The 128,705-nt window shown below is 46.5% G+C and overlaps 3 protein-coding genes across 6 annotated transcripts; all 3 read right to left on the bottom strand.

The window, feature by feature from the left end:
* Nucleotides 1–16,700: 16,700 nt before the first annotated feature.
* Ccin (calicin) lies at nt 16,701–18,588 on the bottom strand. The gene has a single exon (NM_001005904.1). The coding sequence runs from the start codon at nt 18,526–18,528 to the stop codon at nt 16,762–16,764; it is 1,767 nt and encodes a 588-aa protein (NP_001005904.1). The 5' UTR covers nt 18,529–18,588; the 3' UTR covers nt 16,701–16,761.
* A 4,410-nt stretch (nt 18,589–22,998) lies between these two features.
* Glipr2 (GLI pathogenesis-related 2) lies at nt 22,999–54,852 on the bottom strand. Of its 2 annotated transcripts, XM_006238140.5 has the most exons (6): nt 54,690–54,852; nt 51,891–52,015; nt 32,959–33,067; nt 32,505–32,608; nt 30,801–30,878; nt 22,999–24,647 (listed from the first exon to the last, which is right to left on the bottom strand). In XM_006238140.5, exons 2-6 carry the CDS (start codon nt 51,949–51,951, stop codon nt 24,487–24,489), a joined length of 513 nt encoding a protein of 170 aa, XP_006238202.1. In that variant the 5' UTR covers nt 51,952–52,015; nt 54,690–54,852; the 3' UTR covers nt 22,999–24,486.
* Nucleotides 54,853–55,740: 888 nt separating this feature from the next.
* On the bottom strand, nt 55,741–122,298 carry Reck (reversion-inducing-cysteine-rich protein with kazal motifs). Of its 3 annotated transcripts, NM_001415923.1 has the most exons (21): nt 122,167–122,298; nt 108,627–108,685; nt 103,961–104,035; nt 102,997–103,033; nt 100,889–100,974; nt 98,861–98,908; nt 87,508–87,541; nt 84,991–85,188; nt 83,083–83,350; nt 78,075–78,254; nt 75,978–76,190; nt 73,460–73,596; nt 71,347–71,487; nt 68,532–68,720; nt 66,725–66,847; nt 65,733–65,904; nt 62,508–62,700; nt 61,189–61,399; nt 59,543–59,616; nt 57,976–58,131; nt 55,741–57,283 (listed from the first exon to the last, which is right to left on the bottom strand). In NM_001415923.1, the coding sequence occupies exons 1-21, from the start codon at nt 122,264–122,266 to the stop codon at nt 57,059–57,061; spliced, it is 2,919 nt and encodes a 972-aa protein (NP_001402852.1). In that variant the 5' UTR covers nt 122,267–122,298; the 3' UTR covers nt 55,741–57,058. The 3 variants fall into 3 exon arrangements, with proteins under 3 accessions (NP_001402852.1, XP_063143795.1, XP_006238131.1); XM_063287725.1 differs by lacking the exons at nt 102,997–103,033; nt 103,961–104,035; nt 108,627–108,685; nt 122,167–122,298 and adding exons at nt 102,223–102,269; nt 102,734–102,768 and having other exon boundaries at nt 55,744–57,283; XM_006238069.4 differs by lacking the exons at nt 98,861–98,908; nt 100,889–100,974; nt 102,997–103,033; ... (1 more) ...; nt 108,627–108,685; nt 122,167–122,298 and adding an exon at nt 97,726–97,826 and having other exon boundaries at nt 55,744–57,283.
* Nucleotides 122,299–128,705: the final 6,407 nt, after the last annotated feature.

Below are 128,705 nucleotides of genomic sequence, written 5' to 3'. Positions count from 1 at the left end.
ATTGTAATGAGTCATTGGTCTGGTTTGATATCTCTGGCTTCTGTGACACCATCAATATTGGGTCCTCATTGGGACTCCTACCTGTTCTTATTCTTCTGTGTCATGGAGATCCTGCAGCTTTGGAACGGCAGGGCTGGCCCTTTCATGCACCAACTGTTCACAGATGATGTAGATTTGGGGGGTGGGGGGCTCAGAGCCCTGGATCTGAGCCTGGGTGTAGCTGAGCTGGTCAGCCCATAGGCTCTCCCTTATCTGCACCACCAGGGGGAGCTCTCCAGCACCGCTCTGGCTAACACTCCATGCCGCCATGGGCAGGAGGTAGGGATATCTCTTCAGCTCTCACTCCACCAGGGCCAGCTCCACTGTGCTGCACCAGGCCCACTCTCCCAAGTGCTACAGCCTGTGAGGGGCTGGGATCTTACACACTTGACAAGGCTAGCTCACCTGTGCCTTCGCCACCAGGGTCAGCTCCACTGTGTTGCCCAGGTGAGGTCCATGGTGCCCTCTCCCAAGTGCTACGGCCAGTGAAGAGGGGGCAGGGCTAGTTGTCCTGCTCGAATCCCTTCTGGGCCAACTTGTCCAGCTACTGCAGGTGAGGCAGGGCATCTCTCTCTTAGGGCCAGCTCATCTGCTCCCCCTCCACCAAGGCCAGCCCTACTGTGCTGCCCAAGTGACACACAGTGCCTATCTCCTGAGTGCTGCTGCCGGCGAGGGACAGGGCCAGCTCACTGCTCTCTCATGGAGGTCCTCCATCTTAAACTACGCGGCCAATTATGTGTCAGTTCAGTAAAATTAATGGGACCAACTATACCTCTCTAAAGCTGGATGAGTCCACTGATACACTAAGATCAGTCGAGAATGGAACAGGACCCCGACCTTAGCACACTGATTTCACAATGGAAGGACCATGCAGGCTGTAAAACAGCTCACAGACAACACCGGCTGCCAAAACTAAAGCAAAGGCTGAGCCACCAAGGCCATATAGTTCTGGGAACGCCTCTAAAAGATTTATTTATTTATAATACATAAGTACACTGTAGCTGTCTTCAGACACACCAGAAGAGGGCATCAGATCCCACTACAGATGGTTGTGAGCCACCATGCGGTTGCTGGGAATTGAACTCAGGACCTCTGGAAGAGCAGTCAGTGCTCTTAACCGCTGAGCCATCTCTCCAGCCCCTGGGAATTCCTCTAAATCTATCAGCCTTGCTCTTTAGCTTCTGTAGCTCTGCTTCTAGCTAACTGTTCTTGTCAACTGAAGTATGCCAGCCCAGAACATGATTTTTGTGCTTAAAAGCTAACCCCGAGAAAGGCTGGGGCTACACTAGGATCCTGAATACCCAGGCTAGTCACCGGCCAGCTAATAAAGCCTTCCTATCGGCTTAAATCCATGCTGGAGCAGTCTTCTCTAGTGGATATTCCACAACAAAACTCTCCAACCAAGGAAAAGCGCTGAGACCAGGAGGCTGTCAGGGGTGTCCCTGCACAGAGCCCAAAGCAGCCATTGTGTGAACCTGTGACAGTGAAGCCTAGATTTTCTTGGAGACCCCAAGATGTTGGAGGTGCCAGAGCCGTGGGATACTTGCCAAGGAGAGCTGCTAACAGAATGTGGAACCAGCCCGAGAGAGAAGTGTGTGGCAAAACTGACATGTGTTCAGCAAACTGTGTTCAGCAAAGCCAAGAGGAGCTGGGGATCTGAAAGGCGATTGACACCCGACATGGAGATGCAGAGTTGGGAGTTTGTTCTGATTGGTTTTCAATCTCCCGTGGGCCCAGCATTTCCTCACTGTGGCCCTTTCCTCCCTTTCGGAATGGTAATGTACGTTCTGTGACATTGTGTGTTGGGAGCGTGCGGTCTGCTTTATTATTACAGGGGTTGCAGTTAAGAGATTGTCATGAGTCCCAGAAGAGACTTTGAACTTCAGAGTTTTAAAAAAAAAATTATATAATACATTTACTATGTATACAGCATTCTGCCTGCATGTATGCCTATAGCCAGAAGAGGGCACCAGGTCTTATTATAGGTGGTTGCTGGGACTTGAACCCAGGACCTCTGGAAGAGCAGCCAGCGCTCTTAACCGCTGAGCCATCTCTCCAGCTCCTGAACTCAGGACTTTTTTTTTTTTTTTTTTTCTTTTCAGAGCTGGGGACCGAACCCAGGGCCTTGCGCTTGCTAGGCAAGTGCTCTACCACTGAGCTAAATCCCCAACCCCAGGACTTTTAATCTGTGTTGAGACAGTGGGGACTTTGGAAGTTGGACTGAATGCATTTTTGCATTATGATACGGCTATCTGCCTATGGGGGGTAGAGAATGTAATGTGGTAGTTTGAATAGGAACGGCCCCCATAGACTTCCATAGTTGAATGCTGAGTCATCTGGGAGTGACACTACTTGACAGGACTCAGGAGGTGTGGCCTTGTTGGAGTAGGTGGGGCCTCATTGGAGGAAGTGTGTCCCTGGGGTTGGGTTTTGAGGTCTTCAAGGGCCCAACTCTGGTCTAGTGTTTTTCTTTTCCTGCTCTATGCAGATCCAGATGTAGAACTCCCAAGCTGTTTCTCCAGCACCATGCCATGTCTGTCTGCACACTGCCATGTTTCCTGTCACAATGACAATGGATTAAACCACTGAAGCTGCAAGCCCCAATTAAGTGCTTTCCTTTATAAGAGTGGCCGTGGTCACACAGCAATAGAATATTGGCTAAACCATGATTTTGTTGAAGATATTTTCTGTGCCTCTGACCTGGGTTTCTCCTCTGTCTTCTATTGCTGTAATTCATAAGTTTGGTCTTTGCGTGGTGCCCCGGATTTCCTGGATGTTTTGCACCTAGACGTTTTCAAGCTTGATGTTCTCTTTGACCGAGGTTTGCTGAACCGAGTCTTCAGTTCCTGAGATGCTCTCTCCCATCTCTCGTATCCTATTGGTAAGCCTTGATGCTAAGGTTTTTTGGTTTTTTTAATACTTTTTTAAAAGTTTATTTATTTATTATATTTAAGTATACTGTCGCTGTCTTCAGACACACCAGAAGAGGGCATCAGATCCCATTACAGATGGCTGTGAGCCACCACCATGTGGTTGCTGGGATTTGAACTCAGGACCTCTGGAAGAGCAGTCAGTGCTCTTAACCACTGAGCCATCTCTCTAGTCCCGATGCTAAGGGTTTTTAATTTATTAAAAATTTTTACTTCCAGTTTCATCTCAGTTTGAGTTTTCTTCAGTGATTCTATTTCTTCTGTCCTGAACTGAGCTGTTTTTATTACTGTAACCACAGGCTTTTCCAAACACACCCAAATTTCCAAAGTAACGACTCTGAGACCAAATTATCTCTGAATAAACGCCTAGGCCAAGAGCTTTGGCTCCTTCCCTCTAGCTTGTAACTTAATTAACCTGTTTACTCTATTCTATGAGTGTCACACGGCTGCTTACCTCTCCTCAGTTTCATGTGTCTGTCTCCTCAGAGTTCAGGGGAAATCTCTTCCCACTCCTGACTCTATCCTATTCAGTCTCTCTCCCGGAAGTCTCACCTCAGCTCATTGACCAATCAGCTTTTTATTGACAGGTGAGCTTCTGCACAGTGCAGAGAGATTTTCCCTACGTTACTTGATTCCACTGTTCCTTTGTGTTTTCACAGACTTCACTAACAGACTTACTCATACTTTCCTTAAGGTCCTTGAACATTGTACTGGCTGGTTTTGTGTGTCAAATTGACACAAGCTGGAGTTAATCACAAGAGAAAGGAGCCTCATTGAGGAAATGCCTCCGTGAGATCCAGCTGTAAGGCATTTTCTCAACTAGTGATCAGGGTGGGAGGACCCATTGTGGGTGGTGCCGTCCCTGGGCTGGTGGTCCTAGGTGCTATAACACAGCAAGCTGAACAAGCCAGGAAGCAAGCCAGTAAGTAACATCCCTCCATGGCCTCTGCATCAGCTCCTGCCTCCAGGTTCCTGGCCTGTGTGAGTTCCAGTCCTGCCTGCCTTTGGTGATGAAGAGCTATGTAGTAGTGTGAGCTGAATAAACCCTTCCCTCCCCGACTCACTTCTTGGTCATGATGCTTTGTGCAGGAATAGAAACCCTGACTAAGACAAACATATTCATAATTGCTAGTTTGAAGTATTGTGTGACAGTTCTATTATGTCTTGGGGTCTCCTGTAGGAGGGCTGCTGGGCTCTAGTGGAGATGTGGTGTCTTGCCTGGTACTGATTATCTTAGGCTTCTGAAACTGGGATGAAGAGGTCATTTTTGGTGCTGATATCTGGTCTTGCCTTTGTTAGGTGGGTGTTCTGTTGTGCTCTCTGATTGTAGGACAGTGTGATGCTGGGGGTTTCCTGGAAAGGGGTGCTTCTGCAGTTGGTGGATGGCAGAGAGGAACAGAAGTTGGCAAGGTGAAAAGATTGTGAGAGGCTTCAGGACAGAGTTAGGGGGTCCTGCTCACACCTAGGCAGGGCTCCCAGTTCAGGACAGAGTTAGCGGGACCCTCCTCACACTAAGGCAGGGTCCCCAGGAGTTGAGGGATGCTAAGGGGGGATCCAGGAAGTATGTGCAAAAAGGCAGTAAGCTGTTTGAGAGGGAAGAAGCAGGTGGGGGACCCTAGAGTGAACATAGAGTTGGAGTCTGGCAGATGGAGAGGAGGTGGGAGAGAGACCTATAAGCAGGTTATCGTTGATCTGAGGGTGAGAATGGAAAGTTCATAAATGAGGACCGGAAGATAATGTGATTTGGCTTCCTGAGTCCTTGACAAGTATGGCCACTGGGAATTCTGTAGACAGTGTTTCTAGGTATAGCCAGCTGACACAAAAGGGACGGGGAGAGTTGAGTCCACCACAAGTTTTGGCATAGTCTCCAGGGAATGGAGCTACAGAGGAAGGAAGGCCCCCATAGTCTGTAGTGCCTTTTCTTTGACTGACAGTTGATGTGAGTGGGCCTAGCTCACTGGGGTAATGCCACTCCTGAGCTGGTGGCTCTGGGAGCTATAAGAAAGCAAGCTGAGCAAACCATGAGGAGCAAGCCAGTAAGCAGCACTCTCCCAGTGGCCTTAGCATCAGCTCCTGTCTCCAGGTTCCTGGCTTGAGTTCCTACCCTGACTTCCCTTGTTGGAAGATGTTGGGAGCGAAGCCCTTGAAACCCTCCATTATTGATGTTATTATTATGGTTAGAATTAAGTATGACTAGGTTCATGGAAAATCCCCGGCCAGCTGCAGAAGACTAATACAAATCTGGTGGTCAGGATGAATAATGATATGATAAAGCTCTGATCTTGCTGAGAAATACATCTGACGTCAAGATAACCAATGTGATGACCTGTAACCTTTCTGAGAAACCAACATCCTGCTGACTAATAGATATGACAAACCTGTGACCTTTCTGACATCCTGTCAACATCAGCCGATTCCCTGACCACACGAATACTGTGTCCCTGGCCTGTGGAAATGTTTCACACTTCCCCTCTCTCCGTTACCCCTGTTATGGTATAAATTCAGCCTTGGGAAAAAATAAAATTGTTGCCTTGATCAGACTCTTGTCTTGGCGTCCTTCTTCGCATCTCTTGTCCTTCATTCTCTTCCAGGTACCCTCTGCACCCTCGTTGACAGGAAGAGAAGCCTGCCCCTGACACATACCACATGGAAAAACAACACTTAAATTGCCAAATCAAATTGGTGTGTTAAACAACTTCACAGAGGTGATTTGGGGCTCAGTTTAAATACTCGTGAACTTTAGAGAGAAATGCAAGTGTTTAAAGGTTCGGAGCTGGAACGTGCAAACTATGCCAGTGGGAATAATGGGTACTTTCATTGGATTAGGGTCATAGGGACCCATTCTTAGAACTTCATTTAACTTTAATCCTTTTCTTTCCATTAATGTATTTATTCATTTTACATCCAGGTCACTGCCCCTCCTCCTGGTCCCCCCTTCACACAATCTCTCTCCCCATCCTCCATCCCTTCTCCTCTGAGAGGGTGGGCGTACCCTGGCTATCCGTCCGCCCTGGCTCATCAAATCTCTGCAGGGCTAGGCACATTTTAAGAGGAATGTAGTGTCCCATTCCCAGCTCTGGGGAGGCTGAGGCAAGGTGATCAGGAGTTCAAGGCCAGTCCTGGAGATAGGGTGGGTAGATAGATAGATAGATAGATAGATAGATATTAGGATCCTGTCTGGCTGGGGTGGGGGTGGGAGGCTTTTTTAGATGCCTGAGACTTGGAAGGCAGAAGACATTTATTGATATGAGAACTGACACTGGAATAGAAAAGCTGACCAGGGAAGAAGCTGAGGGCTGTGCTGGTTTCCCCAACTATGACAGTTTAAGGGAGGGAGCATTTGTTTGGGTTCATGGTTTCAGAGGTGTCAGTTAACCCACAATAACTGGGCTAAGTACTTTCTGGACCATGCCTGTCGAGGCTGATGAGGCAGAACACCATGGCAGGGCACAGGTAGGGGAGCAGGGTGACTCACCTCATGGCAGATGAAGTCGAAAGCCTATGAGGAAAGGCTGAGCACCACCCACATACAACCTTCAAGGCGTGCTTCAGTGACCTGCTTCCTCAGCAGGCCCTGGCGTCTCTACCAATGATGCTATCATGCTATGAATCCATCAGCAGGTTAATCATTGAGAAGGCCGGAGCCCCCATGATTTGATCCATCAACTGCAGACCAAACCTTTGACTTATGAGGTTTTGGTGACACTCATATTCAAGTGTTGATGGGAGCTTTTGGTGTGGGCCGGAAGGAAGGAGTAGAGAGAAAGGAATCCTGGCCAGCAAATGAGGAAAGAACCCAGCTTTAGCAAGGAGTGGACTTGTGCGGAACCTTCCCTCAGTATTCTCCGAGGGCCAGCCCAGGGGGCTTCTGTGGTTTCTGATGGATCTAGAGTGAGTGATTATGACACAGTTCCTACTCCTTAAAGTAGAAACGGTCTTAGCCAAGGGCTGTAGGAAATTGATATCAATCACTATAAGGCGCTAGTGGTGACAAGTGTTAGGGTGGGGTGACAAGGGCGCTAAGAAGATGGAGGCTACTTGTGTTCCGCTTAGAAGCCCTGATACCTGTCAGTGGTGGTGTGTAGGGTTATTGGGTCCCATGTCTGCTCCGCCACAGGGCTCGGCCGCTGGGGAGGCAGGACCGGGGAAGTTTGACCATGCTTACCCCATTCCACCACGCCACCAGGCGGGAACCCGGCCATAGGGCAGCTGTCAGACAGCGCTCTGGGTGCAGGACACAGCTGGAGCTGGCTCAGGGGTCTCAGGCCTGCAAGGGGCCGTCTGGTTCTCAGGCTGTTGGGCATCCACGTGCTGCTGGAATGCCACAGAAAAGGTGAGAACACAGTGGGGGCCCGAGGGGCCTAAGGGGAAAGAGGAGGAGCTCTGGCTGTCCCATGGTGGTGGGGGTGTCCTTGACTTGATAATGGCTTGGCTGGGAACACAGGGAGACCTTCTATGGACCCATGGCTGCTCTGTAGGCAAAGGCCTTCTCTATGGCTCCCCTTGGCAGATCCCAGTGAAAAGAGGCAGTCCCTGGTTTTAAGGCATTTATTGTCATGGTGGAAGGTGGATGAGTAAAACCGTACCTCACTTCTCAGGGTGGGCCTGAGATTAGATATCTTTTGCAGGGAGGAGTGTCTGGGAAGGAAAGTTCATTAGCTAAGCCTCCAGGCCTTTAGGTACCTCATTATAATGGAGATCTGTCTTGAGTCTACCTGTGGTCATGTCCTCTACCTGTGGTTTTGGGGTGTTGCCCTTACGTGACTGATAGCCACAAATTTATGGAGGGCTGCAGCTAGTGATGGGGGGGGGGGCTGGTTTCCCAGGAGTCACACAAAATGCCTACCATCCCTTTCAGGGTCACCTGCCGACATGTAAGATTCTGGGAAAGTGACCCTAGGGGTCATTCCCTCAATTGGGTCTGAGGTAGTAGAGATGAAATCTAGATTTAGAAGGTGTTAAGCCAGGAATACTGTAGTGGTATGTGTGCTAGCCTCGGGGAGGTTGGGAAGTGCCAAGACATTAAGCAAGTCAAAGCATTTCAAAATTAGCTTGTGTGTGTGTGTGTGTGTGTGTGTGTGTGTGTGTGTGTGTGTGTGTGTGTTTCATTCACGAGTTCAGAGCTCTTGGGTGGGTGCAGTGCATACAACCTGCGGGGAGCAAAAGCAGGTAAACTAATTCGCTGCCACAGAAGTGGCCTTATACATATGTATACGTAAAGTGCTTGCTGCACAAGCACGTGCACTGAGTGTGATCACCAGCACTGAGTGAAAATCTGGGTGTAGAAGTACACATCTGGAGAAACCTTGTCTAGAAAAACCAAATAGAAAACCAACCAACCAATTAACCAAAAAACACCCAATCAATCCCTGTAAGAGTTTCTGAATGATTAAAAATTATGTTGAAGGTTTAAAAAAAAAAAAAAAAAGAAGTACACATCTGTAACGTCCGTTAGCACTGGGGCACAAGGCACGGGTTGTCCATTCAGGCTTGCTGCTCTGCCAGCCTATCTCAAACAGTGAATTCCAGGTTTGTTTTGGTAAAAATTAAAAAGGAACGTTTTCTATCAGTTCCCGAGAGCTGGATCTGCTCGATCTGACTGCTACTTTGCCACACGGTCCACAAAGCTGCCCACTCCTGGCTGTCTCCCTTTTAGCCGCCCTCTCTGCTCGGTCTCGGTCTCCTAGGTGGTAGTTACCAATGCCTCACACACACACCACATTCTCTCTCTCTCTCTCTCTCTCTCTCTCTCTCTCTCTCTCTCTCTCTCTCCCCCCCCCCCCCCCTCTCTCTCTCTCTCACACACACACACACACACACACACACACACACACACACACCTTGTTCTGCTGGCCCTGCAGGTTCTCGCTCCTCGAGGGCAGCAGAACCAGATCCACACACTCCAACTGCCTCTCAGCCGTTTCTTTCACACACTGTCCTCTTTAGCCCAGTAAAATCAAAGTTCCAGAAACTTGTAATTTAGTATTAGATTTACATTCTCAATCTACAATTTATTCACACAATAAATTCACTGCCAATTGATAAAGATATAAACCACCCACCAAGACAAGATAAAATTTTGACACTCGCAAAACTGAACCATCCTCCTCCGGAGACTCTGTCTCGATCCCCCTTCCTCCTCTCTCCTGCCTTACAAAACCTTCGTCCCCACCCCACTCTCTACTGTCCAATCATGTATCACCTTGACATCAACCTACACATGGCCCTTTCTGTTTAATTTAAAAAACAAAAAACAAAATGAAACAAAACCCACTTTTCTCTCAAATGTAATTTAGCCTCTTGGCCTACCCAAGCTAATTAACTTTGAGAAGACATAGTCATTTAGATGATTTTCAAATGGTAATAGTCATGCACAGTTTCTTTATCTGCCTCATCAACCCTAAACAACCCGACCTGCTTGCCCTGCTGTGTCAAGGTTTTCTGTCTTAGGGTTTCATTGCTGTGAAGAGACACCATGACCACGGCAACTCTTTCAAAGGAAAACATTCCATTGGGGCTGGCTAAGAGTTTCAGAGATTCAGTCCATTATTATCATGGTGAGAAGCATGGCTTCATGTAGGCAGGCATAACACTGGAGAAGCCAAGAGTTCTACGTCTTCTTGATCTCTCTCTCTCTCTCTCTCTCTCTCTCTCTCTCTCTCTCTCTCTCTCACACACACACACACACACACACACACACACACACAGGGTCTGTTGGTTTGTAGCTCAGGTTGGCCTTGAACATGCAGTGTGACAGAAAATGACCTTAAACTAGTTCTACCCCCCAAATGGTGGGATTAGAGATGTACACCTGGCTTAGTACTAAGAGTTCCACCAGAGATCCACTAAGAGTTCGGTTGACAGCCTTCAGATGAAGATGTAGAACTCTCAGTTCCTCCTGCACCGTGCCTGCCTGAATGCTGCCATGCTCCTGCCCTGATGATGATGGACTGCACCCCTGACCTGTCAGAATTAAACTCTGCCTGCTGAGGATGGAACCATTGGTACTGTCACATGGCATCACACTTCCTCCTGGGTTATGGCCTGGAGATTCGGACCCCCCCCCCCCCCCCGTGCTTGATCATGACAAGAAGGAAGGAAGTCAGTGTTTCAAGGCTCATCAAGCCCCAGATCCCCCATGAGGAGTCATAAAGGAGGCCTTCCTCTACAGAGCCACAGCCTAATCTCCCGTAGAAGGCCTCTCTGTGTTCCCAGGCACAGCTGCTACCAAGCCTGCATCCACTGCCAAGCTAAGGACAATCACCCTGCAAGAGAAGCTGGAGCTTCCCTTTACCCTCTGCCCCTGGCTAGACGCTGTTCCCGGCTTGCAGGTCCCCAACTCTATTCTCTGCATCCAGTGGCTCCTGGATGTTCAAGAGTCTGAGAACCTCGTGGCCCAGCCTTATCACAGGTCCAGGGACCCCCTGAACCAGCTCTGGCTTTCCCACATCTCAGAGTTTTCCTACCCCCGAGTGGTGTCTTGGTGCTTCTCTGAAGCCCAGCACCCACCTTGGTTGCCAAGTGGGAGAAGCACAATTAAACTCCCCCCGTTCTGCCTTCCCAAGTGGCAGTGCCCAGTGGTGGAGTGGGGCGCTCCTACAACCCTACAATAGCCCACCCCCTACAGTGATAAACTTCCCCCAACAAGACTATACCTCCTCACAGTGTCACTCCCTATGGGCCTATAAGAGCCACTTACATTCAAACTACCACAGTATGTCTATGACATATTGCCTTGAGTTTTAATTGATGTAAAAAGACCCAGCCCACTGCGAGTGTCAAAATTAACGAGGCTGGGAGTCCTGAACAGCATGAGAGAGGAGGGAGCTGGCTGAAGCAAACAATGGTGCATACATCTCCTTACTCTTGCATGTGGGATGTGATGACCTGCTGAGTTCCCGCCTTGACTTCCCTGTAGTAATGGACTGTAACCTGAAATTGTAAGCCAAATAAATGCTTCCCTTCCTCGTGAAAAAAAAAAAAAAAAGAGTTCCACCAAGAAAAAACAAATAGAAGTGTTTGGCAAAACGTCTTTATTTTTTATTATCTTAGTAGACATAGTTGGACACCAGTGTGGGAAAGTGCCATGGCCTGGGTGTGCAGGCCAGAGGACTGGGTTTCTCGGTGAACTTGGGGCTTGCTGTTTCAGTCAGACCGGCTGAGCATGGAGCACTAAGACCCACCTGCCTCTGCCTGGCCCAGCGTTGGGCTTCCGGATGGGCACCATCACAGCCAGATGTTCTGTGGGTGCTGGGCGTGAGAACTCAGGTCCTCACGCCTGTGTGGCAAGTACTTTACCGAGTGACCCTTGTATACAAACTTGAGCTGCTCTCCACTTGGGTTTCAGGGGCTAGAGAGACGGCCCAGCTGCTGGCAGGGCCTTCGGCTCTTATAGGACCAGAGCTTGGTTCCCGGCACCAAGGTCAGGTGGCCCACACCACCTCCAGTTTCAGGGGATACAACCCTTTCTGGCCTCTGTGGGTACCTGAACGCACGTGGCACTCACATCACACACACACACACACACACACACACACACACACACACACACACACACACACCAAAATGTTTTAAAAATATTTTAAATGTTTCTGATGGAGAAGAAGTAGGTGAGTCTCTGAGTTCTTGGTCAGCCAGGGCTACTCGATGAGACTGAAAAAAAAAAAAGACACTAAACATAATGGAACCTAAATTTGAGATCTACTTTCATCCACTAAATATACCAGTAAACAGGGCTGTGGCTCACTGGTAAAGCACTTGCCTAGAGGGAAGAAGGCCCTGAGTTCGTCTCCAACACAGCAAAAGAAAAACATGGAGATAAAGCATTTCAGACCCTGCTTGTGTTCCAGACACACATCCCCTGAATTCTGTCTAATCCATCCTACCCTGCCCCCTCCCCATTTTTTTTTTTCTTTTGGTGGTTTGAGAGTGCCTCATCTCTATGGTCCATGTCGGTCTTGACTTCAAGACCATTTTCCTGCCCCAGCTTCGGAGTGCTAGGATCACCAGTGTTAACCACCACGATCTATTGATCCCTTTTCAAAAATATTTATTATAAGGGTTGGGGATTTAGCTCAGTGGTAGAGCGCTTGCCTAGCAAGTGCAAGGCCCCGGGTTCGGTCCCCAGCTCCGAAAAAAAAGAAAAAAAGAAAAAAAAAGAAAAAAGAAAAAATATTTATTATAAAGCTCTAATTGTAAAAAAAGAATTGTGTCGGGGTTTGGAGATAGCTAGCTTTGCAAGGCCCTGGATGTGATCCCAGAGCCACAAACATTTGTTTGTCCTAGACTTAGTAGGCCTCCAGACTTTAGCACAGCTGACTCCATGGTGGAAGTCCCATTCAGGTTGTAAAACCTGCACCACCCGCCAGAATTACAACAAAGACCTAATCCGTCAGAGGTCACAGTTCTGGGAAAGTCTCTAATGCACTGGCCTTGCTTTTTGGCATCTGTAGTTCTGCCTCTGGCTGTTCTTATCAACCAACGTTGACAACATGATCTTTGTGCTTGAAAGCTCACCCTGAGGAAGGCTCAGGGCTACACTGCCATCCTGAACACCCAGTGTAGCTGCGGCTGACTAATACAGACTTTCTACTGGCTTAAACCCAGGTCCAAGCCGTCTTCTCCGTAGACACCCCACAACATTTCCACGTACAGTGCACACTTCATCAGAGGTAGAAAATATACCAGGAAAGCAGTAACAGGTAGCTCTGAAGTGTAATTTATATTCCTTAAAGGGAGGTAACCTGTCTTGTCTATTTCTGTGTTCTGACCATCTCGAAACTCGGCCCCTTCATGACGAACATCATCTCACACGGTCTCTAAGGCCAGAGCTCTGGGTGAGCATGACAGCCAGGTGGCTGTCAGGAGCTCTCCTGAGGCCAAAGTCGAGGCTGTCAACACAGCCCTTGAAAATTTCACCTAGGCAGGATAAGGCTCAGACAACACAGAACTTGGCTTTCCTCAGAGTGAGGGAGGAGAGTGGGAACGAACAAGGCTGTGATAAACAGTTTTATTGAGATAGAATTTACATGTTTCATATATTCAAATATATTCAATGATGTGCAATTACAGTTCTTAGGACATTTCCATCACCTCTGGAGGAAGACCATACCCTCTGATAGTAGCTTCTTCAAACCCCTCCAGCCCTGGGAAACCAGTCTACAGGATCTCAGTCTGCAGGCTAGACCCACTGGAACACCCTATACATCCAGGAGTGACCTCTGTCTCCTGATGGTCTTGCCTCCTCCACCTCCCGAGGGCTGGGATTATGGGTCTGTGCCATCAGGTCTGGCCATCACTGGAGATTTTAACCTTGAACTCACAGGTGCTTGTCAAGCCTAACAACTTAACTGGTTCCTGGGACCCACACGGAGGAAGGTGGCTCTCTATGACTCCCACAGTGCACCTGTGTACGCCACCAGGATTGGCTTATAATGTACTCTTAGCAAGTCTGGGATATTGTAACAGGCTGACAGACAGACAGACTCCCCATTGTTCTGTGGTCTGAGCTGATATGCTACAGCATTAGTCTCTCCCTTAACCTTTACTCCGTTTTAAACCTCTTTCTTGGCACTCAAAAGGTGAGGCAGGAGGATCTGAGTTCAAGACCAACTTCATGGGGTTGGGGATTTGGCTCCAGTGGTAGAGCGCTTGCCTAGGAAGCACAAGGTCCTGGGTTCAATCCCCAGCCCCGAAAAAAAGAAAAAGAAAAAAAAAGACCAACTTCATAACAAGATCCTGCCTCAGATAAAACCCGTTTCTTTGATAGAACCGATTTCTCTGATAGCAGTTAAGTACAGAAAAAGCAAGGCTATTTAATAACTCATCCAATAAACCCAAGAAAAAGTGTTCATTGTCCTTTTTTTCGATTGTTTACACATTCTGATCACAGCTTCTCCTCCCTCCTCTGCTCCCAGTCTCTTCCTTTCTCCTCCCCACCTCCCCATCTACCCTTCCTCCCTTTCTCCAGCAGACAAGAGGCCTCCTGTGGATATCCAACAGCCTTAAGACCACATGGCATCTTCTATTGAGGCAACCAGTTAGGGGAAAGGGATCCAAAGGCAGGCACCGTAGTCAGACAGCCCTGTCCTTTGTCTTTAACTCTCAGAGGAATGCAGTCAAACCCACAATAGGTGTCACGTCACGTTAGTATTCAGAAGGACAGTATATGTGGGTGGAGGCCTGGCAGACGGGGGCCCTCAGAGCCCTCATGCATTGCTGGTGAGAAGTGAGACCAGTTGCTTTGGAAGCCAAGTCTGTCACATCCTCAGCTGGTTAGACCCAGAACTCCTGGACATACTCTCCTCAGTGTTCACCCGAAAGAATTGAAAACATACATTGTCATTAAAATGTGTATAGTAATGTTCAAGGCAGTATCATTCCTGATAGCCCCAAAGTAGAAATCGTCCAAGTGTTTATCAGCCATTATGGTATAAAATGTGTGGCCTTTTAACAGAGCTAAGCCGGGGATGGCAGATCAGATACACGAACATCTCACTTACTGTCCCAAACAGAGATTCACAGCGACAGAAAATAGACCTGTGGCTACCTAGGGTTGAGGAGGTAAGGTTGGAGGTGGCAGCAGAATTGCAGGTCTTTGGGGGAGGGGTGTTATTTGACACAGTCTTACTCTATGTAACCTAGAATTGGGTAGGTCAGGCTGGCCTTGAACTCCTGGCAAACTCTTGCCTCAGACTTGGGAGTGCTAGACCACAGGTGTGAGCCATGATGCCCGGGTTCAGAGTTTCTTTCTGAGACAGACGATATTCTGTGAGTGACTAAGAACCATATAGTTGCGCATATATATATATATATATATATATATATATATATATATACATAATTTGGGTTAGGGTCTCAGATGGCTTGGAACTGGCTATGTAGACCAGGCTAGCCTCAAATACAGAGATCTACTTGCCTCTGCTTCCCAAGTACTGGGATAAAAAAGTATTTGCCACTATGCCTAGCTAGATAGGGTTCTCATGCAGCCAGGCTGGCCTCGAACTTCCTATGGAGTAGTTGTGAATGACCTTGAAATTCCAATCCTCTCCAGGAAACATTGGACTTACAGGTGTACACCACTGCACCCCAAAAGCTGCATACCTTTTGTTTACTTGTTGGGCTTTTGTTTTGTTTTATGCCTATCGGTGTTTTGCTTGCCTGTCTGTGCATCTGTCCGTGCACCATGTGTATCCTGTGCAGTGACTATGGAGGCCAGGAGGAGGGAATCAGATCCTAGGATCTGGAGTCGCAGATGCTTGTAAACCACCATGTGGGTGCTGTGACTCGAGCTTGGATTCTTCGCAAGAGCAGCCAGTGCTCTTAGCCAGTGAGCTATCTCTCCAGCCCCCATTCCCTTCTGAACCAGGGACTCCCCCTGCAGCCCAGCCCAGCCTGAGGCTCACTGTGTAACTCACCTTAACTGCTCAGATTATAGGAGCCACGTGCCCCACTAAGCTGTATATTGTAAATAAGTCAATTATGGGGGGGAGCTTTATTTCTCATAAAGCTTTTAAAAAACAAATATATTACATTTCTGAATAATACGATTTGGACCAAAATATTCCAATTTTGAATTCCAGACTTTATACCTGTTATCTAAAGGGGTAATTTAGAAAACATTTGGGAATTCTTCAGGTAATTGGTTTTTATAAGAGGGGCCTTCTTGACACAGTTTACCATTCTGGGGCATCCAGAAGCAACGGCACTTGGGAATATTGGGATGGAGCAGGTCGTATCCTTTAACAAGGTAATTCTGAGTCAGGTGTGGGAGCACATGGCTGTAATGCCAGCACTTGAAGCCACAAACGAGACATTAGGCTGACAAGGGCTCATCATTCCAGGCCAGCCTCAGCTACATAGTGAGTTAGTTCCCAAGAGGTCTTGAGCTACAGAATAAGATCCTGGGACAGAACGGGGTGGGAGTGGGGTCCTCAGCACAATGCATGCTGGGGACTTTCTGTCCTGGGCATTCTGCTCATTAAAAAGGCCACACTTACACTGTTAGGTAGGTGGTCTCATTATCGCTCTGTTACGGAAAAGGGAATTAACACACGGAGATAGAAATTAATTTACCCAGAATAACCTAGTGGGTTCTTGAACTGGTCCTCAAGCCATACCTCCCTTTCCTTATTACAGCATCACTCCACTCCACTATGGATAAGGAGTTCTTTCTTCTCCCTTTACTGTAGCCGCCCCCTCCCCATTCAAACCTCACATTCCTGAGAAAGTTCTCTTCAAACCTCTCCAACCAGAAGCAGTTGTAAGCAATTCTCAACGTCCCTCCAAATGAGACATAAACCACCCTGAGTTCATAAATACAACAGGCCATGGACCTGCTTGTCCCTGGACTTGCCCACACACCGCCTTCCTCCCCAGCCCACACGACTGCTCTTTCAGACAGGTCCTTTCCTGTTTCCCCAGTAGACCTGAAGCAAACAGGCGCTGGAGGTCTGGGAGGAACTTCAATCCCACCACCACCAAGAATTATTTTTCCTGCCTCAGTTTAGAGACCACCCCCCCCCAAGTGCTGGAATAACAAAAATAAATAAATAAAAAATAAATAAATCTACCCACTGCAAACCACCAACCAGAGACTCCACCTCTGCCAGTTACCTCTATTGAAACATTAACCCTGACTTCTGCCCATCAGGAACCCTAGTCCAGCGCTCCACTTTCGGACCCATGCATTGACCATCAGTAAAAGGAATCCAAAGCCACATTCCTCCCTTGTTCTCTGTCATTAAATTGTGAATAATAATGCATTTACTTATTCTCCCGCTTAAAAAGTTGTTTAAATTCTTTGAAGAATCTTGCAAGGCAGCTTGGCTAGACAGCAGGCAGGGCAGTCCAGTGCCTCGGGTGGGCAGGCAAGGGTCTTCCATTCACCTATCTTTTGGTCCAGCAAGTAAGCATTAGGGTTGATGGTGTAGTCCTTTGTCTGAACATCGCTGGCTGTGGTGACACCCCCACATACAAACACCTTGCTGTCTCCGATGGAGCAGATAGCGTGGGATACATCCAAGGGACAACTGTTGGGCAACAGAGGCACTGAGGTGGTTGACTTGTTGGCCTTTATCTTCTGTAAGTTGATTTCCACGCTCTGCCGGTGGCTGTGTACACGGAGGATATTGTCCTGGTGGAAGGAGAGCAGGGGCCGGTGGTTGAATTCGATGGGGAAAGTGATACACTGGACCACTTCCCCTGTACAGGTGTCGAAGCAGTCCACCACACCGACCCGGGAGATGTAGCCCTTCACCAGGCATCGCCCGGTGACAATGTACAGGTTCCGGTCACCCTTAGTGATCACTGCAGTCCCGTCCATAGGGATGCTCATCTTGCCTGCCAAGCACCAGGCTTCCTTGCGTTCATCGTAGCGATAGATGTTAGAGACGTACCGGCGTGGGGCAATGCTCCCACCCACTGAGTAAACTGTTCCCCCACAGGTCACCATGGTGTGGAAGACAAGCCCAATGGGCAGGTCAGGCAGCTTGGTCCAGGAGTTGTCATCCATATCATACCGCCATGCTGTCTTCAGTCCTGAAATCTGCTCAGTGGTGCCACCAGATATGTAGATGTAACGGCCAGCAGCAGTGGCACTGAGCGCGGCTGCTCGGTATGGCATCTCTGAGAGCTTCAGCCACAGGTTCTCCTGGATGATATACGCAAACACTCCGTCGTTGAACTTGCCATGGGCCTTCTGGCCACCCAGGATGACCACTGAATCAAGCAGGGCCCCTTTCCGCTGGTAGCTCAGCAGGCTGCACGGGCGCTCCTGCTTGCGGTCCATCAGGACACTTTCGATTAAGGTCGCGTGGGCCGAGTTGTTCTCCAAGCCAGTCAGCTTGTTGCTGGCAAACATCAGCGTCTTGTTGGAGACAGCATTGAGGTTGATGTAATTGAAGAACTTCTTGAAGTATTTTTCCCGCTCCTCCTTCCGGAAGTACACCCAATTGATGAGTGCGCTGAGAGCCTGGTCCTCGTTGAGCACGTGAAGGTTTTCATCACGGAGCAGGCGGCCGAAGATGACAGGTGGGCAGCGCATGAAGTGCATAGAGCCCTCGGGACTGGCCCAGAAGTGGAAGTTGTCGCGAATGCCAGAGTAGGCCAAGTCTGATACTTCTTTAAGCTCGAACAGCTCAGCCAAGAAGAGGTAGCGCAAGCAGTTGACGCGTCGAATGGACTTAATCAGGAAGTCATTGCAGTGAATCCGAAGGCGTGGGGTATTGAAATACTGAGCGCCACGGAGCAGCTCCTCCACATTCTGTTCTGAGATCACCACTTTGCCGCTGTAGAAGTAGTCCAGGAGCTGGTCCACCGTGGCTGGACTCAGGTAGTTGGGGTCAATGGTGATGTAGAGTTCATCGGTGGTCTTCATGTCGTTGCTGGAGACAAGACTTTTCACCAGTGGAGAGACGGCAGCCAGCACGTTGCGATGTGCGAAGAAGACATGGTGGTCCACAGTCAGGGCCATGTCCCAGTACTCTTTGCGCTTCCTCTGTTTATTCAGGTTTTGCAGCACAAAGCTGTTGTAGTTTTTCTCTGTGAATTCCAGTTTCATGGTGCTTCTTGTTGGCTGAGACAGAAGATCGGTAGCAGGTACTGGAGGGCAGACTTTTTCAGGCCTTTGGGGTTTGTACTGATGGTTGTTTGTAGAGCAGCTGACCAGAGAGGAGTGGGCGTGGGAGAGAGGCTGATGTCATAGAATGGATGAGGTCATCATAATGCAACCCCCTCCCCTCCCCCAAGCGTTTGTCAGAGACCTGGGGGCCTTTCTCTCCTCGGAGCTCAGGAGGAAGCTAAGGAACGGGGCCACGGTGTCCAGAATGTCAGAATGGGTTTGGGTGGGGCAGAGGGCAGCCGCGGGAGAGTGAAAATACTGGGATAGGAGGAGAGGTTACTATTAGAAGCCTCCCTTTTAGCCAGGAGGCTGAAGTCCTGCTGAGAAAGGACTCCCCTGTGTCACCGAGGCAGTTAGAGGCAGAGCAAACATGGAACTCCAGCTGTGTGTATATTACCCGGTTTCCCCTCTAGGAAGCGGAGGAAGTGGGAACCACCCAGTTTTCCATGGTCCTAAGGACCCTTTTTCTACCAAGATTCATGGACATCTGTGAAGACAAACCCTTTGGCTTCTGACCTCTGTGGTCAGAATACCATTTTTATTAAGAATGGAGAAGTGGGTGACACTGGAGCAGAAATGGAGGGGCTAGCCAGCCCTAGGAAGATGGGAGGACTTGGAAACGCCCCGCTCCAGATTTCCAAGTATCTAGTAAAATGCCAGGGAAAGTGCCTGTTCCCATCTCTCCACTCCGAGTTACTTAGACCAAGGCCTCAGATTCCTCTTCCGTGAGATGAGAATAGCACTCGCTTCAAAGCGCAGAAGGCACAGTGCTTAGCTTGTAACAAACGTTCAAATAAATGCCAGCTCTTGTTTCTTAGTTAATAGAACCACAGTTTATGGGCGCTGATGCGGGCGCTGATGGGGGGTGCTGAGCATCCCCAAGCTCTTGACGGATTGTAGAAGCCTGCTTCGGCCGCACGGTGGCGCTACAGGGTCACCGCCGGACCAGGAGCGCGTCCCCTTGCCCCAATGGCTTAGAGAGGAAACGCGAGAGACGTGGATGGGGGTTGGAGAGTGTTAGGGGAGTTGGGGCTTTTTGCCTGCTTTGTCCCGCCTAGGACTCCCTTGTGTAGGAGCGACTCAGAAACGCACGCGTCTGGACTCGGGGCTCACAATGTGGCAGACCCGTGGGCAGACCTGTGGGCAGACCTGTTCTTATTTTACAGATGTAGACAAGCAATGGTGTGTGATGTGTGACCGGTCGAGAAGAGCCATCCCAGGAACTCTTAAGAAGAACCGTGCCATGTGGGCCCTTGTACTGGTCAGGAGGACCTGACTCAGACCCTGATGTCCACTCAGGGCTCCAAGGCTCACACCAGACCTTCTATTCGTCCTGAATGCCCCTCCCAGAGAGACTGTCAGCTCCATTCCCACCACTCTCCAGTCACTCTCAAGCCCTCTTGCTGGCTTTGATTCTCATTCATCTTTTTATTACATACCTAGCCTTTTCCTTATCTGGGAGTTTGTTTGTTTGTTTGTTTGTTTGTTGTTTGTTTGTTTTCGATACAGGGTTTCTCTGTCCTGGAACCACTTTGTAGACTAGGCTAGCCTTTAACTCAGAGATCTACCTGTCTCTGCCTCCCAAGTGCTGGGATTCATTGAAGTTTATTTTTAAAACGATTACACTTTAATACTGAAGTTACACATCTTGATACCTGATTCCTGTGACTCATAGTTTCTTCCGATGTGATTGATGCCTGTGAAGGGCTTAGAACTTCTGTCCCCCCATTTGGAGTACTTAGGTTCCAGCCCCACTTCAGAAAACTCCCTATGTGACTCAACTCAGTTCTCCACTGCCCAATCTCCCCCCTCCCCCTTCCATCACCAGAGAAACAGGAGCCACTTGGCTACAGGAAGCCTCATGAAGCTGATAAGGACGTTTGAATCCAGGGGCCTCCTGACTGTCAGACCCCACTTCCTGGGACATTTACAGGAAGCAGAAGGTCATCAGATCCCAGAGCGCCAGGACAGAAATGAGCTCAGTCATCATGTGCTTCCAGCTGGAGATCATGGAGGCCTGATGTGACAGATCTGACTAAGGCCTGGAGAGAAGAGTCTTGTTCAACTGGAGGTCAACTGTCACGTTCTCTGGTCTCAATTGCAGAGCTCGCCATCCTCAACAAACCCAAGACTGAAAGCTCTGAATCCTTTACTCAGCAGGCAGAAGCAGGAAGAACTTTGAGCTCAAAAGCTTAAGGTCAGCCTGGGCAACACAGGACTTAAAACAAAACAAAAAGTGGGGCGTGGTGGTCCACACGTGTAGACATCAAAATTAAACAAAACGTGCGGTGTGGTCGTTCATATGTGTCTGAGCCCTTGGAGACTGAGTTGAGGCCAGCCTGAGCGACACAACAGACCGTGTCAAAGTTAAAAATTAAACAAGGTAAGAGCTCATTAAACTGGGCTGGGGAGAAAGCTCAGTGGGTAGAAGATTTGCCTACCATACACAGAGTGGATCCCTAGAACCACACAAACTTAGAATAGTGGCATGTGGCTGTAATCCAGGCACCTGAGAAATAGAAGCAGGAGGATTGGGACTTCACCGTTAGTTATACAGTCTTGAGTTCTAAGCCAGTCTGTACCACTTGAGAGTTAAAATAGCAACAACAACAACAATAGCAACAACCAGGAGGAGTTTGGACAAAATGCCTGCCCAGCAAGCCTGACCACCCAAATTCAACTCCTGGAACCCACATAAAGGCAAAAGGACACAGTGAGTCCACAAAATTGTCCTCTTACCTGCACATATCATACACAGTTTTGTTTTGGTTGACCTGGATGCATTTGGAAAGAGGGAGCCTTGGTTGAGAAGATACCTCATTCTATTTGCCTGCATGCAAGTCTGGGAGGTACTGCTTGGTTCATGGTCCATGTGGGAGGGCCCAGCTCACTGTGGGCTGGTGCTATCCTTGGGCAAGTGGTCCAGAGAACAGTAAATGGCACTCCTCCATGGACTCTGTTTTAGTTCCTGCCTCTAAATTCCTGCCCTGATCTCCTCAGTGAGGGACTGTGACTGGAAGTGTAAGATTGGTTAACCCTTTTCTTCCCCAAGCTGCTTTCGGTCATGGTGTTTTACCACAGTAATAAAACACCTAAGACACAGGGTCCCTCTATGTAGCTCTGCCTGTCCTAGAACCTGTTAGGTAGCCCAGGTTGGCTTGGAACTCATGGAGAACTGTCTGTGTCTGCCTCTGCCTTGGATGGAACGAAAGGTGTGCACCCCCATGCCTGGTTAATAAAATGTTCTTGACAGTTAAAGAATGAGATGGGGCAGGCTTAGTCTGCATAGCAAGTGCTAGGGCAGCCAGGGCTACTCCGTGAGACTGTCAAAATTTAGGAAAATTTTGTGGATGTGCCTGCACCCATCTGTTCAGCCAGCATTGCTGCCTGGCTCTTCTCCAGCCCTGGAAAGGAGCTTTTTCCTTAGTCCCAACCGACTGTGGAAACAGACTCCAGTGGAGAGTGGCTTCTCACAAGCTTCTGCCACCTGGTTCTGTGCAGACATTGGTACTCCCAGGAGTTGCTAGGAAGTTCATTGGCTGTTTGCTTGGCGTGGCCAGGAAAGGGTCTCTGCCAGGTCTCTCTATTCCACTCACTCTCCTCCTGCCCTGTTCAGCATTTTCCATTTATGGGAATATTAGGGAAGGAGCCCCTAATATTCTAATTTTTATAGATTGGCATCACTGTATTGCAAACCCTTAAAGATAATTGGGACATTTTCTTTTTATTTCATTTTATTTATTATATATAAGCACACTGTAACTGTCTTAAAACACACCAGAGGGCATCAGATCTCATTACAGATGGTTGTGAGCCACCATGTGGGTGCTGGGATTTGAACTCAGGACCTCTCTGGAAGATCTTAACCGCTGAGCCATCTCTCCAGCCCCGGGCAATTTCAGAGACATACAGAATTACAAGCAGGAAGCTCAGGATAGCCTCTTGGTCCTCGGAGCATAAAGCATGGTACTTGCCCCTAGAGCCTCAGGCATGCAGTGGACAGTCCTACCGGCAGGGTCTCAGTAAGCTGTTCAGCCTGGCCTTGAACTTCCTATCGTCTTGCCTCAGTTTTCCACGTAGCTACGATTCTAGGCTTGTGCCTCCAGAGCAGGCTCACCTGTCTTGACCATTAATAACCGGGCTACATACATACAGCTTATGTTTGCTGGGCCTCTGTTTTAAACTTTCACCATCCCTATGTTTTCAGTTCCACCAGTAAATTCTCTCCGTGTGTCTGAGCTCAAATTCCTTGTTCCTGGTCTGGGGATCAGGCAGTTTATTCATCTGTGCTTTCAAAAGCGGCTCCTTAGGCAGTGCGGTCCCCAGGGGAGGAGGAGTGGCTCAAGATGGATTCAGCGTTCTGAATTACCTCAGCCATAAACTGAGCATGAGTCGCAGTAGAGGAAGAAATTACACAAAAAGGAAAGGATTTTTTTATTGTCTCGTTAGTCGCTATCCCTGGATGAACCAAGTGGCGCAGTGCGGGACTGTTCACAGTGTAACAAAGACCAGCCAGCCTTGCTGTCATTTAGGCCAACCACCCCTTTATCGCCTTGCAGAAGGAGATACCACCAGTTCAGGGATCTGCAGTTGGTCTCTCCCCGGTGGACCTGGTTAATCAGCTCTTCTGAGGGAACTGTGTCTAGTTTGAGGCAAAACACAGGATCAAATTAGCGTTCCTAATCTTGTTTGGGCCTCCTCCCGGGGGCATTTGGGCTTGTAACACATTCCGGGAAGAAGCCAAGGCGCCGCTGTAACAACCACAGCTGCCGCGGGACGGGCCTGGGTGGTCACCGCCTGCAGGGTTGGGGAAGGATACTGGCCGTGGGGCTTCCTCCAGGGCCCCCAACTGAAGCTTCTGCTCTACTGACTTCGTGGTCCAAGGCTTTGGCCAAGAGCCCAGGCAGCGGGACGGCCGCCTCGTTGAGAGTGGGGGATGGGCTGCATTCCAGACCCAGCCCCGCCCCCCAGAGGCCAAAGTGGAGCTGTGAGCACTGAAACTTAGAAACAAAAACAAAAACAAAAACAAAACAAAACAAAATAGTGGCTGTAGTATTTGCTCTTTAAAGGTTGAAAAATTTCAAGGCTCTAAGGCTCCTTTTTCCTTCATTTGCTTTTTGGCAATTCCATTAGGGAATCCCGGAGGATGCAGGGTGATATCATGTCTTCCGACTGAGAATGAGAAATCTCACTGATCCTGTAAAATGCAGCTGGCCACATATTTCTAATGCAAGCTGCATTATGTCACATCCAAAGGACGTTTTGATAGCTTCAATATCTACCAAAAAGATTACAACACAGGAAGAGCGCATGAAAGGACCTCACTTCTCAGGACGGCAAATATTCAGCACACACAAAGTCCAGGGATGGACATTAGAAGCAAGAACGTTTCAGATGAAGTCTGCTTTAAAAATAACAGAAAAAAGAAAAAGAAAAAAAAACAAAAACCAAAAAAACAGAAAAAAAAAAAAAAAAAAAACCAGGCACAGGCAGTTCTCTGAGTTCGAGGCCAGCCTGGTCTGCAGAGCAAATTCCAGGACAGCCAAGGCTACACTGAGAAACTTTGCCTTGAAACAAAAAAAAAAAAAAACAAAAAAAAAAAAAACAAAAAAAACAAAAAACAAAAAACAAAAAACAAAAAACTAAACTAAAACCAGAAAAAAGATATCAGAATTAATCTTACGTAGTCTGAGTAATTACGGTCTAGCTAACCTTCTGGATAAATGTTTCGGATGCCCCTCCTTTAATCAGAATGAGCTCAAGTGCAGCTGTCACAGGAGATGCTCACAGGTAAACACAGAAGTACATACACCCCAGGGACAGACACTTCCTGGCTTTTTGTGGTTCAACAGGCACTTGGTAAATGCGTCTCCATCTCATTACGTTTGGTGGTGTTAGTTACTTCTTTGGAGGTGGGACATTCTCTTCAAAGAAGCCCTGGTTGACAATATTCCCCGCTGGAAAGTATCTGGCTACCACAAAGGAGGACCCGTCACTCGCAGACGCCTTCCCCACGCCTATCTTCTTGGTATTCTTCCACACCATGGCTGTGAAGTGGCCTGTGGGAAACAAGGGAGGAGCAAGAGAATCAACCAAACCCTGAGGAGATACTTAAAGGATCCTCAAAGTCCTGTGAGCACCGGCGGGCTCAGGCTATTTGGTATTTGCAGATGCCACACATGAAGAAGATACAGCAGCATGTTGGATTTGTAAAGCACAGTCTGCCAATCAGCCACACAGACTTCAGCCAACTCAACGCAGGTCTTCCTGAGACCATGATAAAACACAGGGGTCCCAGCCACTGTGACCTGAGCTTACCAGGCACCCACCCCCAACAATGCCCCCAAATGAAACTCTCTATCTTTTAGATTTTTAAATTTTAAGCTATATGTTACAATGTTTCGCCTGAATGTTTATGGTTCCCTAGGATGTCAGAAGAAGGTGTCAACAGCCCCTGGAATTGGAGTTCTGGATGGTGGTGAACCACCACATGGGAGCTGGGAATTGAACCTATGTCCTCTGCAACAGCAGCGAATGTTTTTATCTGCCCAACTGTCTCTCTAGACACCCCAAAGCCAAACTTCTTAAACAACCCTCTGTTATTTTCTGGTCTTTTTTTCTTTAAACCTGTGTCTTGTTTAATCTCTCAGGAACATTGCATCAGTCAATGTCCCTTCCTGTCTAAGCGTTCTCTCTCGCTGAGTTCCAGGACACTGGTCTGTTAGCTTTCCCCAGTCTCCATGTTAGCATCCCCCAGACTCCCTCTTGGCTTTACTCTCTTTGTATCCTTCCCAATCCAAGGCTCTTCTTTTCTCTACACTCTGTTCTTCAGGCAATCTCATCTTTTCCTGGCTCTCGGGTGGATTGCTCCAGCTCAACTCTGCAGTCTCTGTTCCCAAAACAAACACCTCACATTTGCACATTACATCTGTGACTCATAGATGTAATCTATCCAAACCTCACTTTCACTTTTGGTCCCCCAGACCTGCTCCTCTGCTGACCCATCTGTATCAAAAGCATCGCTCCTGGGATGAGCCTGTGTTCTCTCCCCTTAGATGTTCCTTCTGACAACCTACCCATAGTTCCCGAGGAATTCAGTCTAAAAGCTAACTCCAACCCATGTCCTTCCAAAACCTTGGCTCCATTCAGCTTCTCTCTGGGAACACTGCAACATTTCCTGACTATTCTTGGAATCCACTTCTGTGCTCTCTAATTCATTGCCACCGGGAAACAAGTGAATCGTCAAGATAATGAATTAGAGAGATCATTCCAAGGCTTAAGTCCTATTTAATTCCCTCAAGTAAAAATTGTGCAGTCATTTCTAGCTGCACCTGAAAGCTGATAATCCTCCAGCCTGGCATTTCCATTCCCTGAGCGGAGCAAGCTGCTTCTCCCCGAAGACCCTGTTGGGAACAATTAGTCCATGTGTGGATACTTTTGTTTATTTGTTTTTCAGTACTGGGAATTGATCCCAAGACTAAGCGCCCCACCACTGCAGACTTCCCAACCTTGGGAGCTCTTCTATTGACCAACAGATTCTTGTCCTTTAGGTTTCTGACTAAATGTCATTTGTTTAAATAAGTCTTACACAATCACCCTTTTGTTTACCAAACATCTCCCTCTCTATGCTGACCGAACCCCCTCTGCGTTCCTACTGTCCCTTTCACCTATGACGCCCCTATACACACACAGACACACACACACACAGACACGGCAAAGAACAAGTTTCCTTTTTCTTTTCTTTCACAGAGTTGGAGTTTAATAAAGATATTTTAAGTTTGGCTTATGCTTGAATGTTAATCAGAAAAGGGAGGAGCCTAGAAGAAACCAAGGCATCCTCAAGAGCATTCGCTTCTAAAGAGAAAGTCATAGAGAGGAAGACACATATACAGAGCCAAGGTCTCTGTTTGTCAGGGCAACCTCATATTCAATATATAGGGGAGAATGCCCTTAAATCAGCCCACCTCTGCTGCCACAGGTACACCAGCTTTAATGCCATGCTAGGGATTAAACTGAGGACCTCGAGTGAGTGAGTGTATGAGTGAGTGTGTGTGTGTGTGTGTGTGTGTGTGTGTGTGTGTGTGTTAAACAGGCACCCCTTCCACCACGCCCAGCTCCCATGGTGCTGGGGATTGAACTTGGGACCCCACACATGTTAGGTTTGTACTCTACGAGCTGAGCTATATCCCTACCCACTGATTTCTGTTCTTACTCTTTGGACCCCACTGGCTTTGAACTCAAAGACTGAGGCTATCTTCCTGCCTGAGTCTCCCAAATACTGGTATTACAGTCCCAAGCCACCATGCCTGGTGCATGCTTAAATGATTTTAAATTTAAAATTACATTTGTTGTTGGGCTTTAGTTCCAGCACTCGGGAGGCAGAGGCCGGCAGATCTCTGAGTTTGAGGCTAGCCTGGTCTACAGAGCAAGTTACAGGTCAGCCAGGGCTACACAGAGAAAACCCTGTCTTGAAAAACGACAGCAAAAACAAAACAAAAATTACATCTGTCTATGAGTGTGTGTGTGTGTGTGTGTGTGTGTGTGTGTGTGTGTGTGTGTGTATGCACACGTGGGGGCACATTTGTGCCTTGGCACCCCTGTGAAGGTCAGAGAACAACTTCTGACGTCGTCATTCTCCTACTTAAACTCAGGTTGTCATCTTTGTCACACATGACTCTGAGCCAGCTCACAGGCCCATAATTTTTAAATCTTGAAACTGTAGCTCTAAGGAGGCAGAGGCAGAAAGAACAGGAGCTTCAGGGTAACCTGGGGTACACAGCAACTTCAAACTTCCTTAAGCTACACAAAGAAATCCTATCTCAAAGATTCTTCTTTTTTAACCAAAAGAAAGACTTCTCGGGCTGGAGAGATGGCTCAGCAGTTCAGAGCACTGACTGCTCTTCCAGAGGTCCTGAGTTCAATTCCCAGCAACCACATGGTGGCTCACAACCATCTGTAATGGGATCAGATGCCCTCTCCTGGTGTCTGAAGACAGTGTCAATGGGCTCATACACACTAAATAAGTAAATCAGGAAGGACTGCTTAGGTACAGCTGTACATCTTTAAACTTGCACTGACCTCGGCTCTGTAAATTGGTTTTCAATTCTGAATGGAGAGGCCCCTCTGGCCTGGTCACTCTTGGTTAGTCTGTTGTGGATCACAGCTCCAGGCACTGGGCAGCCTTGCCAGGCACTCCTGCATCCCTGGCTATCTCTTGGCCAGGGCTCAAACTCCCACAGGCTTCCCTAAAGTGACCATGACCACAGGCTTTGGCCATTAACCATCTTTCTCTTTCCCAGAAGAGAAAGCAGCCGTCATCCACTGGTTGCCAAGCAACTGGCTGGACAGAAAGTGCTCACAGTGATGATGTGTATGAAACCTTACTCCTTAGGGGGGGTCATTGAGCAGTCTCTGAGGAGGTTCCCATTTGCACAGGGCAATCCCCTTATGGTAGTTAGAGATGAATTAAGGGACACAACTTCCTTAGCAACGTCAGATACATACTAGTTTCTAACACTAACTTCCAACAACAGTTCCGTTTTCTTTGCTTCTTTGTCTGAACCCCTTAAAGGGATCACATCCTCTTTCTGGCCGTGGACCGAACTTCCTAGAAGAGGCCTTTGAAAAGCACACTGAACCAATTACACTACATCCTTGCAAAGAAATAGTGTGCAGAGAGAAGAAAAAACGAGACAACTTTCTGTACTGATATAGACAATCTCTGACAGTGCCAAAGAGGACTCACACAGGCACACACACAAGCACATACATACATGTGCTCACACACTCATGCACACACATACACATATAAACACACCACACACATACACACACACATACACATAGAGACACACACACACACACACACACACATATATGAGTGCGTGCACACACAAAACTCAGGATAACTTTAGGATGATACCCAAGAAACCCTGAGTTTACATCACTTTCAGACAGCCTGTCATGTCAGACTGGTCCTCATTTAGAATAAATAAACAAATTTACTCATAGGACAGAACAAAACGAGTGTAAAGACTTGTAGGATTGCAGGGGCAGGTCGCTAACTGCAAGCGGCTGGGCTGAGGGAGCGGCTGTCAGTCCAAGTAGATTGTAAGGTATCTCAAAGGCCCTTCACCTACATAAGCTCAAGTTGGGGAACCCCAGGAAGCCAGGAATTGAGAGACTCGTGCAGGATGGGCTTGTCAGTCCTTAAGGTTTGAAGCCGCAGCTCCACAACAGCAAACAAGGCTCTGTTCCTGTCTCAAGAGTCGAGCGCCATTTGTGCCCAGCAGTGTGCAGGCACCATCCCTTAGCGCAGGGGCCATGGAAGAGACACTGGGTAAGAACAGAAGATTTGACAACAGCCTTTCTCTTTGTAGAAGGTCTCAGTCTTCTCCTTTGCTAAATGGGCAGAATAAAGCCCTTCTTTTGGCTCCATTGGAGGCTGGTGTGGCTGTGAATAAGTCAACTGACAAGCATCGAGCGGTACAGCTCCACAATCCAGCGTGTGTCCAGCTGGTCAAGAACCTCCCTCACGGGGAGAGCAAGCTATGAAGTGAAAGTCTGTGGACACTGTGTTGAAAGGAGACAAGGCTCTGCCTACACATCCTTAATCAGTGCTGTCTCCTCCTCATTCAGTGGCAAGGTCATGATCATCTGAAGCTCAGGCAGCTGCTCGCTGCTCCTCAGCCTGGCAACCTGGGGGCGGGGGCGGGGGCGGGGTGCTAACTGGACAAGATCTGCACCCAAGGTTGCAAGAACCCTTCCTGGACAGGGTGAGCAGTAAGCCACAGGAAATAGTGAGAACATGTCATTTCCTGCTTCTGAGGAAACTCCCCAGGGGATGGCAGGCCCCAGATGGCTCTACCTTAGATGGGATGATGAGGATGTGGAGGGGAGTGGGGAGGGAACTCCTCCTTTCAGTTTCACTGGTGTTTTGAGTCAGACACACATTCCTTCCTAGCCTGGGCTCAGGAGGGGTCTGAGTCACTTCTGAAGAAAGACAAGGGGTGGGGGTGGGGTAGCAAACGGGGCAGAAGGACCTCAGAGCCCAGAAAAGCTGCCCAGGCTTTAATAAGATAAATGTTTGCTGCTCAGGGCTGGAGAGAGGGCTCGAAAAAGCCTTGCCCAGAAGCACTGTAACCTTCCTAGTCCCCTCAAGGGTGGAGTGGGAGTGGGAGTGGGGTGCGGGGCTCACTGGCTGGCCAGTCTAGTTAAATTGTTGAGCTCTAGATACAGTGAGAAACCCTGTCTCGGGGTTGGGGATTTAACTCAGTGGTAGAGCACTTGCCTAGGAAGCGCAAGGCCCTGGGTTCCGTCCCCAGCTCCGGGGGGGGGGGGTGGGGGGGGGGAGAACCAAAAAAAAAAAAAAAAAAAAAAAGAAAGAGAAACCCTGTCTCAAAAAATAAGGTGGGAAGAAACTGAGGAGGACATAGATAGACATCTACCTCTGATCTCCTTAGGCACATTCATGTACCTACACACGATTGCACACACGTGTATACACACAGATGCACACATAGACACGTGTATCTGTATGAGAATACACATGTGTATCTGCGTGCACAAAGTCATGTATCTGCATGCGCGTGCACACTCGTGCACACACACACAGCCTATAAGAAAGGTGATCTTCCCTGCTTCTGAATCACCAACTCCCAGAAGCACCAGAGAGGCCACCACCATGTCCTAGAGTTCCCTCGACAAACGGCAGAGCCACGAAGAGCCTGAGTTTCTCTGAATCTTTCACCTGAGCCTACAGTGTAAGTGTGTGTGTGTGTGTGTGTGTGTGTGTGTGTGTGTGTGTGTGAGAGAGAGAGAGAGAGAGAGAGAGAGAGAGAGAGAGAGAGAAGTAGTAGGTGAAGACAAGCCTGACCCTTTCTGAACTGCCCCCAGGGAGCCACAGCAGAATAACTAGGAGATCAGAGAGGGTCATAGGCGCTCAGATGTCAGCTCAAGAAAGAAACATTGCAGGAACACGTCCAGCGTCCAGCGTTGAGCTGGCTGAGGGTATGGTGTTGGGGGTCAGGATCAGCATCCTTGGTGCCCTCAGATGAGGAAAGGGTAGAGGTCTGGGATGGTGGTGGGAAAGGAAAGCTTTGTGTTCTGGGCAAAGTTAAGCCAGAGAAGTGTAGCTGAACCAAAGCAGAGGGTAAGAGCGGACTTTCTGAAGACCATGTATGCCGACACTCAGCCCAGGCCCCTCCACTCACCGGTCCCTGAGGTGAAACCCGGCTGCTGGAAGTTGTAGCTCTTGATTTCACTGTACCACCTGTCAGCCACTTCCTTTCCTGCACAGAAAAGACACTTCTTGAGAGTTCAGCAATAAAGTCTATACACCCTCTCCACCTTCTTCCCCAAACCCCAAGTCCCCCATTCCACACTGGATGTCTGACAAAGCATGGTCATTGAGGTAAAACATCAGGGTTACTCCCTGCGGACTCCTGGGGGCTCAGGAAGAAGACGGTGCCTTCGATGGGTGAGTTGAGTACTGGGGTCAAGGGTCCCCAGATAAGGTAGCCTACATCCTGCCACTGAACCACCATAGCATTGTGGACAAGGTGTCCCCTGCTCTGGACCTCTGCAATGGGAAGGTCACACAGTGCATCCCAAAGGTCTTCTAGCAATGTTTTGCATTTCTGGGAGCCTGTCCCCATGCCACCCGGGGTCTGTTTCTCAAATACCCATAGGAATAAAGGGAGCTGAGCCAGCAGGCCAAGGGTCCTCACTGTCATTAGAAGGATCTTCTTGAGCATCCACTGTCAGAGTGGTGGAAGGAAGCGTTTCCTACAATCTGTTGATCTCAGAGCCACAGCTCCAATCAGGACATAGATGTCAGGATGAGTCACTTTGGGGACCCTTTATAAAAAGCTGAGGCCCAGGTCCTTTTTGAGATCAGCTGTATTGGTGTTTCTAGAGGACAGACCCAGGGGTTGGAAAGTATTTTAAGTTTTCCAAAGACCCCAGTCTGTAACTAGGAGACGTCAACCCAAACGTCCCTGTGTAGGAATGGAAAAGCCAGAGAGAGTACTGGCTTGATCATGGTGCCCTGAGATCCAGCATAAGGTCGGGCAGAAGAGAGCAGCATCCCTGGGTCCTATCAAGTCTACATCCACACTTCTCCCTTCTCCCGGTCAGGAGAGGCCAGAACCTGGCCCAGAGTCTGCAGCCTGAGGAAGAGACTCGGGCCCCACCATCTGCTGCCTTCCAGGCCCATAGCTTTTGGGCTGGGGACAACTGGTGTGGGGGTGGGGGTGGAGTGGGGAGATGATGCTAGAGAAACCAGGCACTCGGGGAATGCCTTTGGGAGCTCCCAGGAATGTGAGGCCGGGGAAGGAGAGGAGTCATTCACTTGTGGGACTTAAAGCTCCAGAGATAGTGACATCTCTCGCTATTTTGCTAAAAAGCTACCTCAGGGCTGTAGGAGTTAGAGACTCAAGAACGTTTGCTCAGTGGGGGTGGGGTCATTCCCTCCCAAGCCCTGGGTGGAAAAACCATCTTTTTCCATTTCTTTTTTTTTTTCCAAAGAAAAGAAAAATGCTCAATTCTTTTTTTGTTGTTGTTGAGTTTTTTTTTTTTTTTTTTGTTTTGTTTTCCTTTCTGACGGTGAAAGCAAGACAGCTACAGTGTGAAAATTAATAATTTAAGAAAGCACAAGGAAGCCCCGGTGTCTGCAGAAGCTGAAATGCCCACGCCTCGCACTTGGGCTTCTGCACCGGAGCTGTCTGACTCATCTCTATTTAGGCTCCCAGTCTATTGGCTGTGGGCCAGCTACTGAGGTCAGTCCAGGAGCAGATGCAGAGAATTCCTGGGTTTTCTTTCCCTTCCTGGGCCTGTGAAGGGCAGTGTCAGGAGGAGTACCCAGAGGCCTTATCCTTAAGTCTGAGCAGAGATGAGATGGGCTGAGAGTGTCCTACCTGTCTGATCGTAGGATGCCCATGCAAGGTTCTCCCCACACTGGCCACGACTGGACTCTGGGCTGTGTTTGAGAATTCTTGTGCTGGCCAGGGCTTCTGAATACCTGCAAAAAGTGTTTCCTTAGAGCAGGCCCAACCCCGGGACACCTTCACCTCCACCCCTGACACACTCACACCCCATCCAACATCTGAGGTTTGTACGGCTGAGCTTCCTTCCCTGTCTGGGCTCAGAGGATAGCAGAAACACTGGCTGGGGCCTCCCAACAACCCCATTTTCAGAAGACTGAACTGACTCTCAGGAACTAAGGGACTTTGCCTGGGCCAGCCAAAGAGTGGGTCCTTAAGCCTGGCTCTATCTGGACCCCAATTACATCCCTTCAGCCACCCAAGGCCCTCCATGGCTGCAGAAGCATCTCCATGAACAGCCAGAGCCCAATGGCTGCCGGGGACTCACTGCTGAGCTTCCTGGTTGAGCTTCTTACAGAGCTTCAGTGGCGGGACACCATGCTTGGCCCGGTACTCGTTGTGGGCCTTCAGGACCTCATTATTAAACTGTTTGGAAGCTGGAATGATAGAAGAACAGACAGAGCTCAGTGCAGAGGGGAGACCCACCAAAGGCACATTGGCACCCTTCGGCCATGGAGACTGCCGGCCCCTTCCTTTTCATCTGCTAATACCAGCCCTGTTCCACACCAGCGTTCATTCTGCCTCTGTCACCACCATCGCCCTCTGTAGATCAGAACTCTGTAGATTAGACATGGGCCATGTTGGGGACTTGAATCTTTATCTGAGGCAATGGGAGACTGCTGGGCCAAAGCAGGGGACTACATGGATTCAGAAAGCTGCTGCTGGCTGCTGTTGGGTACTGAGGGAGGTACTGAGCTGGTCAGACATTGCTAGAAGAAAATGTCTGAAGGTGACTGGATACCTCAGACTAGACTAATGGAGTCTGGGAAGAGCTGGGGTTGGGAGCTGGGGAGAAGTAGCTAAGCTAAGGGTGGGTGGTACCATATTGGACCAGTGAATATAAGAGGCACGGTGGATGGAAAAAGGGAGGAGGGAGACACACACACACACACACACACACACACACACACACACACAGAGGATTGAGAGAGATAGAAATAGATAAATAGATAGATGATAGATAAATGACAGATGATAAATGAGAGATAGATAGATAGATGGTATATAGATGATAGGTGATATATGGATGATAGATGACAGAGAGATGATAGGTGATAGATGATAGATGATAGATAAATGATTGATATTGATTGATTGATTGATTGATAGACAGACAGATAGGTAGATGAATAGATAGAATCAGATGGGGCCAAGTAAAGAAAGAAAATCAATGGCAGCAGCTTGAGGGATGGACTGACAGCATAGAGGAGAGGGAAGAAGGCACCGTGGTGTGGGAAGGGAGGAAAGGACCAGCTGGGTGGGCCTGTGGCGAGGGAAGAGCCTGTCGCACCTGAATTATGAATTCAGCAAGGTTAAGATCAAGAGGCCTGGGGTTAGGGGTCAGGGGATGGAGGACAGGAAGGTCAAGAGTGCTTCCACCTGAGACAACCCCATCTTTCTCGCCTCTTTCCCCTCTTCAGTGCTTGCCCCAAAGCCTCCAACTTTCCCTCTGACATCCACCACGCACCAAGCATCCCTCTGCTTCCTGGCTATCCAGAACAGCATCTGTGCAGTCCTCCACTGCCAGCACCGACCCGTCCGCTAACTCCTCACAGCCATGCAACCCATCCTGTCCGACGCTAATCCGCTCACCTGCTCCCTGAGCACAGTCCCACACGACGAGGACAGAACGGGGATGGCCTTGAAAAGCAGACTAACAATGGCGTGAGAGGAGCCTAAAGCCAGTGGCCAGGGTAAGATCACACACCATGAACACGGAATCTAGGAATCCAGCCCCCTCTGGAGACAGGGCAGGTCTATGAGTGAGCTCCAGACTGGCCCGTCCGCCAGGAACCTGCCTCGGTCAGGGTGGGAAGCGTGTAGCTACAGTCATGAAGGAAGTGTTTAGGCCTAGCTGCAGGCAGGAGGAAGAAACAGAGGTCGTGGTTGCTGATCACAGTGTCCTAGGACTTTCTGACAAATTACAGAGGAGGCAGGTCGCCCTTGGGGGCTGTAAGGCCCAGCAAGGCTGTGTAGGAGATCCAATCTCAGGAACGTGTGGTGGGGGAGGGCTGAAAGGGGCTACAAATCTATTTCTGAGGTTTGGGGTAACAGGTGGGGACATGAACAGAAGGCAACATGGTAACATTGCAGACGGTGGAGCCACAACCAGAAATCCTCAGGTCCTGGTGGCCAGAGAAGGTCCACGCCCTTGTGAGACAAAGGACAGAGGTCAGGTATCCTGAGGTGGGAGGAAACAGGCGGTGTTTAATAAGTATAGAGTTTGCAGGCTGGAGGAATGGCTCAGTGGTTAAGAGCACTGACTGCTCTTCCAGAGGTCCTGAGTTCAAATCCCAGCAACCACATGGTGGCTTACAACCATCTGTAATGAGATCTGATGCCCTCTTCTGGTGTGTCTGAAGACAGCTACAGTGTACTTATATATAATAAATAAATCTTTAAAAAAAAAAAAAGTATAGAGTTTGCAAAGTGAAAAGATCCCAGGGCTGCCTCACGGGCAGCTCGACGCCATCTGACACAAGGCAGGCACACGTAGAGCATCTGAGGGTGGGTTTCCGGTCTGGCATGCTGATGTGGACGGGGGACATCAAATCACGGTCTTTCAAAAACCATGGGGAGCAGGGGGCAATGGGAACGAGGGCCACTCCTGCACGCAAGTCACAAGTCTGGGTCGCTCAGAGTGAGCTAAGGAGCCAGCAGGATGATGTGGTAACCAGAACCGCAGGCCCCTAGGCCAAGGGTGCTCCACCCTGCCTTGCACAAGAGGCAGAGAGGAGAGAGTCAGAGTGCTGCAGAGGTCGGACGTGGGGTCCTGTGAGAGTGCGCACGCACTCGGCTCTCTATCCTGGAGATGAGACTGGGGGACACACTCGGGTGGGGGTGCTCTGGTGAATGCTAGGATCCTACAGGACAAAGCTGGAGCCAGCGGGTGGAAAGGGTGCAGTGACAGTTTAGTTCCTGGAGCCCTGAGGGAACAGGCTGGGGCTGTGGCAGCCCTGAGAAGTGAGGGTCCACCCCATCTTCAGGACTCCGTGATGGCCATCCCTGTCCCCAGAACACCAAGACGATAATGGGAGAGCAGAGAAAGGTGACAGCATGGCCACACTGAGGTCTGGGTTTAAATGACAGGCAAGGTGTGTATCAGGAAGCGGTTCTGCCCAAGGTTGGCCCACATGTCAGCTTTTTTCAAGTTGTCAGGACTATGAAGCCTCTTCCTGGAAGGCAAGTCACTCCCCCTGGCTGGCACGGGGCCTGCAACCTGTTCTTTCCCCCAGCATGAGACTCCTGGAACGTTCTAGTTCCTTGGGTCCACTGTCCCAGTAGTCTGATATCTGAAGTCTGTGTCTCTCTTTAGGAAATAACATGCTTTGGCCACCGTGGCCTGCCAGGAAGGGAGTCTCCATCCCTTGTAAAGAACCTAACACTTCCAGGGGTTTCCCCACCATTCAGTAAATAGGCAGGGCAATAAAACAGGGGCTGAGTGAGCCACAGAGTCACAATGAGGTACCCTGTCTCAGTGACAATCACAGTCAGGGCCATCCAGAACTTCCACTTGCCATGTCTCAGGCAGACCAGGGAAGGTCTGATGGGACACTGTGAGAGACATGGTGACACACACGTCATGAGAGCTCCCTGGATCAGAGGCAAGAGGAGGAGACGGCCAGGGGTGCAGAAAGGGCCAAGCTATTAGGGACCCGGGAGAAAGGGAGCCACTTTAAAGTGGCTTGGGTGTTGGGGTCAGTCTGTACTGGACCAGTTGTGCTGTGGGTCCTGCAGGCTCTTCCGCAGAGACATATAAGGTCTTTAAAAACTAGGGCAGTGTACTCCCAGATTGGGGGATGTTCCAAGGGACAAAAGTGAAAGTTCCTGAACTAACACAAGATCAGTGCCAAAAGTTCCCTCATCTAGGGCCTCTTCGGGGCATCATGAAGTCTCTCCAGAGAGGAGGGCTCTCTTGAGTCCTTTAGCTGAAAGCCAGAGGTTCCTCCAGCCACTGAGGGTTCTCTGAGGAGTCCCCTCCCAGTCTGAGCAGGAGAAGAGCCCTAAGAGGCAAATTATCACTGGTGACCACACCCAGCCAGGCACACCCTGCTTCTATAGAAAAACCCAAGAACACAGATAGAGTCAAAGTAAAACCTCCCGCCCACAGGCAGAGAGGGCCCTCAGTGTCCCACAGTGGGGGAAGGGCAGGGATCCACATTTAATTTTGCTGAGGAGCCCAAAGGAAGAAGAGGCAAACCCATCCTCCCCGGGGTTTCTGCTTTCTCCAGCTTGTCTCCCACTGAGCCTTGGAGATCTCACTAAGAGCTCACCACCTCTTGGAGCATTCTTCCACTGCCCACCTCCATGACTAGACTAGAAAGAATGTGTTTTTCGAGGAAGGGAACTTGCCCGGATTTCCACTGCTGGTCCATGGGTACCATCAGGAGGGATCTGAAGCAAGGCCCTGTTCTGCAGTTTGGCCATAGCCCATGGGTCACCAAACGGAGTGGTGGGGATGTTACCTAGGTAATACTCAGGCTTCAGGGGGACAACTGAAGCCAGCAATAGGAGAAAGGATGGCACACTGACAACTGTCTCCAGTCTCTCACAGGGGAAGGAAGGGGAGAAACAAATACATTTCTGAGTCCCCTGCTTGAGAGGCCTCCACCATCCTGGGGCAGCAGGAGACTGTGGAGGCTGCATAGAACCAAGGGAGACAACAGGACAGCTGCAAAACCAGATATTCTGGGTGGGGCCACTCCGGGTCCCTTAAGATCTTTTAGGGGCCAGAGGAAAGTGAAGGAATTCTGAGGTCTGTCCTCAGCCCCCACACCCATGCTTTTAGCAAACACATCTTCCCTCAGCAACTCCTCCCAAAGATGTGAATACGTCCCTCTATCCTCTGGACAAGAGGCTGAAAAGCAAATTGTTCTGGAAAGAACTGGTTTTGCATCTTCATCAAGAGTGGGAAGCGGATAACTGGAGGGAAAACAATTTTTTAAGGTACCTTTGAGTTCTTCCAAGCCTGGAAATTCACTAAGTGAGTGAATGGACAAATAAGTTCTTCACACCAGGTACACAGACAGTACCAGGAGTAGATCTTTGTCCTTGTTTCCCATGGAGAAGTCGCATCTGGGGCAGCGTATGAATTGCGTCAGGTCGCTCAGACCTAGCGGGCTGGGTTAAAGCCAGAGGCAAGCACATCCCTCACCTCCCCGTTTCCTGCCCTCACTCTGTCCCCTTGCTACTTCACATCCAACATCCCCTCCTGATGTGGAGAACAAGCATCCAAGAATTTCTTAGTGGCCTGTGGGCCAGGAATCCATTTCTCAGAGTGATGGCCTTCTCCAAGCAGACCAGTTTGAAAGGTGACGGCATACACACAGTCCTTGAATGACTGAAGCTGCCATGTTCAGGTGCCAGTCCCGCCCATGGCATAAAGACAGTCTACAGTCATGGCTTGCAACCTTCCTAATGCTGTGATCTTTAATCCAGGTCCTCATGCTGCAGTGACCCCCAACCATAAAACTATTCTCGTTGTTACTCCATAACTGTAATTTTGCTACTGTTATGAACTGCAATGTATTGTGCTTTCCAATAATCTCAGACACCCCTGTGAAAAGACTGCTCCACCCCAAAGGGGTTGAGACCCACAGGTTGATAAGCACTGGTCTAGAGACAAGTCTCTGCCCCTGTGGACCCCAGATGCTCCTCTGTGCTCATGACAGCTGCAGTTTCAAGATGGCCTCAAAGCAGGGAAACCCTTCGAATGGTGGGAGGGTGGGGGGAAGAAAAATAATGAATGTTTGAACTGGAGTTGCTGGGGTTGCCCTGGTCTACATGGCCTCCCCCTGCATAGGTCCCAAGCGCCCACCTGGTAGAAAATTCCTGGCCTTCTGCTCTCATAGTCTCTGGTATTAAGAGTCCAGTGTCTGGAACACCAAGATTCTTAGAGACGATTAGAGGGGTGTGTGTGTGTGTGTGTGTGTGTGTGTGTGTGTGTGTGTGTGTGTGTGTATCTCCACCAGCCAGAGTCCATTTGGGAAGGAGACTGGGGTGAGGGCATGTGGTTCGTGTGCTGTGGAAGCATAGGGTTTGGAAGTAAAAAAGCTAGGCTCTACGCACGCGCGCGCGCACGCACACACACACACACACACACACACACACACACACACACACACTTACTGGTCCAGACATTATATAATGACTTGACAGTAATGGCCTTGTGTGCTATTAAAAAAGGTTAGTAATGCAAGATACCTCACTCTCTGCCTTTCATACAGCAGGAGGCTACATATTTGAGGCAAAAAGCTACCTCATTCTTAGGTCCCAGCACACCTGTGCACACTGAAGCCCAGGGCTGTGAGCAGGACCTTGAGATCTTCCAACACTGGCCCAAGTTCTCTGTGTTTGAGCCTCAGCAATTGTATGAGGGCATCACAGGGTCACTCATGGCCACCATGAAGGTCTAGGAGTATAACTGAGGTTTGGATGTAAAAACTGAGTGACATCTGTTCTGTGAGGCTAAACTCCTAGGGACTGATTCCCTAGATTTGTCTTTAGGGGACCACATAGAACTCCTGTGTCAATGAGTCTATCTCTGACATCCACCTCCCTGAAGCTTCCATTGGTTGCCTGGGTTTTCAGGGTTGGGTTTGTATACAAGGTTTACTGGGTCTGAGTTATCCAGCAAAGTCACTTTCTCTTTTGAGAGTTTAGAAAAGGCAGGCATGTGTGGCTGTACTAGCAAGTGAATGTGGGGGTCGTTAGGGGTGACACGGGACTCTGCCAGCTAGAACCTGCTTCTTGCCATCAGCTCCCTCTTTCCTTCTCAGGAACCCGCATCAGCACCATTTGCAGCAGACTCATGCCTCTGACCTCCCCTTTTATTTCTTGCAAATTGTCACCATGTGCAAATCCATCCCTCTTCCCCGATGGCTCCCATCCTTGTCCTAGAGCCCAGCTTCCTAAACTGAGGGGAAAGACCCTGTGTGGACACATCACCGAATAAGGAGGTGGTGAAAATTTTGCCAACATTAAAAGATTTCTGAGTGCACAACTCCCAGAACTTGATTTGCAAGCAAGCGTGAGCACGGAGCTGAGGTACTTCTGATAGCTCGAGGCCAGGCTGTGTGGGCGGCTCTCTCCAGCCTTAGCTCTGAATGAGGTTCAGATGAGGGCTGCCCACTGCACGTCTTTACACCAGGCACCTCTTGAAGTAGCTCGTTTGTTATGCATGTCCATGTTTTATTGCACACATGAAGGGCTACGCTCTTATCGAAACACAATGGTTTAACACTGTGAAAACACTGAAAACACTTTTGTCATTTTACAGTCAAATTAGTGTAGCTTTGGATTCTGTCTTATTAGAACGCTGTTTCTTCTCCTTTCTCTTCCTCCTCCTCTTCCTCCTCTTCCTCTTCCTCCTCCTCTTCCTCTTCTTCCTCTTCCTCCTCCTCTTCTTCTTCTTCCTCTTCCTCTTCCTCTTCCTCTTCCTCCCCCTCTTTCTCCCCCCTCCTCTTCTTCCTCCTCCTCTTCTTCCTCTTTCTCCCCCTCCTCATCTTCCTCTCCCTCCTCCTCCTCTTCTCCCTCCTCCTCTTCTTCATTCTCTTCCTCCTCTCCCTCCTCCTCTTCTCCCTCCTCTTCATTCTCTTCCTCCTCTTCCTCTTCCTCCTCTCCCTCCTCCTCTTCCTCTTTCTCATCTTCCTCCTCTTCCTCCTCCTCTTCCTCCTCCTCTTCTTCTTTACATTTTTTCAGGATGTATATGAGCATCCTGGTCTATGTTCAGAGGTCAGAGGACAACTTGTGGGAGTTGATTCCCTCCCTCTACCAAGCAGGTCAATTTCAAGCCTTCAGTCTTGGTGGCAAGCATCTTTACCCACTGACCCATCTTGCTGGCACTAGAATGCTTGATTTTAAAAATTGCTGTTGAGTTACTCACTGGAGAGCAATAAAAGGCCACCGAAGACCTAAGGATGTAGGTCAGTGGTAGAATACTTCCTTGTTCAATCTACAGCACCACAGACAAACAGTGACTGGCTTTCGGCTTGAGTTAGGACAGAAATTCCAACGACAGCCTCCCTATGGTAGCACATGCCTTTAATCCCAGCACTCAGGAGGCTGAGGCAGATGGATCTCTGTGAGTTTGTTGAGACCAGCCTAGCCTATACAGCCAAGGCTACATAGTAAGAGTCTCAAATGTGTGTGTGTGTGTGTGTGTGTGTGTGTGTGTGTGTGTGTCTGTCTGTCTGTCTGTCTGTCTGTCTTTTAAAATAAATTTCTTAGAGCAGGGGAAATGTCTTTTGAAAAATACTTGACATACAAGCATAAAGATTTACATTTGGATCCCAGTATTCCTATTTAAGAACAACATCTGAAAAACCCCAAACCAAACTCTAAAACTGGGCACAGCCACCATGCCTGTAATCCCAGAGCTAGGAAGGCAGAGAGGAAGATCCTGGGCCTCGGGGGGCTTGATGTCCAGTCAGTCCACCTGAATCAGCCAGCCCCAGGTTCAGAGAGTCCCTGTCTGAGAAGATTAAGGAGCGTGTGAGGAAGACACCCAGTGTCTGCCTCTGGCCTTCACTCCCCGGAGCACACAGAACACAATAATGAAACGAATTCCCGTATGAATTGTTATCAGTCAATATTTGATTTGTAGGGCTGTGTGAAGCCCGCACACCTGGAGTTGTATAACGATCCGTTGGGCGGGGCTACTACAAACAGACACCGGTTAAGAAGCAAGGCCCTAGGTATTTGCAGTATTGTCATCTGTGGGGAGGCAGTCTCTCCACTCTCTCCCTCTACTCTCTCCCTTCTGATCCTCCTCTCTGCCACACACTGGTCCTACCATGTTCCGTGGCACCCTCTGTCTCAGAACTTCCCCAAACCCTCTAAACCTGATCAGGCTCCTTTGATGAGCCTCTAGATGAGGCCTCTCTCCTGTGCTTCCTGCTTCCTGCGCCCTCCTTCACTTGCACACCTTGGGTCATTTCCTACCTCTTCCTGGGTCTCTTCCCCATTCAGTTTCATTTACTCATTTCACAACTCAAATGAACATTCCTAAAGGTCAGGCTGTCCCTCCACCTCACCAGGTCCACAGCTTGGAAGAGAGGACCGACGGCAAGAGGGAGGGGACAGAGAGAGAGATGGGGGGTGCAGCAGCAGGAAGGCAGCCCATGTGCAGTTCTAGAAAATTGTGTCTTAGAGCAGGAGCTGTGAACAATCAATGGAAACAATCAATATGTATCTTTAGAGTGGGGTGGGGCAGGGAGGGGCCTGCTTTTAATCCTAGCACCAGAGAGGCAGAGACAAGTGATTCCTTCTGTGAGTTTGAGACGGGTTTGTTCTATCTAGGGAGTTTCAGGGTAGACAGAGGTATATAGTGAGAACATGTCTTAAAGTGATAACAGTAACAATAAATATTAATCAAATGAAAAGCAGCTTTAGAGAAAACCTGGGCTGACCCATGGGTCCGGAGACAAAGGAGTTAAGTTTCAAGTAGAAAAAAAAAAGTTTCAAATAGAGATCGTATGGGACACCGTCTTTGTACAGGTGGGTAAACTGAGGCATGAAGGAAGAAAAAAAAATACTTAGTATCACATAGCAAATGATCAATAGGTCCAGGCAGGCATGTCACTAAAGTTGGAAGAAAAACAGTTTAGGACCAGGTCGGGGAAGACCACACTTCCCGTGCATCTAGGGCAGGACAGCGGACCTCATCTGAGGCTGACAGCTCATTGACTCCCTAATGTGGTTGTCAACTTGTGGGCCGCTTGCGTTGCACACCACATACATTTATATTATGATTCGTAACTATTGAAATTACAGTTATGAAGTATCGACTATGTGACTTTATGGTGGGGGTGGGGGGTCACCAGAACATGAGGAACTGAATTAAAGGGTTGCAGCATTAGCAGAGTTGAGAACCACTGCTTTAGAGACTCCCACGAGGCAGGAATGATGTCCTAATAAATAGGAAACCTTGATGCCCACGAGGGAGAGGTCTGAAGTATGAAGATCTATTGCCCACCTGTCCCTAGTCTATGCAGGAGTGACAACAAATGTTACAGGGTGTGGGCTGTCCCTCAGAAGGAGGAGGGAGAGATTGGGGATGGAATCCCCTTCACAGGAGTTGTGCACAGAAGGATGGGGACGGTTTTAGGCTGGATGGTGGGAGTGGTGAAGACTGGCCCGGGACACTGAGGGGAAGGGACCTGAGTGCCTGCCAGCCAGCGCAGCTGTGTGGCAGAAGGGGGTGCTGCCAGTAACCAGAGGGACTGACAATGGGGTGGAAGGTGGCAAGCAGGGAGCGACAGGAAAACTGCTCTTCAGAAACTTAAACTTTACAGTCACAGTAGTGAGGACGGGCGGCAGCAGGGCAGAGATCACAGCGGGAGCGGCTCTGCACAGCACCCAACCTGGCACAGAGGGGACTCAGGAACCAGAAAGATTCTCAGAGCTGCCTGTAGTTGGGTAGAACCAGACTAGTCACGGTTTGGTGACTTTTTCCCACTGTAACTTTGTCCTCCTCTGGAACAAAGCATAGCCACGCCTTGGCAGACTCAGCCATCCCCACCAGCGCTTGAAAACCCTCACTGACGCAATCCCTGGCTCGCAGCCAGCGGGACCCCCCATTTCATACCCTACTTTCTTTCTCTCCTAGCTGGTGTTCTTACCGCTACCTCCACCCCCAGGCTGAGCCAGCAACAGTCCGGCTGCTCCTTGGAGCGCTTTGCAAAGCACGCGGAGTCTCCATCCCGCACCAAGGGGTCCCGCATTGCAGCGAGAGTGACAAGGACCTTCCAGGGGCTCCCAGGGGCTCATGCCCCAGGTGGGGCAGGGTGACGGCGAGGGTCCAGGCGCCATCCCCGCACCCCGGCGGGCCGTACCGGTGGTTTACCTGATTTGCCCATGGCCTGCTGTGTGCGCTCCTCGGCTCCGCTGTGGCTCCGCTGCGCTGCGCAGGGTAGCGGGTCTCAGCAGCTGGCCGGGGCCTGGAGGGGCAGGGGCAGCCACAGCCACTCCCCTGGCGCCGCCCGGCCCCGCCTTATAAGGCAAAGGCTGCTGCAGGCGGAGGCGCGCGAGTCACCCCTAGAATTCATTTGGCCCGGTGGGATTCCGCCGCTGGCTAGGGCGGTCCAGATGTGAACACGAACTCTGGTTCTGAGCCGCTTCTCCCAGAGCTGAAAGTGCGCGCGCAAGACCTAGGGAAGTCCGCGCCTTCCCCGTAGTTCCCCACGGTTCCTGCGCGACAGACGGGTCAACAAGACTGCTGTGCTCACTTGGCCTGGTGAGGTACGGTTCCCTCTGGCGCCACCAGGGGTCGGTACCCTCCCAGACTCAGTCTTCTGCAACACCCCCTCCCACAACCCCCCACCCCGTCTCCCAGCTCCCCAGTGTTCTGTTTCCCTTTCCGAGTGACACCACACTCCAAACGCAGCTTCTTTGGACCCCCTCCCGCTATGCGCCCCCAGGTTGTAATTGAACACTCCCCAGCCCTCCAGCTCCAGCCGTCCCAGGGTGGTGCCCACTGCCCAACTTGGATCTATCCTCTTGACCCCCACTGCCTTTGAGACCAACCCAAATTCCCCACCCGAGTTTGGATTCAGCACCCCTACACGTTGGCATCGTCTAAACCGAGTCCCCCTGGCTAATTCAAAACACATTTTTCTCACCATAAAAAGTTTAATGGGGGGCTGGAGAGATGGCTCAGTGGTTAAGAGCACCGACTGCTCTTCCAGAGATCCTGAGTTCAATTCCCAGCAACCACATGGTGGCTCACAACCATCTGTAAAGAGATCCGATGCCCTCTTCTGGTGTGTCTGAAGACAGCTGCAGTGTACTTATATATAATAAATGAATAAATCTTAAAAAAAAAGTTTAATGGGTCACAGGTTACGAGGACACTTTGCCCCCCTCACCCAGAGTATTATAAATATATTAAAAATACATTTACTTGGGCCAGACATGGTGGCACATGCCTTTATTCTTAGCACTTGGGAAATAGAAGCAAACAGATTTTTGTGAGCTAAGATTAGCCTGGTCTACATAGTGAGGCTTTATCTTTACACTTGGGGTGTGTGTGTGTGTCTGTGTGTGTTCTCAGTGTGGGGTGTGGGGGGCATGTCTGGGTGTTTGATTACCATGTCGTTTTAGAGGGCAATTTGTGGGAATCTGTTCCTTCTTCCAGCCAATGTGAATCTTGGCCTTTATCTGATAAGCTGACTCTCTTATCACTTTTATTTTATTTTATTTTATTTATTTATTTATTTATTTATTTATTTATTTATTTATTTTTTTTTTTGGTTCTTTTCTTCGGAGCTGGGGACCGAACCCAGGGCCTTGCGCTTCCTAGGCAAGCGCTCTACCACTGAGCTAAATCCCCAACCCCTTATTTTATTTCTTTACTTTACTTTTTGAGTTGGCTGGTCTGGGGCTCCCTAGATCTAGAGGATGATTTTAAAGTTCTGATCTTTCTGCTTCTCCCTCCGTAGTGCTGTGACGCAGATGTCCCCAGCTGTACATAGTCTATGACTCTCAATATATTTTGTTTCCAGGTTGTTTGTCAGACAAGTGTCCACGTTCAGCCCATTCTAGGTGAGGTCTGTACCACCACACCTGGCCGGAACCTGCAGTATGGAGTGCAGATGTATCCAGGAAGTTAGCACAGAGCTAAAGGCTGCCTCACCCCCCACTATTCCTATCCACCCCCCCCACCCCCCCACCCCTGTGGTCAGCAAATATACTTCCTAGCCTCCTAGCACTTCCAAATGGGAGGGAGTAGAGTGGATACTGGTGCCCATCTGACTTAAAGGAACTTTTAGTGCTGGGTAGGGATTCTGCCTCCCTGCATTCAATTCTCTGCTCCATTTTGCAGAGATCAAACGACCCGGGAGGGGTCCCTATCACACCTAGAATCTCTAGAAAGCTATTTCAGAGGAACCAGAACTGCAGGGCCATAAGGAAACAGCTGAGCTCAGAGAAGTCACCTACTGCGTGGGGAGGACAAGCATCAGTCGCACGTACACCGTGTTCAGCCGGAGACCCGGAAGGCTAAACAGCCTCTGGTCAGCACAGTCTATGGCGGTGCGCCCTGTGCTGTGAACCCGCCTTGCCGAGTAGACTTAAGTGCTGGTAAACCTGATTCCTACTAAGGGCAACTGGGTGACTGGAACCTAAGAAGCTCATGCCTTAGCCAGCAGAGACAAGAGACAAGTCCTATCAAACATCAGACACCAAGAAGAGAGGTTAACCCAATTTCTGTTTTGTTACCTAGCCTGGGCTCACTTCAAACTAGCCATGTAGCCGAGGATGGCTTTGGACTCCTTATTCTCCTGACTCCAGCTCCTAATCAATTTAATCAATTTTTGTTGGATTTGTCTCATTTAAGAACTTTGAGCCTTGGGGTGTAACTCAGCCCCACTGTCACTTGGGGTGACTATACTCAGCCTAGGGATGTTTTGCCCCCCACCATCACTAAGCAAACAGGACTTGCCATTGTCTGGTGAAGCTTGCCCATTCTGCCTCTTGTACTGGATCCTGCGGTTCTCTCTGCCGCTCCCTCGCTGTTTGATTAGTGTGGTTATCCTGTTACTCCAGTTATGTCATTTTTGCTCTACATCTTCTTCTCTGTGAACGGTGGCTGCAATGACCTCCCTGCCAGCACGGACTTGCTGTGAGGCTCTCCCGGACTCTCAAGAGAAGAGCAAACGGCAGACTGGTGAGCTGCACCCATTCCTCTTGTGGGTGCAATGCCCAGGATGCTGGAACAACGGCAGGTGTCTGATGTTTGATAGGACTTGTCTCTTGTCTCTTGTCAGCCTTGTGTGTTGGCTGCTCCACTGTGTCCCCTGTCCACAGGCAGGAAAGCAAGGCTGACAGATCGATGGAGCACACGGACCAAGATGAAGGGGAGATAGCCCCACCCACAGTACAAGGAAAGGGAGATGGAATCAACGGGTCACACCGGGAAGAAGGAAGCGGTCTATGATGGTCCCCATCTTAGGGTCCTTACGTGAGGTTTAGGTTTGAATAGAGGCAAAGGTGTGTTTAACTAAGCACCCAGTACCAACATCTCAGTCCCAGTCCCTTGCGGGATCTTCTGACAAGTCTTCCCCCAACCCCAGACAAGTTGCCCCGCCCGCTCTGGTTCAGCATCGGAATTGGCTGCTGTTCTATTGTTGTGAGATTACACGTGATCACGGTGGCCTCTAAGAGAAAACATTTAACTGAGTTTACAGTGCCAGAGGTTTAGAGTCCACGAGGGCAGAGCCAAGGTATGGCGGCGGGACAGCTGAGACCTCATATCTCAAACTGTAAGTGGGGGACAGAGATTCTATCTGTCTGCTTCATATACTTTGAACCTTTTTATTTGAACATAAACATTTATGACTTTTATCATCCTGATAAACTGACGCCACCCACCCAGATCTCCTCTCTCTCTCTCTCTCTCTCTCTCTCTCTCTCTTTCTCTCTCTCTCTCTGTATTTCTTCCTGTGAATTATACTTTTTGACATCGGTCCAGTCATTCTAGCTTGGTTTGTTTGTTTGTTGTAGTTCTGAGATGAGCCTGGGACCTTGCAAGGCTCGGCAAGCTACCTCTGAGCTGAACTGTCTGTCCCCAGACCAAGTCATCTATTTTTTGATCTTTTAACTTTTTCCCTCTTCCAATAAGTTCAGAAGACTATTACTGTATAAGCAAAACAAACAAAAACAAAACAAAACAAAAAGCCCCAAAACTTACTTTTATGGTTTGTAACAAAAGAGGGCATCAGATCCCATTACAGATGGCTGTGAGCCACCATGTGGTCGCTGGGAATTGAACTCAGGACCTCTGGAAGAGCAGTCAGTGCTCTTAACCGCTGAGCCATCTCTCCACCCCACCCCAGCCCACCGAAGACAGAATACTCGATAAGAAACAACTTAGGTCTTTGAAGAAGGGCTTGTCCTTTTAAGTTTGAGGGTTGCAGACTCCTAGGAAGATGTGGATCAAGCACAGTGAGGAGGCAGAGTGTGCAGGGCATGGGACATGACATACACCTTAAGGCACACCCACAGGGACCCACTTCCTCCAGCAAGGATCTACAGCCCTCCAGAAGAGCACCACCAGCGGGAGACCGCGTGTTCAGATCCCTATACAGGACAGTCCACGCTCAAACCATTGCAACGGTTAAGGTATGTTGAGTTAGTTATGAAGCATGTAAGAAAAAAAATCCACACAGAGGCAAAAGGATTGCTACTTGCTTTACTGCGAAATTATTTGTACTACGGCTGGATGGTGGAGGGGCTCTGCCTTTAATCCCAGCAGAGGTGGAGGCCAGCCTTGCTTAAAAAGTGAGTTCCAGGATAGCCAGAGCTATACAAAGAAATCCTGTCTAAAACAATAACCAAACCAACCAACCAAAAACAAAACATAAATAAATAAATAAATAAATAAATAAATAAATAAATACATCATACTAAGTCCCCTATCCCTTGTAACTTAATGTTTTGCAAAATGAACTCCATGCTGGTCATAGCTAGGTGTAATGTCAAACGTCTTTAATTCCCAGCCTACCGAGGTAGAGGTGTGCTGATCTCTATGAGTTAAAGGCCAGCCTGGTCTACGTAAGTGAATTCCAGGACAATCAAGACAACATAGCGAAGCCCTGTCTCAAAAAACAAACAAAAAAATACAAACAACCAAAAAAAAAAAAAAGCCCCAGAAAAACAACACAAAACAACAAACGAGAGGACTCTAGAACGATCTAAGAACTGAGAGGAGTGAGTTGACTGAGTTTCCTCCTCTGTGAAGAGGTGGTCACGCTCCTCTGTGGCCAAAATTCCTGAGAAGCAGTGTACAGAGGGGAACTATATTATGGTTCACTGTGGGTGGAGAGGCCAGCAGGGCAGTGGACAGGAGCAGGAAGGGGCTGGGAAGTTCCAAAGGTCACGTGCCCAGTGCCCTTCTCTACTCAGTGCAGGCACCCAGTGGCCTGCCGGCCTTCTCTACTCATGTTCCACTTCTGGTTGTCCACTCAAATGAAAACCTCGTGTGTGCACGTGTGTGCCTGCACCTGTGCGTGCGTGAGTGTGCCTGCATATGTGTGTGTGTGTGTGTGTGTGTGTGTGTGCTTGTGCATGTGTGTGCATGTTGGGAAGTGCGTGCATCACTCCTTGTTAAAGTTTGAAGGTCAGGAGACAACCTTGCTGAAGTTGGTTTTTTCCTACCATGGGGACTCTGACTGAACTCAAATCAAGCTTCACAAGTACCGTCCCCTACTGGGCTGTCTGCGGCCTCCCCCAGCCATCATTTTTTTAAAAAGATTTATTTATTTGTTATGTATGTGAATACACTGTAGCTGTCTTCAGACACACCAGAAGAGGGCATCAGATCCCATGACAGATGGTTGTGAGCTACCATGGGGTTTCTGGGAATTGAACTCAGGTCCTTTGGAAGAGCAGTCAGTGCTCTTAACTGCTGAGCCATCTCTCCAGCCCAGCCATCATTTTTAATTGAAAGTTTTAAATCACACTGGAAAAAAAAATCCTCTTAGAACACTGAAATGCAAAATTAGAAGATATTTACAAATGGATAATGACTGGACAGTGGGTATTTTTGAGTGTGGGTTGAAGTTGGTTTTGCTGTGACCAAATTGGAGCTCGGATCTACTGTGACTCTGAATCACTGCCTACTGTGACTCTGACCCACGTGCTGGGGCCTCACCGTGTTCTTTACCTTCACCTCTTCTGTAGAAGGGATATAGTGATACTTGGAGCGCTCTCTCTCTCTCTCTCTCTCTCTCTCTCTCTCTCTCTCTCTCCCCTTCCCTCCCTTCCTTTTTTTAAAGACAGGGCTTCTCTGTGTAACCCTGGCTGTCCTGGAACTCACTCTGTAGACCGGGCTGGCCTCACACTCAGACTCACCTGTCTCTGCCTCCTGAGGGCTGCAATCAAAGGTGTGCGGCACCACCAGGCCTGGATACTTGGAGCCATTTCTTAACATTCCATAAAGTACAGTTGCAGAGTTCTTACCACACCTGCAACCTCACACCCCCAAGGCTGAGGCAGGAAAATTCAAGTTCAAACCCGCCTGATGGACATGGGGTGATTCTGTCTCAAACCAAAGAAACAGAACCAACCATCCAACCATCCAACCATCCAACCATCCATCCAACCAACCATCCAATCAACCAACCAACCAACCATCCAATCAACCATCCAACCAACCAACCATCCAACCAACCATCTATCCAACCAACCATCTATCCAACCAACCATCCAACCAACCAACCAACCAACCAACCAACCATCCATCCAACCAACCATCCATCCAACCAACCAACCATCCAACCAACCAACCATCCAACCAACCATCCATCCAACCAACCATCCAACCAACCAACCAACCAACCATCCAACCATCCAACCAACCATCCATCCAACCAACCATCCAACCAACCAACCAACTATCCAACCATCCAACCAACCATCCATCCAACCAACCAACCAACCAACCATCCAACCATCCATCCAACCAGTCAACCATCCATCCATCCAACCAACCAACCATCCAACCAATCATCCATCCAACCAACCAACCATCCAACCAACCAACCATCCAACCAACCATCCATCCAACCAACCATCCAACCAACCAACCAACCATCCAACCAACCATCCATCCAACCAACCATCCAACCAACCAACCAACCATCCAACCATCCAACCAACCATCCATCCAACCAACCAACCAACCAACCATCCAACCATCCATCCAACCAGTCAACCATCCATCCATCCAACCAGTCAACCATCCAACCATCCATCCAACTAACCAACCAACCATCCAACCATCCAACCATCCATCCAACCAGTCAACCATCCATCCATCCATCCATCCATCCAACCAACCATCCAACCATCCATCCAACCAACCAACCAACCATCCAACCAATCATCCATCCAACCAACCAACCAACCAACCATCCAACCAATCATCCATCCAACCAACCAACCATCCAACCATCCATCCAACCAGTCAACCATCCATCCATCCATCATCCATCCATCCATCCATCCATCCATCCAACCAACCATCCAACCATCCATCCAACCAACCAACCAACCATCCAACCAACCAACACGATGACAGAGTTCCTGAGCCGGACAGTCTCAGGGGTGTCCATCAAGTCAAGGCTTTGCTTCTTGAGGCTCAAATGTCTTTGTAGGGAGGAAACCTGAATCTTCTGCTTATATTGGCATTGCGGATGACATTCAAGGAAATGCAGTCACGTCTACTTCAGTTCCTTTGGGGAAAACGTTCCAGCAACTCAGAATCTCTCCTTGACATTGCGTCAGCTCCTCCAGACCCAAGTTCTTGAGTAGGAGCCTGAGTTGATGGAACCTGGGTCCTGCCTCCAAATCAGAACTGGAAAGAGGACAGGACATACCTCCCTGCCGTTACTGTCATGTCAGACTTCAGCTGTGGTTACACGGACTCTCCCACTTGCTAGGCAGTCTAATCCATTGACAGCCACCACCCCCTTCTTGTCTTTTTCTTTGTATTTCTTCCATTGTGATTTTGGCTTTTAAGAGACACATACCTCACACACATCACACATATACATACAGAACACACACATCTATACACACATCCCATACACATACACAAAGCACACATACCATACACATAGAACACACACATACATCATACACGCATAACCCAGCATATTACACACACACACAAATCACACTTACTACACACACATACACACACCATGCACCCCATACACACCACGCATACAGAAAACACACAACACACACACATACCACGTACACACCCTACACACACCACGCACATTCACACATACAACCTCTCACACCACACACCCCATGCACATCACACACGCACAAAATACACACATACCCCACACACATACAGAACACACAGCACATACAAACCCTACAAATATCCCATGTGTGAGTTCGAGCACGACACACACACACACACACACACAATCCTGCACCACACATACATATGCAAAATATACACATCACATATGTACATATAAAACACATACCCTACACACATTACACACACATACCACAATACATCACGTACACAACACCTTCATCCCTACCACCAAGCTCACCACACACACACACACACACACACACACACACACACACACACACACACACACCAATATTCGCTGTAACAGACAAAAGGGTTGAAGGTGATGCTATTATGAAAATGGCAGAAAATTTCATTACCTTGCCACATTTCGTCACTGTTATTACTCTGATCGTTCTTGACAGATGAGGCCTTCATCATGCTGGGCAGGCTTGATATCACTCTTTATTATTGCTGGAAACCTGGGCTGTAACAAAAGCTGCACCTGGGGGGAAACATATGGAACAACTAATGTGAGTGTAAGCTTTGAGTGGACTCGAAAGGTCTTTGCTCTGCTTTTAACCAGCTGTGTAACCTCAGAGTCACAGCTTCCAACACCTGCCCGACAGGAAGTGGAGTTCAATTCCTGACTCTCACCAACTGCACTGGCTGGTTTTGTGTGTCAACTAGAGTTATCACAGAGAAAGGAGCCTCAGTTGAGGAAATGCCTCTATGAGATCTAGCTGTAAGACATTTTCTCAACTAGTGATCAAGTAGGGAGGACCCAGCCCCTTGTGTGTGGTGCTGTCCCTGGGCTGGTGGTTCTGGGTTCTATAAGAAAGCAAGCTGAGCAAGCCAGGGGAAGCAAGCCAGTAAGTAACATCCCTCCATGGCCTCTGCATCAGCTCCTGCTTCCTGACCTGCTTGAGTTCCAGTCCTGACTTCCTTTGGTGATGAACAGCAATGTGGAAGTGTAAGCTGAATAAACCCTTTCGTCCCCAACTTGCTTCTTGGTCATGATGTTTGTACAGGAGTAGAAACCCTGACTGAGATACCTACTTAGTACAGTTAAGGTCAAGTCTTCTTTTTAAAGGACATTGGTTTATATATTAAACTGGTATGTTAAATTTCTCAGGTTTTTAAACATCATTTGATTCGTACTTTTTGAAGGATAAGATAATGGATTAATTCCTTCCTTTCCCATTTTATCATAACTTGTTACTAGTTTAAAACTTTATTTTTTTTTATTTTTGAGAGTATTATCACATCATTTCTCCCTCCAAACCCTTCCACATACCTCTCCTTGCTCCTTGTTCTTTCAAATTCATGACATTTAAAAATAAACGTTTTATCAATTCTTTGTGAATCTCACTTTGGGAACCCCAATCCCACTCATCTCCCTGTCCCTGGATATCCACCCTTGCAATCTCCCTGCCAAAAGAAAACAAACAAACAAGCAAGCAAACAAAATCCATTCTTGCCATGGAAGCTGCAGAGTGACACAGTAGACCTTTTTGTCCATGCATCTTTACTTGAGTTATTGGTCTGGTTCAGGTCTCTGGCCTCTGCTACACCTTCAACACTGGGTCCTCACTGAGACTCCTCAGAAACCCTGTTGTTGCCCTGTGTTGTGGAGTTCCTGCAGCTTTGGATCTGGAGGCCTGGCCCCTTCACACACTCCGGCAGATCAGAGATGGGGTAGATGTGGGGTGGGCCAACTCAAAGCCCTGGCTCTGAGCCCGGAGGGTAGCTGAATTAGTCAGCCCACCAGCTCTCCCATGCTGCCCAGGCAAGTGTTAGGGCCACCTCTCCTGAGCCCATGGCCTCTTTTATTTCAGTGCTGTTATTATATGCAATTCAATGTATGTTATTATTCAATGCATGTTATTACATGCATATATTTGTGTATACACATATATTCCAAAATATGACCTGCTCAGTCTGTATAATGTTACATGTATGTATGTTTTCAAGGCTGATGATTTGGTTTGGGATAACCAATTGGTGTGCATCTCCCTGGGGAGGACCATTTTTCCTACTCTAAGCACTCCTTAGGTACCTAAGGTCAAGTTTTCTTGGAAAAAAAAACATTTCTTTCTCTCTCTCTCTCTCTCTCTCTCTCTCTCTGTCTCTGTCTCTCTCTCTGTCTCTGTCTCTCTGTGTGTGTGTGTGTGTGTGTGTGTGAGTGTACCACATGTGTGCAGGAGTTCACGGAGGTTAGAAGAGGGGGTTTTCGATCCCGGGATCTGAAGTTACAGATGGTTGTGAACTACTCTTTTGGTGCTGGGACCTAGACCTGGGCCTTCTGCGAGAGCTGAAAGTGCTCTAAACCTCCAAGCCATCTCTCTATGCCCCTAACGTAAAATCTTAATTTTATCAATTGTGTGGTATTAGAAATGCTGAGTACGAGAATCCCACGAGAGAATGAATTCATTTAGAATGTTCGGTGCTGTGCTTTGATGACAAGAATCCTTGGATAGCCTTGAGGAAATGGGTCAGGTCAGGAATCTTGATTCCTCTTCACCATCTGTCATGTGGCAGTTCTCCCAGTGGAAGGTGAGACACAAAACACAAGCTGTCCCATCTCAGGGGACAACCACACAGGGCCTCTGAGTGTCTTCCAGCTGGGGCAGAGTCTGGAGGAAAAAAGTGAGGCTGCTTAAATAGCCATGCTGTTGAATGCATTTCCGTGTGAGGCATGTGGAGTCTCCTACTTGGCTGGAGACAGACGTGCACACAGCAAAGTCAGAATGGAAAAAGAAATAGTGTTTTCATATTAAGACTCTAGAAAGCAGAAACTGCAGAGACAGACAGACAGAACCAGGTTCTGGAGTGAAGTAAGCGAGGTTTGTAGGCAAGGCACCGGCTCTGACATCTAACTTACCACACTGCAGAGTCTGTATTGCTTTTAACAGCAGCAGTACAGCCCCGGGACTAAGCCAGTTATGGCCCCTGCTCCCCTCAGCCAGTAACTAGTGTGGGAGCTTAGTCCTGCCGGCCAGAGAAACCAGGACGGATGTAGAGATGGTTCTGAGAAACAGTTCTTCCCCCTAGAAGCCTCTGCTGAGGGAAGGGGCTCCCTGTGGCTCTTGAGGCCTACCCCCATGCTAGAACACTGAAGGTTTGTGGACATGACTGCATTGTCCAAGCCATAGACAGAAGGCAGGTCCTTCTCATACCTCAGCCAACCTGTCTTCCTCCTGCAGAAGGCCTTTCCCCTGCATTCTCAGGTGTTCCCTGCTTGGGTAGGCTCCAGGGCACAGCAGTGCCCACTCAGCTTACGTCTCTGCCTGTGGATCTCAAGATCACTGCTGGGGTAGAGGTGCGGTGTTCCAGCAAGAGCTCCACTAGCTTGGTTGCTGGGAAGCCATTATGATCTGTGCTTGAGGTAGCTGGATGTCCACTTTAGCACCGGGGCCTTTGGGGATATTATCCCAAGCTACCCTGATTCTATCACCATTTGGGGGTTGTGATGATATTCTCAGGATGGGATCAACTTTAGATATCTCCATTCTTATATTCCCTCACCCAAACCCCACTGGACTTCCAGGTCATAACATACCATACCCACCTTCCCAATAGAAACCCAGTCAGTCCTGGCTTGTCTGTCCTCATGAGAACTGCATCGTTTAAAATACTCATAACCTCTTCCCAAGACACAGAACCACCACCACGGGGTACTTTATATTCTGCCCAGAACTTGGGCTTAGGAACAGTCACGTGACTTTCACTGGCCACTAAAATATAGCAGAAATGACTGGCACTTGGGTGGAGACTCATGGGGCAGCTGTGGGTCTGGGTCTTTCTCCCTTCTGTAAGGATACAGCAATGAGACAGCATTGAAAAGAGCTGCGGCTCTGGGTGGGGGCCAGGGACATGATAGGGTTGTCCCACGCTTATCTGAAGTAAGGGATGGAATTAGGCAGGTCTTCATCAAGAGACCGCACACCCCCACACTGTAAAGTCCTCTGTCCCCAAATGCACTCTGGAGCTGGAATATGAGGCCAAGGAAATAAACCTGTCTGTCTGTTCCTGCCTTGGAAGCTGCAGTCTGCACTGGATTCTGCTTCCTGGCCATGCCTGGGTGTTTGATACACTGCGTCCCTCTCCTAGAGGCCTTGGCTTGGGATGATGTCACCCCAGGACCTCTCACTGTACAGTAGAGACACAACTCACTTAAGGGCGAGGAACGGTTTCATTCGGAATGTCCACATTGCCTGGAAGTACACATGATCATATAAAATTACTTTTATTAAAATAGAAAAGCTTTCTAGTATATTGCTGTATATATAGAATATATATAGTATATTCTGTAATACTATATTTGGAATATACATATAATAAAGTCTAGTATGTTGAGGACACTTAGACAGAAACAGGCAACTGCCAGAGGTACAGAACATCAGCACTGAGCTCCTCCGAAAGCACTAAGTGCCCACTGCTCGACAACATTTGGTATGACAAGCATATTGAGTATCTCAGAGGGTACATACAACACTGAAAAATACTTCATATAAAATCTAAGTTCAGGTGCATACAAACAGGAAGTATTACATTAATAGCTTATTTCAAACTGTAAAACATTCAAAGTATTCAATTTCTTAGATAACATGCAAACATTCTAATATTTAGCCTGACACTTTAAATATATAAACCACATTCTTTATAGTTCTATATAAAAGGAAAGTCAGACACACACATATCCACACTGCGCACATTATAAGAGCAGATGTGTCTTCATGAACGGAAGCATGGCTAACACATGATTGTCATTTACACATATGGCTATTCACCTTCAGAATAAAATTATCATGTACTACCTACACGGACGACTAGTTACCTTACTTTTGGCAATTACATAGTAGCAGCAAGTGGTTTAAAGCCTGACCTCTGACCCTGTGAACGTGGGAGTACTGCCGAGTGTCTCTGCTAATCCAAGGCTGCATGATACAGGTGCTTGGCCGCTCGCTTGGGGCCACTCCCATCACAGGCACAGAAGGGCAGCTGCTGAGAGGGCCAGTTGTGAGACAGGCACATGAGTGCTTTTGTGACACACTAGAGCCTGCCTTACATTTCTACGGAGTCAGCCCTGATGAACTAGTGATACTTCAACCGTGTTTCTCTCCTCCCACTCCGTCACGGCTGTGGCTTCTCCTGAGCCCTCAGCTTCCGGACAGAAACAAGCACACGGCAGCCTCAGCACTCACGGGGACTCTGAGGGGACTAGGGCACAAAGCAGGGCCTCCTCCTGTAAGTGGCCATGTATTGATCAGCGATGGCAAGCTGGCTTTGGGCCAGGGGAGTCCTCTACTGAGCAATCGTAAACTGCCCAGTGATCCACCAGTGAGCGTCGTTGTCTTCTGTTACATTGGGGCAGTCTAGTTTACCATTTAAAAATCAAGGCAAAACCCCTAATATTGGCAGATTAAAAAATACTGTGTGGTGCTAAGAGGTGACCCGCACGTGTTTTTGCTTGGTCACCGTCTTGCAGTCCTGAATGTCTTTCACAGGCTGGGACGGCTGGGTGGAGGAAGGCTTTGCAGGGTGGTCAGGGACAGGTCTGGAGCAGGTGCACAGTGAGGCCCAGGCTGAGGAAGAGGGGCAACGAGTGGACGGGAGGAAGCCTGCCCACAACAGCGGATGACGGGAGACTGCTGGACACCTGCACCTGGGAGATGATGAGGGCGGACAGCGGGACGTGGGATGCCAGCGTGGGGCTGTCGGAGTTGATGAGGGACTCGATTTTCTCTGCTTCCTTATTGCAGGCCTCAATCTGAAAGGAAAACCCTTTCTCAGAGCCTTGAACAGGCCCAGGCAAGCACATTCCTGGCACGTGTCAGAAAGAGAACAGTCACAGAGACAGCTTGCTTTACCTGTCCTTACCACCCTAGCCAGAGTTTCTGTAACTCTGCTTACCAAGTTAAGGGCCTTAACCTACCGCATACACATAGGAGCACTGATGGAAGTTAGACACCGCACTGTCACTGCCCTCGCAGTCGGCCATTTTTGGTTCTGCACTAGAGCACACCCCACACTGCCCTCACTAGACACAGCCACAGGAGACGCCTTTACTCCTGCTTTCAGCGTGAGGACACAAACAGGCGTGGACTGAGGCGCTGGAACTGCATCCGGTCATCCACTTCTTTGTGTTCTCGAACTCTCTGATGAAACCTGGCCCTACCCGAGTGAGGTTCCATGGCCTCCTGATCAGTGAGGAGGAAGAATGAGGGCCCTGGAGACTGCCTGTGATGAACCCTCTTCCAGAGGGGCTGGAGGCTTTGCTTGGTCAGGCATGGCCCCTGCCAGTGTCCTACTCCCCAGGCCTTTCAGAGGCTGCTGTGCTCTTTCCCCCTGCCCTCTCCAACTTCCGAGGTGCACCCGACTCCTCACTCTGAGGCCCCCTCTGCCCCTGTAAGTCCACCGAACTCTACCCTGACAAGATGGCCGCAGTGTGCTGAACCTCACCTGCAAAGCTTTGGGATAATGGTCCACAGGAATAATCAGGATCACAATCTCTGACTCGATGCTCAAGTACCCGAACACATCGCACTGCGGCACAGACACGTGCATGCGGATCTTCTGGAGAATCTCCAGAACGGTTATCGGCTTCTTGTTTGTCACCTGGAAGACATTTCAGGGCCTGGAGAGGGTCCCTGCTTGCTGCCCAGGCTCCCTGGCTCTTTGACCGTGTGCTCGGCACCACGCTTGGCTCTGCTGGACACAGTCCTTCCTGTCTCTCGGGGTCTGGGCTGCCCACAGAGGCGTGCGGCTGCAATCAGCACCAGACAGAAGTGCCTTTTCCTTTCTTTTTCTTTTTTTTTTTCGGAGCTGGGGACCGAACCCAGGGCCTTGCGCTTGCTAGGCAAGCACTCTACCACTGAGCTAAATCCCCAACCCCTTCCTTTCTTTTTCGAGCAAGGCCTTGCTACACAGACTAGGCTAACCTTACACCCATGATCCCGCTCAGAAGTGCTAGGTATCGATTTAGGTTCTTCTGTGTTTGAAACAGGGTCAGGTAACCAGGGATGGTCTTGAACTTCTTATCCTCCTGCCTCTACCTCTCAAGAGCTAGGATATAGGTCTGCATGCGCTCTGTCTGTCTGTCCATCTGTGTGTGTGAGACAGAAAGGGAGAGGGAGGGAGGGAAGGAGGGAAAGAGAGCAGACAGACAGACACACAGACACACACCCATGAGCCAGAGGTCCATCCAGGATGTCACTCTTCAGGAGCTACTTACTCCCCGTTTCAAAAGCTATTTTCATTCTATTTTAACTATGCGAGTGTGTATTTTGCAAGGCTATTGTACGTATGTACAGGTACCAGGGAGGCTGGGGTGCCTATGGCTGTGAGCAACCTGGTGTGAGCTCTGGGAAGTACATCTGAGTCTTCTGAAAGGGCAGTGGGTGCAGGAGCACCTAGAGACTGACACTGTTTTTGAGACAGGGTCTCTCATTGGCCAGGAGCTTGCTGAGGGCCTGAGCTGGAATCACAGACCTCACATCAAAATGTAAAAATTCTGTGTGTGGTGGGACATAGTTGTAATCTTAGCACTAAGGCAGAGAGAGGATCCAGGCAGTCCAGCTGATGGGGGTGGGGGAAGTGAGTGCTTGGGATGGAAGGGCACAGGGAAACAGACAGGAAGGATGCTCTGGTATTTGGCATCATAGAGTTCTGGCTCCCAAAGAGAGCAGCAGGAAATGAAAAGATGAATGGACAGGAAGTGGCTCCTGGGGGGATGGGTACTGGGATGAGGTGGGGTGCAGACCGTCTAGATTTCTACTCATGCTGGCTGAGCAGCCCTGAGCATGCTCTGAGCTGGCAGGTGCTTTCCTAAGAAAGGAGGCAGGAGGGAGCACAGGGTGGGAGTCAGCCACCCTGGGTACCAACCCATTATTGATTGTGAGGTACGGCCTTGAGTGAGTCTAGGGACCTGGTTTTTTTTATCTCTACACAGAGAGTACATTCTGCTCTTGAGGATTCCTGAGAAGTTCAGCAGTATGCTACAACAGATCCAGCTTATGAAGCAACTTACCTTAGCAATTGTGTCCAACTTTTCTTTGTCAAATAAAACCCGTAGCATCCCAGCACATAATGGGCAGCAAGCCCCTGTAACAGAAACCATTTTTGTGCATTCAGAACTAAAACAAAGAGAATCCAAAATTACTGGTGAGGTGGCCAGCTTCCACGTGGCCATCACCACTCCTCCTTCCTGGTGATTGTATTTTCAGTTGTGCTCAACGACCAACCCAGGCTCCTAAGATCATCGAAGTCATCCCCCCTCTGAGGAGAGGAGTAACAGCACAACAGGCCTGCCTGCCTCTCCTCTCCTGCTCTGCTCCTCACCAACAGCTTGTGCTGGGCCTCTCTCTGTTTCTCTATCTGCACAAGGGAATTTCAGGGCTTCTGAGTGTTCACTTCACATGTAATTTTTCAAACTGCCTTAATCTGATTAAAAACTATGGCAAGGGATGGGACGACTGTCTTATGCCACAATTAACAGTTCGTCACCCAGTTCCCACCAGGCCCTCCCATCCCTTCACTCAGTTTTATCAGAAGTTCTGACTTGACAGTCGGGTCTTGGGGAACCTTATGTCCCCTCCCTTGGAACATGGTCTCCAGGAGGGAAGAGGCTTTATTCGCTGCTGGGTCCCTGGTGCTTAGAACATTATCCTGCACACAGTGGCAGCTTGGTGAGTCCTTGATGAGTTCACAGATGGAGACTCTGGAGACTCAGGACAACCTGTACTGAGCAGGCTTAGGGTGAGGGTTCCTCTGCTCCTGTCTCCCTGGTGAGCAGGCACTGAGGGGAAAAGGACCCTGAAACCCAACGTTCACGGCTTGTGTGAACAGAGCCCTCTGTTCCAACTACACAGCTGAGATAAGGTAACTCCCCCAGCCTCACCCCGCTTCTCCCAATTAGACATGCTGTATTCATCCAAACACGTCAACTATCATTTAATTAATAACTAGTTGTCTAGGCATTTCAAAATAAGTAAATGCTACGTGTTTAATCCATAATCTTAATTTTTTTGTTTCTTTCTTTTTTTTCGGAGCTGGGGACCGAACCCAGAGCCTTGCACTTGCTAGGCAAGTGCTCTACCACTGAGCTAAATCCCCAACCCTTAATTTTTTAATTTAAATGCTACTTTACCTGCTCATGTGTTGGCCCAATGGGAAAAAGTTGCTGTACTGTTGTTTTTCTTTTTAATTTTATATTAGAGTTATCCATTTTATGTGTGAGTGTTTTCCTGTATGTATGTATGTATGTTGATATGTATGTGTACATGTGTGTACTTGGTGCCAGAGGAGGTCAGAAAAGGGCATGGGATCCTCCAGAACTAGAATTATAGACGGTGTGAGCCAACTTATTAGTGCTAGAAACTGAACCCAGGTCTTCTACAAAACAAGTGTTCTTAGCCTGGGCCAGCTCTCTAGTAACTGCCGAGCTGCTCTGACGTCAGCAGAGCACTGCTGCCTAAGGTCACCCCTGGCTTTGAGTCAGCTCACAATAATAAGCACATAACACTGCTGTCCGTTATATCCCAGGATGCCTGCACCATGGGCAATCTCCCTGTCTCAGCTGAGCCTACAAACACAACCTCTCAGGGTTTACAGACCAGTGAGCTCTGTCTTCTCAATGGCTCATTTTCCAGGGTGGCCCCGAAGACCTCAGCTCACCTGGTGGAATGATGGGTTTGCAACCTATAGCTGAGAGGGAAGGACACTTCACAGCAGCACACTCGGTCACAGCACTGTGTTCCGAGAGGACCCCGACAGCCTGGCAGCGCCCATAGTAATCCACTGCCACACGATCCGAGTAGGCAGCGCACACACTGCTGTACGTCTCACCATTGTGCCCACAAACAGGCTCCGTGGTTCTGCAGAAAGGCTGAGGAAAGACAACCATGTTTAGCCTGGAAGCTTCCACAGTACAACTTTCTAATTGTGAGCACAGAGCTGATCTCTCTGTTTTCAGGAAGTGAAAAGACAGGTTTAAGTTTTGGGGACCCTCTAAAGTCCGGGGGTGGACTAAGTAATAGGTTGTCACAAGATAAACTGAAAAGCCTTTGGGACACTGTCAGCTTATTCCACTGAGACTGACACAAGATAAAAATATCCCTCACCCACACTTCTCCTGGTGATCATGAAGGTCTAAACAAAAAGATGGCTCTTCATGAAAAGGTGGGACCTTATCACTCTATGCTGGGTGTGGGAAAGGTGGGGAGGGAGGGGCTGAGGGATGAGCAGAGAAGACACACTCTAGATTTACTGGGGAGTTCAGAATATACCTGAGAAACATCCTAGCTGAGAAGACGGAGCACGGATGAAGAGGTGTGTGTGTGTGTGTGTGTGTGTGTGTGTGTGTGTGTGTAATGGATGGTGTCTTGGAGCTGGGAGCCACCAGCTCCAAGAGAAAACAGTAGCCAGGCAAGCTGAAGGGATTTTCTTGTCACTTCAGCCCAGTGGGAGAGGGTGGGTAAGCAGGAAGTGGGGGAAGAAGGGGAGACTGCTTTTCTTCCTGATTTGTGTTCTCGTTCTCTCTCTCTCTCTCTCTCTCTCTCTCTCTCTCTCTCTCTCTCTCTCTCTCTCTCTCTCTCGTTTTTTGAGACAGGGTTTCTCTGTGTAGCTGTCCTGAAACTCCCTCTGTAGACCAGGCTGGCCTCACACTCATACATCTCCTCCTGCCTTTGCCTCCCAAGTGCTGGGATCAACGGTGTGCACCCCCACCGCCCCCACTGCCTGACCTGATTTGTTTTCTATGGCAGCCCACAGACCTACAAAAGATGGATAGCGGTGACCATACCTGGTGTGAAATCTTACGTCTTTTCTTAGGAGTAGGTTCTACAAAGCCAGTGTCTGCTACCCTCTACAGTCCTCCTTAGCGCTAATGCCCAGTGTTAGCCACAGTACCCCTTTCTCAGTGGGGCTGCGTTCTGCTTGTCTGAAAAGGTCGTAAACTCACTGGGACCCTTGGGTTTGGTAGCCACACCACACACCTGGCACGGGCCTCTGTAGGACAGGCTTTTTCCTCTTTGGTACAAAGTGCAGAGGTTGCTGTGCTCCACATGATCTGTGTCACACACAGGATCTCGGGCCTGGTCACACGTGAGCTGTCTGGGCACGCACTCATACTGGCTACATCCAAATTTATCAAAAGTAGTCAGGCAGACTTGCGGTTTGGGCACACATCTGAAAAAAGATGAAAACAGCAGGTGACCAGAAGCAGGGAGGAATAGGGTTGGGGATTGGGGGCAGCAAAGCCCTGGGTGAGGCCTAGACAGTGATTTAGTGGTTTTGGTGCAGGGTCTGCATGAGGCTAAGGTGAACAGCCCCAGATGAACTGCACTGACAAAGGAAGTCTCAGACATCCCAGCAGAGACTGCGCCCTCTGGTTAGGTCTCATGAAGAGCATTTGAACACGCACAGCAAGCTTAGAGAGAAAAAATATAAAATACATGATTCCAATATTAAAGGGGCACCAGGAAGTGAAATGGAGCTGAATCTTGTGTTCTAGGAGATGGCAGATTAAGGGAGTGGGGCAAGATCCTACCCAGCCAATTTAGATCCAGGCATGGTGGTACACACCTTTAATCCAGCATTCAGGAGACAGAGCCATGCAGATCTCTGAGTTCAGGTCAATCTAACAGAGCAAGTTACAGAAAAGCCAAGCTTAGGCAGAGGGAGTCGGAAAACAGAAAGCTGGTGATAAAATGGGGGAGGGGGTGTTCCAGCTCCAGCAAGCAGCAGAACATGGCAGCTTCGGCCATGTGGCTCTAGCTTTAGAGTCAAGAACAGAAGGAACTGACTATGGGACAATTACTGCTGCTCAGCTGGAGCTAAGAAATTAGGAGTGATTAGGAGGACACCAGCATCACTGAGGTGAAATCTTCTGGGAAGTGTTTTCTGAGAGCACAGAGAAGCTGTGTTCCAGAGAGAGCCAAGGTTGTACCCCGTGCTGCAGCTGTACTTGGTCATGTGTGAGAGTCACCAGGTGGTACTGGTTTTGAAGGCTTGAAGGGGTCATGAAGAGCAGCTGAGGCTGGGCATCATGAGTGGCTACTGGGGAAGCAGAGGACACCAGGGTATTGGAGATGCCAGTACCTTGGGATGATCACCAAGAACAGCAGCAGCAGTGGAGGGGATCAACCTGAGCTTAGAGTGCTACAGAGGGCAGAGCTGGAGAAGTGACACCAGCCCTTTGAGGAGCACAGAAGATCATGTGTGCATCCCAACATTGAAACAAGAAGCTGTAACATTAAAGTTGCCGTAGAGACCCCAAGATATTCAAGATGCCAGAGCCACGGGCTATCTGCTGAGGAAAGTTGCTAACAGGGAGTGGAACCAGCCCAGGAGAAGGAAGTTTGCAGTCAACAAAGATGAAAAAGATATGGAGATCTGAAGACCGCGTGACAACAAACAAGGAGTGCACAGTTTGGAGTTGCCCAGATGGTTTCCTGACTTGCTTTGGGGATACATTTAACTGACTGGATGAATCTCAGAAGAGACTTTAAACTTTTAAGATTGTTGATATTGCTCTAGACTATGGGGACTTTGGAATTTGGACTAAATGTACTTTTAAAAATTATGTTATGGCTAGATATGACCCCCATAGAGTCATGTGTTGAACAAGCCTATGGGGGGCCAGGGAGTGGAATGTGATGGTTGTATAGGCTTGGCCCAGGGAATGGCACTATTTGGAGGTGTGGCCTTGTTGGAGTAGGTGTGTCACTGTGGGTATGGGCTTAAGACCCGCATCCTAGATGCTTGGAAGTCAGTGTTCTCCTAGCAGCCCTCAGATGAATATGTAGAACTCTTAGCTCCTGCACTAGACTTGCCTGGATGCTACCATGCTCCTGCCTTGATGATAATGGACTGAACCTCTGAACCTGTGAGCCAGCCCCAATTAAATGTTGTTCTTACAAGACTTGCCTTGGTAATAGTGTCTGCTCACAGCAGTAAAGCCCTGACTAAGACAGAGAGGTAAAAGCAAGTCAATCCTATTCACGGTACCTGCCAATGACTGTTTTGCCTCTGCTGTATGGGTGTGCTGGTTGGTTTTCACGTCAGCCTGACACAACCAAGAATCACCTTGGAAGAGAAATCATGTGTGTCGTGCTGGTCTGTGATCAAGTCTGAGGAGACTATCTTGATTGCCCTGTGAGGACAGCAACACTTTAAGAACTGGGCCCTGAACTGTGTAATCAGAGCGAGTGTGGACACAGCTGTCCCTCTGCTCCTGCTTGTGGGCAGGTGCTGTGGGCTCCTGTGCTGGCTTCCCTGCTGTCACCTAGACCAAGCCCTTCCCTTCTTCATGCTCAGGGCACTTTATTACAGCAGAGGTGAACCTGGAACCATGAACTCTGACAGACAGTGGCTGACTCTTGGCCACTTTGTTACATTAGAAAACCTCCCCTCACTCTGTGCCAGGGTTTCCAAGACAAAGGCAATTTTCTGCACAAAGTCCTTTGTCAGGATAGAGCTGTGAGTCTGGGTGGGGGCCTGCCCAAGTCTCAGATGTGAAGACCCCAGGTCAGCCACACCTGCCTGTGGTCCCCACATGCAGAAGTCCTCAGGGCTAGGCTACTGTCATCTGGTTTGTGAGAGGACAGGGAAGGGAGTCCAAAGCCGAATGACCTCAGCTAACTAGAGCTGCAGTCTGAGAGTCCTCAGGTCTAATTCCTACAGGGCGCTCTCATAGAACATGGGTGGCTAATAAGAGTGCACCCACTTCTCGCAGCTCCTGTGCTCCCTGCCCTTTCCTTACCCGCTGGTTCAGCCTCCTGAACCCTGGCACACGCTCTCCTGTCCACTCCTGTAGCTGCTTGCTTTCACCTATGCCAGCTTTCCCCTCCCGCTTTTCATAGATCCAGCTGAGTGTCACATCTGAGACCCTCTGAGGACCTTCCCTCCCCAGCTGTACTAACTGCCCTAACTGCACTCCTCAGTGTGTACCCAGGAGCTCTGTGCAGCTCTTTCTCTCCAGACTCCACACTCTTCAGGCCTGGGATCGCTTTTCCCCTTGAGACAACTGGACATGTGGCACAGAAAGACCTTGAACTCACAATTCTCCAGTGTTCCAAGTGCTGGGATTACACACGTGAGCTACTAAGACCAACCAGACTTTCAATCCACTGCTGAGCTTTCATCCTGCGGGACACGCACAGTGGATGCCCTGCAAGCACTGGTCTTTAGCTGAAAAAGAGAAGTTGCCCTTGGCCTACCTTTGGCTTTTGGGGCAGAGGTTAGGATTACAGGGATCCTTGGAGATACAAGGTCCAAACTCAAACTGATGGTCCTGGAGACCCACACAGCGAGCGATGCAGGCACTGGGGTAAGTGCGTCCATTCTGTGCACACACTGGGACAAACTGATCTGCGCAGTTACAGGGCAGACCTGAGGAGAGAAAACAGCCTTACATGAACACATCTGCTCCTTCCTTATGTGCTGATGAAGGCAAACCACTAACAAATTAAAATGGAATTATATGTTAATTAACTCAGGAAGAAAACCAAAACAAGACAAACCTCTCCAGCAACCCAGGACACGGATTAATTAATTAATTAATTTATAAGACAGGTCTCACTATGTAGCCTTGGCTGACCTGGAACTTGCTATGTAGACCAGGCTGGACACAAACTCAGATATCTGCCTGCCTCCCCCTCCCAAGTGCTGGAATCTAAGGTGTGTGGCCCCACATCAGGTTCTAACGGAGGTTTTAAGGAGAGTAAAGCTCTGAGAAGCTGACTTCCTGCAACATGGCACTCCTCTGTCCCTTTCACTGCTATTTAGCAGGTGTCTCCAGAGCCAGGCAGAAATCAGTGAAGGGCTGTAGGCAGGATTAATAAAGCTCATATCTCCTGACCTAGCAAATCGAACTTACAAGTCAGATCAGTGAAATCTAGCTTGGGGGGTTCCCTGAGTCTTGGGTGTGGGAGCCTGTGAATCAGTGGAAGGGAGAGCGGGCTGGGAGAACACGCTGAGAAGCAAAGTGAGAAAGCCTGGACACCTAGACTACCTCACAAGGCTGTCCCCTGGCTCCTTTGCAAACAGGAAGAAGCGGAGGCCAGGAGGAAGGCGCCGTGCTCTCAGATGGGAGACTGAGGTACTGTGTGCATCTGCAGTTAAGGCAAGGCCACCCTGCCTAGGAGAGAACCAGTGCACACAGCGATGCCCTTAGGGAGGGAGGGAGGGCAGCTCTTGGTGTCATGGCTACCTGTGAAGGCGCGGCGGTCATCGTCTGAACTGTGCTCACTGAGGCACAGACGGGTGGAACACACTAAATTGCCGGCAAAACAAGAACAGACATTGCAGTCGATGGTAAAGGATGTTCCATGACCTGAAAGAAGGAAAACACGCTAAGAAACAGACCCCGGGCTGTGAGGTGGCCCAGTGGGCGATGCGTGCAGCTACGTCTGCCCACCTGAATCCAATCCCCAAGACCCACTTGGAGGAAGGAGAGAACGCATCAAGTCCTCCAAGTTTTCTCTGATAGCCACAGATGTGCTGTAGCACAGACACACTGACACAGACACACAGATACACACACACACACACACAATTTTGAAAATTTAAAAAATCTACTATTACTATTGTGTGCACACGTGTGGGTACACATGTGTGTCACAGTGTGAACGTGCAGGTCAGAGGACAACTTTTCAGAGCTGGTTCTCACCTTCCATGGTAGGGTCTGGGACCAAACTCAGAATGTCAGGCTTGTGCAGCGGGCCAGCCTCAGGGTCCTACTGTCTGCCTCACCAGGGCTGGGACTATAAGTGTGCCACCACGCCCAGCGTCTTCACATGGGCTATGGGGAATCAAACTCAGGTTGTCTCACAATGCTTTGCCAAATGAACCATCCCCCAGGACCCTCAAAAAGTTTTACAATGTCAATTCTTGAAAGACAACTTGTGACTACATAAACTAGGGGCTTAAATCTAAGACATTTATTTTGTGACAAAGCCTCATTGTGTAGGGCTGCCTGTCCTGGAGTTTGCTATGTAGACCAGGCTGGTCTCAAATGACAGAGCCCTCATGTCTAAAACGCAGTAGTACACTCTCAGGAGCTTGTTTCACTGTCCTTAGACCACACCACCCCCATCTATGTCTCCCTGTATGTCTCAGGCTAGCCTGGAGCTCACTGTGTCACCCAGGCTGGCCTGACACTCAGAGCAAGCCCCTCAGTCTCCCAAGTGTAGGATCACAGGCATGAGCTCTAGGGCCTGGCAGAGTGACTCTAGGAGAACCAGCTGTGGTGTCGGGAGAGTGTGACGGTTTGTATCTGCTCTGGCACTATTAGGTGTGGCCTTGCTGGAGTAGCTGTGTCACTGTGGGCGTGGGCTTTAATACCCTCCCTAGTTGCCTGGAAGTCAGTCTTCTCCTAGAGACCTGCAGATGAAGATGTACAACTCCCAGCTCCTCCTGCACCATGCCTGCCTGGATGCTGCCATGCTCCTGCCTTGATGATAATGGACTGAATCTCTGAACCTATAAGCCAGCTCCAATTAAATGTTGTCCATATAAGACTTGCCTTGGTCATGGTGCCTGTTCACAGCAGTGAGGCCCTCACTAAGAGAGGTAGTAATAATAACAATACCTACAGAAGGAGGACCTCAGATGATTAAAAGGGATAACGTGAGGTAAGACCTGGCTTCACGCTTGGCACACTCAGAGTTCAAGGAGATTAACAGGCAGGCCCTTCCTGTTACAAGAGGGCGCTCTAGAATCCTAGTACTTGCTGGATGTGGTAGTGCCTCATTGTAATTCTACCACTCAGGAGACAGAGGCTGGAGGATTATTGCACATTCAAAGTCAACCTGGGCTATGTTCTGAGCTCCAGGCTAGCCTAGGGTACATCACAAGATCCTATGTTAAATCAAACATACCCGCCCCCATCAGTATTCTGTAAAGATTGACAAGCATTGTCCTGGAATATATGATATGTAGATTGTAATCTTCAGAAGAACTTATCTAATATTCTTTGTGCAGAGTAAAAACAACAGAACAGAGTGTGCTCGACTCACTCTTTCTTTTCCCTCCAACAATGCAAGACTTCTGGAGGTCAATACAGTGCATTTCCATGCAGTTTTCCAAGAGGCCACTTTGTCCACAGGAACAGATTTTGTAACAACCAACTTCCCCTGCAGAGGATGGCACCTGGATCAGTGCCCCTTGGCGGACAATGAAGTCAGACGCTTCTCCCAATTTGCAGCCTGTACAAAAATACAGACAAGAGCAGGATGATGAACTGATATTGTCCTATGACAATGTTTCATACTTTACAGATGTTTTCCAGGACTGTGCAGCTGTTAAACATTGTAAGATTATGTTATAGCCTGGAGAGATGGCTCAGAGCACGGCTGCTCTCTGCGAGAGGACCAGTCTACATGGTGGCTCATAACCGTCTACCTGACACCCTCTTGTGGCCTCTGTGGGTACTGCACTCACATGGTATGCATATATAGATGCAGGTAAAAAACTCAAACACATAAAAATAAATACATATTTGTTAAAAAGATTATGTTATATAACCTTTACCAAAATAAGAAATTGCTTACTGGACAAAAATAAAAACCCTCAGATGAAAATTTCATGTCTTATGGGTGATTAAGGACACGTACCTCAAATAATTTAGTACAAAAATACTATGAAGATACATAGCTTTGGCCAAGTACAGTAATATTTACCTGCCAGAACTGAAAAGCTGAGGCAGGAGGATGGCTTGGGCTATTGGGTAGTGAGACCTTATCAAAAAATAAATGATCAGGAGCTGGAGAGATGGCTCAGCTGTTAAGAGCACTGACTGCTCTTCTGGAGGTCCTGAGTTCAGTTCCCAGGAACCACATGGTGGCTCACAGCCATCTGTAATGGGATCTGACGCCCTCTGCTGGTGTGTGTGAAGACAGCTATAGTGTACTCACATAAAACAAACAATTCTTTAAAAAACAAATAAGCAAGCAACAAAAGCATAGCTTTTTATTTCTGTGGGCTAAACATATTTGAAGAAATGACAACATGTTTTAAATAACATATAAACTGACTATTTTTAGACTAATCTTGGCCAGGACAATTTTTAGTGATGGATTATAAGCATACTACTGTAAATTCAAAGAAAACCTGGGTATTTAGATGGGTTTAAGGGAAACCCATTCTAGGTAATAATATTTTCAATTTATCATAAAATGGGCTTCTGAGTTTAACAAATGGTTTTGGAACGGTTGCACATTACACACTGTAGAATAGAGATCTTACCATTTTCTTGGTACAGAAACTACTGTCTGAACTCCAGCACAGTGACAGTGGACATAAAACAGCAGCCTGAGGTAGAGGGCAGCCACTTTCTCCATCAGCTAGGCTCACTGCTACAAGGTAGCTGACACTCTATCATGTCACTTGAGCAGAGAGTCCTTTAGATACCATGCTAACTTAATCCTTTGTTCCTTTTTACTTCTTAGATTTTAAATGTTGATTCTAACATGATAGGTATCCTCAACAGAGACAGATTAAAAATCATGCTACTACAACTATATTCTGAACAACTGACAGAGACAGACTATCAAAATTCATTCTTTCATATATTCTCTCTCTCTCTCTCTCCCTCCCCACCCCCCTCCCCTCTCTCTCTGTTCCTAGAGTCAAAGTCTCCTCATGTAGCCCTGGCTGTCCAGGAACTCATTATGTAGACCAGGCTGGCCTTGAATTCAAAGATCCACTGGCCTCTTGAGTACTGGGATTAAAAGGGTGAGCTACCACGTCCAGCTATCTCTATCTTTCGACAGAACATTACTCTTTTTATTTTTATTATTGAAATAGGGTGTTATGGTGCCTAAGCTGGCATGCTCCGATGCTTTGTGTAGCTGGGATAACTCTGACCTCCTGCTGACACCAGCGTTCTGTGCTGCTGAGGACTGAATGCAGGCTTTCTGCATTAGCCAAGCATAGAGCTACATTTGCAGCCCTCATCATAAGCCTTATGAGATGATGAAGGATCGCAGTGAGCGTTTTCTTCACGTGCTGTGGAGGAGAGGAGAAGGCCGTGAACAGTGCTTTTCAGACATTACAGCACGGAAGAGCAGGCACAAACAGCTGGCTGCAGCTTTGCTTCTGTGCTGTAGTCAAGAACCCTAACGCATTAGGACTCACCTTTGTACTGACAGCGCTAGCTTACAGTTTACATGACAACTGAAATTCTATGTGTGCTGTGGGAATTATTTAATCTCAACTGTGGGTTTCTACCCTGCCTTTGATCATTCAGTTCCCAGATAAAAGACACACAAACTTTATATTTATGATAAGTCTTTAAAGCCCTAGAGCTGGGCAGACATTGACTCTTACGCCATTATGTCTACTTCCCTGCCAATAACCCTGAGATATGGCCTGTTGTGTTCAGCCTTACTCTGTCCAGTTCCCATGATCCCTTACCCCATGGCATCTTCTCCTCTCTCCACCTTTTCTTCTTCCTCATGGTCTCTGCCTCAGACCTCAAGCCCAGGAACCGAAGCCTTGACTACCTCTCTTCTGCCTGGCTATAGGCTGTCAGCCTCTTTATTCAACCAATAGTTTTAAACTAAGGAGCCAGGTTACACAGCATCACTTGGTGTACACGAGGATTTAGGGTGCCAGTATTTAGCATTACAATACATAGCAGCAGAACAGACCTCAACAGATGTGTCTTTGTTTGCATAAATACATTTTTTTTGTGGGACACCCTTAAACTTCACAGAAAAAGATAGTAAAGAAAACGTCCCTATAGCCTGGGTGTAAGACAACTGCTCTAAGGAAACGCCAGCAGCATTGTCCCCTGCTCATATCACACTCACCACAGCCCCCACCTCTTACCTTGAACACAGGAGTACGGAAGGCAGGGATCTCCAGACGGACACCCCTTTCGGTTTACTTCACAGAGCTCATTGGCTGGGCAAGGATTTGGATTACAGGGATGAGTCACTTCCTCTATGATGTTGCCTAAAGCACTTGGCCCTGAAAGACACAAAATTGTTCAGTGTAACCGATCTAAAAGGACATCACATCTTCAAGTTATCTGCTTCATCATGGTGGAGTAGTTGGAGAGCTCACAGGCAGAAAGCAAGGCCTAAGTCTAACCAGCCTGACTGAACATTTGGATTTGTTCCTTTGTCACTTTATCACAATGCACTCAACCATTCGCGTAGTACTGGGGACCTGCAATACAGCTGGCAGGTCCTGGGTGCTGGACACACTAGTGAACAAACATGGAGTCACTCTCTGGAAGAGACCAAGGTAAGCTCGGAGAATTTCAGTGGTCAGCAGTTCAGAGATGGGGCATATCTGGGGCATGGTGATCACACACGTGTTCATGTGTAAGAGGGATGAGTCTGCACCTCAAAACAGCAGGTGGCAATCTGTTATGGAGACATGAGCCCACAGCACAGTCATGCCTACCCTCCACCATGCGGCCGAGGCAGAGCAGCTCTTCAAGCCCATGTGGTATTTCAGGACAGTGCTGCTATGCATGTTGGAGCATTCTCCAGTTTCCCTCCTGTTGAGATCATTTTCTCCCCGACACACGCTGGAAGTTTCCAGCACCATGAATAGCCTGATCATGAATATACTGATGTGCTTACTTGATTCTCAACCTCGCTCGGCTCAGCAGAGACAGGCTGCAGGAGCCTTCTCACTCAGCCCACCACTCCGGGCAGCTTTACCTGGAACTTGGGAAGGGGTCTTCCCAAGGTCACAGGGGCAAAAGCATGTACCAACCACGGTCTCTTTACCCGGAGAGCCTGCCAGTTAGACACTCACCACCCTCTCTTCTCTGTTTGCTTAGTAGATCCTTATTTTTATTCAAGGTGGGCATAGGCCCAAAGCTAAAAAGATCACCCATCCAAGTTTTTCATACACTTAAAAGTGCCCCCTGAGATTAAGGAGACGTCTCTCCCCCTCCTTCCCTTTTGCCAACTAGAGTCAGTTGGATAAAGCAGAAGCAGCCACAGTAGGGCAGTAAAGTGCAGGGAGTGACTGAGCAGAGTGGAGAACGGCTGAGAAGCCTGTGTTCCTGATGTTGCACCACCATAAACATCCTGGCCTACTTCTGAGCTTTCCTGTGCTATTGGCAGTTGGGCTTACTCCTAACTGGGAAAGAAGCCACTAGGCTTCTCTAGTGGTCAGCCAGCTTATGGCTCTGGTGCCCCTGGTAGCAGCCCAAACACTAAGGGCTTGACCTCAGACACTGTTTTCACTGCTCCTAAGGAGCTCTTACTGGAATTCCTCCCTCAGGGAGGTACCAACTTACTGCCGGGTAGCTCTTGGCAGAAGTGTCTGGCAGGGTGAAACTAAAGCAGTGAGACAAGTTCCACTTCCCCACGTGAGCCCAGGGGAGAGCTCTTTCTTCTCTCCTCTATTGAGTAAGGCCAAAGTAGGCCTGGCTCAGGTCCTGATAGGCAGTGACAAATCTGACCACTTTCTAGGGGGAAATTCTACTTTCTGGTCACATGATGACTTCTGGTGATGCTGTCCTCCGCTTCAATCTTTACAATTCCTGACTGGTAAATAGTTCATAATTCCTCCAAAAGATATAATACAACTTATGCTTACACACTTTAAGATGACACTGACAACTTGACAGGATCTAATCACTTAGGAGACAAAACTCCGGACCCCTGGGTGAGAGATTAGGTCTGCCCTATTGGATGGCACCATTCCATTAGTTGGGGACCTGGACTGAAGAAGTGAGCTGAGCACAGTCTCTTGCTTCCAAACGTCAGATGCTCCTGCGTCTCACCCCTGTTGCCATGGTTGCCCCTGTATCCTTGAACTGTGAGCCAAGTACACTCTTCCTCCCTTAAAATGTTTTCGTTGGGTATTTTTGTCACAGCAACAAGAAAGTGGCTAATGCAGATAGTATAATCAAGCAATAGTTCCTCATCCAAGGGAAAGAACAAGGGCAGAGGCACCAGACCCACGCAGTACTTACTGAGGTATGTGTCCAGAGGTATACAGTTCTCCACATCATCTGCAGGGGACAGGAACTCACAGATACTTTCAGCTGTGTGGGCTTCAGGGAATTTATTCTGGTCTCCACATTTCTTGAGAATCTCTACACAATCTGATCTTAAAAGAAAAAAGAACATTTTGGATTCATGGCTCTGCCTGATGTTGTCTGATCAAAACTATGTTTCTGAAACTTCTTAGAAGCTTTCATTACCTGCCAAGCTCCCCTGGCTGGTTAGGACTAAGTGTGGACAAAGGACAGTGACAGGAACTTCCAGCTAAACAGTAGCTAACGTCCTGTAATCTGAGGCCGAAGGCCTTGCTCCAGGTTTACATTCACTGCTCCAAGCATGGTGCAGCGTCTACCACCTATAAGAGGAAAGTGAGCTAGGCTAGTCTGCCCTGCAAATGGTATGCCACTTTCAAGGCCTTGTGTTGTTGCTTCCATTCCCCTTCCGTTCCTCCCTTTCTCATTTTTTAAGATATTTGTAGTTATCACTGCTAAGGTGTTTGGCTTATAACAACCAGGGAGTTGGCAGCTTAATTTTCAGGGCTGGAAAGAGGGCTCCATAGTTAAAAGCACTTGTTGCTCTTGCAGAGGACATGGGGTTAGTTTTTTTTTTAATTTATTTATTATGTACACATCATACAGCTTTCTGCCTGCATGTATGCAACTACAGGCCAGAAGAAGGCACCAGACCTGATTATAGGTGGTTGTGAGCCACCATGTGGTTGCTGGGAATTGAACTCAGGACCTCTGGAAGAACAGACAGTACTCTTAACCTCTGAGCCATCTCTCCAGCCCCCTAGTTTTTAGTACCTATATGGGGGCTGAAAACCATCTGTAAACCCCAGTACTATGAGTCTTCTGACCTCCGTGGCTACTGGGTACGCATGTAGTGCAAATATATACATGTAGACAAAACACTTATACATAGAAGACACATATATCTCTAATAGTTTTCTTTAGTCTTGAGTAAAGGCTGATCCTTAGGTGAAGGTTTCCTGCGAGCACGTCCTTCCCATGTGTGACCTTGACTTCTTACCACAGAGTTAGACCTCAACCCCTCCCTTATGCTGCTCATTCTTGAGCCACGTTGGAAAATGGATTAGAAGCCGGGCACGACAGCTCATACCTGTAATCTCTGCTCAGGAGGCTGAGGCAGGAGGATTGTTATGAGGTCAAGGCCAGTCTAACTGTAGAGTGAGACAGGAAGACTCCAAAATCAAAACTAAACCAAATAAGAAAAAATAAAAGTGATCTGGACGGTTAATAACCTGAAGTGAGCAGTGCTGAGCCACACGCCAGTGGTTTAGGGCCGGGTGTGGACTTGGTCTTGGAAAAGCCTTTGAAAAACAGAGGCCTGAAGAGCAGCTGTAGCTGTGTAGTGAGGGCTGCTTCTCCCATCAGGCAGCTGTCATCTTGGCCTTGCCTTAGGTCTCCTAAGTAACCTGCCGTTCAGAACTATTTCCTAGAACAGGACCTGATGGCTGGCCACTGACTCCCACTGCGTAATAGCAGAACAGTAGCTGCGGAGGAGGACCAGCAGAGAGCAGAAGGGCAAAGCAGGGAAAGAGAATACCTAAGTCAAGGGGAATGTAAGTTGGGAACACAACTAAAGCCAGAGGGGCAGCGAGCTTTAGTGTCCCCACCAAGCCTGAGGACAACTTGAGCCTGACGCCTGAGGGACCCACTCACTGAGGTGGTGTGCCCTCACCCACATCCTCCCTTTCTAAATGTATGAGGATAGAGCCAGCAAGATGGCTTGTTGGAAAAGGTGCCTGCTGCAAAGGCTGATGACCTGAATTCAACCTGGGATGCACTGAACCCCCCGCACCCCTACACACACACACACACACACACACACACACACACACACACACTCATGCACACACTCAAACACACACACACTCACACACGCACACATACATGCACACACAAACATACACACGCACACACACGCACACAGTCACACACACAAACACACACTCAAACGCAAACACACACAAACACACGCACATGCACACACAAACACACACATACACACACGTACGCACTGTGGTCCAAGTTGTGCTTTGACGTCCACATGTGTACACCTGGAGGCATTTGTACACAGCTGTACAAAAGAACACTCGTTCCATGAATAAATGAATGTAATAAAGAATCTTAAAGTATAAAACCATAACTGTGCACTGAAGGTGTTTAGAAACTTCTTCTTGAACGAGATTCCATAATAAAGCATACATGAAGTTTGACGGGAATGTGTACTAAGGATAAGTTAGTATCAGCCAAAGGAACGTGGGAAGACTGTAAGAATGTCTGGTATTTCACAAGGGTGAAGAAGGGCAGGCTTCAGAGAGGAAGATGAGGAGCATCTGTCAGGCAGAGGAGGAGAAAGTGTGAAAGCATCGTGTGGGGGAGGGGCACAGGCAAAGGGCAGAAAGCTGTACAGAGAGGCTGAGGTAGAGGACTCCCGTGCTGGCTGGCTGGCGTGACTTACTTGCAGATGATGCTCCCTCGGGACTTCCTGTGGCACGGCTTGATCTGCAGGGAGCAGGCGACGGCCTTCCACAGGTCTGGCTGGCAGGTTCTAATGTCCAGGACGGGGATGCTGATGAAGGGCATCTTTATGCTGCCCTTCTCCCACAGCCTCATGTCACTCATGGCGCCCTGGTCAGACTGCGCCGTGCAGCTCCTGAAAAGTTCTGTTGGCCTTAAAAAGATCCGGAAGGAATGGAGACAAATTATTTCCTGGGTAGAGACAATGAGTAAACTCTTCATACATCCACATCAGGAAAATCTGGTTTTCTTAAAGGGAGAGCGCGTAAGACCCACCATAGGCTTTCAGCTTCAAGTGGTTGAAGACAACTGGCACTAGCATCAGGGGCGCTGACTGAATGTCTTAGGTGACACAGCTTCTTATGAAGCAGCTAAACCTCAAGGTTCTGAGGACAGGACCAACATGCCCAGACCATTTCACTTTACTTCACAAAATAAAACAGGTTTAACCAGGGGGTGGTGGCACATGCCTTTAATCCCAGCACTTTCGTGGGGGTGGGGGGTGGAGCAGGGGGGATGGGGCATTGATCTGTGCTGCCATCCTGGCTACAGAATTGGTTCCAGCCACGGTTATACAAAGAAACCCTGTCTTGAAAAACCAAAAAACCAAAACCAAACCAAAGGACAAAAAAGGCAAGCAAACAAAACTGAGGTATAACTAAGAAACAAAATGTCAAGAGTATAAGTTGGATGTGATTTCACACGTGCTTAGCTCATAGAAAGGCATGTAAATCAATAAATCAATAAATCAATAATGGAACATTTCCACCACACCAGATAGTGCCCTTGTGCCCTGTTGGACCTCCATATGATCAGTCTCCATACACAACACATCACAAATTATTCTAGCCTGTTCTAGAATTTGATGTAAATGAAATCATACTCTACTTGGGGGACCTGGAATAGTCACTAAAACATGATTTTTTTCTTTGATATTTACCCATGTTGTTATAGAACATGGAATGCAAGGGATAAATGCGAGCATTTTACTCCTTCTTTGCTGGGGTCAGCCATGTCAGGATCAGGTACTGGGGTGGAACGAGTGACAGCTGAAGTCTGATGACCTCTGGCCTTGTAACTCTCTCATACTGTTCTGGGGCCAGACGCTGATGGCTTCTGGCAATTTAACTCTTACTGTTCTAGGGCCAAAAGCTGACTTTTGGCAATTTCACAGAGAAAAGAAAGGAAAAAAAGAAAAGGAAAAGAAGAAAGTCAGGTATACACACACACACACACACACACACACACACACACACACACACACACTGCTGGCTGGGCCTGACCACCTATTTCATCAATTTCACAAGTGCACATCCATACTTATACACATGCACACATACCTACATATGTATGCATGTACACACATATAGATAGACATATATTCCTGATACCAACATCGTGTGTTTGGTGGATGGAACGGAGCCCAACAGTCATGCTTTATATTTTCCCTCAGCTTTGTTATGCCTTCTTAGATAAAAGTTCTTCATAAAATAACTTTATAAATAGAATGTTACACAAAAGGGGTTACAGAAGGATGTTGGTAGTAAGTTCAGAACAGTGTTTCACTGTAAGCTCATTATAAGTTCAAAGCAGCAGTCTTACATGGCCCTGTTTTATCATGCTGCCCAGCTGTGGCTTCATCCGTGGATATCTGCAGGAATCACTAGGGTATGTAATAGTGGCAAGAAAGGCATATCAGCAGCGAGAAGCAACCGTGGGCTGAAGCCTCTGGGGCTGTGCCTCTCCATTGCACACCCATTGCAACCAAGCTATACCATGGGCTGTCTCCAGGAAGTCACTTTCTTGCCACAGTCTCTCCTAGATGGCTTCTGTCACTTTTTGTTGTTAGGTATTATCTACTAATAAATGTTATCTCTTATGAAATGCTCCATTCTGCCCCTCTTTTAAAAGGTGAGGGGCTGGAAAGAGCTCAGTGTTTATGAGAACTGGCTGATCTTACAGAGATCCAGAAGGCATTCCAGAAAGAACGAAGTTAATGACAGTGCATTTCTATTTCCAGGTGTAATAATTTTCCTACCTGTTGTTAAAGTTTGTACAGTAAGTAAGGTTTGTACAACCCAACTGGCAAGGCTCCCGGACATCAGCCAGACAGGCCAGCATGGACACTTCCCCGGGGTTATATTCACAGATGCGGTCAAACTCCTGCCAGCTCTGTGTGTTTCCCCAGCTCATGCTGTAGAGTTTCGTGCACAATTCCCTGAAACAAAGGATAAATGCAGCACATCAGACAGAAGCCTAGTGAATATTTGCTTTATGAAAAACTAAAATTGTATCGACTATTTTTAAGAACATAAAGAAAAAAGGTACAAATTAACTAGCTCCTGGTATTCGGAGCCAGATGAAGTCATCTTCTCCATGAAAAATGGTGTTTTAAAAGCCAGTGAGGCTGGAGAGGTAGCTCATCAATTAAGAGCTCTTTCGGAGGCCTCAGATTTGATCCCCAGCACCCACATGGCAGCAGCTCCTAACTCTGTGGCTCCGATTCCAGGGGACCCCCACACACTTTCCTGGCCTCTGAGGGCATCAGGCTTGCATGCGGTGCACAGATACACATGCAGGAAAACACTCATACAAATAAAATAAAAATACAACACAATGTACATATTTAAAAAAAGTCATCCACAGGACAGAGTGGGACTGAGTCATGGCTAAGCGGGAGAAAGAGCTCACCATGCAAGCCTGGTGATCTGAGCCTGACCCCCCAGAACCCACATAGTGGCAGAAGGAAAGAATGGAGTACAGTTTCCTCTGATCTCCACACACATTCCATGGCATGCATGCCCATCCCACCCCACCCCAGGAATAAATAAATAAATTCAGTAATACATCAGTAAATAATTTCCCAAAAATTAAAGAAAAAATCACCCAACCCCTTTGCTACGATTGATAGAAAGGTGGATACGTCCTTTTCTGGTCCCTTAGGGTGTTTTGTTCATCCTCAGTCCTGGACAACTATTTTTCCCATAGCTTTCTTACTCCCTTCTTTTCTCAATATGTACTTAAAGTAAAACACAAGGTTTTACCTCCACAAAGGTACAATCTCCTCTAATTATGCTAACCATACAAGGCAGAGTGCTTTGCTAAAGAAGCATTTTAAGAGTAACTGTGTGAGCTATGAGCCTGGGCTGCTGGGTTCAGTACCTAGAACCAGGAAAGATGAGGGGTGGGGTTTATAGACTAAAGTTTGTTTAAGTCACTTATATTCCTTAAGACCCTCAAAACTTCTCCATACTATTGTAGTTGATCCACCGCATCCTGGGGCTTTTATACGCTGGATTCATTAGTCTATTTTTTTTTCCTTTTTCTTTTTTTCGGAGCTGGGAACTGAACCCAGGGCCTTGCGCTTCCTAGGCAAGCGCTCTACCACTGAGCTAAATCCCCAGCCCCGCATTAGTCTATTTTTATAAACCTATACATGTTCACTATAAAAATTTGATATCATTGAAATATACAAAACTATAAGTAAATATTTTCTACCGTTCTCACAGTTATTTGACTCTCAAAATACCCCATGAAGAAGGGGTTGGCTTTAACTTTTTAATGTGAATGAATGTTTGCCTGCATGTACATCTGTGCACTGTGTGTGTGTCAGGCGTCAATGGAGGTCATCGGATCTGCTGGACCTGAATCACAGACAGCTGTGAGCTGCTGTGTGGTTGTAGGAAATGAACCTGGGTTGGCTAGAGAGCAGCCAGTGCTCTAGACACTGACCTAAAGAAGTCCCTTTACTCTGCAGTATGTCTGCCCGCTCTCCCTGGAGTCAGGAGCGCCGTTCTATGTGCCTGCTTCTTCAAGGCACTGGTGACGCAGTATCACTACACAGATCAGACCCTGGCTCTCATGGGAGTGTGCACATTTTGAGGAAGAGGAAGTCAGTATTTTTTCTAGTTATTAATTTTCTATATTTACCCTGAATAGATTATTCAACATCTTGAGTTAGTTTCTAACATTTAAAACAGAAATTATATAAATTTCCCCAATTATCTCATGAGGTTTCAGAAAGGTCAGTCTGATGAAACTGAAAGCATTCAGCAAACCATAAACCTGTTGTTAAGGTAGCGGCAGCAGGTAACAGGGCCTGCTGCCAACCTAACAATCCCTGGGCCCATATAGTAAAGGAGAGAACAACGCTCAACTGTCCTTCAATCTCCCCTGCACCAGATCAGATGCCCTCCTAAATACATGTTAGAAATGACAGTAACACTCTTCAAAACCAACACCACGCGGGCCTGCTCATCAGGCCGGCGGCACCTTTAATCCCAGCACTTGGGAGGCAGAGGCAGGTGGAGTCAGCGAGTTTGAGGCCAGCCTGGTCTAAACAGTGAGTTTCAGGACGGCCAGGATTACTTAGAGAGGAGTTGTCTCATAAACCAAAACAAATAGCAAGAACCATCCCAAGCTCCAGTCACTCAATACAGACAGAAATTTATTTTTGTGAGTGCTGAAACATTCCTCAGCACCCCTCTCATCAATACTTTATTAACTTCTATACAGAATCCACCTCTGTAACTATAGGGCCAGTTACTTACAGTTCGTCCTTTCAATTGGCTTTGTTTAGAGTTTTTTGTCTCTTTGGTAAAGTTGGATGGATTACCCTAGGCATAATTTGTTTTTGTAATGGTTCACCAATTTTATGAGAATAAAATAAAATGTTTCTACTTTTCCTTCAGGATATCCTAGTAATGTTTGGCTCCTTTTTGTCCAAAATACCTCTAATAAGGCAAACTTCTGTTACATCTTTGTTGTAATCTGAATGAGAATGCCCCCATGGGCTCATGTATTTGAATACTTGGTCTTTGGTGGAACTGTTTGGGAAGGATTAGAAGGTGTGGCCTTGTTGGAGAAGGTATGTCATTAGGGAGAGGGGCTTTGAGGTTTCAAAAGATTTGTGCCACCCTACCCCTAAATCTGCTTCATGATTGTGCCTCAAGATATGAGCTCTCAACTACTGCTCTGGCACCCACCATGCCTGCCTGCTTCCATGCTCCCTGCCATGATGGTCCTGGACTCTTAACCCTCTAAACTCAAAGCCCAATTAACCAATTCTTCTCTAGTTGCCCTGGTCATGGTGTCCCATCATAGCAACAGAAAGGGACTACCCACCATGCTCTCAGCTACCTCCACTGACTGTCAGCGCTACACTGTTTGCTCAGTTCACATTTGCACTATTTTTCATCTCTGGGTGCCATACCCAATTGATGATTTGGATGTGAAACAATTCCTTAGAGGCTCAGGTGCTGAAGGCTTGGTCCCTAGCTGGAGAGTTGGCAGAAACTTTAGGAGGTTGAGTTTAGCTGGAAAGTCTGACTGGAGAGAGTAGGTGATTGGGTGAGCAGCTCTGATCTACCAAACTCCCTCCACTGGAATATTCTGCTTCTCCTCAGAATAAGCCAATGGAGCCGGGATTCTGGACTGAAACCTTTGAACTGAAATAAAACTTTCCTCATTTGTTTATGACAGATTTTTTTGTTCCAGAACCACCACACAATAATTCTCCAACTAACATAGATGCCTATATCACTAAGGTTGTTATAATAAAAGACTGTTTAAATTCAGTTTGTCCTTTCTTCCTTTTAACAGTGGGAATCATGGGGCTCAGGCTGGCCTTGAACTCAGTATATAGCTGAGGCTGACACTGATCCTCCTGTCTCCACCTCCTGAGTGCTGGGACACATGGGATATGTGTCTCCATGACTAGTTTATGTGGCATTAGAGGGCTTTATGCATGCTAGGCAAGCACTCTACCAGCTGAATTACAATCCCTATCCTAAAATTTCATAATTTAATAACTATCTCTTAAATATTAGATCAAAACATATTCTAAATAACTATTTGCATGTGTAAGTATGTGCCTGCACATGTGAGTAAAGGGGCTTACGGTGCTAGAAGAGAGTATTAATCCCCCACAGTTGGGGCTATAGGTAATTGTGGGCCACCCAATGGTTGCTGGGACCAAGCTCAGGTCTTCTGCAAGAACAGTAAGAACTCCTAACCACTGAGCCCTCTCTCCAGGCCCAGCACACTAAAGCTTAATGACATCACATCATCCATAAATAGTTAGCCCTTTTAATAGTTAATCCTTCATACCTCTACTCAATGTATAAAACAAAATTTTAAAGGGCTGAACTCAAGTTCTATGTGATCCTATGACCTCCTCTTCTGACCCCCTTGGGCACCAGGCATATATGTCATACACATGTACACATGCAAGGAAAATATTCATATGTTTTTTAAGTTAAATTGTATTTATTTATTTTTTTTGTGTGTGTGCATGTGCATTCACAATGTGTAGCAGTGTGAGAACAACTTGAGGGAGTCTGTTTTCCTCTTTTACCATGTGGATCCCAAGAATTACACTTAGATCATTTAATTATTTAATCAGGCCTGGTGGCACGTGTCTCTACCTGCTAAGTAGTGACCTTGCTGGCCCTAAAATATTGTACTTAAACAGTCTTCAGTTAACATTTGCTGAACAAAATAATTAGAGACTCTGGGCTGGTGAGATGGCTTAGTGGGGAAGAGTGTTTTCTGCTCTTGCAGACCCAGGTTCAGCTCCTAATATGTGCATGGCAACTTACAGCGGCCTGTAATGCCAACTCCAGGGGATCTGACGCCCTCTTGGGCCTCTGGGGGTACCACCCATCCACACAAGTATAGACAGAACACTCATATGCATAAAATACATATACTTTAAAAAATTTTAAAAAGTGGGGTTGGGGATTTAGCTCAGTGGTAGATCACTTGCCTAGCAAGCGTAAGGCCCTGGGTTCGGTCCCCAGCTCCGAAAAAAAGAAAAAAGAAAAAAGAAAAAATTTTTTTAAAAAGTGAGAGATTTTCTATTCTTCTATTATCGTTTGCACTAGGACTGAATCTGTACATGCTAAGCAGTCTACCACTGAGCTATACACCCATTTTTATCTTCCAAATGCTAAGCCTACACAACACAAAAATAAGACATTTGTTAAAAGCCACCAATTAAAATGCTGTTTTCTGTTGATCTTGATAAAGGAAAATGAGATACTAACCTACACACTGAGGTGTTTGCTTTAGAGCAACAATGCAATTTGGCCCCATCAAGGCCGGTTGAGGGAGGAGGGTGCACGGTGACTCCAGGGTGAACTGACTGTGAGCTTTCGAGAAAACACTGCCAAAGAGGATCTTGAGGCAAGGGCTGGGTCTTGCAACCCTCAATGAGGCCGTCCACAATCTCCATTTCTGTCTTCTTAGACGTTAGAATCCTCCTGCAGGCGCTCTGGCAAGCATGCTCTTCAGCTCTGTCACAGCAGTACAAACCTGCATTCAGGGCGGAAGGCTGCTGTGAGACGCTTCATAACCACTGCTCTGCCGAGAGCAGCACGGGAGCAGGCAGGAAACATGTCGCCCCTGTGCAAGTCTCTGCAGCAAACAGGGCCTGTTCTCTTCATTCTGCAAGTTTCCCAGAATCCACCACAGTTCCCAGCCGTGAGCTTTCTAGAACTATCCTTATATAAGTCATCCCACACCTAAGAAAACCTCACATAAAACATATTATTATGCTCTTGGAAAAAATATTGCAAATCAGAGTGGGCTTAATTCCTGCTTGTGTCTAGTCTATATAAGATTGGTGACTAACTTCTGTGGCATTAAAATCATTCCACTTAATCATACCCTGAGATACCACAGACGTTTTTAAGTCTGTAGAAGCTAATTAATATACATTGTAATTTAGATACTATGAACTCTGTCAATATCTTAGTTTATTTCTGCCTTTAATTTTCTTTTCTTTTCTTTTAAGATGACAGGGATTGAACCAGGGCCTCCAACATGCTAATGGGCCATGGTTTGCCTGTGAATGTCCGTCCCCACTCACCCAGCCTTTAATTTTCTACAAAGAACTAGAAACCAAAAGAATACTTTCAGGCAGGCTACAGACTTCGGAAGGGTTCTCTCAAGTAGCTTCTCAGGTGTCTGCATTTGAGGAAGCACACTTAATTTGAAGCTGCCTTTTCTAGCTTCCTCTGGGTTGGGACAGACACTGGAGCTTATTGCTCTACCCTTAAAACCTCTTTCTGCCTTAGCTTTCTTAGAGCTTCTATCCCTCACTGCTGGCAACATTCCAGTGTGTTTAAATGTCAGGAAACACAGATCCGCTTTAGAATAAACGAAGGCCACGTGTCTGGTTTTCACCACACCACCACATCACAGGGCGTCAGAAGCCTCAGATTCTGATTTCAATTATGGCCACACAATGCACACCACTTTCAAGATAATAAAAGAAGCCTTAGAATATTCCAGTATGAACACAAACATCTGCCTTATAAGCTAGTCTTTCGTCAGTCTGGTTGACCTGTCGGTTCTTTAAACTCTCTCGGTGAGCGGAATGGATTCTAGGAAATCTAAAGTAGGTGTTTGAAGATTCCCGCAAGGACTGCTTCATCAGAGCCTTGATTTTTCAAAAATATCATTCTCTTATTTTTATGATTTTTTTATTTTGAAAGTAAAAGCTTCTATTAAAAAAAGTTTCAGCATTACAGAAATATATGGTGTAGAACAGCTAAATAGAACACACTATGCTTTCAGTTCTGAAACTTGCTTTGTTTTCTAAATACACCTTGGACTTCTGGAATAAATTTACCCCCTTTTGTTAGTTGTAAAGTGTGGTTATTGCATAGAAATATCATTTAGTCAATATCCTGATGCATTTTTGGGTTATTTCTATCTTTTTTCTCATATACTACTACGCATTTATATGTAATATACATACATATATATACATTTATGTTTTCTTGTGTAAATGACAACATGGAATTTCCTGGTGTAAAGGTATAGTCTGATGTGCATCAGAGATCTGGATGTCTCAAGGGAACCCGACCAGACACCTACATGAACACATGAGTTTGTAAATGAATTAATTATTCATCGAAGACGGAGAAGAACACAACCCCTTCACTTACTGTCAGTTGGGTTTCTCATTGGATACGACTGGGTGTAATTGTTCACACAGTGTATCAACTGTGGACTAATAGACGCACAATAATTTTCCACTGCTTTGATCTGAGATGGTCCAGGAGAGGAGTCTGTTCGAAAAATGGCTTGACAGAATTCTCGGCAGTTGGTGTGATGCCCCGCGTAACTGCAGCACACCGAGCCCACTGTGGAGAAAGAGAGACACTGAGATGAAACGGCTTTTTGTTAATGTTAACCAGTGATCACCAGCACAGCCCTGAATATGAGAAGTAAAACATGCCTGGAGGATAATAATCACGTGACTCAGCAGGACTACAGACAGCCATGGGCCATCCAATGCTCACTGACACACGACAGCCACACTCATCGACTTAACTCTCTAGTCAACTCTATCCCTACCTGAGTGCCACAACCCCAGAAGTGTGCACAAGCACATGCAGGAATTTCTGGTTGACATGACAATTTGGTGCATAATCTGGTGTCTAATGCAGGTCAGGACTGCTATGTACAACACCTAACACTGTCCCTTTCCATGCGGCCTTCCCAGTGTCCGAAGTGCCCATGCTCAGAAAACAGACATGGCCTCTTTCCACACTGCACTTGTGCAGACTTATACACAAACCAAACCAAACCAAAGAGAACACAATGACAGTGCCTTAAACTTATTATATGGATCTGTAAAAACCAAGAGAGAGCACAGCAACTTAATAAATTTAACAAATATGTACTTTGAAACTGAACTCTCAAATTTTCTACACAGTTGACACATCTGTAAGAATCTTCCTATACTGTAGAAGTCTTTGTTTTAACTAATACAGTCTGTCTCAAGTAAAAGTCAAAGCTAAGTCATTTGAAGGGGAGGGACTGCTTTTGTATATGTAAAATAGCCAAAGCCAGGCGTGCAGCACACACCTGCCATCCTGCAGCACTTGGCGGACGAGACAGAATGATCACAACGGAGGCCACCCACCACCATGACTCCAAGAGATGAAAGTAAAATGAAGCAAATCACAGCAGCAACACCCCCCAGTGGCCAGGAGTGGTGGTGCACACCTGCAATCCAGGCTGGGCTACATACATAGTGAGGCAAACGAGCACACAGAGAAACGCACAGCGATGCCATTCACCATGGGAAGGGACGTGCGTGGCTGGCAGTACGGTGAGGGATCATAATGGCGAAGATCGAGAGACCCTCCAGCATCTAAAGGTGTGCATGCAGGGGCTGCTAAAGGAGCTAGAGTGGCAGGAACAGGTTTATAGAGAGAGGCTAAGAACTCCTACATGATGTCAGAAATGACTACAGAACAGCCAGAAACGGGGCGTCAGAGATTCCACAGAGCAATGAATTTGGAATTCAGGTGACTTCAAGAAATGAGTCGTGTGTAAATTCATCAACTGGGGACAGAGTTTGACCTTATGGAACGTACCTCGGTTTCCTGGACCACATTATTCCATACCTATTATGTACTAGGTTTGACTTTTAACTACCCCCAAGTTTATGTCTACTGCCAAAGAACACACGCTCACTTTGGGCAACAGCTGCCTTTCAGTACTGCTATGTGTATGGTGCTGGAGGTGACAAGGACCTTAGATGTCTAAGCATACACTCTACCTCTGTGCTACATCTCCAGCCACAGAAAGAAGTTCTGCCGCATTTATTAGTGTACACTGCAGTGGTGGTTTTCTGGGAGCCCCCATGCATGAAGTGAAATAGGATCAAGTGTCTGTCTCCTGATTCCTCCATTGGCTTAGCTTCCTTGCCAGTGAGGGAGGATCCGAGATCACCTGCCAAAGTGTACTATAGGGTACACTCTGAACGAGGCCCCAGTTTACAACCAACTGCTTGTTCTTCAGCTGTCTTTTCCCACCTCCAACCGCTGCTCTCGACATTCCCTTCACATGGGATGCTGCTCCTCCAGACTTCACTGTACACATCGTCTGCTTCTCTCTCAACCCCCTACAAATACCTTATTTAATTTCAAGGCCCAGTTAACTGATGAACTCCACGAGGTCTCCTCTAAGCAACCTTGCAATAAGATTCCTGTTTCCTCTAAACCTCTTCCTTTTATCAGTGCTACCTCATATTCTACACCATTTCCAAGTGCTTTGTGTTCTGGGCATGTCTCCCACAGGTAAGTGTCTGCTCCACACCAGGCAAGTACTCAATAAATACCTGTGTACTGGACCAAGAGGCAGCCCTTAGCAAGGACTACGTCACATACTGTAGATGTATGTTTCCTCAGAAGAGACCTTATTATCGGTGTTATCTTTCTCTAGTGATCTATCTATAGTGTTGGTTTATAAATATGCAATTGGGACACAGGAATTGTCAGACTACACACATGATTTGAACAGGCAGTGGCCTAGCAGAATCCTGTGTGCCTGCTTCTTCAGATGGCTTCTCAGGCGTAGTGCTAAGAGTACTGGCGATCATTTACTGTTAACTAAGTCTGTAAATGTCTTACTCTCTGAACTGCTCACATGATCACTGACAACATACTTACTTTCATTTCTGCTAATGCAACTGAAAAGAGCGTTCTGTAAATTAAAGAAAAACAAACAAATTAACAAGCAGAATCTCTAATTTTATTCTGTTTTAGAATCACATGGAAATCAGGATATCATATTCTTTAATTATTTTCTAAATTTGAAGCTGAAAACATAGAGGTTAAGAGTAACCATCGTATGACCGTGGCAGAGATCCCTCTCTGCGCTGTATACTGACGCGTAAGGAGCGAAGCTCTGGTGAGCTGGAGTAGTGTGAAGGCCCGTGTGTGGAGGGGATCACCCTGTACTGATTTCTACTTTTCCTTGTAGAATATAAAATGCCTTTTAGAAAATAACATAATAAAAATCACTCAGATGTACATTATTTCCTGTAATTACTGCATTTTAGAGTAGATGTGACCTCAGAGGTTACCTCTGATTGTTCTCAAACATGACTGTGCAGTGGAACCTCCCAAACTTCCCAGGCCTACCCTTCCCACGTGACAGAAATCTACACTTTACACAACGTTTCAGAGATAGCTTTCATTTAGTCTTCTTGTGGTCAGAGTTTGGGAAACTCCCTAGCATTTTACAGAGGGAAGCCTTCTGCAGGCAGAGGACACCTGCTTGCACTAGACCCCAGAAGTTGCTAAAAGCAGAGACTGAGATCAGAGTCGATTGTTCTAGAAGCCTTAGATTTTGTTCAGAATGCTACCCTGTTTAAGTCATTGCCCGAAAAGTAAGGGAAAAAAGGAAAGAAAACAAGAAAAAGACAAAAGACAAAAGAAAAACAAAACAAAACAAAACAACAAAACCGTTCTTGTCCAAAACCATTAGGATATGCAGGGCGCATCACCTGTGAGTCAGTATCTTTCATGACTGGAGGAGAACGACTTACTAAAATAAACGTGCTAACATAAAGCATGGAAGGAAATCAGATGTACCAGGACTGTCCATCAAACCCAGCTAAGGGACTGCGCTTAAGTCCATCTTTAGTTGGGCGTGGTGGCACATGCTCATAATCTCAGCACTTGGGAGACTGAGGCAGGAGGAGGTTGAGTTTGATGCCAGCCTGAGCCACACAACACAGTGACCTTTTAGAATTTGTCTCAACAACAACAACAAAAAAATCAAAAATACAAGAGAGAAAATATAAACAGGTAAAAATGACCAGCATTACCAACCTTGGAAGTCCAGCTTCCAAGGTTTCCAGGCATGGTGGCTACCACCCGTGGCCCATCACTAGAGGGTCAGGTGGGAGGTCTGTCACTGGTGTGAAGCCAGCCTGAACTACATCGTGCATGTCAGGCTAGCCTGTGCTACAGTGGAAGACTGTTCAAACAGCCAAGAAAAGTCTATCTGTACTGTTGACAAAGCTGCACTGAACTCCCTCTTTCTCCCTATCCATATTCCACTGTAGGAGTGGCCCACACTGGAGTTCCTCACTTAAACGAAAGTGAGTAAGTTAACTAACAAACGGACCCAGGTCTCGCAGGAAGGGACAACAAATTCCTCCAGTGTGCACGCTTCTGCCAGAGCTGGTAGATCAGAATAAACAGTGAGAAATAAGTAGCCTCTCAGTGTCCTTCAGCAGTGAACTGTTTTGCTTGTCTCCTCACACATGTTCCTTTGTCTTACTGTGGCGTTTCAGTTACCATTATCAGACAACTCTCCACTGGTGCTCATCAGCCCCAGGAACATTTATAAAACAAAATAAAATCAATATTAAAACTAGCCTGCAGAGAAATAGCTTCCATCAGGATTAGCCTCCTAGGGGACGCCTGATGCCTGCAGTCATTTCCTGTCATTGAAAGTGCGGTGGAGTGGGCATTAATTAGCATCTTGTGAGTAGAAGCCATAAAGGTTGCTGAGAACAGGCCAGATGTCCCTGGTCTCTAAGGATCCAGATGGCAATGTCAATCATAACAAATCTCCAAAACCCTGCAGTAACGTTTATGAATTTGTTCAAGCTAGATTTTTAAAATTGGACTTTACTTTTTAAAAAAGATTTATTATTATATGTAAGTACACTGTAGCTGTCTTCAGACACCAGAAGAGGGCATCGGATCCCATTACAGATGGTTGTGAGCCACCATGTAGTTGCTGGGAATTGAATTCAGGACCTCTGGAAGAGCAGTTGGTGCTCTTAACCGCTGAGCCATCTCCGGCCCCCACCAAATCTGACTTTATGAGCAAGAGAAACATCCCTTCCAGTTCAATCTTACGATAGCTTAGCCTAAGAGGACGGCACTAAAGGAAATAAAGGCTCAGGTATCAGAGACCATCTAAGTCACCATCCTGTGACTTAGGTCACAGGAGCAAGCGGGAAACAGCCGCAGAAGCCAGTCTGCCCACACGGCAAACAATACAGAGAGTCTGCCAGCTGCTGAAGGAAAAGGAGGACAAACCTGTCTTCCTTGATGTCCCCTGAGAGTAAACATTCCCCAAGCAATTATATTACTTCTTTACTGTTTTCCTGGATGTGTTGAATGAAAACTTGATTTTCTACACAGGAGCACCATTAATGTTAATACATTACTTCTACATCTTTACTCAGTCTATGGTTTAAAAATATGTTTTGTTTGGGGCTAGAGAGATGGCTCAGTGGTCAAGAGCACTGGCTGCTCTTTCAGAGGACCAGAGTTCAGTCCTCAGAACTCACATGGCAGCTCACAATGGTCTCTAACTTCAGGTTTGTGGACCTGACACCCTCACACACGCAAGCGAGACAACATTGTGTGTAGAACAGCTAAATAGATAAACTATTTAAGATATAAAAATATGTTCTGTCCCTCTATCGATGTGATAGTCATTAATCTGCTACACCCATTTTGAGTTGATAGACTGACCATATCCAGCTTTGATAAGAGTCCTATGTTTGTTATAAGTAATTCTTCATCCTTTTTAAAGTCAGCTGTCCTTATATTTGCATTCCTCCTGCCTCAAATTTCCAAGTGCAGGGGTCCCAGGGTGTCACCATGCCTGATCATCAGCGACTCTTTTCCATGCCTGAGCTACTGTTGATTATTAATAGGCCAAAGGCGTATGTATGAATTGTGGCATTAGCTTAGAATTACTTTCTGGTGTCTTAGCTAGTTAAGTCTTTCAAATGTCTGACTGCCATCTGCTGGCAGAACAGGAAGCAAGCGTTCATGTTCTCCAGTGGAGTCTTTCCAGACCTGCTTCCCACAGCTGCACCCACGGGATGCCACTGAATAGCTCTCCTTCTTATTTAACAGATAAAATCTACAGTGGCACTGAGGTGAGGTATACCACACCAGAAACCCAAGAGCACCCCAATATACTGAGGCTGACAGGATCCTAAGATCAACGTGGGCAACAGGGCAATGATTTCACAACTAAAATCTACCTGAGAAAGCACTCATCCCATTTCAGACCACAGCTCTGACTCCAGGTCCCAGTGTGGCTCCTGCAGGTTTCTAGCAGTGTGCGTGCTCACTGTTTCTAAGTCTCTGTGGATTCCTCTTCCCAAGGACTAGACTGCAAGCTTTTGGCAGACAGTGGCTCATCACTGAGAAAGTTCCTCCACACGCTGGTGTATCAGCTCACTGTGCGTCATCGGCTCAATGAATGCTAAGTAATGAGTGGAGACAGATACAAAACGACTGCAGAGCTCTGCTCCAGGGACTCAGCGGCCAGTATTAACTAAGATGTACTTAGGAGAAACATACATACATACATACATACATACATACATACATACATACATACATACATACTACATGTTTAATGACCTCCAAAGGGAAGCAATACTTTAAATCTATCTATCTATATGTCTGTCTATCTATCTATTTTTTAAAAAAGATTTATTTATTTATTATATATAAGTACACTGTAACTGTCTTCAGACACACCACAAGAGGACATCAGATCTCATTACAGATGGTTGTGAGCCACCATGTGGTCACTGGAATTTGAACTCAGGACCTCTGGAAGAGCAGTCAGTGCTCTTAACCGCTGAGCCATCTCTCCAGCCCCTATCTATCTATTTTTGAGACAAGGTCTATCTACAGAACCCTGGCTGCCTTGGAACCCACTATATAGATGAGGCTAGTCTCAAACTCACAGAGATCTATCTGCCATTGCCTCCTGAGTCCTGGGATAAGGGTATGCACAGCCATAGCTGGTAAATCTTTAGGGTTTAATAGCTAGTGATCCATGGGAGATGATTCAAAAGAGGGAAGAGTGGACAATGTGTGCTGGCTTTTATTTGGTTACATCTGGGAAGACTGTACTCAGCATCTCAGGGAGAAGTGCAAGAAAGAAGACAATTATCTGTTTTGGGGTGTGTGTGTGTGTGTGTGTGTGTGTGTGTGTTGCATGCCTTTAATGAATCTGTTAGTTTGAGGCAAGCCTGATCTACATAGCAAGTTCAAGACCAGCCAGGGCTACACAGTGAAATCTTATCTCAAAAAGAAAGTTAGCAGAGAGGATTCTGGACTGTCATTAAATAGGGGTAATTAAAGGTATGGGGTCTGCGCTAGGGAAGAGCATGATACCCTGGCTTCAACTCCTAGTACCACAAAAACAAACAACAAGGTATGAGAAGATAAGGCATCCAGTAGAGACCAGTTTAGATGAGGCACGATCGTAGCTAGTCTGACAGGACCAAGACTATAGGCATACTCTTACTCAGCTAAGGTATGACCGGGAAAGGAAATGAACCAGCACCAAGGACAGTAAACAGGAGCTTCTCCTCTCCTAGGACAATACAGTGCAATCCCAGCACTTAAGTCTTACTATCTTAAGCCAGTACTGCAGGACCTAACAGGTTTCGCTCTTTTTGGAGCTCATCAGCTGCAGGTAACGGCTCATACCTCTGTAGAGATTTACCATTCCTAAAGTCTTCCCTCACAGCCTGCTATGTACTATGCTCCAACAACTCTTGGCATTCCCTCAGTGTGAACTAATACATACTTTATATTTAGAGCCTTAAGACTTTACAAAGGCGAAGTCCCACTTCGTGTATGTGTAAGAACAAGTGTGTACCCACTAGGGACTGAGCCAAGGGCTTCTAAGCCACAGCTCCAGCCTGTGCGCTTTGTTAAAATAGCCAAAAGCTGACTGGGAGGGACAGACAGCACAGCTGTCCAAAGCCTATGTTGTTCCCTGCCACACCAGAGCCCCTGCAGCAGGCTGACATCACACTACAGCTTAGGAGACCTCCAGCTGACAGTGACATGGCTAGCCCTGCTCTTTCTGGTCCCTTAGACTGCTCCCCATCTCCCTTCTTTTATGCTTCCAACACAAAGTAAACCTGGAACCAAGGTTAATTTGAGAAAAAGGAACTAAATATTGATGCAAACATATCTTCAAGCATACGTTTACTGGAACACTCGCTGAGGGCATGGCACAGTCCCAGCAGGCATATACAAACACGCACTCCACACTAGCATCCGGGGCAGAGCCAAGTGCATGCTAACGGTGGTAAAGGTGGGTGGAGGACTAAACATTACTGGTAACTGCAGGAACCTGGTGGCTGTAGTTCATGACATGGGAAGAAGACTATATTACATGCTATTCTCAATTGTGAACCACGTGAATAATCAAAGAATGCAGGTTTACATGAACCCGCACCCTGTCATACAGCCATGTGCTGGCAGTGGTGCAGACAGCTGCGTCTAGGACTTGCCTTTGGCTCTGTGGTCTAAGGGCCACTGTGCTGCCTTTATCTTAGCATTCTCACAGAACCAGCGGTCATCAGCAAAACAATCTAGTTGTGTTAGCAATTACTTAACCCAAAACTTTAATCCTAAAACTTTTAAAAATTATTGTTTAATTACTTTATATGTACGAGTGTTTTGGCTGCATATAGATCCCATGCATGCCTCATGACCTAGAGGTCAACAGAGGGTGTCAGGTCCTGCAGGGCTGGAGTTACAGATGGTTGTAAGCAGCCATATGGGTGCTGGGAATTGAATCTAGGTCTTTGTATAAACAAGAAGTGGTCAGAACCACTGCTTCAACTCTCCAGCTTCTTAAACCGTTAAAAAAGGCCAAACTACTGGATTTTCTTTACTATCTGTCACCTTCTTTAAAGAAACCATCAGAGAACTAGACTGAGGAAAAGAGGTAAGAGGCAGGAAAGCTACAGTTCTGTGGACTGTACAGAAAGCCCAGGGCAGGAGCAGGGAGAGGAAGAGACAGGCAGGAGCATGGAGGTCTGATGCAGCTGCAGCACTCACTTCAGTGGCTTGAGCAGCAAATGGGACGGCCATATTAGGACAGTGTCAGGGAAGTCTGACATTAAGGTTTGACATGAATTTACGGATCCTGAACTAAAATTTAAGCTCACAATTTTATCACCATCACCATGTCTCTGGATACTTCATTACCCTCACATCCCTCACAGAATTTATCAATGTTTACTCTGATAATCAAGGAAAAAATAATAATAAAAAAATCCAAAAATTACCACACTGGTATCTAGAAGAAAAGGTTCACAGATAAACTGTGGACAAAGACGGTGTGAAAACCCACCTCAGGTAATGTCTTATATCTCACAGAAAGCAATTCCTTAGTTACCTAGTTTTAATCAAATGAGCCAGCACACTCGGTGCTGGTTGTGCTAAGCTTACAGCCTCTGCTCTGGCTGCTGGTGCCAACGCCGTTCCAGGCTTTGAGTGTTCTGAGTAGGATTGGGTTCTAGCACTGAACAGCCACAAGCCTCATCATGACCTAGTCCATATTTCTGGGTGTCTCAAGGATTATGCTTGTGGGAAAATTCAGGAAAACCTAGAACCGAGACTGCCCATAGTATATGAATGCGATTCTGTGGGAATCATCAAGTTAAAGGTTGGTTTTGGTAGCTCCTAGATCAAAGCTTGGTGATTTCACTCAAATATATGTAATTCTCAAAATGTATTATCTACACTTTTTACAATTATTTATTTTCATGTGTTTGTGTGTATAAATGTAAGTGTGTGGATGGGTATATACCTTAGTATGAGTCAGAGGTCAGAGGTCAGAGGTCAACTTACAGAAGTAGCTTTTTCTCCCTCCAACATTTGAGGAATGACACTGTGGGTGGCACTTGGGTAGTGAGGCTTAGCAGCAAGTACCTATCCCCACTGAGTCACCTTGTCAACTCAGAAGTACTTAATGCTAAAGGAGGTACTCTTTTGGGGTGGGTGGTAGTGATCAAATGAGAAAAGCAGAGTTGAAAGAAAGATTATCAGTCAGATCTCTCATTTTTAGATGAAATTCCCTATGTAAGAACTTCCTATAGGACCTGGAGGTGCACACCTTTAATCCCAGCACTAGGAGGCAGAGGCAGGCAGATCTCTGCAAGTTTGAGGCCAGCCTGGTCTACATACTAGATTCTAAACCAGCCAGCTACATACATAGTAAGACCTTGTCTCAAAAGACAAACAAAAAAATCTTTAAGAAATCCCTAGTTTTTGTGTATATATGATGTGCATGTATGGCGGAACAGTGCACAGAAGGACAACCTCTGGTGTTGACTCTCAACTTCCACCTTGTTTGAGACAGAGCCTCTGGAGGTTCCTCAGCTGCACACATCAGGCTAGCTAGCTGGGGCATCTGTCAGGTTCCACAGAGCCTTCTGTTTCTGTCTCCCATCCTGCCATTGTAGTACTGGAATTACGGCTCCTATGCTGGCTTCATCTGGGTACGTACTCAGATCCTCCTGTTTTCACAACATGCATGAAGCTGTCTCCCCAGCCCCAGTGCATTTTTAGTTAACATAAATGTAATAGGTGTCACAATGACAGTGTCACACACATGCCCACATGCCCACGCACACACGCAGACCATTACATTTTGTTCTTACTTGCACCCTACTCTCTCACTCAATCCCACTCTCTCCTCTCCAACCATCTTTTTTTTTTTTTTTACCTCATCTTTCTTTTTTTATTATTATTATTATTAACTTGAGTGTTTCTTATTTACATTTCGAGTGTTATTCCCGGTTTCCGGACAAACATCCCCCTAGTCCCTCCCCCTCCCCTTCTTTATAGGTGTTGCCCTCCCCATCCTCCCCCCATTGCCGCCCTCCACCCAACAATCACGTTCACTGGGGGTTCAGTCTTAGCAGGACCAAGGGCTATCCCTTCCACTGGGGATCTTAATAGAATATTCATTGCTACCTATGAGGTCAGAGTCCAGGGTCAGTCCACGAATAGTCCTTAGGTAGTGGCTTAGTCCCTGGAAGCTCTGGTTGCTTGGCATTGTTGTCTCTCCAACCATCTTAATGATGCATTATTTCCTGAAATCTTTTTGGATACAATGTCTAGGTTAATAGCTACTTTCTTTAAGAACTATGTAAATACTGTCTTCTGGCTTTTTTTTGTTGCTTCTGAGAAATCAGCTATTGGTCATTTTGAAAGAATGTTTTGAAAAAATTCTTATTGTAAGTTGTTGTTGTTGTTGTTGTTGTTGTTGTTGTTGTTGTTGTTGTTCTTCTTCTTCTTCTTCTTCTTCTTCTTCTTCTTCTTCTTCTTCTTCTTCTTCTTCTTCTTCTTCTTCTTCTTATTCCTATAATATGTAGATACCATCTCTTACAGCCTGGGCTGACTTGACTCACTATCCAGCTGAGTATGAACCCGAATTCATAGACCTTCTACCTCTACCTGGGCTCACAGGACAGAAACACTACCTCAGCTTCTACTATGTTTTCATTTCTTCAATTAAAATTTTATTTTATGAATTCTTCCCACCTACACTTGCTCCGTGTATTTTCAGGATCTTGTTTCCTACCCATGTTAAATATTTTGCAGTCTGCATGTGAGAGTTTCTACGGCACAGGCTCCTGAGGCCTATTCTGTTCACTACTGTTCCTGCCGGCTCTTGTCTCATGGCCTTGTTCAGTAGTGAGTTTTGTGATTATTTTTTTTTTTAATGTGAGTTGCTTACTTTCCCTAGAATTTTATCTGTGGGAGCTTGAAGTCTGGAATACAAAACCCTTCCTCCAGAGAGAATCTGTGTTATTTGTCTGAGGCATCTAAGAAAGGACTACCGTTTTAGAATTATTTTAGATATAGTCTCAGCTTGAGATTTTCTTTTTTTTTTTCTTTTTCTTTTTCTTTGGAGCTGAGGACCGAACCCAGGGCCTTGTGCTTGCTAGGCAAGCGCTCTACCACTGAGCTAAATCCCCAGCCCCCAGCTTGAGATTTTCTAAGCACCTACTTTATATGAGTGAGGCTTCAAACTTCACGTAGTAATACCAGTTTTCGAGGTAGACATTCTCTTTACATTGAGAAGCAATGTAGTCCTCTACAAAAGGAAATGATTCCAACTTTTGTCTTCCATATTGCAACTGCAGTATCTTTGGAAAGAGACCACAACTGGGTTTTCCATCTTTTATTGGTACCAAAAATCTCTTCTCTGACTTCCAAGTATGCAAAACTATACAGCTATGAAAACCAGCTCAGTAAATGTCAAAGTCCTCAAAGCTGTTGGCTTCTCAGTGCTCGGTCCCTGCTTGGTGTTTGGCTTGTGCATTCCATCGTTTCTTTCTAGCAAATCAAGCTAGCATTTAAAACTGTTTATCCCTATAGCCCAGAACAAGGTAATAAGTATGCCCTAGTGCCAGAAGATGAGGTCCCACACAAGACCTTCAGCACAGGGCAATAGTAAAAGTCTGCCAGGACACTAGGTGTCTTAGCTAGGGTCTCCGCTGACACGAAGAGACACCATGACCAAGGCAACTCTTATGTAAATAGGTTTCCTAGGAAATCCCCTTAAAGGAACCAGGACCAGCAAAATCGCCTAGTCTCTGAATCTCTACTCAAACCCTGTAAGATCTGTCCTTCAGGGTAAATACAACACCCGAAACCACAAACCTAAAGGAATGGCCACCCCAAGGCAAAGAAAAAGATATTAAATGCCCAGTTTGTAAGACTCTGATGTGATAAAAAGACTGTATTATACCAAATTTATCCAATTCACCTTAGAGCTGCTCACAGACAGTTCTAGCTCCAGTCTAGACTTCAGCTGTGATTTGCTTTGGGTCTATAATGCAGAACCAGTTCCCTGAATTAAAGTTATGTTGCCTCTCATTATTTCTAAATAATATGTAAGAACTCAAACTGAATTTTGAGTTATGTTGAGTTACTTGAGCTTTTAATACAAAGATACGCCTTGCGGACCTTTGGAAACTGGTTGTTTTATTAATTCTAGTCCAGACAAAGACAGGCGGTCTGGGAAGCAATCTGTCCTCATCTCTGTTGTAGCACAGTATTCGTCTCTCTTACCTTTCCTGTCTCGTCCTTCATCAACACACACTGCAGACTTCCTAGGGCAATGCAGAAATCCAAACAAGAGAAGGAAGCACACTAAAGTAATGGAGGACAGGCTACAGGAGATGGACAGTGTCAGACATCATGTGGAAGAAAAGAAGGAATTATCACAGTTAGGCACTTTGTTCAAGAGAAACCCAAAATGGTCATTTCAAAGGTAGAGGTAAGAAAAAACATTAAAAGCTCCCCTCCTTCTGGACAACAGGCTCTTTCCAGGAGGATCAGAGGGAGGTTGATGTTGACTTGGAAACTTGTCTTCAGAGACCAGATGTAACTTAGCCAACAGAACAAAGGGACAAAGGATAAATAAGACTCTCCAGTCTAAAAATGTTAATGAAGAAATATAATTATAGACTTTGAGAAAAGAAAAACCAATTAATCGGAAGTATGGCATAGAAGCAGCGGGAATGACTCTGTTTCTCCCAAATACAGACTGTTAATAGGGTCCTCATTGTTATGCATTTAAGTCTCCCAACTCCATGACCTTAACTCTGAGAGTAACACAAGTGTCACACTTCAAGGGGTTCTAGAAAACAGACACCTAAAGGAGTTTTGTACATTTGTACAAGGTGAACTATCTCCTCTACTTTCACTCTCTTATCTCCATACTAGGGAGCACGGTGCTGGAAACCCATCCCGGAGACGAGGGTTCCCCAAATGCGAGGTGCTGAAGCATGAGTGCTCATTTTAGCCGTCTGACTTGCTTAGTTTATTTCTTGATATAGGCAGCTTATAAAACAACGGACATAAAGATGGGTCTAGAGGTAGGACAGGGGCTATAGAGGATACAGAACTTATAAAAAACAAGTTCAGAATCTTAAATCAACCAGTGGCTTTGCTATAAAAATATAATAGATGAAATGCTAGAATGAGAGATTTAAAGTATTTCTTTAAAATCAATATTTAATGTCTACAAATCTCAAAGTCAAAACACTTCAGAGAAAGTGACATTTCTATTAGGGCTAAATTTTCTGCTAAGTTAGAACACAATTTGTTTAAAAATGAATTAATTTTTAAAATTTAAGTTATTTTGTCAGTTCTGAGAAGACTAGAATAGTCTATATCTAAATTTGTTAAATAAGATACGTACCTCATATTCTTTCCTGCAAACTTTGGAAATATCATTCTTTGAAGATGCCTAAAAGCAACCAAAAAAATCTTCATTTACTATGTGTGCTGTTTCTTTCATATAGGACAAACTCTACAAATTAGTATATATTATTATATATAATTGTTGGCATAATATTCTTTATTTCATCATGGGAAACCTATACTCAAATATTTAGATGTTCCTAAACTACAACAAATGTTCTGTAATGTTTTAAAACAAAGGGTGCTCCAGGAGTTTCAGCCCAACTTTTATGGTTTCAATCTCACATAACAACATGGTTCTTTTGTTATTTTGGAAACTAGAGGACTTTGAAGGAAATGTAAATCAGAGGCCTTTTAAACGCCGAATTCCACTCTAGTGAATTTTCTTGTGAAGTTCTGCCAGGGCGCTTACATTTTGCTTTTTCTTTAACCCTTCATATCCAACATTTCATACTGACTACAATGAGCCAACTTCCTCAGAAAATCAGCATATAGGATGGGGAGGGCACTAAAGAAGAATATGCTGGTCAGGTGGTCAACGCCATGTTTCTCTTCCATCATCCTCTCAATGCATGTGCAGAGAGGGCAGTAGCCCTCCACTGTCCATTGGACTGATGTCAGGAAACATCAGGGCACTCCTCACAGGGAAGTACATGCTTCTGTGCAAAACAACGCGAAACAGCTCTGCTGCCGATGGTCACTTTCTGCACACCACCAGTCTCAGTTTAGACACGCTGTTCCAGAGTCAAGGGATCTCGCCCGTGGTTACTTCCTCCTATTCTGTCATCTAGTCTCATGCAATTTATAACAAACTAGCTGATAAGGATGACGGAGACGGGGTTGAGGTCAGGGCAAGGAGATGAATGGGCTGGTAACTGCTTAATGTCCCCAGGATTTGAGTTCAAACCTGTGAAATTCAACTCTACTTCAAGGTTTGGAGAAGAGTAGCAGATCCCTGGGTCACGGGCTGCCCAGACACTGCAGTGCAGGCTCTAGTGCAGTGCTGTGTGTACAGGAGTGAAGGTGAGGCCCGGTGTGGCGGCTCATTCCTATAATCCCAGCACTCATGAGGCAGAGGCAGAAGAATGCTGTACATTGGGACCTGTCTGATCTACATAGGAAGTCACAGGCAGCCAGGGCTACACGAAGACCCTTTCACAAAACACAAACAAAAACTCGACAGCAGAAGTGCAGGGGGCATTGGCATCTCACGCATCCCAGAGAACGGTCTCCAGCACAAGCTTCTGGCTACGTTCTGGGTTAGTTTAAACAACTGTTTAGACAGCAGGCTTCCCAGTTAGCTCTATACCACTGGGAATGGCAAACCCAGGAACCAGCGTTACTAAAGTGAGGAGCTACTGAAAAACATGTATTGGAGCCTCGGGCCTGTCTGAATTGGAGCAGAGTATACCTACTCAAAGAGAAGCCATGGCTTACTAGAGGGAGGGGTCACACGCACCTTCAGAGCAGAGAAAGGACAGGGACACATCCTCAGAGTAAAGGCATGATGCCAAAGAGAAGGGGAGATGAAGACAAAGCAAGCCGTACAATGACTCATCATGTTCCGGGAAAGACAAAATGCCCTGATTCTAAAAGTTGTTCTCTGTGTGGCTAAGAGATGGACAGAAGGAAAAGGGGCTGGAGAGAGAACTTAGCGGCTAAGACACTGGTGCTCTACCAGAGGCCCCAGGTTTAATTCCTAATCTGTAACTCCAGTTCCAGGGAAGCTGATGCCTCCGCTGGCCTCCATAGGCACCCAGTGTGCATACGGTGCATAAACATACATGAAAGCAAAACACCCACACACACAGACTAGACAAGGACATCTAAGAAAAGAAAGGAAAAGAGTAAGAGAAGGTTGAGGATCTTGCATGCAGCGGCTGCAACCAAAGAACAGCAAGCTCCACACTGAATTCACAGCGTTTTAGGTCACCTCTCCAAAGCTATGAAGCAGACAAGTCCAAAACCACACAGCTACAGCTCCTGCATAGTCCATGACGCTTAGAAACTGCCTGTCGGGTCTTACCTGCTTGCATGCCTGGCGGCACTCCAAGCCAATGGCTAGCTCACAGCAGCCTAAGCCAACCCAGCCATCCGACTTCTTAAATACACCTGGAAAACAACGTGTTCAGATGTTTTGGTCGTAAGCACCAGTGAAGACAAATAATAGAAAGGTAACGGATATCATGACAAGTCAGTGAGGAAACTAGTTCACACAGCAGGGCTCCCAATGACCATGTGCCTCCTCTGGCCATCAATCTCAGTGACGTCATTTTCTTAGGGCACCACACTACATAAAATAAGGCCCTGTGGTTTTATCCATTTTCTCATTTTCTGTTCACCCTGAGCTCTGTCACCCTTCATCTTGGATAAGCAGCATCTCTATGAGAGGACGTGCAAAGTAAGGAGAGTCAGGGACAAAGAACTTTTCCTTATTTCATACTGGGAATCACATACAAAAATTCTAATATAATTTAATCAAACATGCAAAAAAAGCACATGAATCTTTTGTGTTAAAATACTAAGTATACAGAATAGCATAAAACTCATTACCTTGTTAAAAAACTGATATACAAAAAACATGCAGAAACAACTTCTATGAGTCAATCCTGGCTTTGATGACAGTGATACAAAATGACTACGGACTATTTTAGACTAGTGAACAATATCTGTGTGGATCATTCGCTGCATGGGCTCTTATTCACACTGCAGCACACTGCTGTCTCCAGACACCTGGTAACCTTAGAAAACAAGTTTATTTAACGAGCTCTTCCACTTTCGAATCCCTACTGCCTATAAGCTATTCCATTACATGCTACATGAATACAAAATTATAAAACAGATAAGATGTACAAGGAGTATCTCCTTATGGAAATTATACTTTGGTCTGAACACAAATGCAGCGCTAAATTTGTTTGCAATGCAAGCTTCAGAGAGTACAACATTCCTCACCAGCTATAGAAGCATAAGGTATATTCCTTTTTTCTAAGCATTGGCTTTAACTAGGGCTAGAAAATGAGTTTCAGTTATAGAAGACCATGCATGCCAGGGTACAGAATTTAGACTTTATTACAATGGGAGCAGAAATCCCCTGAGGTATTCTGAAGGAGATAAGAAGTACACATATAATAGACACTTAGACATTAGTTATTAGTTTATTATAATATTCTATCCCAAGAGTGTGGTAACAAAGACTTGAACTGGGAAAAGACAGATACAAGACCTTGCAAAGGGCATGTCACTGGAACTAGTATCTTTCTGCTAATCTGGTTTTGTACTTCAGATGTTCCTCAAACACAGAGATCTGGGCAGTGAGAAATAACAAAGTCCCTTCCTAGAGGTGACTAGTTAACAGCTTACCTGTGCAGTGTGGAGAGAGGCAGGAAGAGTTCTGCATATCAGAACAGCTACAGAAGAGGAGGCAGGGAGAGAGTCTAAGGTCTAAAGCCAAGGTGAGATTATCAGAAGATCATAGGTTATAGGAAACTCAAAGAGCACAAACACTGAGAAAAAAAATGAAAGGTCTGGGACCTAGAGGTCCTGGTGATCTTCCAAAGACTAGTTTCCAGAGAATGGCAGAAGTGGAGACAAGAATTACAGTCAGGGCTGGGCGTGATAGTTCATGCCTTCAAACCCAGCACTGTTTGCTCTACATGGAGAGTTCCAGGTCAGTCCAGCCAAAATTACTTAATGAGACTTTGCTATTAAAAAAAGAAGAGTTACACAAGACTGACAGAATGAAAATAAACTATACATTTGAAAATGTGGGTGTTAAAGGCCAGAATACTCAGGAGCTGGTGGCAAAGTTCAGCAAGGTAAAAGTGCTCACGCTGCAAGTCTGATAATGTCTGGATGAAGCAAGTCCACTCACCACAATCCTGGCACTCCCATGCAAGGCAGGAGGCTGAAGCTCACAGGCCAGTAAGCAGCAAAGCAAGAGAAAGAGAGCGAGAGTGAGAGAGCGCGAGAGAGCGAGAGAGATCGATCTGTCTCAACAGGCGGGAGGACAAGCTGTTCCCGTGCACACACACATTCACCAATGCAACACTAAATACATCACTTTAAAAGTCCTGTGTAGAAATCAGGTTTAGGACTATGATGCAGAGTTTACATTCATGAAACAAGTTTGCTTACCTGGCAAAGATGAGTTCATGCAACTCCAAATTTCAACCTGAAATTGTAAGGACCAAAATGCTTTTATGCAAATAACTAGCTTCTCTGCATGAGAAGTTCCACATGATAAATTCCTGGGCACCTCGAAGCCTCCTGTGGAAGCTCCTGCTCACACTGTAGTCTAATCTCAATGCACCAGCAGCCATGGCACACATGTGCACATGCATGCACACACACACAGTCTAAACTACAGGTAAGCTGAGAATGAGAACTACCGCATACATATTCTTTTCTCATTTCCCACTTAAAAGCACTGAGACTGAGCCGGGTGACTCGGGTCATACACTAACATTACTTTTCCCCGTGCACAGAAAGTGTCTGCTGGGTACCTTAAGGAAAGAAATCACAACTGTTTGACCATCAGGGCCTCTTCTCCTGCCATACGAGAGGCCACTGTACCTAAAGAAGTTCTCTTGTGTGTACCCGGGTCTCCAGGCCTGGCCCACACACATTATAAACAATGAAAGCCGCCCAAACTCCGGAGACACGTCAGACTTCCTGACTCGGACTTCAAGCAGTGTATCAATAACAGTATGCCAGAAAGGGAGCGTTAGGAAGAAATAAGTCACAGAGCTCCCCTTACTTCAAATTCAACTTCCCAAATCCAAGTAAGTGTAAAATTTCATAAAGTTAGTCAAATCAGTGAGAAGACTCTAAATTCTAGATTAAATATTACAGTGAAATGTAAAGACTGGAATACATTACAGTTAAGACTATTTGTTTACCTAGGCCCTAAAATAGAAGATAAAAGGTAAAAGACACTAACTTATTTACCAATTTATAAAAAGATTTCTAAAAAGTTAGGTTTAAGTTTTGATTCTAGTCACACATTCCAACCACACTTAAGAAGTTTGGTAAATCTAAGAGTAACTCATCAGATGCCTCTGTGTGCACAAAGCATCATCCACGGCTCCGTAAGACTCACCATTGTCTCTGGGCAATAATCTGGGGCTCTCTGCAACAGATGTTTCAGTCGGGATTCACTTTTTGAGGAGAAAATCTATGTGACAAAAAGAAAAGAAGCCAAAAATCTCTGAGACATTTTATTTATACAGGAAGAGGGGGTAAAAGTAGAATCCTCTAGATGTACCAGTTCCCTAGAATGCTTTTCTTTTGTAAGAGGAACCTTTGGAGGGCTCTAGTTTGCTTTACACACTTGTCTCACTAACAGCCCAGGCTGGTATGAAGTCAGGATCCTCCTGTCTCGGCCTCCGGAATGCCAGCATTATGCGCAGCTGTTGAGGGAACATTTCTTGTAACATTATTTGGGAGACAGTCAAGGAAGTCCAATTACACGGAGCTGGTAATCTCTTCCTTTAACTGGAAGTGGAGGACAACATGCTACAACCCACCAGGGTAGGAATAAAAGCCTGAGAGAGAAGGAAAGGAAAAGGAAGAAGATGACTATTGTTTTTCACTGTGAGGTGAAATCAGTTAACACAGGCAGAAGCTTACAGACAACGTCATCTCTGAACGCATAGCTGGCGAGCTGCCTAGGCTCACTTTCAGGGTACGTGACTAAACGACCCATACTTCACAGGAATGCTGTTAGTACAATTCAGTAAGATATAAATCATTGTTACAGAGAGATCTTCATGGTTTCCTGCAAAGTTAAGACCATAAAATGTATGACTGTAAGGACAGTGAAAAAGACTTATTTCCAGGAGCCACTTTTCTCTATAACTTGCAACTGTAACTAAATAGGAACTAGAAACTCAGCATTTTGGAGTGTCTAGTGAATCAGTGCATTCAGACAGTCACCAGCAATGACTATTAGACATCACAGAAAGGGACAGCTAGATCTGTCATCATCACTCATGGGGAAGACTTGCCAAACAAAACAGCCAAACAATCTTCCAGTCTGATCAAGTGTCTGGCTTTATCTCAAAAAGCAAATGTAGGGGTTGGGGATTTGGCTCAGTGGTAGAGCGCTTGCCTAGCAACCGCAAGGACCTGGGTTCAGTCCCCAGCTCCGAAAAAAAAAAAAAAAAGCAAATGTAAATCAAATCTGGCTATTCAACTTAAATGTATATCGAGTGAAATTAAATAAAAGTAGCCAAGTATGGGGACACATGCCTGTAATCCCAGCACTTGGACCAGGCCACACTGACAGATCCTGAAACACACACACCCACACACACACACACACACACACACACACACACACACACACACACACACACACACACATCAAGGGGGAAATTACAGTGGATGTGGTGGTACAGGCCTATAATCCCTGGGAAGTGAAAGGGGGCCTTACTTGGTGCATAAAGAGTTTGAGTCAAAAATAAAAACTCGAGTTCTAGGCTCCTTTGTGGGCATGTGAAGGTTAACTCTTGCTTTTCAACTTGACTATATTTGGAAGTAACTAAACCCAAGCAAGCATCTAGGAGCACTTATGGGGATTTTTCTAAGTTGTATTATTTGAAGTGGGAGACCCACTCTGAATCAGGACCATTTGTGGTCAGAAGATCCACCCTAAATCTGGGCCATGTCTTCTGGTGGCACTCCACTTAATGGAGGGAGGAGGCTGCTGCTTTCTGTCTGCTTGCCCTCACTCTCACTGGTGAGTTCATCTCCCCTGAGCCGCTCCTTCCTTCACTGGTGTCAGCACCTAATCTTCAGGCCTCTAACGTGGATTGAAAACTGGCAGCTCTCTGACTTCCCTGGAACTCCATACCAGACTGGGACTGTTGAGACCTCCAGCCTCATGGACTGAGCAGCTACTGGACCCCTGGCCTTACTGTCAGGAAGCAACAACTGTTGAATTACTCAGACCATAGTCTGCAAGGACCGCATGCATGCGAGCACACACGCACATCCATATACACGCAATGCACCCCAACCCCTGTGTGCATCTCTGTGTGTGTTCATCCTTTCAGTTCTACTCCTCAGAGAACCCTGACCACTACAAAATACTAAACAACTCCTAGATGGTTCTGCTCTAAATCAAACTACTGATTACCAAGAAGCACAGACAAATGACATTAAATGATACCAGAGAGATTTGAACAACGAAGATTAAACTATGGGAAACTCAATAGGATAAATGGCTGAATTTAGTTATCAAAGCAATCCCAACAAAGCTGTGAATCAGCCAAACATGGTGGCTTATACCTGTAATCCCAACATTAAGGAGGCTGAGGCAGGATGACTGTGGAACTCTTGGACAACCTGGGCTACATGGTAAGTTCTAGGTCAGCCTGAGCTATGATGTGAAACCTGTGGTTACTAGCCCTTGATGCTCTTCAGAGGACCTGAGTTTGGTTCCCAACATCCCTTAACGTAAGCCCCAGGCGATCTGATGCCTGTTCCCAGACCACAGGCACTTGTGCTCATAAGCATGTACCTATACACACAGACACGTAATTTTAAAATTAAATAAAAAGAGCAGTAAGTGCTCTTACCCATCGAGTCATCACTCCATCCCCAAACACTGTCAGTTTAAACAAGTGATAACAGAATAATTGTTATCATCATTATTTATGTGTGATACGTTAAGCACATCTACGGCTGAGTTATCCCTCTGTCCAGCTCCTTTTTTGTCTACAGTCCTTACAAATGATAGGCTGAGAAATCACATAACAAGTAATGTGACAATTAGCGTTTGCTCCAATTTAAATTTGCTTTAATAGGCTAGGGCAGAGGAAGAAGAGGAGGACTCTGACTTACGATAAGTGAAGCATAATTGACCATGATTAATAATGTTAAAGCTCAATATGGGATCGATTATTCTTTTCTATCTTTGTATTTATTTAAATTCCCCACTATAAAAGGATAAAAGGAAGAGTAAGAGTAAGAACAAAGCAGGCAACGGAGGACAATAAGGAAGGACAAGTAGCACGTGACCACACTCAGCAGTGCACTGGGAGAAAACACAGCGATTGTTACACTTTTAAAACAATCTCTGGGGCTGGAGAGATGGCTCAGCGGTTAAAAGCAACGGCTGCTCTCCCAGAGAACCTGGGTTCAGTTCCCAGCACCCACATAGCAGCTCACAACCATCTGCAACTCCTGTTCCAGGGAATTCGACACCCTCTTTTGGCCTCTGAGGGAGCTGGGCATGCGAGCGGTACATAAACACACATAAAAGCAAAACTCTCAAACATAAAGTAAAAATAAGAATAAAAAGTATTTTCAAAATCATCTCCTTGTTTTTACTCTATGTTTCTCAAAAATAAGAAAGGCAAACACAAAATAAAATAAAAAGCCCAAGCACCGACAGGTTAGACCAGTGGTGAAGACATGGACTGAGACGGTAACTAAGGCGCTGTGAGGACGTAGACGCCTGCTTGGCCTTGTGCCAGGGATGCATCTAGGTGGTCAGGAGTGGGCTGCACAGTCCACAACACTGAGCACACGGTAGCTATCCTTCCTACACTGGTGTGGGAACTGTGGTAAGCTGTTTAACTCTTTTTTATTTCAATTTATCTATAACATGAAGATGACATCCCTTCCAGTCTGTTTCTAAAAAAATGTGACTGGTGACTGAGAATGTTACTTCTCAAGCTCTGAGGCTAGAAACACATAAGGCTAAGCTCTAAGGTGAAAAGGAAGTGGGGCTGGGGATTTAGCTCAGTGGTAGAGCGCTTGCCTAGGAAGCGCAAGGCCCTGGGTTCGGTCCCCAGCTCCGAAAAAAAGAACCAAAAAAAAAAACAAAAAAAAAAACAAAAAAAAAAAAAACAAAAGAAAAGGAAGTTAGGACTTTACCAAGACATCTTGCTGCAGTAGAACTTACATATTCAACCAGAAAAATTTTAAGACAGTAAGACAATGAGGCCACCGTGTCCGACCGGCCTGCCAATTCCTAACGTGTCATGCTCCCTTTAACTTCCTCTGCGCATGCACAGGTTGTTATCCTCAGCATCTTGATTACGTTAGGATTCATTAGAGACAGTGAGATGATCTGTTCCTCCTTTATCCTAGCATGGGCTTGGGATGTAGCCCAGTCGGTAGAGGGCTTGTCTAGCATGCTCCAATCCTGGGCGAGTCTCAGCACTGCATCTATTAGGTGTGGTGGTTCAATACTACACCAGGAACACATGAGGCACTGTCAGTAAAACAAACAAACACACACCAACCAAACTAAAAGCGCCCAAAATTAAACCTTAGCTCTTTAGAATAAAGACCCGGTCACCCTGACCACAGTACAGTGACCAAGCTCAGGATCATGACACTGACAGGACACTATCCGTTCATGTTCAGGCTATAATCAAGCTTCATCAATCATTTTTGTTATAAAACTTCTTTTTCACTCCAGGATCATTGATTGCATTTGGCTGTCAAGCTGAATCAGTTGATTTTATCTAGAATCATTTCTTAGCCTCTCTTGGTATTATTATAGTGGTAATTTGATATAACTGAAATGTCTGAAGAGTATGAGCTATTGTTTCAAGGGACAGCCTTCAATCTGGGGCAGCCTGATTGCTTCCGTGTTATTTGGGTTATGATACTGTGTCCCTTTTCAGTGCTTCCTATCCCTTAACACATAATTTGTGGTGTAAACTGTGTGTGAGCTGTTATACAGCAGACTTTTGCAAAAGCAAATTTAATACTTATCCGATTGTACTCACTAGTATTTCCAAGCTTACCTGCTCACACACATCACGGCACATTTGGTTATCCTTTGAATGATTACAGCACACAGCACCTGGGGAGGAGGAAACAGGATGTCTCACTGTTAAACTGTCAGAGGACTATACACAAGATTGACTGCTCCATAGATCCTTTTTGTTTTCTGTTTTTGAAACAGGTCCTCCTGACTTGGCCTCCAAAGTGCTGCGATTAGGCTGTTGCTAAGGCATGTACTAGCTGTCACACCGGGCTGTCCCCACTCATCCTAACTGGATCTTCAATGAGCATCTATTACAACTTGGGTGCTAGGCTTGGAGATATGGAGAGATAGTCATATAAGGAAAAGTGTTATAATATAAAAAGTTACTATTTAATGTGTATTTTCTATGCACTGCATTTTCTACTAAGCTTGTTATATATTTCCAGTCCTTAAGATTATTCTATAAATAATATTTTTTTAACTACAACACAAAACTAACTTGCTTTTAAAGTAGTGTATTTTGTCTAGGACTTGTTGAATTTGAGGTTTCTATAGGACATTCAGATGGAAACTCTGGTAAAATTCAAAGCCAAAACTTGGAATACAGCTAAGAGCCTGGCCTAATGGTCCAAATGTGCAAGCCACGAGCATGAAGGGTGTAGAGAGATATGATGTCACCTAGGGGGTTTCTACTGAGAAGCAGACACAGCACCAGATCCCAATGACAGCCACACCTGAGATTCATAAGGAACAGGAAACGTGGCTGCAATAGAGTAGGTCCACCACTAAGTGACATACAAGACAAGGAATGGCAGTGCCTACAGATAGAAGGCAGGAGGTTGCTGGCTGGGTGTTGTAGCCTTGTCTGTGATCTAGCATTTGGGATGAAAAAAGCAGGAAAATTAGAAGTTCAAGGCCAGCCTGGGCTATATGAGATCCTGTCTCAGAAAAAAAAAAAATAAAGAAAAGCCAACTTCTGAACATCTCAGGTAATATCTTTTTACTTATTCATTTGCTTGATTGTTTGTTTTGAATGCGTTAAGTGAAGAGTAGCCAGCACATAGGAAGAAAACTAAGAAAAAGAACAGTGAACAGAAGTTCCCTGAGCAAGCCTCTTTAGTTGAATATTCTACAGACTGACTATCACTTCCTGATTGTGGTAAACCTAATTTTCCTAGGCTATCTTCAGTTCCTTTAAGAGTCATTATCACCCACCTCTGTGTGAGACATGATTTCCTTCTGACTATCAAGTAAAATCTCTGGAATGTATCAACCTAGCAGAACATTACCAGCTTCCACTAACCCCCAAATTAAGAGTATAATAAAATAGTATCTCAAACAGAGTAGAGATCTCCCCACTTTGCTACAACCCACCTGCCCGATGTCCTCATCCACATATCTAGTAACTATAAAAACTATTATTTTATTGCTCTCGTCTGTTGTCTAACTATAGAAGATTTTCCACAGTGGACCATGTCATCTAGGGGAACTGGAACCCATTTTGCTGGGCCATAGTCACTCATATTTAGCTTGGAATAAAACGTTTCTTATTCCCTTTGGAGCAAGAGCATGCTCTGCCAGATCAGCAACCAAGAAGCCAAGTAAGTAAAATGTTTCAAGAAGGTGGCATGTACTAGAAGCTGATGTGGAACTCACATTGATCACAATATTTAGGAACTTAAAAAAGTACTGTTATCAGTGTGTACCAGCGAAGGCAAAGCTGACTTCAAGAAGGTACACACATCCTCTTTCCAGAATTAGGTTGCACAATGAAGAATCTGGGAGGGAGGCTTTGTTCTAGCTCATGAGAGGGAAGATTCCAGGTCCTTGGAATTTCCTCAACAACAAGAGTGCCTTTGCTCCAATATGAAATAATGCAATGGGATGGCTTCAGAATGGGGACAAGCCAGGCCTGAAAGACGAGCGGGGAGTTAGGGACTGAGTCATTTATCAACTTGAACTCTCAATCTTTGGTGGTGAGGAGGGGAATGTGGATTGATTCCACCATTGGACCAAAAATTCAGTTAATCCTAGACAATGAAACCAGATATAAACTCTGACACAGAAGCTCAGTGAAGCTTCCCTGCTGATGACTACACTGATGTTCTGGGGATATTTTACATATGTAAATGTACATTGATTCTGCTGGGTCTGGTGGCATATGTCTTGAATCCCAACAGAAGCATATAGATCTCTGAATCCAAGGTCAGCCAAGCCAACATAGTGACCTCCCGGCCAGCCAGGGCTACACACACACACACACACACACACACACACACACACACACACACGCACACACACACACATACACACACACACACACTTTCTCTGAGACGAAGGGACAGATTTGGCCCTGTGAGTATTTGGCTAGTCCTCCTGGCTCACATCCTGTAAGACAGCAATTGTGCACGAAGTTTACACTCTCTCTATCTTGGAGCTACTCCTTAAGAGTGATTTGAAGTATAGTACTTCCCTGAGCTCGGAGTTGTTCTAGGGAACTACTGAACCCAGTCATAGGACTGTTAGATCTGTACCCAGATCAAAAGTATGCGAGTTGGCTCAGTGGTTAAGAGCGTTTGCTACTCTTCTAGAGGATAGGAGCTCAATTCTTAGCACCTATATCATGCAGGCTCAAAACTACCTACAACTCTAGCTCCAGGGGACCCAACACCCTCTTCTGGCCTCTACAGTTACCTATGTACATGGCATACATTCATTAAAACAAACAAACAAAAAACCAAAGTCTTTTTAAACCGTGTGTTAACCTGGATAGACAAGGAGCAGTAAGGGAGGCTCATGGTGGAGCAAGAGCACACAGCATGTGACCCCTTGCCCTGAGTGAGTAACTCTGGTTGGGCCTGTGGACTCCTAAATGCCACTGTACCCATGTCGTTTTCCTGTGCCTCCTGAAGGAAATGACTAATAAAGATTACCTCAGTTTCCACTGATCAATCCCTACCATAGATCTCACCAAAGATCACCAGGACTGGCAGGATGCCAGCACTCCTCCAGCAGGGCCCTTCCCACTCCCGAGAGTTCTTTCTTATGGTTCTTTCAGAAATCTGTTTACTCTGGTCAATCCTTGTCAATATTCTTATTCTTGGGCTTGAGACAACATACTCAAAAGCTACTGGCTTGGGGGACTTTGGTGACTAACTCTCCGGTGTTCTCAATTCTCCAGTTAAGGTCACCATGAGACAAGAAAGGCTCCACTCAAAGAACCTGAAGTAAGGCTGGTGTATGTAGAACGTGGTCTTGGGAGGGCCATGCACTTTAGCAGGCAGGATCTGTGTGTACTATGGGTGGTTATAGCAGAACTAGATTGCAGCATACCCAATTGGAGGTTAAGCAGAAAGAACATGGTGAAATGAGGTGGGGTGTGGGCTCCAGAGGGGTACTGTGCTTAGAGATAGGGACACAGTAGTGAACCAAGAGGTGTGTTCTTTACCAGACGGTAAATTACAGTGCTGTGGTAGCATATCTAGAGTTCAGAGACAAAACGCTCAGGCTTTGGCAGTACCCACTGGCTACACGTGGACACCTAGCTTCACACAGCACTTACAGACACGGGTCACAGTAAAAGCGGAGACCTAATAAATGTGCTTGAAAAGGAAACAAAGAAGGGTCCAGTGACCCCAAGTCTGTCTTTAGGGTATTGATGGGACTTTCATTTCAAACAGAAAAGGAATTGAAGCAGTGGGCAAGGTTCACATAATTAAGCAGCCCCTTCATCTCAGCGTTTTCTTCACAGAGGGTCCTAAGATCTTGTTATAGTTGTCATAAGCTCCATCTAGTCCCTACACAGTGATCATTACCTCTGCTTCAGGAGGCACAGGAAAAGCAGTCTGCCCTGCAAAGTTTGCTTGCTCCTACAGATTTAGGGCAAAGGCTTATCTCTGTGACTTCAGCCTTAGAGGGAGTGAGACAGACCAAGGAAATAACTACTCTATGAGTGATTAATGAGTGATTAACAGTCAAGCTGAGGTCTGACCCAAAGTGCAAGAGATAGGCACAAAACAAAGGGTGAGATGCCAGGCTTCATCTAGTTTTAGGTTACCTTGTGGGCAAAGAACTCAATGCCTTTTATGAAGAACAGTTTCTATGGCTTTCTGTAGCAGGGTAACATCCTAGTCAAGGAAAGGATTTAAAGACAGTACCAAACAAAGAGGGAGGTGACAGCAGCTCCCCTCTGTGTGAAACAGACAGTATAATAGGATTGAGATGAGTCACTGTGTGGGCTTGAACTGAAACTGTCACCGTCTGAACTGGACCCTTTAAGATCTGAGAAAGGTGGCAAATATAGACATGGGTTTTAAACGTGTGTTCAGACACGCCTCTTTCTTAAGGTTCCGTGTGCATGAGCGTGTGTGTGTGTGTGTGTGTGTGTGTGTGTGTGTGTGTGTGTGATGCCAGAATCATCTACGATTGCTCTTCCATTTTGTTTACTGAGGCAGGGGGGTCTTTTGATCAAGCCCCAAGCTTGCTGATGTGATTAGTCTTGCTAGCCAGATTGCTCTGGGAATCCCCTGCCTCTACCAATTGAAACTAGAATTGGCAAACCAATTCACATGGTGTTAGTGGAGAAAAGAATGAATAAACAATTGGATAAAAAAAGAAATCTTCTTAGATGGCACATCAAAGGCCACTAAGCACAGCACTGGGGACGGTGTTACTGGACAGTTGGTTTCATGAGAGACTAGCTTCTGTGAGCTCAGTGTCTGATGAAGAGATTCTATTCAGCCTGGTGGTATGGTGCAAACTGCAATCCCAGCAATCTGGAGGCTGGTGCAGAAGGAGCAAAAAGGAGTTGAAAGCTAGTCTGGATTACATGGAGAGTTTGAGGGCAAAAAGTTTTTCTAAATCAAAAAGTGTGTGGAAAGTGTGTCTACATACATACATACATACGTACGTACAAAACACTTTTCTTATACCACACCTCCCCCCCCCACACCCCCCACACATTTAGAGAGGAAATAACATGCCTTGATTATAAGGGTAAAAGTGCCTTATATAGCCCTCCAACTCCAGGGACTGCCCAATCATTCCTGAGATCCCCTCACAGCAGCTCTGCAACACACACACATACACACACACACACACACACACACAAACACACATACACATACATACATTCACACACACAAACACACATATACACACATAAACACACCTATATATACACACTCATGCACACATACATATATACACATACATATACACACATACACACACTCATACACACATGAACACACACACACACACACACACCCCTGCAAAGGCCCCGTGTCTGCAGGAGGGGAAGGAAGCCTCTTCTCTGACCTGGTATGTTGTAGAAGCTGGCACTCTCTTCTGCCCTCTAACACAAAGGTCATACAAGGGCAGAAAATCCAGCTGATTTGGCACAGAGATAACTCAGAGTAACATATGGTCCCAATAAACACAGGCTTAACAGAAAGAAAACAACCAGGCAGACAGGAGTCTGATTTGGGGCTAGGAATTTTTGAAAAAAAAAAAAAGTCCCTTGAAGCAAAGGTCAATTTAAAACTGAGTCATGAAGTGCACTCTAATTAAAACTCTCATAGCAACTGGAGGTTTTTATTTAAAATATAAATACAGAAGTCCCTCCCCCACTTTATATTTAATAGTGCAATAATGAAGGTCCAATTTATTATAAAGTGACTTCCAAATGAGAAGTTTCCAGAAAGAAATTGCATTTTCAACTGACCCTTCTGCAAGGCTGAATAACAGTTTCACTTAACAGTAGAGAGGCTGGACTACTACAGGTCCAGAGCCTAATTACAATTTATCTTGGGCTTTCTCTAGCCCCCTAAATACACCGTGACTTTCTGGAATGTTTTAACAGAATCCTAGTTCCCCCATCAGAAGTCTAAGAATACTAGCACACAGCACTGAGACCTGCAGAAGTTACTCCCTCTGTGTTGCTCAACCCAGGAACTAACGTGTCCACCAACGTATCTGGACGTGCCTTGATTCAGGATTTTCTTTGTCACAACGCTGGACCATGGGACTTGGGGTAAGCTAATTCTGTGTTCCTGGGCTATGGCCACTTCTGTTTGGCTTCAGAATAAATGACCACTTATCCTTTTGAGGTGACAGTTGTATTTTTGTTTTGGCACAAAGCTAAAATTAAAAAAATATATACACAAAAAAGAAAGAAACCACAAAATTTGGGAAATAAAGATGAAAGGAAATGATTTCTACTCCGACTGCCCACACAGCCTCTGCTGACACTCCGGCATCTTTCCTCCAGCGTTTCCAAAAGCTTTGTTGGGTTCTTCTGACAAACTGGGATGAAAGGGGGCGGCCTGACGTCCTCCAGTAATAACCCCTGCCCTCTCAACCGAGCATTCCTCTCTAATAGCACATTTCCGCCCCTGGGAGGACTGCCACCTCCACCAGCAGGCCCAGGGCTGTGGCCCCATCACGCTGCCCCTGCTGATTCTAAACAGCAGACATTACTAGATCAGTGCATATTCTTTCTTACTTTTAAATACTAAAAACTTATTACAATCTTTAGCACTGCATCCTTTTCAAGAAATAAATGTATATACATATTCAATTCATATGCCTCCCCTAAGACTATGAAAAATCTGAATGCAATTAAAGTAATTAAAGGCCTTTATCTTTTTAGAATAATTAAGGTAGATTATTGGGTCATCATTCAGCTATAACTGGGGCATGGGGATGGGGGACAACAAAAACAAAACAAAACAATCAACAACTACAAAAGAACCATGCCCTGCCTAGTGCTTTCTACAGGGAGTTAGTACAGAAACGTTTTGTTTTATACTTTGACTAATTTGCCTATTTGTTCACCTAATTTGTTGCAGTTTAAAACCCTGCACGTTGTCATAAAATGGAACTGGACAAGGAGGGAAGAGTTGAAAATAAAACCTGATATTGACATGAGAATAAAAAAGCACCAGTTTAACCCTCTCTGAAGAGATACAGATGTCATCTTGAAGTCTTAGACCGAGACTCTGATTATAAAATTAATGAAAACCAACAGGGAATTGCTAAGAGCCATGCTTGCTGGATTTAGGAAGGAACTGGTGTAGCCTAGGAATATTCAAGCAGAATTATCCAATAACTGAAACACTAAGGCCCAGCTGCTGCGGTGGGGGGAGACCGTGTGCAAACCAAGGAAGCAGTGAGCAGCAGGCACACTCTAACTATGCTAGGAAAATGCAACTGCTAAGGCTAGCTAGCACTTAAGGAAGCAAAGACACACCATAATCTAAAAATAAATACCCCGAGAATTACAGGCTTTTGGAAATTAAAAGGGATTTTGCCACAGAAGCCTCCCAAACGCTAACATTCAATTTTGTCATTGCAAAGCCATTCCTGTTTTCTTTGCTAAAGAAAATAGGTTCTCTAATAAATACACACCAAAGAACTGTTAAAACAGAATTTGTATGTAAATAAATATATTCATATCTATCCTACACTACAGACAGGGAAAAACAAAATCTGGGCTAATACTGAAATTCATTATAAATAAAAGAAAAACAATTTTAAAAAAGTATCTTTTTTTTTTTTTTTCGGAGCTGGGGACCGAACCCAGGGCCTTGCGCTTCCTAGGCAAGCGCTCTACCACTGAGCTAAATCCCCAACCCCCTTATTTTTTAGTATGTGAAATCTTTTATGATAAAGTTTTAGACAACTAAAAATATTTAAATGACAACTGTAACTTTAACTTACAAAAAGCATGTAAGTACCCTGTAATCTTAGCACCCAGGAAGCTCAGGGATAATAGTAATATGAATTGGAAACAAGCCTGGGCTACAATGCCAGTCTGTCTTTTTTTTTTAAAGATTTATTATTTTATATATGAGCACACTGTAGCTGTCTTCAAACACACTGTTTTTTTTTTAAAGATTTATTTATTTTATGTATGTGAGTACACTGTAGCTGTCTTCAGACACACCAGAAGAGGGCATCAGATTCCATTATAGATGGTTGTGAGCCACCATGTGGTTGCTGGGAATTGAACTCAGGACCTCTGGAAGAGCAGTCAGTGCTCTTAACCACTGAGCCATCTCTCCAGCCTTGTGAGACTGTCTTAAAATTTTTTTCCTCTAGTTTCTCCATAACAAAGACATAAAGATATGAAGTATATGCATTTGTGTATATAGTTTATCAGCCCATACCCAGCACACACTCACTCCTATGGCCACACTGCTGTATCTGTCTGCACACACGTGTAACCAGGTACACATTTTGTTTGTTCGCACACTACAGATTGTCCCCATTGCTGTCAACACTGCAATGATCTCATTGGGTTCTAACATCAATTGGAGTCAATCATGAACTCAAAAGGTAAGAAGCCCCTAGTGATGACTTACAGAGACTTTGAACCAGGGCCACTGATGAGAGTACAGAAAGCACAGGAACGAAGATGAAGCATTAAGAAACGCACGGTGAGCAGTGCTCTTGCTGCTTGGCAGTTTTCCACTTTCCTTAGCCCTGTGCAGTTCAGAGTGTGCTGAAATGTCCCATCCTTGGTGTATGCAACTTCCACTTAGAGACTACATAACTGTACCCTGATCTCGCAGTCAGCCATCTTGTTTCTGGTCCTTGGCATCCAAAGCACCTTAACCCAGATCTTTGTTATTATAAAAAGAAACTGAGGGAGACTGTTATGAAGATTCTTCTAGACACCCGTTGTCAGTATTCTTGGGTAATCCATTCTCCAGGGTTTCCATTATAAACGTGGGATATAATGATTTTGTCTCAATATCTTTATATCTTTATATATATATATATGAATATGTGTGTGTATGTATGTAATTCATATATTTGTTGACACGGCATCACATATACCTCATGCTAACCTCCAACTCACTGTATTGAAAAGAATGACTTTTACCAGTTTAATTTTTTTTTTTCTGGAGCTGGGGAGCGAACCCAGGGCCTTGCACTTGCTAGGCAAGTGCTCTACCACTGAGCTAAATCCCCACCCCAAGAATGACTTTTAAACTCCTGGTCTTACTGCCTTCACTTGCAAGTGCCAGTATTCAGGTTGGACCATCACATCTGACTTTTTAAAAGTCATTTATATGTTTATGTGCACAAATGGGTGCACATGTTGGTGATTTGGGATCGATGTCTGGGTTTTTTCTCAATCTTTCTTCTCCTCCTCTTCCTCTTTTCTGCCTTCTCCTTCGTCTTTTTTTTTGGAGATGGTTTCTCACCAGGTCTGGACCTTATCAGTGAGTTCCAGGGATCCCTCTTCTTCTCATACATACCCAGGGCCCAGTGCTGGAGTTACAGACACTTACTGCTACACAACTTTTTATGGGCATGCTAGAGATCTAAACTCAGGTGCTTCTTATGCACGACAGGCACTTTACTGAACTACCTCCAGTTGTCTGTCCTGTGTTACCCCAACACCTTTCTTTTGAGACAGGTTCCCCCTACAAAAACCAGGATGGCCTGGAATTTGCTATCTGAGCAGGTGAGCATCAAACTTGCAGTCCCCAATCCCTGCATACTAAGTGTTGGAATTATAGGCACGGACTCTTGCCTGACTCCTGGCAGTGCTCATCTTACCTCCAAACTTTGTAGCACTCGCTATGTCATAAGCTACATGCTCCATGAACTCAGTTTTTCCTCAAACATATTCTCTAGACTTGGAACAGAAATAGATATGACTAATTAACATGCATTATCAAGGCAGACATTCTGCAATTCTTGGTGATTTGTATGTGTTTTGTTTTAAGACAGAGCTTCATTATGTGGCCCAGGCTGGTCTCAAACTTGAAACCCTCTTGCCTCTCCACCTCCTTCGTGCGGGTATTACCAGCATGTGCCACTATGCTTGGTTTCCTGCGAATATCAAAAGTCTGAATTTCAACTAAACTAAGCCCCACAAAAGTAGAGGACATGTGTATTTTTGCATGCCACATTGTAACTTGGGCTGCAGTTTCCGGCACTATAAGCAGCTGAACAAATACTAGGGCTGTCAGTCACTCCTAATGTCTCTCTTAAACATATATGGAGATGAACTTTTCTTTTTCCGCTGACTCTGCTCCCCTCTTTCCAGTGCTGGGAAGTGAACTCAGGTCTTGTGCATTCTAACCACTGAGCCACAGCCTCACCTTTCCTAGGGCGAGTACCTTCGCTGGCTTCCATCTTCACTCCAAGTGACACTTCTCCAAGAGGCTGTTCCTGTCAGCTCTACATAAGACACACTCTCTCCCTCACACCGTTCTGTTACCATGTTGTTAAGCTTCTTCACACCAGACTTATACCCCAAAATCATTTTCTCCATTTATTACCAACTCTCCTCTCCTAGAACTTAAGCTGCACCAACACTATAACCAGCCAGTTTCCTGAGTAAACAAGCCTCAGGCCAATGTGTCTTTCCTTTTTAACAGTCAGTTTATAACAACAAAGCCTTTCTCCTTGACATCTCTCACTTTCTTCTAGGAGTGTTCAACAATGAAAAGTAGGAGTAATGAAAGACTGCCTAAGCCTGTGGATGCTGGAGAGGAGCTCCCGTACTGTATGCCAGGATAAGCTGTCCGATCTGGGCTGCCACCAGCCCTGACTCTCTCTACATCAGGGGCCAAGAGAGTCAGCGGGAGGAAAATCTGCTTTTTATTACTTTCCTCCAGATAGGCGTTTCCTTCTTCTAACTTAAAATTCATTACATTCTTTTTCTGGATTCTAGGCTATTACATAATCCCTCAAATGTCAACTCCTTGAAATTTGGCCCTTAATGTTACACATCTTTCTCTCCCTTGTATTATTACAAAACATCTTAAATAGAAACAGAGCCACTAAGGTGTCCTAAAACACAGACCCCGGGCCTGCAACATGGGCTCTTATCCCATCCTCCAGTGAGATAATCACTGAGCCAGCTGCCACACTCTTCTGCCTTCACCCCAAGAACAGCACAGTCAGGGGATACTCAGGAGGGGTCAGCGACCTGGAAGCTGTGTACTAGAGGAGACCAGCTGGGATGGGGCAAGAAGAGGATAAGTGAGTGCCTGGACAGGACTACAAACCAGGCCTTCACTGAAACACAATTTAATAATTGTACTCTCAATTTCTGCTTCAGACCTCTACAGATCCACAGTGGAAGCTTTTGTCCATTATATTATCCAAGGCCCTTCACATAAGAAACCAGCACTATACGCTTCCCAGGACTTAGCACAAGGAACGAGGCTCAATTTACAATCAAACTTGTAATTTCTCATTTTATTGAACAGTGCAAACTCTACGAAGCCACAGATGTCTGAGAGATGGCAGGGCTACTGGAAATAACCGCCCAGTGTGCTCCAAAGTGTTAGAAGGAAAGTTAAAGAGCGAGTCTTTTGTTCTTCTCACAGCTGTTTACTGAGATATAAATCATATCTTATGAAGTCCGTCCTTTGAAGGTGTATTAACTCAGTTATTTTCAGCATAGTCAGTTATATAACAATGCTAGTACCCAAAAAGAAACTCTCACCCGGAGTCACACTCTAGCTCTCAGCAAATGAGTGTCTCCATGAAGATTCCTCGGGCCTTTTATTGTGAACTAATTAGATATGCTACAAGTGTAGTGTGCTGCATTCACCCACATTCACACACATCATCCATCTATCCATCTATCTATCTATCTATCTATCTATCTATCTATCTATCTATCTATCTATCTATATTTTTCAAGACAGGGTTTCTTTGTGTAGCCCTGGATGTCCTCCTGTCTGGAGCCTATACTGGCCTTGAATTCAGAGATCCTCCTGCCTCTGCCTCCCAAGTGCTGGGATTAAACATGTGTGCACCACCACACCTGGCCTACATTGTTTTATTTATTTATTTAGTCTTTCTTTTTCTGCTTCTCATTTTTTTTTGTTTGTTTGTTTGTTTTTCTTGTTTGAGACAGGGTGTCACTCTGTAACAGGCTGGCCTGGGTCTTTGTGGCAATCCTTCTGCCTTAGTCTTCCAGGAATTACCGGTGTAAACCACACCTGGCCTGCCCATTTAAGAGCTAACATTTTGGCGTGTGCTATGCTAAATGCTATACATGGATACCTTAGTTAATCCTCTTAGTAAAATCTACAGCAGTGGTTCCCAACTTTCCTAATGCTGTGACCCTTTAATGCAGTTCCTCATGTTGTGACCCAACCCCTCAACCATAAAACCGTTTTTGTTGCTACTTCATAATTTTAATTTTGCTACTGTTATGAATCATAATAATATCTGTGTTTTTGATGTCTTAGGTGACACCTGTGAAAGGATCACTGGACCCCCAAAAGGGGTCTCGTCCCACATGCTGAGAACCACTGATCTAGAAGGTACTATATATAAGAATGTGACTATTAAAGTAAAAAATGATTAAGGCTAAGTAACATACTTAAGTTTTCCTAAAACCCTACTCTATAACAGTGGGATAAGAGGGGGCAACTAGTATTCTGTAGATAACTTTGGGCTAACTAGAGCACAGAGAGATAAGCTGAATTAGTCACGAATTCACAGTACTCTTTCTTTCCTTTTTTATTGGTTTCCTTATTAGTTAATAGTTAAATTTAGAATTCGATTAATTAACTAATGCCAGGTTCCTGACACAATTTTCTTCAAATGTCTGCTTTAAAAAAAATAATAAAAAAAAGCAACCAAAACTCAATTTTAATGTTACAGGCTTTCCTAAAAACCTCGTTGAGACTGAGTATGTTTTTCCCTTAGTGCCTCTTCCTGTAAGCAACACATTTCTGTACTTTTGTCATACAAATCCCAGTCATCTTTCGATAGCTAGTATAGGTAGACACTCGATTTTTCTAATCTTCTAGGTGAATGTCAACCCTCTGTGCACAGGCGGCAGCCCCGCCCGCATCTCTCCTCTGAACATGTGTGCCTGAATTCAAACTGCTTACAGCTCCTGTCTTATGCCACCTATCAGCTTGGGTGTCCCGGGAAGCACAAGTTAGTGTCAAATCTAAAAGTTGAGCAAGCGCAGGAAGGACAACCGTAAGTGGTCAAGCTCTTCATCCATCTCTGGTGTAATTGCTTTAAAGAGCCCAAGAACACACCTCTCTCCTGAAGCCCGCCCGCCACCGGGTGATTTATCGATTTGTAGTTGTCCCCAACCCCACCCCCAGCCCCCAGCCCCAGCCTGATCTCAGACCGACTGTGCGCCGGAGCCTTGTGGAGCCTATCAAAGTTCACCGCCACTCAGGCCAAGTCAGTCAAATTAACAAGTGATATCAACTGACTGGGCAGCAGTAGGGGAGCTGTACCTACGTATCCCTTCCGCCCAGCGGGGCTATCCGGAGCCCAGGCACCTTCCTGCTTTCTGACAGGGACCGGGGTCCAGCAGGGCAAGGGGCCCCTGTCTGGGAGGTGATAGAGCAAGGCCTCGAACCCAAGTCGTCACCCCGGGGTTCGGAAGATCTTCAGGGAGAAGAAGGCGAGGGAGGGGAGCGGCCTCTGGGTCCGGCTCCAGCATGACGCTCCTGACCACCGCCCGCGGGTCTGGGGGCACTTGCACCCCGCCCCCGGCTCCGCGCCATCTTGGAGCGCTGAGACACTCGCTCAGGACCGCCCCGACCGTGCCTCCAGCGACTACTCACCCGCGCTGCCCGGGGCCAGGCCCCCGGTCACCTTCGCGACCCCCGCCGCGGACAGCAGAAGCAGCAGCGCGCCTCTCGCGGAGGCCCGGACGCTCGCCATGTCCGGGCCGGGCGGGTCCGAAGCCGCGGGATGCTCGGACCCAGCCTGGCCGCAGCAGCCGCTGGCATCAGGCTCCGCCCCTGGCGCCTTGAACTTCTGGTGATTGGCTGCGGTGCTCTGAAGCCCCGCCCTGGCCGCTAAGAGTTTCCAAAACCTCCCGGGGGGCGGCAGCGCGCCCGGGACCCTGGCTCTTTGTTATGGGCCAGCTGTGTGTCGCCTTCGGCCTCGGGCTCCCGGGCTGCGGTCTTCAAACGGGAAGTCAGCGGCTGGAGACCCCTTTGGAACGCCTCTGTCCCGTGCTGGGACACATGGGGGACTCCCCGCAGCTCAGAGGCGACTGGCCTGCCAAGGTCACTCTGCGGGTCAGTCTGATATCCAAGGGCTAAGTCAAAGCTGAACTGCAGGGGGTGCACCCCAAGTTGCGTCCTCCTGAACACTTTCAATATCCTGTCCAAAGACTGCCTCAACCTAAAGAAGGCGTGTCACCTGGCTTCCCCTCAAAGCCGAAGGGCTCTGCTGAGGGCACAGACTCACAGGCTGGCCTCACTCTTCTGTTTGCACACTGTTAATACCTATTTCACTCAGAGAAAAGGTCAGGGCAGCTTGTATGCCGGGACTTGGAGAGCCTTGAAATTCAGAAGTGGTTCGAGAGGATTTGGAGGTGGATCTTCCCACGCCACTCTAGCAGCCACTCCGGAGAATGTTGCAGTGACCCTACTAATCAAAGCCAATTCATTGTGGAGAAATGCTTCCCCCTTTCCTGGCTGCCTGGCCCTTGAACAGACAGCTCATCTAGTTTAGAGCCTTGCTGTTCAGAAGTGGGGCCAATTGCTTATTTCCAGATTCCTCTATTCAGGTCACTAGATGCAGCTTTCCTCTGTGTCAGATGGCAGCCATGACTGTAATGGAAAGAGCGACGTCTTGATGCACTCGAGTCCAGATTGTACACTACTCCCAACCAGCCCTGTCTATACGGTGAGGACATTTTACTTCTGAGTCTCCTCCCAACCCTCACGCTGGCCTTCTTGATAAGATTAATGAATGTATTGTGTTTATTTACTTATTTTGAAGACAGGATCTCATGTAGCCCAGGCTGACCTTGAACTTACAATGAAGCCAAGGCTGGCTCCGATTTCCTGATCAAGTGCTGAAGTTACAGGAACCCAGTTTCATATTGTTTTTAGAATGTCTAAGACAATGCTTGACCCAGTGAATAATTGAGAGATCTGAACTTGGGCTGGCTGGGTGAACTTACTTCCCACTCTGCCCTGACCACTTTGTGTTTCTTCAAAAACAATAGGCTTTCTTTTTGAAAAACATTTTTTTGAGAATTTTTTACACGAGTACTGTATTGCATTGTTTCTACCCCACCCTCTTCCCCTTTTAAGGACAGCTTTATATTTTGGAAGTTTTAGGCTCACAGCACAGCTGAATGGAAGGCGCAGAAACATGAAGTGCCCCTCACACGGATTCGCCTACATCCAATGTCCACCACCTGGTACATTTGTGCTGAGCGTGCCTGCGCTGACACATCGGCAGAAGTCACGATTGGGAATGTGCAGTCTGTGTGCTGTGACAAATGTATAGTGTTTATTTACCACTCTTCCTTTTAACTCTTTAACGTGTAGTCGTCAGGAAAATCGTGTGGCTCACTTTGGAGTCATGCTGTATTTCTGTCCTACCATGCTGGTGTAATCATGTCTCACTTAAAATGATTGACGTTTAGAGATCAATATGTGCTTTTAGAAAGACTTATTCACCAGCGATTGGTTGTTCTGAAGCAAAGAGCCATTGGTAACTTTAAGTTTTTCAAATTCTAGTTTTAATGATGGCTCTTAAGCTCTTTAACCTTCCTTGGAACCACCCACCCACCAGAGGTAGTAGGAAAGCAAAGATAAAAAGGAAGTGGACCTGTTTAGAAAGGCCCTTTGGAGCAACTCCCATCTGTGATGTCTGGAAACCAGCAGTTCAGTTCACAGGGAAACAGACAGCAGCAGCTCAATCCACTCGCAAACAGGCTATGGATACACTAGGACAGTTCAGTAGAGTTGGATTAGCAACAGCAGTGACACGACCTAGCAGAGACAGCCAGGCCTCAGCCTTGGCTTGAGTACCAGGAGGACCCAACAGGAACACCAGGAGAAGTTCTAGGCTGTACTTCTCTCAGGGAAGTGAAGATTACGGGAGACTAGAGATCCACAAGCATTGCACAGCTAGCTGTACCAGATATGTCTCCGTCACTCTATGGAGTCCTATTAATAACCTCCAAGCATCACGTGTCCTCCATGGGCCTTGCCTCAGCACGTGCATCCAATCAGTCCGAGCCTTTGGAAGCTGCAACAAACTGCACTACACCACCAGAAGTTTTTGGTGCATTTCTCTCTATGGCATCCTGACAAATGTAGCTTAACTATGCAATGTGAGGGGAATCAATGCATGCATGTCATTGGCAAAGAATCTTTCATCACATGTCCTTTCACACCCTTGCTTTAGCAGAACATTCTCTCTCCCGTGTCTGTTCACAAGTCTGCCTTCGCCTTTCACACCTGTGTCCACCTTAAGGAAACGTTCCTTCATGTGTTTGCCTTAGCCAAACACCATCCAACTGACTTTCCCTAAGAACCCTTAAGTTTCCACTTCAGCCATCTCTCTGTATTTTAGTTAAAGAAAACTGTCTTTCCTCTCTTTCTTCCCTCTCCTCTCCTGTGCTTGGCGTTGAACCAGGGGCCTCACCTGGTTCCCTCTGTGGTGAGCAGGTGCTGTACCACTGAACTGTGTCCCCAGCCCCCTCCACAAATCTTTTGGTTAATGATTTTGTGGTATACTTTCCCATGATTCCATCCCTCCTTTTTATTTCCTTTTGAGATAGGGTCTCCCTATGTAGCTCCTGCTGGCATCAAACTTGAAATCCTGTCTTAGTTTCCAAAGTGCCCCACCACCTTATACTTTTTAAGTATTAAAGCTCCCTTTGTGTTTTTCCATGTCTATAACCCTCCTCATAATGTGTTTGCTTTTCCTTTTTAATATTCTTCATATATTTATATATAAATATAACCCTATTTTATATTCTTCATATTATATATCATATATTATATTTAAATAACATTTGTTATTTTATGACTATTTTAATGTTCTTGTTTAATAACTGTCATCTCTACATTTATTTGTATCAATTTTTCCAGTTATAATAATATTTCTCCTTTTCTTTATATGCTGGATAACTTTGGATTGTATGACATACACATGAATTTTGTGTTTGAAGTGCTAAATTTGTGTGTGTGTCTGTGTGTTTGTGTGTATGTGTGTATTTGTGTATATGTTTGTGTGTATGTGTGTATATTTGTGTGTGTTTGTGTATGTATGTATGTTTGTATGTATGTGTGTGCATATGTGTGTATGTGTGTATTTGTGTGTGTATGTGTGTGCGTATGTGTGTATGTTTGTGTTTGTGTGCTTGTGTGTGTGTTTGTATGTATGTGTGTATTTGTGTATATTTGTGTGTGTTTGTGTGTGTATGTGTATGTATATGTGTGTATGTGTGTATATGTGTGTATGTGTGTGTATGTGTCTGTATGTGTGTGTATTTGTGTATTATGTGTTTGTGTATGTCTGTGTGTGTTTGTGTGTGTATGTGTGTGTATGTGTGTGTATGTCTATGTGTATGTCTGTGTGTATGTCTGTGTGTGTTTGTGTGTGTATGTCTGTGTGTGTTTGTGTGTGTATGTGTGTGTATGTCTATGTGTATGTCTGTGTGTGTATGTGTGTGTATGTATGTGTGTGTATGTGTGTATGTTTGTGTGTGTTTGTGTTTGTGTGTGTACATGTGTGTGTATGTGTGTATGTGTGTGTGTACTATAAGGACTGTTGCTCTGGTTTTTCTGGCATGAGGATATCCTGAGATCACACATCTGTTCCAGCAATGTCACCACATTTTCTTTTATATGATTAAATGTATGTATGACAAGTGCTTTAAAGTCCTAGTCTACTAATTCCAACATCTGGGCAATCCTGGCAAGGATTTCCAGCGACTGCTTTTAATCTTGATAATTGATTGTGCTTGATAATCTCTTCATGACTAATACATTTTTACTTTACAGTAGACCCAGGACAACTCCACACAAGCCTTGCCCCCACCAACCCCTAGGACGTGGCTTGTCACTGCAGCAGGAACACTGGAAACTGTAGAAACAGAACCAAATAGGGAGCCAAAACCTGTAAGTAAAGTATAATTCCTGAATTTAACATTCTGCACATTGGCAATGATAATATAACTTGAGGCCAAATCAATAAAAGTGATTCAGTCCTAAGAACAGGGGATGGAGAGGAGATGAGCAGGAAGGAAGTGGGCTGTTCAGTGTCTGACGTGCGCAGTCTGAAGTGTGCATAGCTGGGTTCCGAGAGAGAGGAGAGAATCGGGGCTGAAAATGATGAACAGACCAGCACCTGACAACTTTTCAAATGGGTGGAAAGGACCCAGAAAGCAGTCTACCCTAAGAAGAGAAAGTTCAAAGAAATTTCACCATAGACATCATAATCAAACAAATAGACAAGGATAAAATGACTTATATGAAGATAATAATACAAAGATAGCTGATAATTCTTCAGAAACAGCAGAGGCCACTCAACCACCCCCATTGCCGTCACCCTAGTCCATCGTACTGCCTTGCCTTGCCTGTTGAGGTAGCTTCCTAGTTGACCTGTCTTTCACCCATTAGGCCCTATAGTCTTCTCAATAAAGCAGCTATAGCGACCCTTTTAAGCAGCTCTGTTTATTATGCTGTAGAACTTTCTAAAGGCTTCCCATCCCACCCAGGAAACAAGGGTCATATATATTATAGTCTCTCTCTGAGTTTCACTTCTGTAGCCTCTCTGACTCATTTCTCACTGCTCCTTGGATGCAGTCACACACTCCAGACACATCTCGCTCTTTCCCTTTGCTTAATTCCTCCGTGCAGCTCTGGCTTGGGTTCTTTGCTCTGTTCTCCCTCCCCTTTTCACTGAAAGGAAATGGATTTATTTACAGTTTTGGCCAGAACTAGGGGACAGGAAAGGTCTTGGCTCTTCTCTACCATTCGAAGAACTCCTGATACCCCCTCTGGCCTTTGTGTACGTGCACGCACGCACGCACGCACTCGTGCACACACCACTTTCTTTCAAAAGAGGAGCTGGAACAAAAGCCTTGGAATGTGTACATATAGATTTAGATTTAACTGTGAGGCAATTATAAAAGCAATTTCAAGTGAGAAATATTCCTTGGAGTAGCTGTCCCTCCGGCTCTCCTCACTCCCGGCTTAGGAGTCCTTAGGTCAACTTTAATTCTTCAGGGTGCAGGTTATACTGTTACAGACTGAGGAGATGATTTATGTGTATACCAAAGGACACAGCATGGAAAAATTCTGTGGTCAGTCAGAAACAGCACTTCACATCCTCATCAGAGCCCAGTGGTGCGATTCCTCTCATGTGGGAGAAGTTAGAGGAGAAAAAGGGGTTGCTGGTATGGCAGGCACTTGTGGGACACAGGCCTTACTTCCTATGTAGACCCCAAGGAGGTGACAGAGCTTATGACATTTCTTTACACACCCGCATGTGAGGGTGTTGAGTGGATGCAGCCTCTAGTGTATGTCTTTTCTTACTCCCCAGACAAAATGGGTATTTTCTATGCCCTTCACAAAAGGTAACCTAAAAGTCTAGCAAGCCAAGGTCCTGGAGAGACCTCAAGTTCAGAAGGAGGGGCAGCCTAAAGCTGTAGTGCTCATGGCCTGTACAACTGGAAGCCAGATGGGAATATAGGTGTCAACAGGGGCTGACAACAGCAGCTGAGGACCAGGTGTCCTCCCTTCTCCCAGGCCCAACTTCTGGCTTTGGATCTATAAATTTCTTTCCAAACTGGGAAGGCTCTTGCAAATGTGCTTGCCTAAATTAAGATTTTCCTGAACTAAGGTCAAGTTTTGATCAATCGGTGGGAACGGGATGTGCAGAGGCAGTTGTTTACCCAGTAAAGATCAGAGCACACTGTCTAGAACTTGTTGCTAGGAAGCAACCTCCCAGCCAGAGACAATATTTTCCAGTTGCGCATCATGCTTACTATTAGCTTAATAACTGGGAGCGTGGCCTTGGAGAACAAGGCCTGCCTGTTGCCTTGAAGCAGAACCAACATAACTGAGGCCTGTTGACACTTCTGGTGAACTCTCAGGCAAGAGCCTTTCCCCACAGTATCCAACACCAACATGTTACAAAATTCATCCTTGTACCCTCCAACCTGAGATGCCTGGACGCCATTCTGCCTGCCTCGGAGGAGCTCTACAAAGTCACGAGCCTGTCCACCTGGGACTGAGCTTGTCCTCTCCTCCCTTTGCTTATTCATCTTTATAACGTTCAAACTTAAATTATTCTGGGGACTGGGGAAAGGGCTCAGTGGTTATGAGTGCTCTCGGAGATG

This window comes from Rattus norvegicus, chromosome 5 (genome assembly GCF_036323735.1).
Source record: "Rattus norvegicus strain BN/NHsdMcwi chromosome 5, GRCr8, whole genome shotgun sequence".
Classification (NCBI taxonomy): Eukaryota; Metazoa; Chordata; class Mammalia; order Rodentia; family Muridae; genus Rattus; species Rattus norvegicus.
The sequence above is the reverse complement of the archived record's forward strand: the minus strand, read 5'-3'. Positions and strand labels throughout refer to the sequence as shown.

What these genes read in the sequence shown, in the direction of transcription:
- Ccin (NM_001005904.1), bottom strand. Translation starts at nt 18,528, where the DNA reads ATGAAACTGGAATTCACAGAGAAAAACTACAACAGCTTTGTGCTGCAA.
- Glipr2 (XM_006238140.5), bottom strand. Translation starts at nt 51,951, where the DNA reads ATGATGAAGGCCTCATCTGTCAAGAACGATCAGAGTAATAACAGTGAC. An exon ending in CTCAACCAGGAAGCTCAGCA is followed by an intron (nt 32,609 to 32,958) that starts GTGAGTCCCCGG and finishes CACTTTTTGCAG; the next exon opens with GTATTCAGAAGCCCTGGCCA. An exon ending in GGGTTTCACCTCAGGGACCG is followed by an intron (nt 24,648 to 30,800) that starts GTGAGTGGAGGG and finishes TGTTTCCCACAG; the next exon opens with GCCACTTCACAGCCATGGTG.
- Reck (NM_001415923.1), bottom strand. Translation starts at nt 122,266, where the DNA reads ATGGCGAGCGTCCGGGCCTCCGCGAGAGGCGCGCTGCTGCTTCTGCTG. An exon ending in AATGAGAAACCCAACTGACA is followed by an intron (nt 83,351 to 84,990) that starts GTAAGTGAAGGG and finishes CCCTGAATGCAG; the next exon opens with GTTTGTACTGCTGTGACAGA. An exon ending in TGTTGGAGGGAAAAGAAAGA is followed by an intron (nt 66,848 to 68,531) that starts GTGAGTCGAGCA and finishes TCCTTCTTTCAG; the next exon opens with GTCATGGAACATCCTTTACC.